This window comes from Lepidothrix coronata, unplaced genomic scaffold (assembly GCF_001604755.1).
Source record: "Lepidothrix coronata isolate B3197 unplaced genomic scaffold, Lepidothrix_coronata-1.0 Scaffold46, whole genome shotgun sequence".
NCBI lineage: Eukaryota > Metazoa > Chordata > Aves > Passeriformes > Pipridae > Lepidothrix > Lepidothrix coronata.
The window spans coordinates 5,571,132-5,715,310 of NW_016690226.1; the positions used below are offsets into that span (position 1 = coordinate 5,571,132).

The 144,179-nt window shown below is 39.9% G+C and overlaps 1 protein-coding gene and 2 gene segments (V, D, J or C); 1 reads left to right on the forward strand and 2 right to left on the reverse strand.

The window, feature by feature from the left end:
* Nucleotides 1-31,912: 31,912 nt before the first annotated feature.
* On the reverse strand, nt 31,913-101,368 carry EPHB6 (EPH receptor B6). 3 transcript variants are annotated; one of them, XM_017814842.1, is made up of 17 exons: nt 101,229-101,368; nt 82,471-82,689; nt 72,102-72,166; nt 69,266-69,962; nt 56,695-56,850; nt 54,261-54,599; nt 43,500-43,624; nt 42,281-42,443; nt 41,369-41,483; nt 38,573-38,628; nt 38,338-38,457; nt 37,699-37,946; nt 36,554-36,769; nt 35,382-35,531; nt 35,040-35,233; nt 33,661-33,816; nt 31,913-32,617 (listed from the first exon to the last, which is right to left on the reverse strand). In XM_017814842.1, exons 2-17 carry the CDS (start codon nt 82,562-82,564, stop codon nt 32,509-32,511), a joined length of 3,003 nt encoding a protein of 1,000 aa, XP_017670331.1. In that variant the 5' UTR covers nt 82,565-82,689; nt 101,229-101,368; the 3' UTR covers nt 31,913-32,508. The 3 variants fall into 3 exon arrangements, with proteins under 3 accessions (XP_017670331.1, XP_017670330.1, XP_017670332.1); XM_017814841.1 differs by lacking the exon at nt 101,229-101,368 and adding an exon at nt 100,751-101,104; XM_017814843.1 differs by lacking the exons at nt 72,102-72,166; nt 101,229-101,368 and having other exon boundaries at nt 82,471-82,559.
* A 20,196-nt stretch (nt 101,369-121,564) lies between these two features.
* LOC108497201 lies at nt 121,565-122,083 on the forward strand. The segment is given in 2 exon segments: nt 121,565-121,613; nt 121,704-122,083. Coding segments are annotated over 2 exon segments (429 nt in total).
* Nucleotides 122,084-129,279: 7,196 nt separating this feature from the next.
* LOC108497202 overlaps nt 129,280-144,179 on the reverse strand; it is a 15,371-nt gene continuing 471 nt past the window's right edge. The window contains 6 exon segments of the C gene segment in view: nt 129,280-129,590; nt 131,322-131,428; nt 132,518-132,535; nt 132,941-133,276; nt 137,645-137,720; nt 144,160-144,179. The exon segment at nt 144,160-144,179 is cut by the window's right edge and continues 291 nt beyond it. Of these exon segments, the coding sequence occupies nt 129,564-129,590; nt 131,322-131,428; nt 132,518-132,535; nt 132,941-133,276; nt 137,645-137,720; nt 144,160-144,179 (584 nt within the window).

Here is a 144,179-nt window from a genome sequence, read left to right on the forward strand (position 1 = left end):
CCTATGATTCTATGAAATACCAGATTTTTTTGCTCTTGGCTGTGTTTATGAAGGGAAGGGAGAAAATGGAAATTCAGGAATGAATTTTCATCTAAAGTTAACTAACTAATGATAAAATCCTAATTGAGGGAAGGTTCTTGTTAATATTAATGTTAAGAGGTAGTACCATAGCCCACTTAGGCTTAATCACGCGTTGCTAATTCCAGGGCAAACTATAATCTTCCCACATCCTGCAATAGTTCATCAACACAGCAAATTCGGTATGTAATTAATTGATACTCTGTCTGTGCCATGCACAATAACTCGTAAGCATTTTCTACATCTCTTGCTTACAGAGAGTTGCAAATACTAAGAACATAAAGCTAATTTACCATAGTAGTATTTGTGATTATCATTGGAGATTGGGAGCTAATTGGTCACGCTAAGACAAATAAAATTTAGTGTTACTGTTCCCCTTTTTTATGTGATGGAACTGAGATATAGATCTGAGCTGCTCAAGGAAATAATAGCATTTGGCAGCATGGCTGCTGTCACATTAATGTCACTTTAATATATACCTGAGATAAATATAGTGGTATAGAAAGTAAAACATCTTTTCTTCAATCCATTCTACTGGATATATACAGTACATACTGAATGGACTCAGATCAACTTCAGAGGATACAGCCATCCAGAGGAATGGTAGGCTGGAGAAATAATCTGACGAGTCTCCGAAAATTCCAACAAGGGGAAGTGCAACCTCCTGCACCTGGCAAGGAGCCATGCCACGTATCAATATATGCTGGGAGTCAAGTCACTCAGCTGGGAAGCAGCTTGGCAGAAAAGGCCCTTGAGGTTCTGTTGGACACCAAGTTGACCTTGAGCCAGCAAAGTGCCCTTGCTGCAAAGAAGGTTGCTTTAGACAAAGTGTTACCAGCAGGTCAAGGGAGATGATCTTTCTCCTCTCCTCAGCTCCGGTGAGGCCACACTTGGAGTTCTGTGTCCAGTTTTGGACCCCAGTACAAAACAGACATGGACATACTGGAGAGAGTCCAGCAAAGGGACATGAAGATGATAAAGGAACAGGAGGATCCTTTGTATGAAGAGAGACTGAGAGAGCTGGGATTTTTTAGGCTGGGGAAGGGAAAGTTCTGGGAGATATCCATCAATCTGTACAAATGTCTGAAGGAAGGACGCAAAAAGGACAGAGCCAGGCCCTTTTCAGTGGTGCCCAGAGACAGGCCAAGAGGCAGCAGGCATAATCTCGAACCCAGGAGGCCCTGTTTGAACTTCAGGAAACTGACATTTCTGAGTAAAGATAATGGGCCAACTCTTTCAAAGCACCTAAATGATTGATAGGGAGTGAGAGAGAGTTTGTTCTGAGCGGGTAGGACATGATTTTACCTCTCCTAGGCCTTTTCCTTGTCAAAAGTCAGGCCCTTGAAATTTAATCATTTTTCAAGGGACTATTCTTCAACTAAGAGGACTAAAACAAATTATGTTTGTCTGATATTTCTAATAAGTGCTCCTGAGAACACAAGTGTCACTGCTGTCCCTAAAGGAATGGCTGGTCACAACCATGAACAGAGCAGTGAAACATAACATAAGTTTGCTGGTGTGAATGCATGTGTTCCTACCTAATCTGAACCTGACCTTACAAATACCCACATGTGACAAACATGATAGGCAGCTACACATACTGAGTTACATAAGTTCCCCTCACCGCTTTAAAGCCATTCATCTGTTTGGACAAAGACAGACCTCTCATCCTGACTGTCCGCGAAGCAAGGAGGTAATAGAGGTTTATGTTCCTGGTCACTAAGGTTCTCACACTTGTCCATGTATATCTCCCCCTGGCCGCAATTCCTTTGAAAGGAAGGCAGTGGTCTTCCATCCACAAGGGTGGTGAGACTCACTGAATTCACAGGGTGTATCCTCATGCAGTTCAGCAGACAGGGTGTACTCAGAGACCTGGTTTGAGCCAGCCTGCCAAACCTGCAGCAGATTACAGTCATTCCAACTCATACTTTTCATATCAAAACTAGTTTTCTTTGATTTCTGGTCATGATTAGAGTATGAAGCTGCCATCCCTGGTTTATGGTGACAGAAAGATGATACAGCCTGAATCCTGGGGCCTCATACTGGGGTTTTTTTCCCAATCTATCATGATCAAATTTTCATTCAGGGTTAGCAAGTACCTGCAGATATATTTTTGTAGGCGTAACAGAAATCTGCATTAAAGAGATCTTATGGAGATAGTTCCTTTTCAGTCTCTCTGCTGATAAACTTTTGGTTTAATGACTCAGGGGGAGAAGACCATCTTAAGATGGCTGAAGGGCATGGGCAGCTGCTACCCAGGACTGGGCTTTAAGCATATGCATGTGAGGTTACTTGTGGCAGAAAGAGGCATGAGAGAGAAGTTTGCCTTGAAATTAAAGCAGAAGAACTTCAAGCAAACCTTCGCATTCGTTCTGCTACTACAGACAGGGACAAAATATACCTCAGAGAGAAAGAAAGTGAAATTCAGAGGAGGTAAAATGGAGCCCCTGACAACTTTGGCACTTCTCTTGTAAATCTGCTGTTTCTTTTTGAAATCTATTCTTGAAAATAGATGCTGCAAGTCCTATGTGGAGTATAAACAAGACTATTTGGGGAACACAGTAGACTTCCTACAGCTCCTGAAGAAAGCTACGTCTCTTTAAAGCAGGAAGTAGTTTGGGAGAGAGGTGTTTGCTTGCTTTCACTCAGCAACTCTCCAGCAGGCTGTCTCTGAAACTCAGACAGCTTGTCTGCTTTAGCCAAGTGTTGCAACTCCCTGCCACTCTTCTGCACCAACATTTTCTACGGAAGCATGTTTCCCACTTGGCTAGTCTTATCCCAGGTGGAAAAAGGGAAGTCCATTTACACATCAGAGGGAAAAAGAGATGGAGTTCAGCTGAGGAAGGCACAGAACCATGGTAATGGTCCTGCCTAAGTATCATGGGTTGCTCCTCTGGCTCTGGAGCTCTTTTTTACACACCAGACAGGGTGAAAGAAATCAGGTTAGGTGCCTGGATGAAATTAACTTATTGCAGAGAAACAAAAATATGTCCAAGACGTGCTGTTCCTTTCTGCCTTTTGCTTCAGTTTTTTGGGGTTTGTTTTTTTTTTCTTTTCTGGTGTCCCCACCTAGTGTTTTTCTGTTTTCTGCCCTGAACTCCTGCCCTAAACTTGCCCTAGAATTGCTGTTTCCAGGCAGCTTGGAAACAGTTCTTCCTTAACACCCATATTTCATTGGGTGTTAAAAAATGGGTATTCCAAAGATGCTAAAAATAAACCAAAGGACACTTCAACTCAATGGCATAGCTGATTTGACAGCTGAGAATTCAACAGCTCCAAATTGTGAGGGAAAGCACAATAGAGATCATAGGAATCTTTTGCCATCATTAATAGTGTGTGGTCTCGAGGGAACCATACTCTGAACTTTGGCTCAGTTGCAACCAGAAATTTTATGTGTCACACCCATAATTATTATTACTTGTCTCTGACTCCTCTCTGTTGAAATGTTTGTGGAGAGGGAAAAAATTTTAAAGCATTTTAAAATTATGTGACTGTGGAGAAGAATAAAACAGAGATTACAGGAATGTTCCATCATCCCCATGCAAGGTCCTAGGGGAAGAAAGTGAGCCAACGAGAAACTGTATTTCCCCTTCAGCAAGGCTGAATTTATGTGGACACAATAAGGTGAGGTTATGTGCTTTGACTGCCACTGAAAGCAGAAGTCTTCTCCCTGTGTCCAAAACAACCTACATCTACTCTATTACTTTCCTTTTGCCAGCACCAATGCTAATGCTGCTGTGCTGCAAGCTGAGACAGAGATGTGAGCTTGTTGCAGAACAGAAACTTGAGAAAAATGTTTGTTTTCAGCTGGATGGGCTCTTGATGTGTTGTGAGCTGAACAAGAATTAACACTGGCACAAGGAGGTATCACTTGAGGCAGAGATAAGAGTGAAGCTGAATCCTCCTGACTCTCCCTCTTCCCATCTCCAGTGCATCTGCATCCCAAGACACAACATACCAACTGTTGATGCACCTTGCCCTGCTTCCGTGCTTTTGGTATCCTTCTTTTCTGATAGTGACACCCAGTGTGGGGGGGGATAGCCAAATAGTCTGAAATTAGGCTGACGAAGGGACTACCAGTTCAACACAACTGTGCTTGGTGAATGGGTAGCAAACTAGTTCCTCTTGAGTTTTAGCTCTCTGAGAAGTATCTCATCCTTAATTGCAGAGAGCTACACATAACAATTATCACTGTGACTAATTTTCAGGATCCATGGCATAGGGGCCATAGCATCAGTGTTACTGAAACAATATATAGGAAAGAGAGGGGATGATCAATGTTACCTGATGGTCTATAGTTGGATGATCAGAATACAAGCAGAGGAAAAAAAACTATTGTTAGGATAAAAAATTTTCACAATGCTAACATAGTACTTGCTGTGGACCCTATTCTTGCAAGGTATTTGGGGAAACTGAGTACTGCCATGTGGATGATTATTTCCTGTGGGTTGCCAAACAAGTGAATCACAGGACTGGCTTGATCAGTTACTTATTCTATTAAGTCTTAGGGTGTGCATACCGTAATTCTATTTGGCTTAATCACGTTCAAGGCTTGCACACAAGGAGCTCATGAACATAGAGGAGGCAGTAAAACTTGGCTTGAGAACTGAAGTCCAGACGGTCAGTAATTGCACAGTAACTAGAAGGTCAGCAACTGGAAACCTTTCCTCTTAGCCCTTTTGCTCTATTACCAATGTTCACTGCCACTGAATTAATGAACCTTTCAAAGCAAATAATGAAATTAATGGAATGTGTCTGAAAACAGGAAAGGGGTGGGATGTTAGAATATTTTCATTGTTAGCAACTTAATTTTTTAAACTTTGGCCTATTTAAGAGTAGGAAGAGAGTAACAATGAGAATATTATAATGCTTAGGGCTAGAAGTAGCCACAAACTGAATAAGAGAAGTGAACAGTTGCAGAGCCAACATCTTTCAGAAAGCTTGCTCCTGTCCCATCCTGTAAAGGAGTGACACAACTTTCTGCTGGAAAGTTCTGTTGAGGCTTGGTTATGGTATCTCAATAAATGAGGTGAATGTAAGAATGGGTGAAAAAACTTATTCAAAGTATAAAGCAAATGTGAATGTGAGACAGAGTTTAAATTGTTTGATTTAGAAAGACTAGAAAGTGGGAGGGTGTGCACATAGAGGGAAGATTTCCTAAAATCATGAATGAGAAAGAAGATGATGATCCTGTCCTTCTTATAATGAAAGAAATAAGAGAAGTTGTCAACTAAGACAAAATCTGCTTTTTACAGGAAATAAATTTTACTTCTGGAACAGTAAATTTTCTACAAGGAAAAAAATTAAAGTGTAGAGAATCCAGAGGTTGGATTTTTTCTTTGTTTTGTTTGGGATTTTCCGTAAGGTAGATTACATTCATACCATGTTTAGAAGCATAAATCTACTGTATGCAGTTGGAAATTCGAGAGACTTGTTCAACAACATTCTCAAGTTGAAGCTCTACCAGGAAAGGACAGTTAAATGTACTGCAGATTCTCCCATCATTGGTGCTGGTATGCTAGTTTACAGGACACTGACCCCACCCCCCAACAGGCACACTTAAATGCCTTATATACTTGAGCATATACATAAGTTATATACATGAGTGGATCTGATCCTGATATAAGCATTTAAGAAGCCTCTGTCATCTTTCTGCATCATACATGTCATTGGTCAAGTTCTCTGACAGAACACTGAGTGAATGAACTGCCATTGTGTCACAGTATGGCCAAGGCTATGCTACCCTACTTTTACAAAATAAAAAGGGAAATCATTACAAGCATCAGGTAACCCTGAAATTTAATTGTGGTGAATGGCCTTGGATAACTTGTATTACCTCTCCCCATTTTCAACCTTACAACCTGCAGGGTAGAGCTTCCATTTTGGTTAACTCATGTCTCCCAGTAGGCCTATGTTTATTAAAGACTTTGACTGTATCTTAAGGGATAACATACTGTAATTCTTGTCTGCATTAAAAATTGGACTAGGTTGATTTTCTCAAGGATTTTATTTATTTAAATTATTATATATATTTTGACTATACATTTTCCAATTATTGTATATCATTAGAATACACACATATCAGTAGAAAATGCACAATATATTTTTAACAATACATGTATTCCCGATGTAGGAAAGGTCAAGTGCTATCAGTTCATGTTTCACGTTACACCGAAGTTGTTTATTCAGATATCTAAAAAGCACCCCACTACCTAGCAGGAACTGGAATTTCATGTAGAACTGTCTGGGACATTCTTCTAGATGATTACACAGATAACATGCTGAGGAATGCAGCACTGCTAATAGAGTATTAGGAAAGTAGTCATTACCATAAATGACTGTATTTTTAAGAGTGACTTTTTCTAGCAGGTTTATCTAAAGGGTTATTATGTAACACAAACAGCCCACAGCCGATGCATTTTTATGAGGTAAATCTGACTCTGTGACACTGTCTAAACCCATTGACCTCAGTTAGCCCATTCAAGTGGGTCCAAGAACAGATGACCTTTTGACCAGCATTCACCTCTTCTGTTGTCTCATGAGGCTACACAAATAGTTTAGGGTTTTTTCATGTTTGAAATACAGCCTCATGTTCTTTTACATTAGAATAGAATACTATAATTCTAGTTGGAAAGGACCTACAGCAATCATATAGTCCAGTTGCCTGACCCCTTCAGGGCTGACCAAATTCAAGCCTGTTATTAAGGGCATTGTCCAAATGCCTCTTAGACACTGACAGCCCTGGGACAACCAGCTCCTCTCTAGGAAGCCTATTTCAGTGTCTGACAACTCTCTCAGTAAAGAAATGTTTCCTAACATCAACTCTAAACCTCCCCTTGGTGCAGCTTTGAACCACTTCCATGTGTCCTATCACTGGATCTCAGGGAGAAGAGACCAGCACTTCCCACTCCACTTCCCCTCCTCAGGGAGCTGTAAAGAGCAAGGGGGTTGCCCCTCAGACTCCTTTACTCCAAACCAGACAAACACAGAGTATTCAGCTGCTCCTCACAGCATATACCTTCCAGCCCTTCTACCAGCTTTGTCGCCCTCCTCTGCACAGATTCAAGTGGGGCACCCAGCACTGTGTGTGGGGCCACACCAATGCTGAGCACAGTGGGATGATCCCCTCTTCTGACCAGCCGGGTCTGATGGTCCCCAGGACGTGGTTTGCCCTCTGGGCTGCCCGGGCAAACACTGCTGACTCACACTGAGCTGCTGCCCAACAGCACCCCCAGGGCCCTCTCTGCAGTGCACTATCCAGCTACTCCTCTCCAGTTTATACTTGTGCCCGACATTAGCCCATTCAGGTGCAGAATGTGGCATTTGTTTCATGCCATTGGTGACTGCCCAATGCTCCAGTCTATCCAGATCCCTCTGCAAGGCCTCTTATCCTTCCGAAGAATCAACAGCACCTCCCAGTTTGGTATCATCAAAAAACTTGCTAATGAGGCACTCAACTTCTGCATTCAGATCAATCATTGATAAAAAGAATTGGCCTTAGAACTGAGCCCTAAAACACTGGTGGTAACCAGTCACCAGCTAGATGTAGCCCCTTTCACTAGAACCCTTTCAATCCTGTTGTCCAACCAGTTCCTTATGCAGTGTACGGTGTACCTGCTCTTCTCACAGCTGGACTTGTCCAGAAGGATGCTGTGAGAAACAGTATTGAAAGCCTTACTAAAACCCAGAAAATCTACTTTCACTGTCTTCCCTTCAACCACTATGCAGACAATATCATAGTAAAAAGATACCAAGTTGGACAGCACTTTCCCTTTTGTGAATACCTTGACTGTGTCTGATGATTTCATTGCTCTTTAAATACCTTTCAATAACACTCAGTATGATCTCCATAATTTTCTGGGTACTGAGGTTAGACTAACAGGTCTGTAGCTTCCTGGGTCTTCACTTATGCCCTTCTTGTAAACTGGAATAATGTAGGCTAGCTTTCAGCTCCCACTCAGTAATGAATTCCCCAGACTCTTAAGGCCTTTGATAGGTTATTTCATCAGGTAAATGGACATGCATATTGAGTTCCATACTAGCTGTATTTTAGAAAAGAACTCTGGTCTAGGAAGAAAAGATCATGAGTTTTATTTGGAACTTTCCAAGCTTTAAATTTTCATGACCATAGTAGAGGAGTATTTGTAATTGCTTCTTAAAATTGTTTTCATCTAATAGATCTAAAATGTTGTACCATTATTTTAGTGGTTTTAAACTTAGACTGACCACAGGCTTTTCTAACCCAGTATATACCACCTCTGCTGACATGCTCTGCTATATGGTTCTGAAGAAGACAAAAGAGCCCTCACAGTTAATACCTTGAAAAATAATTTATTCACCTTTGCCTTTTATTTTGAAATAAAGGCTGTGTTTTCAAGGTTTATTTGATTGTCCCTAAAGAATTGCCCCAGATTTATTATTTTTAATAATATACTGACTATAACATGTTGGCAATTCTGATTCTGCTAAAAAGCAAGCAGATATGATCCATCTTATTACTCGTTCCTTAGGAGCTGAAAGAATGAAGTGACAAATTGTCCATGAAATTAATTTGGCTACAATAGACACCAAAGTATGCTCTGCTTGGCATTATACCTGAAAGGCTCCTGGTTATGTAATGCTATCTTTTCTTACACTTCCAAAGTGTGTACAGTTCCAAAGCACAATATTTATTTGTATCTGGGAAAAAGATCTATGATTTTCTGGGATAGAATACCTGTTACATAAGAGATTACTAAGACAGTAATTCTAATCAGGGTACAGATACTTCCTAAATTACATGTAGGTATGTCTGGAGAAGCAAGACAAGGAAAGGAGCCAGAGGGGAAAGACTATAGTTAGGTTTGCTTAATTTCTTGCCAACTGAGTCATCATAGCATATTCAGAGAGATGAATAGAAAGGCTAGCAGGAAATATTAATATATCAAGAAATTATAGGTTTTGATCAGAAGCAGATGTGCAGAAATTACTTGAAAGGGTTGTTAGCATCAACAAGTTGTATAAGATACGCCATTATCAGTCAGCATATTTCGAATTGAATAGTTTGAATTGTTCCTGATCAGAAACTGTATGGACTTTGCAAGACCACTTTTTAGAGAACACCCGCTACTGCAAAAAATGGCAGTGTTAGAGAACCACTTCTACTCTTTTTTGTTATGAAAATGGTGAAAGTCATTGCAATTGTAAAAACTATAAGTAAGATTTGTTATTCATCTAGAACAGCTGAACTATTTTTGATGGAGGTCTTCATTCAAAGGAAACTTCAGATACGTATTTAGACTATTTAAAAATATGTTTTATGTATTATTGTAGTGTATATCATGAACTCTGCAAGTTTTATAAAGTTCTGTTCTCTAAAAGGAAGCATAAATATAAAATATTTATATTTTATATAAATATTCCAGGACACTTGTAATTATTCTGTGAATTCTTAAAAGTATTCACAGAAATCCCATTTGAATTGCGGCTGGGATGGATGCAAGGATTCTCTGCTAACCCCCCTAATGTTCTAGGGAATCAGGTTATCAAGAAGTCATGGCGTCACCAATGATCTCAGTGAAGCACAGAACATTCCCTAGCAGCAAAAATATCTGATAGTGTGGTGCTACTGGTATGTTTAAGATCTCTAGTAAGTTCTCTGAGGTAAGAGCCACATGATCCAGTTAAATTGCTCTTGAACCCTGTGACTTGCCTGGTGATCATGAAGAGCACTGGAGGTGTGCCTGCAGCATACTAGAAATCAAGTTCCTTTCTGTGTATAAGGCTAGACACAAACTAGAGGCTGTGGCTATTTGTTTGCATCATTCTGTTCATGATACAAGATTACTGTCAGAAAGACAAGCTTATTTGAAAAGAGAACACATTATTTTCACAGTGTTTTCCATGTCAAATACCCAGGGTGCTTTTCAAGGGTTACCCAAGTACCTGAGACATAAAAAGATGTGTTCTATCCAGAGCTACAGAGTCCTATAATTGATTCAGGCCTTGTCCAAATCCACTGTGCTGTGGCAAGTACCAAATCTTTTCTCAAGGACCTTGCTGATTTTAGTGTTAGAGGATTGGTGATTTGGTACATAACACGACTTAATCCCATTCCAGGAGAACCTGGTCCTTGTAGGCTTCACTGTCCTTCACTTGTGGTCCTCCTTTTGCATGGAGCAATAGCAGGACTGTGCTATGCCAGAGAGGAAAATGTAGGGCAAAAATTCTATAGAAGCAGAAAATTTTGGATTGCCATCAGGCAATCCACTGAGTTCAGACACCCCCCAATATCCAGATCATGAATGAGATATACATCTTTGTGAAGTAACAAAATGCTGTTGTTTATGACCCATGTGCACAGTGTTTGCTGAACATTGCAGCAATAAGATCATAGATATAAAATATGATAGTGCTAGCTTCAGTTCTGTGCTGAGAGATGATCTGTAGCTGGGGATAATGATAGAGAATGGGAACAAATTAAGATAACTTCCATTAGTCTGCTTTTTTATCAGTCTGGAATTGCTGTATCCCTGGTCTGAGCCATTGGCAAAGAAGTGAAAATAGTGAATTGCTCCAGAAAAAGTTTCTATGCTGAGCTCCTCTTCTACCCACAGCTCTTCAAACTTCTTTTCTGATTTGATTCCTAAGAATCAAGTCTAAAATAAAACACTCCCAAAGTAATTTTGATCTAATATCAAAATAGATTCAATAGCATTTTTATCATGCAAATTCTGATTCTGAAAACTGTGTGCCCTTGGGGTTGCAAAGGAATAATCTGGGCACTATGCGTGACCGGAAACAGTTGATATTTAGAAATGCTGAAGTTCTAATAGATGCAATGGATATATCTATAGATTTAGTCACATCATGTGCCTTTTTATGTATGACTTTCCTCATGTGAAGATACTGTGATACTGTGTAGAAGGGATATACATTCTACTTTGTCACAATTATTTAACAAACATACCACCAAAGCAGTGTCTGTTCTAGTGATCACCTTTCTGTCTTCCATCCTTCTTTCTGTCTTTCTTTTTCCAAAGAAGTTTTGCCACAGGCCCATGGAAATATTTTTCTATTAGCTACACAAAAGAGCATAAACAACCAGAACTTCAAACACATCAGTTCCATTGGTTGCCTTTGCCTTGGGTATAATTAAATAACTGAAATGACTCAAGCTCAATAAATGCCACTGGGACTGTGTGTGTTTAAACTTTTCCAGACTCTGTTTCAAAACCTCTATAAAGTGCAAAGAAAAAGACCTAAAATACAGCTTAGTCTAAATAGCGACCTAACTAAAGTGAAAGAAACTAATCCTTTGAATTAATACAATAATTGACTACATATGGACACAGATTACAGGGCTACAAATTGAGAGCAGACTAACTGCTGGTTTTCAGAATTAATTATTTTATTCCAGAGGGACAGAGAACCACTTCTATTCTGTTTTCAAACAGTGCAGAGTGGTGAATATGTGATGTGGGAGCATTGGCACTGAAAACCATTTTGGGGTAGTAGAGTACAAAGAAATCAACATGACAGTCAATGTGAAACTCTTGGTATGCATATTAAAAGTATTGTGCAAGAGAAGGAATGTAACTTGTTAATTAATATGTAAATTGTTAATGAATCTGAAAAGTTAAAAAACTTGTTGAAGGGAATCCTAAGAATGAATCAACGATTGGAAAATCATGACTGGCACTGAAAAGCTTAAAAAGTACAGTTCATACAAGTACTGAAAAAAATAAAAATGAGAAGTGCCACTTTACAACTGTTAAGTGTCTTCATAAGGAGAAAATGCCACCTTGGCAACAGCTCTGTAAAGTACCTGAGAATGACGTAACAAGAAACAGTGGCTTAGAACTTAAGCCAATGTTAATTTTAAATGAAAGGACTGATATTATCTGTAACAGCAGCGTTGATTAACTGGGGAACAAAATTCCTCAACAAACGGTAAATTTTTAATCCTCATTACTTTCTGGAACACAGGCTCTATCTAGATGTCTTTACCCAAATCCCTGATACGTGGAGAGTTATAAGGATCTAAGATATTTGGAAGGCCAGCCTATGTGATTTTAGGGTTGCTTCTGGCCTTAAATTGTAGTAATCTCCTTAATTTGAAAGAAGTAGAGAGCTCAAGCTCAGTATATGTGAGAACAGGGTTGGAGAGGAAGGATAGTGAGGAAAAAAGGATGGTAGAAACAGATACACATAGCCAAGATCAGAACTTATCATGTACAAGTGTCACCTTCTGCCAAAATGGAAATAAAGCACATTTTGTGTTTGACTTTTTTCTTGTCTTTGTCCTCTTGCCCTGGCTAAAGCCAGAGGTGGAGAACAACCTATATTCCGAGGAGTTTGTCAATGCTGTGCTAGTCAGCTGGAGAACTATTAAGTCAGTAGGAAAAGTGCCTGTACCTCATTAAACTCTTCCTTGTATGTTGAAGCTGAAACTGCTTTGCTCTTTGTGCTACCATTGCAGTGTATCCTCCCTTGTTTTATAAAACAGAGCACAATTCCTAGAATCATAGAATTATAAAATGTTAAGTGGTTGAAACGTACCTTAAAGATCACTTAGTCCCAACACTGCCAGGGTTGGGGCATCCACAACCTCCTTGGGCAACCTGTCCCAATGCCTCAGCAACCTCACCAACCAAGTAAAACATTTCTTTCTAATATCTAACCTAAATTTCCCCTCTTTCATTTTGTACCATTGTCCTTTCACTACAGTTCCTATCAAAGAGTCCCTCTCCAGCTTCCCTGTAGCCCCCTTCAGATACTGGAAGGTTGCTATGAGGTCTCCACTCAACTTTCTCTTCTTCAGGCTGAACAGCCCCAACTTTCTCAGTTTGTCTTCATAGTAGAGTTCATGTAACTCTAAACTAGATGTCTGTGAGCCTTCTGTAATAGAAGACTCGTACCTTGGCCTCCATTTGCACAAGTGACAAAGATTAATGATTGTGTAGAAATCAAGCTCTACACCTATTCTACAACTCTGTGGATGAAATCTAACATTAATTCAGATGAAACCAAGATTTAATTTTTTATCTGGTATGTTAACTCTGGTATGATCAAAGATTGTCAGTCATATGAGGTGTTTTGCTTATCCTTCGACTCATTGAATTACTTATGTGCACCTTGCTGGCTTAAAAATAATTTCATATGAAGTTACTTCCTATGAGATTGCACCAAATTGTGATGAACCTACATATTTAAAAGATAATAAATCTAGTGAAGCATTTTGTGTCCTTATTTAGATAGTATATTGTGCAAGAAGTGGTTGCAAAGTACGCAACTAGTTGAAATACACATCATCACAGGCTTCTGTCCTGACTGTTTCTGGGTATTGGCTAGTACTGTAGTACCATCTTGAGTTGTAGTGACTGGGGCTAAGAGAGTTAGTATCTGCTGTCTCATAACTCTTACACGCTTCTTTACTGCACATATTAAAGGTATTTGCCTCAAAAGTTATACAATTTAGGATTCTAGGCACAACTCTGTGTGACAGAGAGAGACCGCCCCGCTTTGTTGGAGAGTGGACTGACTACAGCAAGACTCACTTACGAAATAACTGTTACTCAGGATAAAGTGAAAGCTAACGTAAGATAAGATTTGTAATTTCTGATACATATTATTTGATTCATCTTCTCTTTTCTAGCAGTGTTACTTTGATGTGATCTGTACTGTGACTGGGGATGGGGTTCCATATCTATAGAGCACAAACCAAAAGAAGGCTGCTGCAGTACCAGAGCCCTGTGCTGTCCATGAGCCCATAAACCTGTGTTTTGAGCTGGTCACTAGTCACTCTTTCCTGAGAGAAACTCTCCATGCAAATATGTGAATAACAGCACTTGTATAAGGGAAAAAGGTGGACTAAAGATAGGCTTTTTCATATTGCTTTAGAATTTCTCAATCAGCTTCTTTTTCTCAGTATTTTAAAATTCTTCTAACTATTTTCTCATTTGCAAAGGTAAAATTCCATCTTTTCCTTCCTGTATTTCAAGGCCAAGGTGGCAGCTTTCTGAGTGGTTATCTGTTTCAGCGTTTTTTTTTAAGTAAGAGACTAAATGCTGCACCAGCTTTGATGTGTAGTAGACCAAAAATTAGAAAGACAATAGAACAAGAAAGTGTGAAGAAACTCCCCATGATAAAGGTTTTATGTAGGAATGTTTGTGGTAGGTTAGCTGACTGGGATTTACTCAGTTTTTTGAGCAGGTTTTCTCACCTGTAGTGATGTCTGTGATGCCTTCATTGCATTTAAAGCTTGCTCAGGTAAATAAGATGGAAGACACAGTAGTGACATCAGTTTAAAATTCCCCAGTAGGATAACATTTTCAATTACTCAGAGAGAAAAATAGCTGTATTTACTGTCAGTTTATTTGTTCCGGTGTTTGGAAGTGCAGCACACACAGAAAAGAGATATGGAAGTCATAGGACTACACAGTCTGTATTCAGAGATAAGATGCATTTTGAAAATTGTTTGGTTTGTATCACCAAGAGGTAGAATTTGAATACTTCTGTGATGTGTAAGAAAGAGGGCTCATGCATCAACTCCCTTCAGAAAATGGCTCAATACATTCATTCCTGGCCTTTGGCATCTTGAACAGGCCCACACTCTCTTTCACTAGGGAATACAAAAGCCCAAGGATCTCACCTGGATCACAGCTGATTGAAAACAAATATATATTCAGGATCTATAATCAGGGAAGTAGGATTCTGGCATAAACTGGTGTAACTGATCTCTGAGGGATTGGTCCAGATACAAAAAGTTTCCTTTTTGCACAGAAACAAACTTCTTCATTTTGTACCAGAAACAGACTAAGTAAATGTAAACTCTCTTAAGGGTGTCTCAGACCTCTGCTTTGAGCAGAAAAGTTTTAATTTCAGAATTGTCTGAATTTTTCTAATAGTCATAAATATATTTATAATAAATTGTCACATAAAACAGCAAAGCTTTATATTCGCTAACACAGAACCATCTTAGGGTGAGAAAATAAAAACCAGTTTATGCTGTGCTGTTATTACTTCTGAACCAGAACTCTGTTTCAAAGGAAAGTATCATTTCAGCAGGTATGCAGGACATAGATATCAGAACTTTTCTATGTCCAAACACAGGTTAAATAATTTTCTGTTTTACTGAGCCTTTTCAACAATTATTAACTTCATATTCAGCTGATCTAACTTTCAGAAAAGCTAAACTCCTATGAACTCTGATGGAGAGCTTAGCTATAGAGCAATAGATATCACCCACATAGAAGACTTTGCTAGTTAGACGGAGGACATGTCTGCTAACCATCACTTACCATATTGTGAGTCAATGGAGAGAAATCATGCAGCAAATGATGCTTATCATGATTAATTTGAATCACCTGCCTCTGCTACTATCTGCAAAGTTCTACTGTCACTTCAGAATCTTGAGAACAAGTCCAAATCATCTGCTCATCTATGTATGTGATGTTTTTTTAGTTACAGAACAATGTAACGTTTTGTCCAAAGGTGGCAAGATTTTTGTGGGGAAAGAGGAACCTCACTGAAAACTTTTTCAAGGAGTCCCTCTGTGTCTCAGATTGCAAATCATTATGTAGAGCAAGACATTATTTTCTTCCAAGCTGAATCACTATGTTCCAGATATTTTGGACGAAACTTGCTCTAGCTACTAGTCCTCGTTTCATGCAAATGGCTTAACTCTGAGGAGCATGTAGGACTTTGTACTCTGGGCTCAGGAGCCAAAAGTGTGGCACAGTTCAAGAGAATGTAAATAAAACAGGCAGACAAAGAAGGCTGCATTTTAAAAAAATTATTTATTTCTATTACAAGAACTCTGTTAGCTGATAAAGTAGCATTTTCAAAATAACTAAATGAGACTCATTGTCTGAGCCAGGGTGCAGTCAAGCCTGGGAATGAGTACAAGGTATATAATTTTATGGACAAACTCCCTGACGTTTAAGGGTAGCAGTTGCATTCCAAGGTTGTAAATCTGGCCTCATAAAGCCTGTACACTTTTTATACGTGGGCTCTGATAAACACCCAGGTGTCAATGGCTTAGCTAAAGATGAGAGTTTAGGTGGGGATTAGGATGATGTTTGTAGCCACTTGAACCAAAACCTAGTTCAAATGGCTTGTATTTCATTGGGGTTGCCAAATATATATCTTCTCCAAACAGAGATACGCTGAGCAAATATCTCAAGTTCAGGGAGAGATGAATTCCCTCAAGCCCTTCCTGTTCTCCACTAAGATCTCTGCTGCTGCCTTGTGTTCATTTATTCTCATTGCAGCAGAATGGCTAAGGCATCCTCACCACCGAGCTGCCTGTGGTCCTAGAGTAACCAGCAAGACTGAGAGCTTAAAGTTTAAATAAACATTTGAGGTAGTTGTTTGAGGTAGGCCTTTTTGTGCTGAGTTGTTCTAGGCATCTCTCAGTTCAGCACATTTTTTTTTTTAGTGTTAGAAAAATAAAATAGACTGTTGGTCCTGTCTCAGACCAAATTCATTATATTTACTTTCAAAAAAATAAACCAACACCAACCCTAAATCTTGAGCCTTTACATGGGAACTGATATGAAGGATTGCTTTCTGGATTGTTAGGAAATTTAGGTAGATTTATTAGTATTTGGGTCATTTTCAGTCATCTCATTTTTTGCATGTGTCTTTGCATTTGTAGAAATTTATGTAAAAAGGTTTCCCATTTAGGCTAAAAAGCCATTGGCCCTGCCCACATGTGTTGCTCTGGATGTTTTTTCTCCCTCTTTAGCATGGAGGAGCCCATAGAGTCTTCCTGGCCCAGTGGGAAGAAAGAAATACGAGTTTTGTGCAAAGTAAGTGTATTTCTGTGAAATTCTCAAGTTCAATTTTTGTAGTCCTGAGAGGTTCACATACATCTGTCTATATCTGACACCTTTTCCATAGGCCATCAGATTTGCTGCCATTTCAGTGTTGGGCCTGTTTTCTCAAGGACAGTATTGCTAAGTCTTTGGGGGAAAAGAGGAGTAGAAGGGAAGGGAAGGGAATATACACCTACCCCTCCCCCCCCCAAAAAAAATAAAAGAACTACAAAAAGAAAATGGTCAATATATGTATCCTGCTACTCTTGCCAAATCCATGCTGCTCAGCTCTGTGTCCTGGACAAAATTATGTGTTTATCTTTTGCAGGTCACTAACACACTTGTCAGAACTGTTGTTACTTAAACTATCAGCCAAGACAGTCCTTGCTGGATTGAGGCAGCTCTTTGAGTAAGAGATGGGTGAATGAAATGGCACCACTTCTGAGACCATCACTAAAGTACTGTGTAGAAAGCTACAGCTTTCCTACCACAGGGAGCAGATGCTCTGTTCAAATAAAAGCAAGTGGAGTTCTGTCCTTGTTTTAGTACTGTGACACTGTTACAGTATTTAAACAAACATACATGGAATGATACCCTCAAAATCTGGAAGGGCTATCTGAAAGTCAAACTGAAATCATAATTAGTGACCAACCTTCAGGCTTTAAGGATTGCTTTGAGAGTTAATAATGAAACAAAAAAAAAGCTTTCATACTGGTATGTAATAATAATAATAATGGCCAGTCTTCACGAGCAAAGATTTGGGAAAGGTCATTAACCCTTCGAGCCTGCGCAGTGGATTTTTTAGGTGAGACATAGCGTGCACTGAACTGAGCCCACCCTTTAATCCTGGGGTTCATCTGCCAGGGCCGAGCAAGCTTGGACAGTGGCAGTGAGGTCCCCAGGACGTAGGTTTGTTTAGAGTGACCTTCTCTTAGATGGATTGCCTCACAAGGCTGACGAGCTCCATCTGCCCGGGGGGCTGGGAATCGAACCCGGGTCGCAGCGGTGAGAGTCCTGCACCCTGGTATGTACTTCCAAGAGAAGTGACAAAACCTCATTGCTTGAGTCATCTTAATATGAATAATTGGTGACTAACACAATCAAACATGTCTGGGAAGAGTAAGCCTAGTGAGGAATGAGCTGAGATTAATTCCAGTATTGAAAGGTAGGAAGGACACAAAAGGAGGGAGCTTCTCCCTGTTCTCTTCCTTTGTTGACTGGGACTTCCCTACAGATTAGCAATAATATTTCAGAGCATGGAAGTACCAGGCAAGTGATATTTTGCTACTCTTCATTATAATTGTAATCAAAATATATTTAATGCTTCTTTACTAAAATGATCAGGTTTTCACCATTTTCACATTTGGGCTTCTGTCACCTGAAGAAAAAAAAATCTGTAATAAAAGAACCTAATTTCATAATTCTGGGACACTTCCACAGCCTTGTTACCAAAGTTCATCAGATCTGTACAAGTATCTAGCCTTACATGTGCATATCCAATCAGGTGATGAGCACCTACTTTAAAAATAATTTCAAATAATATATAATATATTTTACAGAACATTGATTAACATTTTAAGTAAGGGATATTGCATTTACTGCATCTTCACAGAATTTTAATGGTAGACTTTAAAAATTCATTTTAGGCATTTTAGTATCATGAACAACCTGCTGAGAATAAAAACAAGAGCATGTTAGGCACAGATGCAAACAATTTTAAGGCAAAGGTAAAAATATACAGGCAGTGAGCTTATTCTTAAAAATAAAGCAATAAAATTAGTTAGAGTGGCCCAAAAGAACAGAACAGAAGCCCAGAAGATTCAGGTACAATGGTAAGAGATCCTTCTGCACAAACAGAGCTCTGTAAGGCCACAAAACAGTCCCCTCAAGCATAGAAGCCCAAGCATTTGTAATCTAAATGATTTAGACTTCAGAAATAGCTAAAAGTGTGATTTTGGACTACCTAAGGTAGATCCTAATGAAATGACATTCCAGGATTTCATGTATATTTTCTTCTGAGAAAAAATATTACTTTAAGTTTGACTTTAGGCCATATTTATAATCAGCTGGCAGGGCTTTTTTTTTTTCCTATATATAGTTCAGATTTAATCTGAGTTCATTCTTGACTCTCTCTAGGAGTAACAACTGACAGGAAGAGCACCAATTTTCTTGAGGCTCCAGCTAAACTGAAGAACATCTACATTGTCGCCATCTACATTGCTGCCTATTTCTAACACTGAAGACATCATAGTCTGCATGGATAGAGAGAAGCTGTAATGACCAGAATAGCCCTTTTTTCTATGAAGTACTCAGAAACCATGGAGAAACATATGAAGGGAACTTAGAAGTCTTGGTAGAAGGGTTTCTCCCATCTTTTTCTGGTACACTTGTGGAGGATCAGGACCTACTTTCCATAATGGATTTAGGGTAAATGATGAGCCCTAAATCTTTCAATGTTTCATTGAGACTAACATCCAAATACACATACATGATACCTTTGTTTCCTTGTGCTGAAAGACAGCAAAACAGAGGTCCTGGATTGTAACTGCAGATGTTTATATCACCCACTGGACTATTAAGGACTATTACAACCACTTAATTATCTTTTTAATAAATCAGGTATCTCACTGCTGGTAAAGATAACACCAGCACTACTTGGTGTTATGCAGAACCAGTGAATGCTGAAAAAGTACTAACTATCAATTCAGGCATACTCCAGTCCTTTTCTGTATCCTTTCAGCTCTTTCTTCTTTGGTTTCTGTACGGCACTTTGCAGATGCAGGTCAGAGAGACTGTCCTTTTTCTAATTTGGTTCTTCAACCTTGTGTATCTGTGGTGCAATACCTGTTGGAAAGATTCTCTGTTACCCCAATCTCGCCCTTTCAGCATGTTTGTCAGTAACTGCAGGCTTGACTTCTCAATTTCTTAAGCACAGCCCACCCAATTAAAAGCAGGCAGAAGGGTTTTCATTTGCTCCCTATGAAAAGCATGGTGCTGCATGTTGTTATTACATTTTCTTAGGGTATCGCTTTAATTTACTTAAGTTAACAAACTGATGAAGAAGTTTTTTCTTTTCTTTTTTTTTTTTCATTTTGGCAAATAAACCTGGCTGGATCCATACAGGGAGAACCCCTGTGGCTCTCAGTATCAGAGATAATTACAACGGGCATGCAGCCAAGCTTTATTTTTCCTAAAAATTATTTATTTCTCTTAACAATGACATCTTTATCTTCAAACTTTCCAGAGGGGTCATTATGTATTGTATTCAGCTGAAGCTCCCATGCTGGGATGGAGCAAGATGAAAGGTTTGAATATTTAATTAGGATTCTTTTTTTACCCAGATTTCCTGGTTAGAGCAGAACGATGGGAATCAAAGAGACAGCTTTGTGTTCTCTCAGTGTATTTCCATATGTCAGAAAGAAAGCATTTGGTTACTGAATTTTGTACTACGACAAGAATCACTGATCCAGTTTACTTGAGACTGGTTGATGAGCTTGAAATGGGAACAGAAATCCAGAAATAATGCCAGGAATATGTGTGATTTCTGCATGGATCTCAGATGTCACGTGCTAGAAAATGATTTGAAGGTAATTTGACACCTTGTACAAAGTCTGGTCAAGTGTAGTAAATGTGCAATAACCCTGGAATGCTGAATTACCACCTGAGTCAGAATTATACTTCCTTTGTGACACTTTCATCAGCTCTCTAGTAATTTAAAAGCTGAATTATCTTCTAGTTATGCAAAATGTCTATAAAATGATCTATAAAAGGCAGATAATTTATATATATTTATTGAGAGTTCTTAAGTGTCTGCTGTTTTGAGAACAAAAACCACTAACCAATTCTGGTTTGCTGATGCAGCAAAACTCATTTCCTGTAACAAATGTATTTATTTTAAGACTATGAATAGGCAATTTTTATTGTTCCAGGCTCTGGCAGCCTCCCCTGCTCCAAGCCTTGAAGGGTAACGAGCTATTCAGAAACTTCTTGCTTGTAAAACCTGTGGTATTTATCAGAGGGATAATACGCCTTCTTGTACTAGTCTAGACTGAAATATTTTTTTAGAGGAAAGCTTCTGGGGCCTGTGTATTTGGATAATGGGCACAAGACTGTAACTGTAGCAGAGAATAAACTTGCCAAGCTGGACTGGAAATGGCTGAATGGTGGGGATTCAGCACTGAGATGGGTTATTTATTCATATGTCTCTAGGTGCAGTGGGGGAGACAGCCTTGTAGGACAAAGTGGATGCTGCCCAACTTTGATGGAGGCAGCCCCAGAGCTTGTTAATGAAACAACAACATCTGAGCTGTAAGCAGGTATAAATGCTGAGCTGAAAGGACAGTATCAGGATACCCAAATGATAGAAAATGATCCAATAATGGTCCTGAACCATGTTAGAGATTCACTGAGGATCTCAAAGAGCTGCCAAAAATTACCTACTAAAGGATGTTTTATTTTATTATCCCATGACTCAGTTTTTTGATACCTCCGGATACTCTGCTTTCACTGCAAGAGGTAAACTGTACCTACACTGTCTAAGAAACCTATGTACCTAAACTGTGTACTTATGATAACTTAAAAAGACCATAAGTTAATTTCGTCCTTGAAATGTAGCCCATTCTCAACTCTTTTCACAATTTCTCATTCCGATTTGATTTGTCTGGATTGATAATTGAGAAAGATCACATTGTGATAACCTCTGCAGACATGTTTCAGTGCTGTGAGAAGCAATATGGATTCAGATGCTGCTGCTTTTCCTATCTGAAGCTCATTCTCACAGATGTTGCTACAGAGACATGCCAGAGGAAGCAATGTAAGCAGTCTTAGGGAGGAGCCTCCTCTATGAACGAACACAATCCCTGAGAGAATGCATCCAAAGTTCTTGTACATCCATATAGCCCTCAGGAGCAGTAGTATTTTTTTTTTGTGGGTTCACCTAAATTTAAGGGTGAATATTACATTTTACTCTGTGAATTTTTCGAACAGGATATCACTTTTTAGAATGATTTCACAGCAACTCTGTGCATTGCATGAGAATTGCATCCTCCTGTTCCAGAAGAAGTCTGAAAAAAGTAGGGAATATAGAGATTTATGTGCAAAATCTAGCTATGGTCAATTTCCTATTTATGAACAAGATACTTCATTTCTCTGTTTCTCAGTTTCTCCATCTGTAAAATACAAATTATTTCAGAACCATAAACAAAGGCTGATGCAAAATTTGTTGAAGTAACAATTCCAAGTACTTGAGGTACTCACATAGAAGCTATCAGAGAAGTGTAAAAATACGAGTGGGAACGGAAGTGGAATAAACAAGGTGCTAAAACACTTTAATGAGAAATATTGACGGTGAATATTGTTCATTCTGAGTGCCAATTCATTTCACAGTTGTAGTACCTGCTTTTGGGTCAAAGTAAAATGAACACTGCACAGATGAGAAACTAGACCAGATCTTACAGTCCTTCTCACAGGACAAAATCCAGATTGTCTTCTACAAAGTCACTCCTAACAAGAAAATGAGATGAGAATCTTGAGAATTTCCTGAGACTTCAAAGAAATCCTACACTTTATCTCCCTTGTTCCAGGGATACTCATTACTTATTCTCATGGAAATCTTTGAAAATCCTGTATTTTCCCAAGTATCTCTTGGTATATCTGTGGCTGTGCTGTGGATTTCCAATTGTTGAAGTGCTCCTGGCACATTTGATATGGTGTGATAGACAATAAGGAAATCATGTGTTGGAAGAGAGGCTGCTCCTCACAGTGCTGTGATGAAAGAAACCAGCAGTTTGGTGAAGGAGATAATGGAAAAAGGAGATGATGTCAAGAGAAGATCAGCACAGTGCCTTGTTGCATGAGAGAATCATCTTCTCATTGTACTGTTAATCTGAATTATCCCTGAAGAGCAGAAAATCTCTGCAGGACAGATGGAAAATAATGCAAATCCAAAACAATTGTTTTCATTTCCATATTTCATTTCTATTTTCATTTCTCCAAATTCTATACCTTGCACATTGTATTTCTTCTTTCTATAAAGTTGTGTTTTTCCCTCAAGATGCTACTGGGCTGAATTGTCATTTGATAAAAACTGGAATAGTGCAATAAATGCCTATAGTTAATTTATGTTAGACAATGATCTGGCCCCGTATTTGGTAATTGTAAATACCACAACCTATGAGTGTAAGGAAATAAGTTTAGATGAGAAATTTCCTACTACTTTTCATACTGACCCATCAATTCCTTCTCAGTGTCTGTGGTGTATATATATATATATATATATATATATACCTGTGGTGTGTATATATATATGTATACATTGTGCTTATATATGACTGTACTATGTGTATATTAGAATTTATTTAAATTTCTTTCCTGGTAATATCAAAATCTACTCCTACTGGAATTAACATCACAGATCTTTCCATCCCATTGAGTTTTCAACATTCTCCTTTAAAACTGTTACTGGTCCATTGTGTAATTTCAGATTAAGAAAGCATGAAAGCTTCCAAAAAAGGGTCACTTATCTCTCCATCTACATGCTTAATGAAAGCAACTTTTCAGATAGTTAGACATTTTTCAGATCAAATCTGTTACAGATGGTGGTCTAATCTTACTCTTGATTACTTCACTGTAAATATAGTGACATTTCATTGAAGGCATTTTAAATGAACTACTTTTATGAGGAAAAAAAATCTGTTTAAATAGAACCATTATGAGGCTGATGAACTCCTTTACATCCTACTCACACTGTAAAATAAGACTGAAGTGGGACATAAGCCTTGCACTGCTTCTCTGTGTGTGATGAACTGCTCTTACTTACATGATGAATGCTAAGTAGGCACATCCACTCAGGTTCCATTTTGCCCCGTTAATAGAGACTGTAAATAGGAGCTAAGATTATAAACAGGGATTAATATTAATATTTATTTCTCCCTTTGTTTGTCCTTTTTAATGTTTGCAAGCAATTATTATCTTTGTTATGCTTCCACTTGCATTTCATTATATGAATAGTTCTTTTTCGTCATCCCCCAAAATCAAGAGGAAATTTCTCCTTTAACTCCTGCATCAAAATGTAACACTAAAAAAAAACCAACCCTGTTATAAATTATGACTTTGGCTGTATGGCTTTGCAGAAAAGAGTCTGGGGGTCCTGATGGATCAGCTACATTAGGCAGAATGCTACCAGCAGGTCAAGGGAGGTGATTCTTCCCCTCTGCTCAGCTCTGATGAGGCAACACCTGGAGGCCCGTGCCCAGTTCTGGGCTTCCCAATACAAGAGGGACATGGAGCTGCTGCACAGAGTCCAACAAAAGGCCACTAAGACAGTTCAGGGACAGGAGATTCTTTCCTATGAGGTGAGGCTGAGAGAACTGCGACTGTTCTACATGTACAGAAATTTGAAGAGAGTGTTTAAAGAAGGCAGAGACAGCCTCTTTCAGTGGTGTCCAGTAGCAGAAAAAGAAGCAATCAGCACAAACTAAAATATATGAGGTTCCATCTGAACATTAGGAAATGTATTTTACTGTGAGGGTAATAAAGCACTGGAGCAGGTTGCCTAGAGAAGTTGGGATTTGCTGCATTTTCTGTTATTTTGAGTCTGTAGGTCCAAAGCAGTTTCTTACTTTTAAAATTCTTCATGGGTTTACTTGTTGTTTGTATGTTCTTTCTGCCCAGTCTGGAAATTCTTCTTACTCCCTCTACCTTCTCCTCTGATGAACATAAATCTTTCATGTGCTCTGTCTTTACTCTCTGCTGTGACTTGATTCTTTTCAAAATCATTTTCTCTCTTTCCCAAGCAAAACCCCTAGATTCCTCTACTACTTTTGCCTTCAGCAAATAATTTTGGAATGTTGTTGTGGGAATTTCAAATGAAGTTGTGGTGTGTAAATGGAGACAATTTTTGGCACAGAGTCCTCCCCCTGGATCATTTGAATGGTGCTTTTCAACCTCAGGGTGAAAACTATTCAATCTAAGCCACTGGTACACTACAAACTTGAAGAAAATGAAATTAGTTCTCCAGTTTACATTCATTGGATTAGGGATAAATCTATACTTCTTTTTGCCTAATGCTGCCATCTAACCAGATGATTGAACAAGACAGAGGAGATCCAAGAATGATCCTTGATCTAGCGTGGTATGTTAAAAAATGAAAAAGCAAGGGAGATTGATGACTGGGACATTACTTAAGAGCTTAAGAGTAGTTCATTATTGTGGGATCTTGATTATAATGGATCAATTTGAAGAGAGTACTGGAAAGAGTGGATGTTATTTTTTAATTCTATCATCAGATTAAATTCAGTAATTCACATGGTTACATGCCTATGTGAATGGGATCACAGATCCCAGCTGATGTGTGGAAATAACATTGAATTGCTATGATGGAACACATACACCATAGTCTTGTGCAATCCCAACAGCCCAGTTAGAGTTATATAACAAATGACAGGATAATTTTACAGCATGACCATCCAGATCCACTAAAAGACTAGAACACCTAAATGCCCAAGCCTGTGATCCACAGTTGCTCTAATGAATCTATTTCAGCTAGAAGATGCAGTTGTTTAAGATTTTGTTGACTGATTTATTTTAGATCCTAGGATACCACTGCTATGCTTGCCCATCAGATCACACATATGTGACTTAGAACCAATATATGGTATGTGGTAAAGCCTATCTTTGATAAGGCCATTAAGGAGACTAAAGTTCTGGATCAGTTTAGTTTTTAGGCATTTTATATTTGTACATTCTTACTTGCCATTAAAATAACACTAAGCAATAAGGCCCAGGATTTGTGACTTCTGCCCTCGGAGTTTCAGAAAATTGAAGTCATAAGTTCATTCTGTATTGTATTTAAGAAGGGCTTACAACCCAGGAATAGCTAGATGCCTGATTCTTCTGACAAGGTCCCGAACACACAAAGGAAAACTGTGTTTAGGGAGGAAGTGGCAGACAGTGATATATTTTCCTTAATTAAGGTGGCTCTTGTGAGCATTTAGTTTGAGATTTGGATAGCAAGGCTCTCATAAAATTGATCTCATGTGGTCTAAACTTGACTTATGGACCATTTTATGGTCTATTATAGATTGACAATACTAACTAAAGACTGCTTAGCATTGTAAAATGCCAATATATGTGATTCCATGATTATATAAAGATCTATTTTTTGAAAACTCTCATCCAGGGTTAGTCCTTGACAGCTGGGGAAAAAAGAGTGCACATTCTATCTACACGGAATGTGTTTCCTAAAAAAAAAAAAATGTCAGAAGGATCAGAATGTCCTAGTAGTCAAAGAACTTAATTTTGAAAGGCTTACTATGATCTGTGGGTGAATATGTCAGTGTAAGAGGCTGGTTTCCTGTCCATGTATAGTAATAGTGAGACTGGTTTTGTCTGTTCTTGATATTCTCCTCTCAAAAGGAAGCCAAAAATTGTGATGAAGAAGAGAACCATAGCAATGAAAGGAGAACTAAAAAAGATGTGTGACAGGGAGACATTTAAATATTTCAATTTTTTAGAGTATAAAGAAGTGAATATGTGACCCAGTGATGGTGGAAAATGCAGAACTATCAGATCACAAACAGCTCTTTATCCCAATTGGATAGTGTAAAGAAGCGTCAGGCAAACATCAATTAAAAATTATCATAGCCATGGGAAAAAACAGTCCAACGTATCTTGTAGATTCATTATTCCTGAATTAATCAAGATGAGATGCCTTTCTAGCAATGATTCTTCAGTCAAGTGTAAGGTAAACTCAGTAGTGGGTCAAGAGGTGAAATGTAATGTCCTCGAGGGTAAAGATCAATGTTCCCTCTTCTGCCTTAATTTCCATGGCAATATGCTCATGGCTTTTTGTGAAAAGACTTGGTCTTATTTCTAGTACTTTGTATAACCTGCAGATGATATTTGGAGGCCCCATGTTCAGACTTGGGTCCGCAAAAGGAGAGCTTATTCAGAGTATCCAAATTCAGGATACGAGTTCAGAAGAAGAGAAGACATTTAGTCTCCTACTTGGTAGGTCTGATAGACTGATCTTTTATTTTGCAATAATATTTTACCTGTCCAAAAAAATCCAACCATTGCTTCTCAGTACAAACTGCAGGCAACTCAGCTGTTGACTATTATTACTGTAGTCCTCTTCATTGGGGAAACCCACACTTGTTTATCATGATAACTGTTATTATTGTTATTGTTATTAGTTTGTTCTTGTTATGAGTCCACAAAGATGACAGGTTAAAATAGCAACAGTTTTACAACATATAATAGAGACAGTAAGGTTATATTATAATTACTGTCCTTTTTAACAGAGCAACATGAGTAGATGTATTTTTAAATAGCTTATTTCAGATAGTGCCTTCTCATTCATATCTGTCGAACTAGCTGATTTGTCTGAGTAAACCTGATTTTCTTATTTTTAATCTCCTGTTCACTTGCAGAGTTAGTACACTTCAAAGAGGACTAGAGTCTGCTCTCAGCAACAGAATTGTTTATAAATGATCAATCTGTTACAGATTGGGCAGTATAGGTTTGGCTAAAAGTTACCAAAATGCAGAGAGAGAGAGTTGTACAGATGCAACTAAAATTCTAGTATTAGCCAGCAGCATGTATGATTTCTAGAGTCACTGTAAACTAGAAAAAAACCCAACCTTACTTAGCATGGCCTGAATTTAAGGGATTAATTTTAAGAAGCAAACAGCTTTATCACTGTTAGCTAAGTACACTTGGTCTTGTATAAAAGATACAAATAACAGACCAAACTGTATTAACTAGTTGAGGCATAGATGCCAACCCATTGCACTCATACTTGTGACTTGATTTTACAGCAGTTGACTAGAAGACAGTACATTACATTACTCTGTTCATTCAAGGAAGAGAGATTATGGAAGAAACCAGAAAGAAATCTCGACATGTTTTCATGAATCTGCATGTTTCAACTGAGAATATTTCAAGAACAGAGTTTTCTTATCACCTGAAAAAGGGAAATGAAATAGCTAAGCTCCAAGGCTTTTTGAGAGCAGCTCTGTATTTCAGCACACCAGGGGGAGTGATTCCTCTTTGAACAGGCCCCAGTTACAGATCGGCAAGGTCTAGAAGATGGTGATTTCCCATTAACTCAGTGCAGCCCTTTCAGTAACACTGAAGTGGAACAGCTTCATACACACAGCACGATGACCTTGAATGCCACAACAAAATGTAAATTCTGAGAGAGGTGCCATTTTTTCCACAGATTTGAAAAGTGAAGGATTAGACTAGCTTTTTAGTTGGACATGAGGTTTGCTCTTCCATACTGTCTTTTATTGATATCCAGAGATGCAAATTTACATGTGGTCTGCAATCCTCGGGATGCTCGGTACCCATGAATAGTTCCTAGCATGGAAAACGTGATCAGCTGATTTCATTGCTCTTCTAGCATCACCTGGTTTCAGGAAAAGGAAAGAACCCAGATCTCTGGGTTGAACCCAGATCTATTGCCTAGCTGCATCTGTATGTGTAAAAGTTGTGTAGTTGACCGGTGAGAAAGCAAGCCAAAGGCAGAATGGATTCAATCTGGCTGCCTTCACTTAGAGTATCCCTCAGGTAGACTTGGCTGGAATTCCTGACCAAGGAAGATCCAGTGGTAGGGACAGTTCTATCCTTATTTGCTTATTAAAGGTGAGTTCCTTGGTGTTGCTCATCATTTCCCACCACACCCAGAGGTTTCATTCAACTTCATAACATATGAATTTTCTGGGACTAAGGAAGCTACAGCAGCTTCTTTCTTTCTAGATAGCCCTAAGTGCTGAACATATTTGTACTAAACAGACAGCCTCTTTCAGCATTTCTCTCCACAAAGCAGCTTATGCTCCCTAAATTGGCCTTAATATAGTGTTGTACTAAGTTTACATCCTTCAATTAAAAAAAAACCAAACCCAAACAAACAAACAAAAAAACCCCAAACAGGGTCTGCAAGCCATTTCACCTGCATGTGCACTGAGGATACTCAGGTTCAAAACACAGAAATCCCTCTGTAAGTCAGACCATCATGGAGCCTTTCCTCAACATCATTTCAGGTATGGATGCAAAAATCTTAGTTTACATGTTTGTCTTTGAACACTCTGGTGAGCAGGGCCTGTTTCTGAATAAACATGCCACGGCTTAGTGAGGCAGGGAGTGCACAGGCATGTAGCTCCTGGCTGAGAATTTCACTTGGCTGCCAAAGCGGCATAGGTGGGAACTTGCTTGCCCGATGTGCTCTTTGGCAGCACAATACATTAACTGACGTACTGGTGTAGATCCAATTATCTGTCTGGGAGGCTCTCCAGCAACTGACACTAAAAAGGTAGGTTCAAGGAACCTCATCAGGAATAATTACAAAACAACTTGCCTTAAGGTGAAGTTTCTTCCTGTTTCCAGACAGTGAGAAGTTGATGTTCAAGCTATTAGTCTTAGCAATATATTCTTTTTAACTACAGGTATGACTCTTCTGAGCTTTCATTAAAAATACCTAATGCCCTCAAGAAGGTCTATGCATTGATCCTTGTGCATTTAATTTACTCATTATTCTTATGCACTGCATACTATAGAAATCATACAGAGTAAAGGCAGGCAATAACTTGTTAATCTCCCATTACTCCTCTGGCAAACAATATGGCTCTGTAAGACTTTTTGGCATTGTTTCTCACTGTTCTGGTGAAGGACAGACATCAGGTGCCTAGGTGAGCCCCACTCCTTTCCCTCCTGATCCTTATCCCTACCTGTTGAGGGTGCTCATATACTATAGGACATCCCAGATGACTGTGGAAACAGAATGTAGCATTTCTGTTTTCAGACAATTGAGAAAAGTAAGGTCAGGATATTTCTAATGCTTTTGCCATGACTGCCTTTCCTCCATGCTTGGAGAGTTGAGGAGTGACATGATGACAAACAACACAAGTTGCATTACAACATTAGAACCTTTGCATTCCAAGCTATGGAAGAAAATAAGCACTTGAAAATAAGGAACAGACTGGGAATAAAGAGAATGGAGAGACTTAGAGAAAAGAGTTATCCATTTGCACTCACTTTGTGATGCCAAGTCTGTCCCTGTGCAGTTCTAGCCACAGCCATGACACCTTGACACTTGACTTGGAACTATCATGGGGAGATTTCAAAATGCCTTAGAAGAGGAGGAAGAGGAGATCTGTGACGGCCAATCACTACATGCCTTCCTTGGTATAGCAAGTAAATCCCTTTCCACTGACTGTGCAAACAACTTTGCAATACACTTAATATGCTAAAGTAAATGTTGTACTGCCTGAACTACCAGTGAGCAGGTTAATTCACTGCAGCTCCCCACAAGGGGCTACTAAACCTCATCGACAATAGAATAAGATTCAGACAAGGCTCCCATAGTGTATTTTCTGCATATAAATTTCCGCCACGCTGAAAAGAGGCCGCAGGATTTGAACTAGATTGCTAATTTCTCCACTGATACTGGCCATCCAAGGCATGGAAAAGAAAGGCTGCCACGTTTCCCCAAATGGCACATAGAACTAGAATACACTCATATATAAAGATGCATATATGCACTGTTGTCCTCTGGTGAATATATATGGAAGGTGCTAGAGACCACAGATTCCCCTCAACATCTTGTGCTCAATATGCTTTCTGAAAAGGACAACACTTGTTCTGTCTCAGATGCCGTGGGTGGAGCTGACAGTCAGTCAGCATACATGGGACTGGATGTGTGAGTATTACAAGTTTACAGAAACCCCTTAAAAAGCACAGACTGAAATTTTCTAGGGTTGGACTCTAGTCTGATGTGTGGGTTTTTTTTAAACCTTCACACTCTCTTTGTACCGCCATGAATGTTTTATTCATGTTTCCTTGTATTGTTTTTGTATTGACTTTTTTATATCTTGAAAGAATGCCCTGCTGTTTTCCCTCGTCGGCTAAAAAAAATTAATTATAATGTTGCTCTAATGGCTTAACAAGGAGCCTGAACTGTGTTGGCTATTCTAGAGCAACTATTCTGGAGCACCTCCCATCATATTATTGGACTCTTCAATCACTATTAAACATGCTTTTAGACCGAAAGTCTTCAATTGCTGGGTTGACTGGGGGAATCCTTAAATCTGTATAGGAGTAGTATCTGAAGTAGTTGTGATATTCTAACCTTGACAACTGGAGAAATACAGTAAGTTCATGACTAGTTCACAGTGAGCCAGCAGATGAGCACAGATTGGAACAGTCAGGGTTATTTCCTCTCTAGACACAAAAAAGGTACTGTCATTGGGGTCTTGTTTAACAGGGACATTTCTATTTCCCTTCCTATGTATTAATGAGGTAGCAAGTGTATAGTTTTCCCCAAGTGTATGAGTTTTCCTCTCAAGCTCAGCTTCATGTTTTCTTACCCCTGCATAGGGATAGACAGAGAGATATAGTCCTGAAACTCTGCCCCTTCTCAAAGCAGATCTTTCCTTAAGTCTGTCTGAAGGGGTATATAAGCTCTGGCATTCTGGTTACTCTCATGTACCTCTACCAAACAACATAGTTGATCTCAAGAACATTGTTAATGATTTTTAAGGACTGAAGTGACTTGTGGGACTGATACCATTCCCTGATCAAAACTTGTGAAAGAGTTTCACTTTCCTTGTTCCAATTGTCTATTTAAAGTTCACTACCGCGGGTCTGCATTTTCTTCAAAACCAATATTCAAACAGCTGTGCCGAAGGGCCAGGGTGAGAAAAAGAAGTATTTTTCAAGAGCAAAGGGCTTTGGATTTGTCACAATCTTCAGTGTCTGTAAGGGGGTCAGAAGAGAACAAAATCCAAATTCTGGGTACTCAGGATTTCTGAGTATCACAGCTTTCCTCATAAGAATGGGCTTGTGAGAACCAGAATCTATTTGTTTCCCTCTCCACTTGTAGATCCAGCAGGATGGGTTCTACGAATTCTTATTTATCCATTCTGTTGCAGTCCCATAAATAGAGTCGTGTAGCACCAAGGATGGACTGTTCCTCAAATAACCAGAAAAAATCAGTAATTTCTACCATGGAGCAGATCCAAGAACAGCATGTGAAATAGCATTGAATTTTGAACCCTTTACTCTCAACTTTACCAGGTAATATGTTATTGCTTACCACATATTGTGCACCAGCTGGAACTTCAGTTCTGGACTGAGCTGGCATACCAAGTGATAGCCTCATGCTCCATCTGAATAATAATCTCTCAGACCATTCTTCTGAAAAAAATGCTAATTTTTTTGCCTTTATTATGTCTTTGTAGCTTTGCTGGGCTCTTGGCCATAGACAAAGCCTGCTGATGACTTTGTAAAGTTGTCAGATACCTTTTGTTGGCAGAGAAGAGGCAACAGGTGCTTGTGATCTGTCCAAGTTATTATCCCATCTCCGCCCCATTTTATTATAACCTTCCCACCCCAAACCCATTCCCAATGTATGATGTCAGCCACATTTAATTGTCACCAGTCATTTAGCTCTGCTTTCATATCATAGCAAGGCTTTGTTTTTGTTCATGGAACAGGACATGTAGCGTGCACTCTGGGTGCATTAAGTCTTCAAGTAGCATACTGACGATTTTTTCTTACAGTGAAAATCCCTCTGAATTCCCCCAGAACCTTTCCAGAGTTTGAGACTAGTGGAATAAGGATGGTGTAAACATCACACTTCAACTGGTTCAAGTTGATTCAAATGGACTCGCATGAGCTGGATGCTGTTTAGAATCTTCTTTTGGTGACCTACGAGGGTGATGCCAATACGCTGGATATCTCTGCAAAAGAACAAAAGACATGGAAACTGCTAAAATAGGCTGCTTGTTCTGAATGGTCTCAGTCCATTTTGCTGTACATCCAAATCAATGCGTATGGATATATATGTGCGTATATCTGTATATTCTGAGAAACAGCTGACAAGGGTTCTGCTTTTGCTTGACAAATGTGGGTGGGTGGAGGGGGGCGTTGGCAGAACGTGGTAGGTACAAAAAGAAGCAGTGGAAGTGGGCCACAAAAAGGATCAGAGGATTGGAACTCCTCTCCTATGAAAAAAAAGGAGAGTTAGACAGGAGCAGAGAAGGCTCCAGAAAGACCTTCTTGCAGCCTGTCAATATATAAAGGGGGCTTACAAGAAAGATGGAGAAAGACTTTTTACCAGGCCCTGCAGTGACAGGACAAGGCACAACAGTTTTAAACTGAAAAAGGGTAGTTTTAGAGAGACAAGAAAGGGTAGTGAGACACTGAAACAGGTTGCCAGAAGAAGTTGTGGATGCCCCATCCCTGTAACTATTCAATGTCAGGTTGGACAAGGCTCTGAGAAGCATCATCTAATGAAAGGTGTCCCTGCTCATGGCAAGGGTCTTGGACTAGATAATCTTTAGAGGTCCCTTCCAATCCAAACCATTTTATGATTCCAAGAATGTTCCTTTTCCTGGCTCCTGTCTTCTAAGTAACACTTCAGTCCAGTAGATGGTGTGGCTGATTCTACATATCTACTTAAAAGTGGTTATTACCTGTGGTAGCTGTCATGAACATTCTGATGTAACAGTTTCTCTGCAATACTGACAATATATTTTCTAACGCACATTGGATCAGTACTAGTGCTTATAGAAACACACTACAAATGTATCATGGTACGGATGATGCCCAGAGGCCCTAGCAATATGTAAGAAACAGCAGCTACTTTGCTCTGGCTTCCCTCTCCTTTTTCACGTGTATGTATTCTCCATATAGCCCTTACTGAACATTTCTCAGATTGCTTTCACTTTCTGCATGGAAAACTCAGTGTCTGGTATCTTTTGCTCTCTGTCCCACTACTTACTCTAGAGTCATGCGTGATATGACATCAAACGTCATCAGACCAGCTTGGTCAAAATTCTCCTTGTAACGGCCCATCTTGATAGCATCCAACCACTCATGGGCATTGCTGAGTGAAGGGAAATCTGGAGGACAGTTGCTCAGGAGAGGCTGAGATGGTCTGCAAAAGAGGCAGGTTCTAAAACCCAAGTTATCAACTTCAGCTGACCACACTAGTAAAGTAAAAGATATGAGAGGAAGAGAACACAACCTCTGAAGAGTACAGAATGAAGAACAATGGCATTTGTTCTTCATGCCCTGATTCATAAAGTCCCACCATGATATGCTGTTTCTTGGCTACCTGTGTCCCTTTTTCTGTCTAAAAACAGTCAAACAACCCAAGAAATTGATCCTTCCCATTGCCCATACTCGCTCAGGCACATTCTCTTCTCGTTGCCCATAATCTTTCCACACTTTCTGGGTCTAGGCCTAGTAGCTGGGCAAAGAGCTTCAGTGATGAGGTTTCAGAAAGAAAGATGAGACCTTATATACCTTTTCAACTTTGTGACTAATTCTCCCTCTCCTAAATGCTTTCCTTGGATCAGATAGTAACCTATGAGAGAATGAGTGTGTTGTTTAAGCTCCAACACCCATCAGATAAAAGCATAGTAGTAAAAGGCCAAAGAAATGACTGTTCACACATGGTATTTGCTCTTTTCTCCATCATCTGAATCTGTCCTGAAGCTATAACACTTGCTGCTTTTAGTAAACCAGAAATCACTAGATACTTCCCCCCTCCCCCAGATGTGGAGTGCATTCCACAGAGACAAGATTTATAACCACAGGGAAAAACCCTCCAGGCCAGCAGGATGTAATTTTGTCATCAGCCCAGCAGTCATCTAACCTTGGCACCATTTATTCCGCCGAGACTTCTCCTTTGCTGACCTCCTGCCCCCTGTTCCATCATGTTGCAAAATGCAGTTGGGAAAATATGGGATGCAAGCTGCAGTTCTAATTATTATTTTCTGAAGAATTTCTTCTCTCCATAAGCTAAGGTCTTCTTTTCCTTCATCATCTCTTGTGGTCACACAGTATTGTGTGATCACAGAATATCTTATGCAACTGCACCCAGATTTGTCCCCTACCTTCATTCCCTAAGATCCCTCACTCATTCATCCTCAGTGCAACTCACTGAGATTTATCTCCTGTCACATTCAGCACTCACGACTCCTCATCACCCATTAAATGAACCAGGATACATATTTCTTCCAACCTGCTTTCTCTTTTTTTTTTCTTCTTTTTTGTTCCCAGTCTCAGAAAAAAAAAAAGATTTATTGTTTTCTGTTCCTCATGATGCCTATCAAGAGACAAGTCCTATTATTTTGCATTTAATCCTCATCTCACCTGCTGGTCCCAGTGCCAATGGCTTTCAGGGCAGATGGCTTGCGAATCATTTTATCTAGGGCACTGACTATCTGCTCAAACTTGGGTCTCTGAACCCGTTCCTTCTGCCAGCAGTCAAGCATAAGCAGGTGCAAAACAGTTGGGCAGTCTGGGGGTGGTGGAAGGCGATAGTCCTGGTCAATGGCATTAATTACCTGCAGAAAAAGAAGAACAAGGTTTTTTCATGGCTGGGAAAAAAAAAGACAAAAGACCTTCAGTGAGTTGGTGTGTATGATTTTTCTCTGCTTGAACTGATATAGAATAGAGAGGTGGATGTACATTCTCACCACTTCTAGAACTTACATCCTGATTGGACATGTCCCAGTAAGGTCTTTCACCATAGGACATCACTTCCCACATTACAATGCCATAGCTCCAGACATCACTGGAGGAGGTGAACTTGCGATATTGGATAGCTTCAGGGGCAGTCCAACGGATAGGGATTTTGCAGCCCTAGAAAGCAGACAAAAAGCAACCATAACATTAGTGAGATAAGGACTATTTGTGAAAATGACATCAGTGAAACAGCACAACACAACTCTGAACACAGGGTGACAGTCTGGTTGATTCTGTCTTGTCGACATTGTTGGTTTAAATTCAAATCATGTTCAAGGTTTCAACCTTGTTTTACTGACAAATCTAGATGAAAAGAGAGAATCATGCCTCCTTTCTGCTACAAATACCATGATATTAACTTTCATACCTCTACTTTACAGCATTTGAAAGCAGCATACAGTAAAATCCTCCTGAAAGTCGCAATCATTTGGAAATCTAAAGCCATTTAAATAATCCCAACCTGCAACACTATACTCAGTGGCTAGCATTAGGTTCTTTCTCTTTCCATCTTGACCTCTCTGACTGCAGGTATGACTGGCAAGATGAAGTATCATTCGGGTGCTGGTTCTTCAAAATGGATATATCTAAAAATTGTTTCGCTTTTCAGTGACTGGATTCTTCTGCATCCCCTTCATCTTCAACCCACCTGTTATACTCCCACTCTTTTTGTAGTATGTGTAGAAACTGCCAGAACTTCATAGACAATAAGTTCATTTGATGGTTAGTTATAAGCCCATAAATATACTTAGGCCATTTATCTTTTCTGTAGGAAAAAAAGAACTGTTTCCTCAAAGGGTGGTGGTACAGGATTTCAATCTCTCTTTCAGTCCTTTATCCTTCCTGTAAAAAGCTAATGAGTGGGGGAAGATAACAGCTACATCAGGCTATGAGGTTTGACCTATTCACCATCACGCCAAAAAGAACAGCACCAAGACTTCACCTGGCAGAGTGAATCAGATATTGCTATCTTTGTTTTTTGCTGGTTTGGAACAAATTGCCCCAGAGACAGAAGGCTCTACTCCACTGTTCTCTGTGGTCTCAAGATGGACTAAAAAGGGTACACCAAATCAAAGAGGAACACAGAAAATAACTATAGCTGTCAGCACTGCTGACTAATTCACACCATTGCAGTAACTCACCAGACCTCCAGTATAGGTGGGATTTGAAGCATCGTCCTCCAGAAAGCGGGACAACCCAAAGTCTGACACCTTGCATACCAGGTTACTGTTGACTAAGATGTTACGTGCTGCCAGGTCACGATGCACATAGTTCATGTCGGAAAGGTAGCGCATGCCAGCTGCAATCCCCCGTAGCATTCCTACCAGCTGTAACACACTGAACTGTCCCTCCTTCTGCTGCAAGTGAGGAGGCAAACAGAAGCTTTTATGATCACAAAACACAAAGCCAACAGGGAAGATTATTAAAAAGCAAGGTAACAAGGTGGATTTATGAAGTTAGAGAACATAAATCTTAACTTCAGCCAAAATCTGAAGGTTCAGGGACAGTGAATAAGAAAGTGCTTAAAGTAATGAATCTCAAATGAAATCAGACACTAGTAGTTATCTTCTTCTGAAGGCAATTCTCCTCTTGTGGCCACATTCTCCTTTAGCATCCTATGCCCAGTCGCACTAACTACTAAGATGACTAAATGAATGGCAGTAGACAATTCTGCTCTTACTAAGATCTTTACAATGGGCTCTATGCAGTTCTACACAATGGGTTCACATACTCTTCAAAATGTACCTGCCAAAGCATTTGTGGTTGAATTAGTGTATGAACCAGTAAAAAAGAGAAGTGAAGCACCTATACCAAAAAAATGCCTGCATTTTTGTTTCATTACTAGAAAAAGCATTGAAAACTATGAGTCTAAAAATAACTGCAAGATTCATTACTTCATTACAACGTTGAAACTTGAAAATATTCTGTGGAATAAAGTCTTATATACATTACTAGAAAGGCAAACTGGAACATGCACATAAGCAACTGAAAGGTTGTGTACAAAGATAAACAATTTGGTACTGTTTACATTAATTATTGGAGTTTGAGAAGTCTAAAATACTGAAAAAATGTTATATGATGGTTGAGCTTTTGAAATATTTTCACCATGATGGCCGAAAACCACTTACTCTGGTAACTTGCTATTATTTCTATTGCACCTGAAGAAGGCAATTGAGGACTTAAAGAGATAGGAGTGAAAAGGAAGAACAGGCAAAATTATCAGATCTGAGACTGGCACACAGCAAGATGAAGAGGTAACGATTGTGGGAGACTCTGGTTGTGGTACCCTGAGGAAGGAATCCAGTGATCCATTCTCCATGAACTCTGTGACAATCATGACTGGTCGGCTCTTGGTGACCACACCCTCCAGGTGGATGACATTGGGATGCTCAAATTGCCCCATGATGCTGGCCTCGCTCAGGAACTCCCGTCGCTGTTCCTCTGTGTAACCTGACTTCAAGGTCTTAATAGCTACTGTGTATTCACGCTTCCCTGGGTGTTTTAGGCGCCCAAAGCACACCTCTCCAAACTCTCCTGTCAGGAAGGGAAGAAACACACCTCAAGTAAGGAAACAGCAATGAATTTTAGTCAGGTGTACTAAAGCATTCTACTGTGGACGACTTCAGGCACTGTTTGGAAATAGGGTTATTAGGACTGTTCTGATTAAGGTAAAGTTCTTGATGAAGATTGGAGACTATATATTCAGGGTTCAAATGAGGAATTCTGAGTTTTAGGGCGTTTTAAACTTGGTTTGGAGCCAGCATCTAAGGGTAAGTAGGTTAAGATGAATTTTGGTAAAAATGAAGGTTAGCAATCCTGACACATTTGATGTACCATGGATCCATGGGTCCACTTCAGCCCCGTAGTGTGCCAGGTCTCAAGGTGAACAAGAAGGCACTTTAAAATCTGGAGATTCTCACACTACCTGATCCAATGACCTCCTCAATCTTGATGAGGGACACATCAATCTCCTTGGCAAATTCTCGAATAGCTTCATTGGGATCTTCATAGGTTGAAGGATCAATATAATACTTCACTCCAAGTCCTGCAGCGGAGGAGACAGTCCAAAACATCACCAGAATAAAACCCTGAGACATATAGGTGTTAATGATTCCTGAAAAGAGACAGGCCCTTGCCTTCTGTTGCTCAAAACCACTTACCTCGTGCACCGATATACTGCTGCAGGCGGTCTGTGTATGGAGTCTCTCGCCTTTTACTGCAGGACATAAAGGAAAGTAAAGTCAAAACACACACAAGAGTCTCTCACAGGATGTCGGGGTAGGTTTCTCAATGCAAGGTTCAGAGAACCCTTGAATTTAGGGGTACAAGATGGGTGTTAAGATCCTGTCCATCTCCAGGTAACCAGTACATGCTTGTTTTCTACATGGTAGTTTTTACACCACTGTTTGCATCCCCACTTTAGATATGACAAATGAGAGGGCCTCCATCACTATCCTGAAAAAAAATATTACAGTTTAACATCACTGTCTTGGAAATTTTCTTGCTATTCAGGCTAAATTTGCATTTTAATTCCATCAAATTACAACAAATGATTCTTTTTGATAGTAATCTAAGCCATCTCCTATGATGACTTTTAATTTCTTTGAAAACATTCTAAGAGCCATTTACTCTAATACTTAATTTGTATAGATTTCCCCCAATTATTTTTCCTCCTGGACTCTTAACAGCATTTACATTGGCTATTCTTTTCATAAGTATGGCACCCAAACACAACAACAAAGAGCCAGAGGGACAGAAATCTGTACCATGATGTTATTTTTGCATGTGCAGATCAAAACAGGTATTGTCTTTATTACTGTAATCTTTATTGCATATATGCAACTAATTTCCAGTAAGTATAGGTCCTTCTCAACACAGGCATTTCTCAGATTTCATTCTCCCTTTAAATGTGTGCAATTCAAGCATTTTTCCCCACACAATCTAATTATTTTCTAAGTTTCATCTTATTCTTTGTTTGCTCTAAATATATTTTCCAATTTCAAGCTACTTTCTTTGTTCCCAACAGCGTTCATTTTCCCCTCAAAAATCTACAATTCATGCTAGTTTATAATCATCATATTAATTAGATGAGACTGTAAATCAAACTCTGTGTTATCCTGCAGTATCTCTGCTGTACACATGGATTTGTGTCAACCCATATGTTTTGCTGTTTCAGCATAAGACCTTTTAGCTGCTGATTCAACTAGCATCTGAACGTAGAGTATCATGAAACGTTATTTTTCCTTATGAACCTAGCTAATTCTGTCATTCTAACAGATAACTGTATTATTTTTACTTGTCAGGCTTATCTCTTGAAATTCTGCTAAAATTTCAAAACCACAGACAATTCTACCTTCAAATTCTGTTCTGTCGTGCAAAGAAACTGGCTTTACTGGGGGCACACACCTAAGAGATCTAACTCTGCTGTTGCACCTGAAAGTCAGGTCTACTTTAATGTTTTTTTATGGATTATCTAACATATTAATGGTTTTCCATCTTAAAAAAAACCCAAAACAATTAGCTAAAATAGGTGTTTCACATTGCATATTGTCTGAAAAATGTCTATCAACACTTTATAAAAACAAGCTAAAGTTATAGCATTTGACTCTACATATGTTCAACTTTTTAAAGAACTACTCATTTCAAGTGGTGTTCCTCATTTCCCGCATCTTCAAACTTATTTTTCTTATAGAGAACAAATTTAAAATAGAAATTTGGTATCTCTGCTTCTCTGAACAATTGTCTATTAACTGTACATTATCCTTTAAGTATAAATGGATCAATTTTTTATGATATTTCCTTATATGTATATTTACAGATACCCATTAATGTCTTTCCCCAACACAGTTTTGGTAGTATTAACTTATTCTGGGTTTAGTTTATTTTTTTTAGAAAAATATAAGCTTTATTGAGTTGTGCACAAAATATCACATTTCCAGCTGTAACAAGAATTGATATTTTTAACAGTTCAAAGCTACAAAAGGAGGCAACAATTCAATTATAACAATATTTTATAATTTTTTTCTTTCTGGAAAGAAAAATATTAAAAGAGAATATACACAGAAGGAGAAAACAAATGCGGAAAAGGGAAGACAACAAAAAAGAAATCATTAAAACTAGACGTCAATTTCTAAAGTTAAGTAGTTTATACATTTTTTAGGTCGGCAGAAAAAGCTAAAAAGTCCCTCTTGTGCAGAGGCACAGTAGAGCAAAGATACAGAATCCATTACTGACAATCTAGGGGATTAAGTTCAAACCTCAGTAAATTCAAGGAGCAGGTAATGACTGTTTCTTTTCTTCAAATAACAAAACCCCCATTGTTTACTTTTGTATCTCTACGAAAGCAGCAACCCTTACTTTTTTCTCTTTAAAATTTGTCCTTCTATTTTTGCTATAACCGATTATCTCTACAATTACTTATATGCCCTTTATTCTTTCCAAAATGGAAAGTGGTGTCTATTTTCTTTAACCTATATTTTATGAGTTAGCGTTCCATGGAACCATAGGGGTTGTATAGATTTTACTCCTCAGTAAATGAGCCCTTGGTTCTTGGTGACAGGATATTTAGCACCCTCTAAAAAACTAGATCTGAATACTTATTCCACCACTCCTTCTCCACTACATTGTTTCATTCTCCACTTGCTTGCCTAAAATGCAATTTACAGTCCCTTCTTTACAGTGATACATTTAAATACCTTTTGAGCATCAGCTTTAAAATACTTTCCTTGTGTTCATATTGCTAACTAGCCAAATATCAGCTGAGTATGTGAGTGGTTTACCAAAGAGAGGCTTCTCAGATAGGAATAATGGGGCAGATCTTTCCTTAATTACAAAATGGCATCTCAAGGACATCTGGATAAATGTAGATCAGGCTGTTTCCCTTGGGACGGGGTTATGTTGCAGGGGTAAGAAAGTTCCACTGTCTGAAGTGCACATGAGCAGGTCAAGGAATTCACCTCTTGAAGATGATGGCAAGGATGGCAATGGCAGCAATTACCAAGAAGGCTAGACCACCGAGTGCTGACCCCACGATAAGCGGCAGTCGGTCCTGCACCATCTCCGAACGTTCCCCTAGAATGGAAGACACATGCATACACACACACAGATGCAGGACAGGAATTGTCAGAGTTTCCCTTCCACTCAGCTGGGTCTCACCCGTAATTCCATCCCTACCAGCCCTTTGGTTCCCAGTCACTGTGCTTCTCCAGTGCCTTCCTTCCTACTTCTGAAAAACCAGTGCTCCTGAGTCCACTTTTCTATCCCCTGGTCCACTGACACCTAACTAGTCACTTAAGTATAGGTTAGCTCTACACCTGGGCTTTGATCCCATTGTCCCCTATCAATTTAGCTTGCAGATGACATATATGAGTACCTTTGATCCATACAAACTGATTCCATACTGCTGGAAAGCAAGCTTCCTCATATATGCCTATCTAACTTTGTGTCCTATGCCCCACCTGTCTTTAAGACTTTCACAGAGATTTCAGCTCTAAGATGTCTCACGAGACATCCCGTGTCACATGTAAGATGTCCAGCTGGAAGTTAAACTACAGCAGTGTATAGTGCTAGGTACTGCAACATCTCCCTAAAGAGAGTTCTACTGACATACTCTGCTCCTGCTGGTCAGAGGTACAGAGGCAACAAGGAACAGGACTGGGGAGTATGGCAGTAGTGTAAACAATACACTCTGATAGCATGAAGCTTCTTTGAGTGAACAAATCTGCATATGCAAATTAAGATATACAGAAATACAAGTTGAGCAGGAGTGTCTGGTAGCAGTCCTCCAGAGGATAAGCTAATACACTCAGGGACACACACAAGTGACAGATGATCATATACAGATCTGACTACAACATGGTAGCACTTACCTCCCGTTAAAGTCTGGAAATACATCTTCCCACTGTATGGGCCATAGCCCACTGCTGTTCTAGCTCGTACTTGGAAGGCATAGATCTTGCCTGGGCTCAGACTTGATATGGTGGCCATGTTGGTTTCACTAGTTAAGGTGAATGAATTATCCTCATCTTCTGCCTGTGAATGTCAGTGACCAAAAAAGAATGTGAAACTTCTGCCCTCGCTGCTCGCTCTCCTCATCAAGGCATGATAGTTTCCACATCAGCCCAATATTCTCTGAACCTGTTACAGAGCCTCCCAACCACAGCTGCTATTCCAGACCTTACTTTCCCACACACTACTCATTCCTCACTGCTGCTTTTCATTCCCTTAGGCCTGGGCTTCTGCTAAAGACTCCCTAGGCTCTGCTAAAGACTTTCAATCTAAACGAGAGTGAGAGAGAAAACTATCTGGTCCTGTGATTTGCTTTCTACAAACTCCAAACTCATGTATTCTAGGAGAATCCAGAGTAAGAACATGTGTAATGCTGTATCCAGGAAGCTGCTAGACATCACAAATAGCAGCCCTTTTACCACTAGAAAAACAGTAGCCCCTCACAATCCTGCAAAAATATTTATGTGAAAGATCAAGAATATGGAATGGGAGCTTGTCTGAATAGCCCCACGTACCTCTTCCCCTCAAATCAGACAGATTAGGAGTCACAAAACATGTGAATGGAGGACAACTCTGTATTTGCCACCCTGCAATTCCAGCATATAAAGAGGTAACTGGTATTTACCACTTAGTGAATGAAAAAGTGCATTCCTCCTCAAAAATTTTCTTAGAGACATCTGCCCAGGCATAAATGGGGACACAAGACTTCCCTCACAAACATGACAGACTTTTGCAGTCAGTCCAATTCCAATAAACACATTTAGAAAATTGAGTTCCTTCTGCTGTTACCTGTGTCAGCTGGTGCTAAACTTATTGTTAGCCACAGCTTTTAAGCTTAAGCAAGTGTCTTCTATTTGTTTTAATTTGCAATGTCCATAGATGTTTCCAAGTTGGGAAATGCACATGGACTGATGTCAGATGAAGCATGTATTACTTCTGGTAATAATTCTGCTACAGTTTGTTCTTTCCTCCTCTGTTCTTTCCTCCACCTTGCTCATTCTGATCCAGGAGTGCATCTCCCAGACAGAAGATTTCTCTGTTCTCTATAGAACAATCAGCACGGTATCACTTTCTACTCACCTTATCAAAGTAGCGTAGCTGGTAATCCAGGATTACTCCATTGGGCTGGTCTGGCTGAGGCCATGACAGTGTGATGCTATTGGTAGTACGACTCACCTGATGCATCATAGGGACTGCAGAGGGGACTGAAATAAAAGAGAGAAAGGAGAGATTGCAAAGGGACAAGCTTAACAGTGAACTATGACTGAATATTCATTATGATGAGTTAATAAGTTAGATCAGCTTTTCCTTTAATTTCCCATAATTTGCATTATGAAGTGCTTTGTAGAACAACCAGAAGAAATCTGGCACAATACTACTCTGCTGGGAGATACAGTCATTGACAACATGGACAGAAAGAAAATGAAGAAATCCACATCCAACTGATCATGCACAGGAGCTAAATTATCTGTATTGTAGCTGGAACGTAATCTTCAAACCCGCAATTTTTACATCAAGCTGAGAAGATGTTCAGTGCCATTGCCTTAAGATCACACTTGGACAAAGAATGTGATAGTGGTCAGAACAGAAGCAGAGCACACTATCTCCCTTCTGCTTCTCCCCCAGATTCTTTGCCTGGGGGAAAAAATCAAGTATGGTCTACTGGAGCAACGGAGGCCTTTCACTATCAGATCATTGCTGCAAACCAGAAGACAGAGGCAGATGAGACCACTGCCACATTAAGGAACAGACTTTGGAGCATGCCTCAGTTCAGTTGCAGACCCCAGAGAATGAAAGCACCTCATTTTCATAGCCTGGTATGCAGCCTTGTGTTCAGACCAGCTCCTGGATCTCAGACCAATCTCTGTCAGGACTGTTGCCTAGATGTCAAAACTTTTACTGTATTTGAGACTCCCAGTCCTTCTGTGGGGCATTGGAATACAGAAGTCCAGTCTGAATGGGCTTCTAACTATCACTGTTGCCTGAGACCACCACCTAAAGGTCACTGTTAAGTGTGCATGTGTAGAAACGTCACATACAGTTTTTTCTGTCTGTTCTTAAATAGTTTGCCAGCGTTCTTTCTTTTGGTAAACACGCCAGCCTGGAATACTACCCAGATGAAGTTGTTAGCTCCCTTGATTACATTACGATATTAAGCACTTACAGCCAAGGAACGATATTAATTACTGGGGGGAAATGTCAACTTCCCTTTATGTAGAAAGCAAGGGTCTGGACATAACAAACATAAATGAGGGATTTAAAAGCATGAATCTGAATCAGAAAGCAAACAAGAACTTTCATCTACCAATTTTAGAAAACTTTTGATTCGTTATTCTCAAAGTCTCAAGTTCAGTTCAAGACTTTGAGAGTTGTGTAATTGCCATTAATTCTCTCTAACCTGGAACTCATTAAATCAGTAGGCAGGAAACACAATTCTATCTTGAAGATAATATGAGTAACAATTTCAAATACTGTTCATGGAACCAAGATTAGATTACAATGAGAAACAATACAAGGGACCACCTGGAGTAGTTTTACTCTTCATTTTTTTATCTTTAGAGGCACCACTCACATGTTCTGAAGACACCAGATGTTCGGAACACCTATTTAATGGCAGGTCCTCTCCTAAGTAGTTAGCTCTTCAAAAAAAATTGTCCTCAGAGTAGGAAGGGAGATGAATGGCTGTTAAAGCCACTTGCATGTGAAGCTTCCTGGAGAATGGAATTTCACTTCTACTAAAACCATCCATGAATCCATGTGCACACACATGCATACTCCCCAGTTTCATGCAAAAGCTAAAAGAATGTGAGCTGAATCTTAGGAAGAGTTTTTCAAGCAAAAATTCCAGGATAATTGTAAGAGATCTTTCAGCCTGTCGGCTGTCTGTCCACAAAGCTCTTCTCAAGTTTTGCTTTCTCTCTGAAAGCAAAAAAGTCATGTTGCCAAGAAATCTCAAGCAGAGCAGCTAGGGAATCCTCATTTTCCTAATGGATGCAACATTTTCAGCAATGTTTAAATTTTCCAGAAAAAGAATACCAATGAAAAGCTGCCACCTAACTCTACTGGTTTTACAAAACAAAACCCATAAACTTCCTTGATGTGAGGAATGAAGCAGAGACATTTGGTAAATGAGCAAAACCTGCAGAAAAGCATTTTCTTCCCTCATTAATTGTGAGAAAGATAAAAGAAATGTTTTTAATAACAAGATAAAATTATTCAGAAAAACATAATTCAGGTGTTCTTCAAGCAGCTCAGGCAAGTGGGAACTAATTTAAAAATGTAAATGAAACAAAAATGTAAGAGTATAAACAATAAAATGCTTTCTCTTCTCCTTACTCCTTTTATTTTTTTACCATTGCTTGTGTTTCAAACAAGACTGCACAACTAGTTCACCTGAGGTAATTGGTCAGTTAACACTCGATCAAGACAGATTCTGCTACATTTTAATGTTACGGAAAGTTTAACTCCCTTAACATAAAGCACACACCAGCAGAGGAGCAAATGTAAATACACAGCTACGCTGTCAGGGAAGAGCCCACTTCCTTCTAGTTTTGGATGAAGATTTTGCAGATTGAGCAGAGTTAAATCTCCCCTCAATTCCTCTCCTTACGCCCTCCAACAGTTAATTCTTCCCGTCCTTATCATTCCTTCCTGATCCCCAATTTTTCCCCTACCCGGAAGAAATAATCAACTAGCAATATTTGACCCGCATTTTAGCAAAAAACATATCCATTCTGACACGACTACATGCTATGAATTTTCAGCTACCCATCAACGGGCTATCTTTTGCCAGCAGTAAAGAGACTCAAGCTGGCACTGCGCATAGTACATTTAGGCACAGTAAAATCTGCAACAGAACAATGATGCTAAATGACACTCCCCTCAGACAGGCAGCATGCATAAGCAGGTTATAACTAGTTGAACTAGACATACTGGGAAACATAACAAAAAAATCACACAAGTGTATCTTTTGACCATGTGCCACAGCCTTCTAGAATCTCCCTGCTATATAGGTATGTCCATCACTCAGGGTAATCAGATGGTGGTGGTGGGGATGACCAGGAAAACGCAGTCTGTTGTATTAAAAAATACTAATTTCAGTGATATGTACCTAATAAGCAGACACCACTTAAGGGAAAAGCCAGTAAAAATTCTCAGAAATAAAATCAGATATGAATCAAGGCAAGGCAGGTTGTCTTTAATCTGCGTCTCTGAGACAGAGTTCAGATTTTGATATGTGTGCCTCTCTTTTAAGGACAAAAATTACAAAACACTGGCCAGGGAGCCCTCCCATCACTTCAAGTAAAAGAGATATCAAGATTTCTCCATTGAAAAATTTTATACTAATGTGATGTGAATATTAATATTAAGGTGATGTGAGATGTGAACGTAATTGTTGGTGGACTAAGTACCTATTTCCTGTCAGAAGTGTATTATAAAGTTACTGTCCCAGTGTTAATACAATAAGAAATACAAATTTCAAGGCTTTATATCTATAGACATTCAAACTACCCTACCTGTGCTGCCACAGAAGTGCTTAGATGAGTATTTTCCTTTGTATGCATGCCAACTATAAAAATGTTTATAACATAACCTTGCTTTCAAAGCTTTGTTTTGTGTACACAAATGTGTCCAGCTCTATGACGATTTGTCACTTTTATTCATTTTGTTCTTTTCACATGGAGTTTATACACATTGACATGTTAGGTCCCTGTCTAATGACAGCTGAAATCACAGGGCCTGATTCAATCCAGTGTGGGCAGTTGTATTAAATGATCATTGTAGGTGACTTCCAACTATTCTATTCTATTCTATTCTATTCTATTCTATTCTATTCTACTCTACTCTACTCTACTCCACTCTACTCTATCCTATTTACTGAGACGAAAAAACATGCTGTGAGATCAGACCTCTAATTAAGACTGAAAAAGCAATGCTTTTTGTATACTATTTATAAAATAGCAAATGTATGGAAATTTCTTTCACATATAGACCTAGTTAAAGCTGTAAAGCAGTCCAAACACCAATTAAATCCAACTCCCAGGTTCTATATTCTGTGAGTTGTCAGTTGCAACTCTTCTACACTGTGGAACAAATTTTTTCCTGGTATCAGTGGATACAGTGGATTTGAGATAGTTTGAGTACCTTGAAAATGCTACATTCCCTGAGTTACTAATGTTTGACAAGTTTCAGCTGTTTTCTAATAACGGTGATGTCATGTCCTTGGCTGTGGTACCTGCTTAGACCAGCAACACATGCCTGCAAGACTAAAAATCTTATCTCAATCAACAGAGTAGGTAAGGAAGGAAGGTGAAGGAAGTGCAGACTCTTGTAACAGTACACGGAGATCCCTACTCATGCAGAGCACAGCCAAGTGCCATTCTCAGTAGACGACGAACATCTCTGGCATGTGACATTCAGTCCATATTCCATGCAGATCCTTCAGGAGAGCAGATGTGACCCCTGCATGGAGAAGTCCCACAGCATAAGGTCCGGGAAGAAAGAGTGGGTCCAAAAAAGCTAGTTCATATGCACGGGTTACCTCTTCCATGTGCAAAAGCAAATCATCCCAACAAGCAGGAATTCAGGCAAAAAATGCCAGGAGGCCTGCATGTTTGAACAAGGACTTCCTAGCTAAACTCAAACACAAAAAAGGAAGGATACAGAAGGCAGAAGCATGGACAGATAGCCTGGGAGGAACAGAGAGGCACTGTCCAAACATGTAGACACACGGCTAGGAAAGCCAAAGCCTACCTGGAATCACATCTGGCTACCGAGGTCAAAAGCAAGAAGGGTTTCTCTAGGTACAGAAGTAGCTAAAGGAAGACCAGAGAAAATGTGGGCCTACTGCTGGGTGGCACGGGGGTCCTGGTGACACAGGATATCTTCTTCACATCAGTCTTTACCAGCAAGACTGGCCTTTAGGAACGCCAGGTCCTGCAGACCTGGGGGAAGGCTGAAGCAAGGAAGACCTTCTTCCTCATACCAGATCAGGTGATTAAATATTTACACAAACTATATAATTTCATGGGCCCTGGTCAGATGCATCCATCTGGGAGCTGGCTGATGTCATTTTGAGGCCACTCTTCATAATCTCTGAATCATCGTGTTGACTGTGACAGGTGCCTGAGGACTAGTGGAAAACAAATGTCATTCCTCTTCTCAATAAGGGGAAGAAGGAGGCAGCTAATCCTTACCTTCACCCCTGGGAAGATGGAACAACTAATCCTGGATACCTTTCTGGGAACACAAAGGACAAGAAAGTAATAGTGAGCAGCCAGCATGGATTCTCAGAAGGAAACTCAGGCTTGATCAACCTTCTAGGATGAAATTTCTGGCTTGGTAGATGGGGGGAGAGCAGTGGATAGTGACTTTCTTGATATCAGGAAGGCCTTCCACACTGTTTCCCATGATATCCTCATGGAGAACACAGTATGGGCTTTAAGAACTGTCTCCCATAGTGTCCTTACAGATAACCCAAACTTGATGAAGTGTGGGCTGGATGAGCAGACAGTGAGGTTATTTGAAAACTTCCTGAACAACTGAGCCCAGACCAGTGGAAGGAAGTGACAGAGCAACGGACCAGGCAAACCAGAGTTGTTGACTCTCCAACCTTGGTGATAGTTCAAAAGTGTTCTGGATGTGGTCATGGGCAATTTGCTTGAGGTGACCCTGATAAGCAGAGGGGTTGCAGAATATGTTCTCCAGAGGTCTCTTCCAAGCTTGTCCATTTTCTGATTCTTTCCAGGTACTTATGCATCTTCTTCCCCTTACTTCTCACCCCCTAATCTTCTGCAAGTACACAGTTTGATCAACCTCAGCTATGTCTCTAATGTTCTCTAATATGCCTCTATATTCTCTAACAGAAGCCCCAAATCTACCCCTTTCACATTCTTGTTTCTCCTTTGTTACCACTTCAGGTATCCTATTTTCCTCATATTCTAAGCAAATGACATGAAGATCCTAGCTTTGTTCCACACAGCTTCCCACATATCATCTTCAAGGAAGATCAATCTGAATACAACATGGAAACTCCTTTCTTTGCATGTTTATTATCTTATCTTTATTTTGAAAATGTCCTATGTCTTTTGTACACATTTCATTTTAACTCTGACCCTTTCTCTAAATATCTGAAAATACTTTAAAAGTATCTTGGATTGTCTTCTGTCGTAACCTTGTACTTTACTTCCTATGGAGGAAGAGTGCTTTAGAAGGGCTAATTAGTTATTTTCACTTATCTCTATTGTTAATACTTTTTATGTATGCATTCCACTCATATTTAATAAAGAGGAAAAAAATCCTTTAGGACAAGAGGTGCCATGTTTTACTTTGTACCTTCTATTTATTCTTGCTCAAAAGGTTTCTGTCTTCATTCAAACAGTGGCTAATACCTGAATTGTGAAAACAAGCACATTTTTTCTCTGCTCATGCTGCAGAGATCAGGCATAGTAAAGAGAGAAACTGGAATAGCTTCTTTTTGTGGAGTGACCACAGAAACTGTTATTAATTCCAAGTCATAGCTGGGCAAATCTGCTGAAGATGGCTAAGTTTACAAATGTCATTAATGTCACTAAGGGGAAAATTAAACCTTAAAAGAGTATTTTTGTTGTTGTATGTGAACAGAAAATGAAAAAGTTAAATTCTTAGGGACCTTTGGTGAATGCTGAGGGTTGGCAATTATATCATAACTAAGCAAATAGCTTATTACTTTGAAGAACAATGTAGTTCATTCAGAGGACAATGAGCACTTACATTCCACTTGCTTTACCTGCTGGTTTTAGCCTGGCAAAACACAGTATGTGTTTTGACAGCTCTCTTCTTATTCCTTTCTTGTTTTGAACAAGAAAATACCTTGCCTGTGTCTCTGCTCTTGCCAACTAAGTCTACTATATTCCTTTGACTCTCTTTGGAAAACCAAACATCTTCCAGTAATTCATCCACTTCCCTTCATAATCTCATAATCACACTTGGCATAAAATTCTTTTCCTCTTCTCATACCATGTCACCTGAAAATCTTCTTTCAGGTCCTCTTAAATTTCCTGGCACTACCCATAACTGTCCTTGTCCCCATTCAGCCTCTTACACAAACCTTCAGAGTGTCTAGCACTCATTTCTGCAGTGCTAAGATTTTTGGTATTGCCAGGTCCCACTGCTCTGATTCCAACTGATGCAAAAGGCTGCTACATTTCTTTTCACAGGTACAAGGCAACCTGGTCAAACAACCTTTACCCTCACACACCTCCATTAGCTCTCATAATGTCTCGATTCAGTTAAAAAGCAGTCCACTTGCTTTTAAAAGTCTGTATTGATTTGCTCCAACATTTGAGTCTCTGCTGTCTTTCTCTTCTTTCTAGTAATGTAACAACTGCCTGAATGAATAAGTTCAGTAGCATGTCTCTGGCAACAGACATTACTACATGCTTCAGTGCAAGGAGCAAGAAAAAAAATGGACAGATAGTTAAAGCTGTGCACAGAGAAAGTTTCTTTACAGTCCTTTAAATGAAAACCTGACTTCTGTACTGAGACATTAGAACAGATATTTGTTTACCCTGATAAGTACACTTGAAGATATTAGAATAATGAATAAAATTGTAGTCAGGTTTTTTTTTAATAATATGGTTGGAGTTTAAGTTCTTTGCACCCTTTGTGTCAGGTTCCCACCTGTGAAGAAGTGTAACTTCATTAGAATTACATAATAGCCTTTCCTCATGTAGTTCCTGCTATTTAGAACATCCTTCCAACATTTTTCTACATATCCTGACACTTCTTCAGGTATTCACCCTCAGCACTTCAAACCTGAGCTGAAAGCAATTCCCGTCTCTTGTCTCATCTCCTTACAATTCTTCTGGTAATTAGTAGATGATACTTGCATGTCCAAACAGGTTTTCTTATTACTATCCAAACAGGTTTCAGGTTAAGGTTGTCTTATTATAGTAAAGGACATTTTTAGTGCCAGCCCTTCTTATTTTGATTTCAGACACATAGTCACTGAAGAATAAGAATATCATAATCAGTCTGCCACAGAAAATGTGATTGTGTAACCAAAAGATCCCATCGCACTTTGAAGAAGGGCCTGAAGACTCTGAGGGGTAAAAAACTCTTAGACGAAGAGTTTTGGAGACAAAGATGAAGAGTGAATAGGTACTATGGGAAAAGAAAAAGTATAAATGTTCCAGCACAGAATATTGCCTAAGATACCTCTAGGGGGGCAGGTATATTTCTTGGATCAGCAATGGAAGAAGCAAGAGAACTCTGACTGATGTATGAGTAAGCAGAATATTCAGAAACTGCAAGGATTGGAGGGTCTTTTTTTCATCATCTTTAATTCAATGGAGAGAAAATTTTTGCTATGGCCCTTTATTCTGAAACCATATCTTTCTCCAGTTCGCTTTTTTTGGTACCCTTCATGCTTTGCTGTACCTTTTTGGTTTCTTTCTGCATGTAAGGTCCTGAAATTTCCATCTCTGCTTATATAACAATAATAGGAACAATAATAATTGTTATAATAACACAACAACCACAAGCATTGCTAAAGTGAAAAGCTGCTGAAGGGATCAAAAGGAAGGGGTATGGTTGAGACAGTCCACGTGATGGAGGAAGCAGGGCCTTGTTAGTATGAGCTGTCACCACAAATCAAGGGCAGCTCATCTCAAGCTCACTCCTAACAATCCTGAGAAAGAGGAAGGAAAAAAAACCTGCAACCAAACACAAAAAAGAAGCCACTCAGTACACATGGCTGTTTAAGAAAGTTGGTCTCCCTTGAAACTGCTTCAGCACAAAAGAGAGGCAACTTAGAGAGAAACACCCACATACCCAAGACACCCAGAGACACCAAGAGATAACTGGAGGAATAGGAGTGGTCAGAAAAATCAAACAGAAGAAAAAGAAGAGCATAGGTTTGGTGATTCCAGGAAGGAGAAGGAAGTAGATGCTCAATTAAATTATCTCTGATATAGATGAAGACGGTTGAGATGAGATGTATGAAGAAAGAGAATTCTGTAGGATGTTAATAGAACACCCACCTGTCTCCAGGAAAAGCCAAAGGAACTGCCTGGAATTACCATACAAATTATCCAGCCACATTTTACTGTAAACAAAAACTGATCACCCACTTGCAGCCAGCCTCTTAAGGGGACCAGGCATCCTATAGATGCTCTGTTACTCAGTGTCAGGTAACATTTCAAAGGGTTGAAACAGATGTTGTCAATCCCCTGGCATCCCCAAACAGTAGGAAATTACTTGGGGTGTATATATATTCCCTTTCTTTTTATATCATGGAAGCAGAAATGATAAGATGTGATTTAACCAAGATCATGATGTCATATCTGGTACCACAGCACTTTTCTTGAGATTTATCAAAACCCTTGTTTTGCAGGGGTTTCCACATGACACTCTGGAATCTCATTTGGGATTTGTTTCAGTTTAACATTTACACAACTCTAAATGTTTGCAGACATTTTCTGTCACTCAGTTCAAAATGTTCCCCCTCTTTCTCCTCCTCATCATATTACTCCTCATTATATCCTCTTAAACAAGCTGTGTACAATTCCTCTCCATATTAGCTTATACATTCCTGTAAAAAACAACATATGCCCAGTCACTTAATGTTGACATTTAGCAGAACTCTATGCCTGTACATATGTAGCTCTCTCCAGCTCCAGTCCCTGTAGATGGTATTTACAGACTCTGACTGCCCACACAAGTCATTAGTAGCTTGGTTTATTCATCCCCATGGTTTAGTTCCTAGTTACAAGGACCACAACATCTTTGAATATAACTGTACAATACATTTTGGTATTTCTACCATGCAAAAAGCAAAACAAAAAGAAGTTTCTTATTAACAGGAGAATAGTATTCCAAGACCATGTATCAGAACAGGAAAGTTGAAAAGGTAAGAACAAGGGAGAAAAAAATACATGCAATGCAGAAGAGCACAGAGCAATTTCAATAAAACAGGAATGGTGATTCTGCTTCTGCATTTTTTGTCAAAACTCCATTTAATGGTTCTCTAGGTATTGTAAAACTGTAGTTTTCAGATCCTTTTATGACCCACCAGACCACACAGTATTAACACATGCCATCCCAGGAACGTGTACATTTAGGTGATGAGAAAATATCATTGTATACATTCTTTCTTGTCATACAGCACTTCTCTGTAAATTTTAACTGTACCTTCATCTTTAGACAGTGCTTATCTATTTTCCACCTCCTTATTTTGATATGCAGAAAGGCAAAAGTGGATGGATTTGATGAAACACTCAATACTTCTTGTTAAAGTGCAGTAGAGTATGACTGAAATGAGGAGAATGAAAGGTGGTATACAGAAACAAGAGAGAATGGAAAACTAGAGTACCTCAAAACACAAAGACAAAAAAGAAATGTGAACAGGTGAAAAATGCTAGAAACTCTGACTGAAGAATAAGAAGATGAAATGGAGAAGTAGGAGACAGAGAAGATGAAGAGAAATGAAGAAATGCTCACTAACACCTGCTCTGCCAAGCTGATGCTCACAAAATCCTTGTCAAACCGTGGCAGTATCCCTTCTCCTGCACAATCAAACAACATTCTTTGTCTGATGTACAGAGCTACATCTCCCACTGGCTTCTTCTCCAGGGCAGCTTTTTCCTCAATAATCACATCAGCTGCTATACTCATTTTTCTGCCAAGAGGGAAGAATGGAAAGCCCATTGAGAGAAGGAAGGAATGAGAAGGGCAGAAGTGAAACTGTGAAGCTAGCAGAGCACAATAAAAAAGGGCAAAACACACAAGTAAAAAGGCAAAGCAAAGCAAGTGAGAGGCAGAAGTAGAAATTTTGGGACTTAGACACAGGGGTCTCCTCACCTGACTGGCTGGTGCTAACATTGATGGTGGCATAGTGAGGTGCTTCTGAACTCAATTCAGTCACCAAGTTGACAGCCTGGATCTCAAAGGTGTACTGCACACGGGCCAGGAGGTTGGAGACTTGCACGCGGCTTTCTGTCAGGCCCACTTGGCGCGGTTCAAACTGAACACTGTCCCCACAGCGCACGCACGGCCCTGAGGACCCTGCTGGGCACACTTTGCAGATGACATTGAAGAAAACATCCTTGCGGCCACCCAGGTCCCTCGGGAGGCGCCAGGTCAGGAGCACGTTGGAGCCAACAATTTCATAGCTAAGGTCACGAGGAGCAGAGGGGATGCCTAGAAGAAAGAATGAAAGATCAAAACCCCGTGAAGGAATGGGAAAGAGGTGGGGGAGGGGAGAAGACAAAGCAAGGGGAAAAGAACAGAAGAACAAATTGCTTTTTATTCTCATTCTTACTCTTCTCCAGTTGTTTCTTTGAACAAGGCTAAGAAAAACATATTCTTTGCTACATCAAGCACACACATAAACAAAGGAACAACTTTATGATCACATTTTAGAGAAATAAAATTATAAACAAGAGTCTTTGTTTCAAGGGTGTGACTTTTTCATTTCCCTAAAAGAACATTGTTTAGGGAAATGTAAATCCTTTGAAATTTTACACAAGTTTAGTAAATATATATCTCTACTGAGATTTTGAATTCTCTCCTTTGGCACCTAATATCTCTGAACTCTCTCAGACTTCAGTTAGCCTGTTCCATCTATTACAGGAACTGGACAACAGTTTCCCTGGGATTGTTCCTGATGCCAGCCAGATTCCTCAGTGGCAATGGGGGTAAACTCTGACAGCTGAAAAACTGCCCATTCTGTGCATCCAACACTTCTCCTGCAATCACAGTGAAGAGAAGAAGGAAAATGCAGAGAGTCAGAAGAAGGTATGGGGATGACAATGGGACAGAACACTGCAGCTAAAATGTGAAAAGTTCAGAGAGGTAAAATAGGCAGCATTATTGCACTGCTAAACCTGGGTGCAGACACAAAGCAAGAGGGGAAGGGCAGGGACATAGAGGCTCGGTGACGGGGAGGGGCAAGGAAAACATTATTTACAGAACATTTCCCTCTGAAGGCTGTAATGAAATCCAAGAATCCTCCTTCTCACCACTACTCTGTAGTCAAGAAATGTTGATGAAAAAGCAAAACATTTGCCCTGTCTAAAACTGAACAACGTAAAGGATGTCATCCTCTATTAGTACAAGTGGATGAGGTCTTTGGGGGGGATCTCTCTGGCTGCAATTTAGTTCATTGCTGGAGCATTTGAGTATTTCCAATAGCTACATTTCCCATGTTGTTAAAAATATAAATTATGTTGGAAAATTGCACACAGAAGACTGTCACATAATGTATTACTGAAAGATGAAGTATTTCTACATCAAGAAATGCCAGAATTATGTTTTCTTTTTTGATCTTAACTGGGCCCACTCAACATTTGCACTGTGGTATAGTATTTAATTGCATGATCATGCACTAGTTTCCCCTGAGCATTCTTACCACAGTCAATCCAAAGGATGGACAACTGCCCAGGAAAAAATAATCCCTGCGAATTACAGACTGCTTGATGCTGGCTGCTGAAGGTGGATTCTGTGCAGTACAGGAAGCAAAGGATTACAGAAAAAAAACCACAATCACATTTCCTAATTTCTGAGTATTTAACTTTAGAGCCATACAGTGTTTCCCTGTCACTTCTACAAAGTTCAAGGGTGATGCTTGACACATTATTTAAGCTATATTTTTGAGTGCTGATAGGTACCTTTATTTAATTTTCTGCATCTACTTATTCTTTCTTGACCTATTAATAAATGACTGAAAAATGTCATAATTGATGAGAACCACTGAGAAGCTAATGGAAAAACAATCTATATTTCTATAAATAAAATTCACAGAATTTGAATTTTGTGCAGTTAATATGGTCTTCACACTTTGAATGATACAGGGAAGAAAATATTGGTTAACTCCTTCAATGAATACCTCGTGTATGAAATGAGTTTAGCATTTCATGAGAAATTAGTATGCCATTTTCTCATGAAAAGCTGTACCTTATGCATACTTGCAATGGACTTATTTAAGATTGCATGAGTCATCTACAATTTGACATTTTTTAATTTCTGAAATCTAGTATTGCAACACTCCAGTATTCTCAAAACACAATTTCACCAATGTATCAGCATTGAAAAAAGCATGTACGAACACTTCTGCTTTGTCATCTACACACAGTGAGTGGATATACCCTGTAGTAAACTGCAGGAGCAATGAGAAGTTTTGGATTATTCCAGAGGTCTTGAGGAGAGGTGAACTGCAACTCCCCTGAATCATTTGGGCACATCCTCTCTCACTAACTGCCCTTCTTGCTTTCAAATACTTTGTCCAAATACTTACCAGTGCAGGGAGCATCAGAATTGTCTGAAGCAGATCGATAATAGCGGTTCTGACACACACATTCACGGGAACCTGGCAGTGGAGCGTGGCTGTGGGCAGGGCATAGATGGCAGGGGTCATCTCCCACAGACACTTTAAAGAAACCAAGTGGACAGGCTAAGAGGAGGAAAATGAGAGAGACAAAAGCAGGAGAATCATTAATTCAGATTTCAGAAACATTGCAATCTTATTACATTTAACTTGTGCTGCTTCTGCAGGTAGAAGTCATTACATAGAGTAGCTACTACTGGTTTTGATGCTTTATGGAGCACGTATTATTCAAGTGGCAATTTCAAACCAGTTTATTCCATATAAGTGCTTGAATTGATTCACTGGCAGATGAAAGAGATCCAGTCCAGAGACAGCTTTGGCCATCTGAAATAATTGTCTTCTCATTACTCATTCAAAGACCTTTAAAATTGGAGAAGCCAAAGAGCACAGTCATGTGATTGTCTGGAAATATCATACAGTTACATGTATTACCCACACCCACCTTCCCCCACCCAACACACCTATAATAATTGCTTAAACTAATATACACTACCATGGCGGATTTTACATCAAAACAAAGGGCAGACACTAAGATTGGCAGTCCTACTGTTTTCCTGTAGGTCTGAAAACTTCCCAGTAATGGATAAAAGCATCTTAATTAGTCAAATTTTATCTGCAAATGCATAGAAACATGTATATGCAACAAGCTGAAACAAGGATGGAAATCCATCCTACAAAGAAAGAAAATATAAAAATAATAACATAACAATATGGGAGTATGGTACACTCTAGGTTTGGCAAAGATGCTATGCTGAATTACCTAATAGGAGGTGCTGGGAGCTTACACTGATGTGCTAGGATACAGTTTTTACCATTTTTATCTAGGTTTTATGCAAGTTTCCTAAAGTTGATTTTCTATAAACAGATCTATACATAGATCTATAAATAGATCCAGCTCTTTTAGATTTTATGGACTAATAAGCTAGGTGAAAGTTCATTTGCAGACTGACATTTGCTTAGTTAACTTCACAATAAAGAGCATTTACAAGGAATGGGACACTTTCAGATAGACCTCAGCTGAGCATTTGATGTCAAAACACACAAAGGACACCCTCAAGACAGCAAACTGCTCTAGTGGTTACCAGAAGCAGAATATTCCCAAGGATTGTGGATAGCAAAAAATTATCTGAAAAAAAAAACAACCATGTAAGAGAAGAATATTGTATACAGGTGTTATATGAAATTAGGATCATATGTGTTCAATTCCCTTTGCAGTTACAGGCGCAGTCCAGACATAACAGCCCATAACATCTGTGGAGTCCCATCAGCTTTATACCTCTTCTTCAGCATATTACTTCTTCTTCTCTCTCAAAATTCTTCTTGGCTGCAGAGCAACCTCCATATGTACAGTGATAAGAGTGGTAAGTCCTGGAACAGGTCAGACCGTAAAAGGGACTTCAATAACTCTGAATGATAGCTATTAAATAGGAGAACACTGGTTCTTCCCAGCACTCAAAAATTGACAAAATTCAGTGTGTGATGCATTGCTATATGGAAAGGAAAAGGGAAGAAGAGACTGGAATTTTTCATATGATGCATGATGGTAAGAAAAGAGCAACTGCCTTTGCCTTCAGGCCTGTATCCAGCAGAAAATCAAATCATTCTTATATGGAGACATATGTCCATATGTTCCAATAAATAAAAAGAATAAGTAAGATTTTGTCCACTTTATGAATTATACCCCTTTCCCTCAGTTTAAGACTCTGCTAACAGCCACAAACATAGAATATAATTTTTCACACTAATTGGCAAATGCACCTGCACTGAAACTATGAGTATTATGAATTGGAAGTTCTCATTCAACTCACTGCAGCATCCTTCAACCAAAATTTACCACTTTCAGGGATCTTTATTTATTTCAAATTTGAGAATGCTGAACTGAATGTGAATTTTTTTTCTTACAAGTAATTTTATCTCATCTGTTTTTTCTTGCATCGAACTCCTTCTCAAGCTTTTGTCAAGGCTTAGAACTAATGGTACATTCATTCCACTTGTCAAGGTAGACACTGTAGAAGGTTTCTTTTCTTTCATTCAGTACTACAGCCTGATATCAAGTGGGACAACAACCTTGCTGCTAGTCACAGTAGTAAAAATGAATAGGTAATGGTAATATCTGTCATCTATGTGATGCTAGAAGGAAATCTGTAGAGGATATGGACCTTACCCCTGCAGTGCAAAACCACATTTACCCTACAAGGGCAGTGCTAAGAGAATTCAGGTAGATTCATATTTAGCCCAATTGCAAATCATATGAAAAGCCAGCAAAGCCATGAATTTGTCTGGTATTTAATAAATAGAATTTAGTTAAAAATAAACACATTGTTTTAGAAATAAACAAATATTTATTTTTACACAGTTCTTTGAAGTCTACCAGCAACTTGCTCTTGAACCCGGGTATGCAGGGATGAGGTCTGCAGGGATGGCACACTATTGATGAATTAGACAAAGATAGTAAGCAAAAGTGCAATGTAGGTTTTACGTAAAGGAACAAACATGTAGCACTACTATCTCAGTAAAGAAAGCCAGTTTATATAAGGTAGAACAAGTCTGTTGCTTAAAAGGCTGTGCAAGATTTCATCAATGCTATGGGCAGTCACTCCAAGTGGCCATAAGCATTCAAAAGCTGCTTATAAAAACCAACCAAGCAACACACAGAGAAAGAATACAACAGGGATATGGTGTCAGCTAATGGATAACAATGTTATCCTCATGATATGAGTATACTCTCATATCACTGACACAGTACACTACTATAGAGACAGTACTTTGGAATAGGTATGTATAACAAATACTAGAGATCAAACACCTACATCTGTTCTTTCTTATTTGCTTCACAAAATCTAATTTCATCATCCATGCACTGTGCTTGACATTATATGCCTGAACTATATGTAAAGGTATGTTATTGCTGTCTCCCTAGAACTGCCCAGTGTGCTGTCACACTTAGGTGATTTCTTGCTACCTACGAGCTCTCTTACTAATTGAGGTAGCATCTATTTTTGAATGAAGTTCTGGAACTGTAAAAGCCAGTGAATGAAGAATTGTTTATTTATGCTGAAGAGATATGACAACCTGAAAACGGGTGACTTTACAGTAAATTGTAGGTTACAAGAACAATACACGAACTACAGTAGCAGGCTTCTGAGAAAAACTTCCAGTATGAGCAGCAGACAAAAAAGAAGGAAAAAAAAAGGCCTAACCACATTTAAGAAGGAACCTGGCCTGTTTCTGAAGTGATTTGGTGATACAGGTACCATTTAGAGCAAAGTATCAGACAATGTACACATTTCCAATGTCTCCACACCCAACACTCCCTTGTCCTGTATTCAACTTCAGCAGAGTGTGAAGCAGACACGTAGGCTCTTCTATAGTAAGCACTCCACTACAGCTCAGTAAACTGAACAAATAAAACTTCACTGTAGCTGTTTCACCAAACCCCCACAAATTTTAGTAATGTCTTATCTGGTAGTCTGGAGGAGATTGATGTCTTGGCTACACCAGCATGTCTCAGAGGGCTTTAGATGCTTACTTGTGAAAAACTGAATGGAGCGGAGAGCTGACAGCTGGAATTAGCCTCCCATTCAGAGGCATTGATCCTCAAGGGGGACTTCAACCACCCTAATATCTGCTGGAGGAGGAACACAGCAGGGTATAAGTGATCCAGGAAGTTCTGGAACACATCAGCAACTACTTCCTGACCCAAGGAATAGAGGAGGCAATGAGAGAGGTGCTCCCTGGACGTTATGCTCACAAACAAGGAAGGGCTCATTGCTGATGTGAAGGCTGAAGGTAGTCTGGTCTTCACTGACCATGAGATGGTGGAGTTCAAGATCCTGAGGTCAGTGAGCAAAGCAAAAAGTGAGCTCAACATGTTGAACTCTGGGAGAGCAGATGATCATCCCTTGGTGATCTGGAGGAGTCCCAGAAGGTCGATGAGGAAAGAGTGGGTCCAAAAAAGCTAGTTCATATGCATGGGTTACCTCTTCCATGTGCAAAAGCAAATCATCCCAACAAGCAGGAATTCAGGCAAAAAATGCCAGGAGGCCTGCATGTTTGAACAAGGAGTTCCTAGTTAAACTCAAACACAAAAAAGGAAGGATACAGAAGCATGGAAGCATGGACAGGTAGCCTGGGAAGAACAGAGAGGCACTGTCCAAACATGTAGACACACGGCTAGGAAAGCCAAAGCCTACCTGGAATCACATCTGGCTACCGAGGTCAAAAGCAAGAAGGGTTTCTCTAAGTACAGAAGTAGCTAAAGGAAGACCAGAGAAAATGTGGGCCTACTGCTGGGTGGTACGGGGGTCCTGGTGACACAGGATTATCTTCTTCACATCAGTCTTTACCAGCAAGACTGGCCTTTAGGAACGCCAGGTCCGGCAGACCTGGGGGAAGGCTGAAGCAAGGAAGACCTTCTTCCTCATACCAGATCAGGTGATTAAATATTTACACAAACTATATAATTCAGATGCATGTCTCTCTGAACGCATGGAAACACTTTTTACCATGAGGGTGACTGAGCACTGGAGCAGGTTACCCAGAGGGGTTGTACAGTCTCCCTTCTTGGGGAAATTCAAAATTAGCCTGGACCTATTCCTGGGCAACCTGCTAGAGGTGACTCTGCTTGGGCAGGGAGGGGTTAAGGTGTGCTCTAGAGATCTCTTCCAAGTTCAGCTATTCTGTGATTTTCCTTAAACATATGCAAATTAAAATGTGTGGATAGAACCCTGTGGCCTTGGCTGCCTCACTGCCAGATCATTCACCACATTTGTGATTGTAGGTGGACAGGGAATAATGAATGGAAAGTTCTTGACACTAGGCTGCATCTCATTTCAGATGTTCAGAAGTGAAATGAGAATAGGATTGTCAGGTTCCCTCTGAGGGAGGAATCTGAGAAAAGACTTTGAACAAGATAGAGAAAAGTGTAAAAAAAAAAGCAATAAGAAAGAGGATTCCCCTTCCTGGTTCCACTCGCATTGCAGAAATGGCAGTTGAAGAACTACGGAGTTGAATACTGAGCAATTTAGGAGGAAAGATCTCTCCACAGTGACTATTTTTTTATTGTCTAGTGAAAAAATAATTACTACATAAACCTATAATCTCACGCTGTTATTTCCAGGAGGGATGGCAGATAGAGAGAAATGATCATGCTTTGAAACTCTCGTTCTGCCCCTGGGTATTTATATTTCCAGAAGAAAAACAGCAAAATGAAATCATACAGCATATTGCAAGCAAAGCTGATTTACAGTAATTAAATATGATTCACATCTCTCTCACCTTCCTAATGAATATATAGCTATAAAAAAATACTATGACTTAAAATTTGTTGTTACTTATACTTTACAACTGCAGTTTTGGCCAAAAAGGCTGGACTGAATACAGTAGACACTAACTGGCCTCCAGCTAAAAGAAGCTCAAGAATGGCCTCCAAGAGCAGGCACTGCAGCTATCACAAACTTTCTGCTTCCATCTAAACCCTGCCTCTACATCCAGTCACAGACATGCTTACAATCATGAGCACCTTTATCTCTTTTCAAAATTGTTTAAGATAGGCTAGCTCACAGCACTCAGGACCTTAGCCCACAGATAGCAATAGTAATTGTTCCCATGACATGGAGTTTTTCCTGGCATTGCCTCAGTCCAGTCACTATAAATAGTCAGGTCAAGTCAGGAGGAAAGAGAAAAAAATTCCCTGGCAATTTAAATAGGCAAAAGCCACTTCCCTTTATTCAAGCAGCCACAGTGAGCCTAGGGCTGTCTTTACGCACACAGACAGAATCCATCTCTCATTTGTTTCTAAAGGATCTTACCTTACATTCCCTTCTTACTGCAGATCATGGCATCAGGGCCACTTGCTCTGGTCTTACAACATCTGCAGATGACTGTTGTGCTCACCGGAGATAGTTATAGCAAATATCCAAGCTGAAGCAAGTCCACCATCACTAGAACTCGCATGTTTTGCCTTAGTGAACATTACCACTTCAGGAGAAAGACCCAGAGAAAGCCTGAATAAGAGCAGCTTCTCCTGAAACACCTCCACTGTGTGCTTGCAGAACAACTTCACACAAAACACCAACACCAGCCAAGTCACTGAAGGCCTTGTCACCAGTGATAGTATGACTTATCACCCCCCAGGCACCAGGACTTTCCAAGAAAACACAGATCTAGCTTTCATTGATTCACAATATCCAATGCAAGGACAGAGGGTTGCAAAGCTAGCACCTCAGGGGGCAGAGCAAGCCGCCACTTCCCATCAAGTCAAGGCTACTATGAACGGAGAAGGCAGAGTTCAGAGTGCGCAAGCGCTTTTCCTTCAGCTTGTCTCAGCTGTTTTTCATATCTTGGCACAGTGTCAGAATGCCACAATAGTTCAGCTGGGCACAGCTCATCTCAGACATTGACCCAGTTTTCCTCAGCTACAACACTCGTCCCTGTGTTGCCTGTGTTTGCCTGACTGCTCACTGGAGACAAGTTCCACCCGGGAGGCCAGAGGAGCAGTTTCTGACAGACTTCTAATAATAACAAATATCAAAACCAGCAGAGAAAAGTGCTGGAATCATGGAGTGGCATGGGGGAAGAGGAGTAAAGACAATGAAAATCAGGAGAGGACAGACCAAAAGACAAAGAGGTTAAGAAAGAGAAAAATGCATCGGAAAGCTCACTTGGACAGTAAGGCTGGAGAGGAAATATTCTGAGAACTAAAAAAAATGCAGCAAGGGGAGAAGGACCAAGAAGAGTAGTTGGGAACTTCAACAGAGCTTTATGTACTCCTAGTAGTGGTTTTAGGGAATGTCATAAAGATGAAACTGACTTTTTGTACACAGATATGATTTGGAACTGAGGTGGGACACAGGAAGACATTTAGAAAAGCATGAAATTGCTCTCTTCTTTACTGAGACAAGTGATCTGTTTCTTATATGGGAGTTGTGCTCCCAGGTGTACTGTGGGGCAGCAAGAATAAATACTAGATGGGAGAGTATTGAAAATGAAGAGTGTCAAAGCTGGCATTAGAGTCAAAGTGGGAAGGATGAAAGGACATAGCTGAATTTGCGGCCTAGGGAAAACTGGATGTGCAGAGCTACAGAGGGCCTCAAATGAGAATGACTCAAAACAAGGGATGGAGTTTGGCACTTAGAGGGCAGGATGATGGAAAGGAGTTAGTAACTGACAATACTGTAGAAATATGATGTAGACATTTAGACATTACATCTGTCATAAAGCAAGATAGACAGCATAATTAGCATGCAGAAGACACACCAGAAAAGAAAACATTAAGTATTTTTTAGATAAAACACTGCTTTTTTCCCTCACCCAGAAATAAGTCTATGACTAGCTCATGGTGATAGGAAGCAAATTCCCACTGGGCCAGGCTGTTACTGTGTATCTTGTGTCCTATTCTGAGAGAGATGGGATCAGACAGAGGTAGAAGCAAGTCATGGTGAAGCAATAGCGCCCTGGGTTGATCTAGTTTCATTGTTGCTACAGCTGTTTGGGTGGGGAAGAGACAGTGGATAAAAGACACATAAAGAGAGAAAAGTGTGGATTTTGAGTTGTAAAGGAAAGCATCAAATCAACTGAGATAAATGAAGTGACTAAGAACCCTTTCCTGCTAAATTGTTGATAGGAGATCAGTCGAGTAAGGGATTTTTTAGTTAAAAGAGGCAGAGCTAAAGCAATTACTAGCTAATTATATATGGGAGGACTGCCAGGGAATGGGTTGCGTGAAGCAAAAAAAGGCAAAAACAAGAGAGGAAAGATTTGGGCAGGGTAAGGATGAAATATGAGTCTAGAGCAAGCACTTGATACAAGAAAAGCAGCAAACTACTTGAAAAGCACCAAAATGTATGTGTATATAGCAGAAAAACTGATGAAAGGAGCAATATGGAAGGGGAAAAAAAAAGAAAAAAGAAAAAGGTAATCTAGCTCAAGGCACCAAACACTATTGTCAACTGTGAGTTTACCTTGAAATTAAAGCTCTTACTCAGGAGAGGCTAACACACTGGTTTTTTTCATTTTGAAGAAGAGTAGGTTGCGGGGTGGGAACTTACAGGTGGCATCAGCCACCTAATGGGAGGATATGAAAAAGGGGTAGGCACGAGGTGGTAGAACATGAGAAACACACAAGCTCTAATAACCTCTTATTACATCTTGCTAAAATCTCCTTCTACATAGGAAAAGGTAATTTCACCACAGGTGTTGTCAAACACTGGAACAGTTGCCCAGGGACATTGTGCAATCTTGATCTTTAGGAATAATGAAAACTAGATTAGAATAGGCCTTGAGTGACATAACCCAATTTGGTCCTGCTTTGAGCAGGGGTTGGAGAAGATCACTTCCACAGGTCCCTGCAATGTAAATTATGCTGTGGTTTTAAAGGAAGCATCTTTTAAGTGATTAAAATTTGAGAAAACCTTATTGTGCTTTTTTCTTTGCTAATAGTATGTGCATATTTTTACCAGACTACTGAAGCTTTTGCTTTAACATAAATCTTAACATTTTCTTAGCCTTGTACACTGAAAAAAGTTTATCCAGGCTGGTCAGAAAGGGCATCTTTCAATAATAAAAAAATAAACATGAAATACTCTTCCCAAATGAGAAGTCAAACAGCTGTGTGCACAGTTGCTAGCTCCCGTAGTTATCGGTAATAGAGACGTGATTCCTTCTGCAACCAGAAGGAATATAGCCATAGGACATGGGCAATTTTACGGAATCCTTACAACTACTACAGATGACAGGCAGACCTTTTGCTTGCTTAATACCCTTAGGGAAAGAAGAGAGAAGAAGCAGGCATGTGGATGGCTAACCTCTCTCACTCCTCCTCCTCAGCCAGACATAGGGAGAAAATTGGATTAGAAAGATGGTGGGCAGAGGTAAAGAAGTTATAAAGACACGGAGTTTGTTTACCAGTTACTATCACAGGCAAAACAGACTTGGCTCAGGGAAATTTAATTTAATTTATTGATGATTAACATAGATTTGGATAATGAGAAAACAAAAACAAACATTGAAACAACACCTTTCCTCCTCCCTGTTCCAAGCTCAACTTAACTCTTTCCACTCCAAACTTGTTCCCTCCTCCTCTCTCTGGCTGCTGTTTTCTGTCTCCAGTTAAATATATTTGTACAGAGGTGCCACAGACATGGCCAATCAGCTCAGCTCTGCCCTGAGCTCTGTCCTTCTTCATTCAGAAGTCAGCTTAGCACTTTATCTAGCAGTCATTTCTCTTCTCCTTTTTGTCAACACTGCAATTTCTGAAGTATTTTTAAAATGTCTCAGTCATGAATTCTAAATATTATTTTCAAAAGCATGTGGTAACTTAAATCCTATATGACTTTTAACAGCAATGATAAGCAGCAGGCAGTGTATCCCAAGAAACACATTATTTAATTGTTTGTGGGGATGGATTCGGGAACAACTGTTTTCAGTAACGAATATGCGAATCGGAGAGAAGGTTTGGGAGAACAGCCAATCAGTCCAGAATTTTGGGAACCAGTAGTCTAGGATAGCCTAATCACACAGAACATTCTGCTTCCAGCCTTCTATGAGGAAAAACACAAGCTGCAGAAAACCTTGCCAGGCAAGGTTGCCTGTGTGTATATATCTACACAAAGAAAAGGAGATTAGGTCCCAACCTTCGTTTTTTTTCCTCTTCAAACTGCCGTTCTCCTTTCTGACCGTTCAGCATGAAAAGTCTGCTCAGATAAGGTCAAAAGTGAATCCCACACAGAGCACATCCCACATCACCCAGAGGGCTTACTAAAGACTGTTGGTTCGCTCTTCTTTTCTATCTAGTTGGAGAAATTTGCCATATAGTAAAATATAGCAGGCAGTCTCATAAAACTAATAAAAGAAAGTATCTTAACTTATGATAGGGGGCAGGGGGAAAAAACAAGGGCTTTCTATCTTTCTCCTCAGAATGGCTCTTGGTAGATTCTTTGTTCTAAATAAAGAGGTAACAGCTGGTCCGGGAAGGACTCCACAGGCTTGCATATGGTGAGGGGGAAGGCAATGCCCACACACTCTTCTACTAAAGTGTAAGAAGGAAACTTGCTTCTCCTTCCTATCCTTGGTTGATTCTTCAGTCTTATTAAGAAGAGCTCTCTGCGGTATCATCAGTAGAAATCTGCCCTTGGGCTATTGCTTTTGTTCTGTATTTCATCTACAACACTGTAGCAGCTCTGTATCATGGCATACTTCTGTTCTTAGGAAGGGAGAACATACATATAGAGGGGAAGTGCTGGAAAGGACTCCACACAAAGAAACACCAAGCAAGGGGACAAATTACATGAACTGAATGTGGCTGCATTCAGACAGGACAGCAACATATTGTTAGCAGGAGAAGAGATCAGGAACAAACACTGATTGAGCCAGAGGAGTTAACAGGAAACATGAGCAGAAAAAAAATACCCTCTAACATTAAGATTCATTATTTGGTTGTCTTTAACTGCTCTAAGCTGCTCATGGAATTTTAGGAAGTAATTGATGGGAATGGAGTTTTGTAGCTTGATAGACTGTCATTGTTTCCGTTATTCCTTATAGTGTTTATAATTTTCATCTTTCTCCAGCTTTTATGATAATGAGGCTGCAAGGCAGTATCAGCTTTCACTGAATGGTATGAAAAATAGAAGATAGATTTTTTAAAATTTTATCTACCAAGCCTAATTCCGTTATTTTTTGAGTGCTTAAGACTACTATCTGATACTAAATTATTGACTGGCAGTTTATCTAAACTGTGAACTAGTCATGTTACTGATGCAGACAGCAGAACTAGTGCCATACAGAGCTACTCTATGTCTGCCTGAGCTTACCGTCTCAGGAGCAGCACTATAGGAATGTAGTTACATTTCTTTCAGGATGAGCAGGATAAAAAGGCACACACATTTTAATTATTCTCAAAGTTTAAACAAATGAAAAGCACTTACCAATTTTAATTGCTTTATAAGTCTCCAGCACAATGACCTGTATTTTAATAAAGCTATTTTACATGACCCAAATCACTTCATGAAGCACGAATGTAAAGTATCATATTGACAACCTTTAATTATCTGTTGCATTTGCACTTGGTGTTAACCAGGATATTTGTACACCTAATGTTTGACTCGAACTCTTATTTGAATAAATTATAATTCAACTTTAAAATTGTGTCTGCAGCCAAAACTTGTTTCCACATTACATTTATTTTTTAGATTAGTAAGAGTGGTGCAGCAACACTTTATATTGCTGAGAGATTTTTAATAGATGCATATTAAAACAAAGGAAGCATGAGAGGAATGTTCTACAAAAAATTATATAACCAACATAAGCAGTTTCCTCTAATGGACAGTCTTAAGCTTGAGATAGGAATACAGTCATGACATTAGACTGGGTGTTCAGGCTTGGCCAGATTTTGGCCCAGTATCACTTCTGGGTGATACATAATTTATTCTATTTCCTCCAACAAACACAGAAAATACCATGGGACCTTGGGCAGAGAGTACATTACTGGTAATGATAATACCATTATGACTATTTTTTCTTGTCAGGTCAGCCCTGCTACATATTTCCTGCCCCATGACCAGACTGCTGCCATTTCCTTTTTTTTTTTTTTTTAATTCCTAGTTCCAACAGTACTAGCAAAAGGGCCAAAACTAGCTAGGACAGTAGAGTGTATTAGCTCTGAGCTCAGCTCTGCTCCATGTAGCATGTTTCTTCTAACACTGTTGCCTCTTGGTAAAGAAGTGGAGTTTTGGTAGGTCTGGCTAGTGACAACTCCTGGTAATTCTGTATAAGTAGCCCAACAGGCTGCCTCTTGTGGTAGCTTGAACTAAGGCCTGAGTGGAGTTTCCAACCAGTTTGTTATCACCAAGAAGTGGTGTCCCAGCTTTAGTCAGGACAAGGTAATTTCTGCAGTAGCTGGGAGGGGGTGTGGCTGAGGGGGCATGACCAGGACCCAGATGTTATTCTGTACCACCAGATGTTATTCTGTACCACCTAGGGTAATTGCTGGGGGCAGTGGGACAGGACTCTCTCTTCTGAGGAGAAGGGTGTTCTTTCTGGTCCGCAGAAAACGTGGCAGAGAAAAGCTGATTGGTATTTGTATATTGTCATGGACTTTCCATGTAAATAATTTCTTTGTCTTATACCTTTTCTTATTAATATCATTGCTGTTACTGTTCATTTTCTTATCTCATTGCTGTTTCCAGTAAATTGCTCTAACCTCAAACTGTGATCTTTGCCTTTTGTGCTTTCAGTTTGAGGGAGACCAGGAGCAAGAGGCAGCATGGTTTTAGCCAGAGCACTGAATTGAAGAATACCACTCCTAAACCCCTCCAGCTCCAGTATGAGGTGCTAAAAGTGTCAGAAGAGACTGCTAGTAGGCACTCACTGTAAGAAATGGTTTAACCTCCTAGCTCTGTGAACTTTTCACTAGTACCAAATACTGTTGATACAGAGAACCAACAAAAAAGGGGCTGCCTAAAGGGTGGAAAAAAGGTTCTCTCACCTTGGCAAGCTCGTTCATCATCAACAGGCTGGTAGCCAGCCTTGCAGGTACATCGTCCAATGGCCACCATCCACTCCCCTTCTCCATTGCAGTGCAACCGAACACTTGAAGACCCAGTCGTGCTTGTCTCTTCAGCATTTGGCACACACGTCCCTGGTGACTCCACCAGCGAGGTCCTCTCCCCTCCTGCAAACGTTTCAGGAAAGGAGGCAAATCCTTTCACCACAGCTGGGCACTTGTAGAAAAAGACTTGGACTGCCACCAGGGACATGCAGGCTCCTGAGTCCTGGAAGGCCAGGTAGAAGCCATGCTTGGTAAGTGGTCCAAAGCTACGTACTTTAACATTCATCTTTACCACCTTCCCAGTGCTGTCCACCTGGGAAAAGCTTTCATCAGCTGCAATAGTATCCACTTTGGTCCAGGGGCCCTCACGCCACTCTGGCAGGTCCTGAGAGGCTATGTCAGCCTCCGACTGGTGATAGTAGAGTGTGAAAGTCTCCTTGCAAGAAGAGGCCACAGTGCGCATGCTGGCACAGTCTCTCACTGAGAAACGGAGGCGGACATGGACTCGGTGGGCTCCACGTCGCTCTATGAAGTGAGTACGCAACCAGTTGTTCTGACCTGGTTCAGCCACATTACAGACTTGAAAGGTCCGGATCAGGCGCTTCTTGTCATCCAAGACGCTTACCTCATCCCACTACAATGGAAATAGGGCAGAGAAAAGAAAAAAGAAACTGTAAAAAAAAACAAGATTCAGTGTTCAACTGCATCAAAAATATGGGACAGGTCTTAGTCTTCCCCTTCCTTCTCCTTGCCAGTCTTGTCTATGACAAGACTTGAATCTGCTGATGCCATGTGCAGCACAGCACTCTACACAGGACAAAGCATGACCCTGTAAAGAAGAGTGGTCAAAGTTTTGAAGTAAGAACTGTTGTGACAGAAAACATAATTAATATAAACTTGTCACATGGCATTCAGAATCTTAAAATGAGAGTCACTTTCTTCCCTCCTATTTCCCCATGTCTTATCTCCAGAGACAAGACGCACAACACAAGCAAATGAGACAGAGCAACAAGACACTGTTCTTTGGAAAGCACATTGAAGTAGAAGCCCCTTCTACCCAGCTTTACCACAGTTGGAGCTATCCTCTGACATCTCCTATGCACACAAGCCACTCTGCATGACCACTACAAGGGCAGGCCCAGATCTGGTTTGTGCAAGGAGGAAGGCACAAAGGAAGGATAGGGAGGGGTTACTGTACTGAAAGCGGGTTACTGTACAAAGCTGTAAGAGAAACCCCTCCTTACCCTCTTAACTAGCTTTATATAATAGGTACAAGGTCCTGAGTATGACAGAGGAAGCACACAGTGAGATAGAAGAGAAGGGACCCGGTCAAGCATTCTCGTGAAGATCTGACCAACAAACTGCTCGCAACAAGATCTGCATTAAACCAGTACCAGTGCTAGTGGAAATATGTATGCTGCTCCCGGGAGCATGGAGGGCTCAGGAGCACAACTGAAATGTTTGTACATCAATGCACACAGTATGAATTATGGAATCACGGAACATCTGAGTTGGAAGGGACTCACAAGGATCATAGAGTCCAACTCCTAGCTCTGCCACAGTGTTCCTTGGACTCAGTTCTAGAGCCAGTTCTGTGCAAGGTATTTATCGATGACCTGGATGCAGGAGTTGAACGCACCATTAGCAAGTTTACTGTCAAGACTAACCTGGTAAGTGCTATTAACTCTCTGGAGGGACAAAAGAGCTTGTGGAGGGATCTGGATAGATTACAGCATTAGGCAGTCATCCATGGCATGAAACTTAACAAGAACAAACGCCAGATGCTGCACCTGGGATGGAGTAACTGCACACAAGTATAAAGTGGGAGAGGAGTGGCTGGAGAGCGCCCTGCAGAGCACCCTGGGGGTGCTGGTGGCATCAGCTCAATGTGAGTCAGCAGTGTGTGCCCAGGCAGCCCCGAGGGCAAACCACATCCTGGGGAGCATCAAACATGGCATCACCAGCTGGTCAGAAGAGGGGATTATCCCACTGTGCTCAGCATTGGTGTGGCCTCACACGGAGTGCTGGGTGCAGTTCTGAGCCCCACTATTTCAGAGGGGTGTGAAGGTCCTGAAATGAGTCCAGAGGAGGGCAAAAAAAGCTGGTGGATGGGTTGAAAGGCATATGCTGTGGTGAGCAGCTGAGGGTTCTGGGTTTGTCTAGCTTGTAAAAAAGGAGGCTGAGTGGCAATCCCCTTGCCATCTGCAGCTTCTTGAGGAGGGAAAATGGAGAGGGAGGAGCTGATCCCTTCTCCCTGGAGTCCAGTGATAGGACGCATGGGAATGGTTCAAAGCTGCCTTAGGGGAAGTTTAGAATTGACATTAGGAAACATTTCTTTACCAAGAGGGTGGTCAGACACTGAAACAGGCTCCCTAGGGAGGCAGTCAATACTCCAAGCCTGTCAGCATTTGACGATGCTTGTAACAACATGCTTTAACTTTTGATCAGCCCTGAAGTGGTCAGGCAGCTGGAGTAGGTGATTGTTGTAGGTACCTTCCAACTGAAATATTCTATTCTATTCTATCAGTACAGAGGGATAATTATTTATATTAGGACAGTGGAAGGCAGACAGTAAGGAGGTGACAATAGTATCCCACCCAGTATCCTCCTCTCTTAACCATCTGGCTTTGCACAACACATTGTGTTCAAATTGTTCATATGTACAAAATCCATGAACAAAGTCTCATTGCTTCCAGTTTCCCTTTCTTCATCAGATGCATGCACGTCTTCCCAGCAGAGGCACAGTCAAGAAGAGGACAAGGGAAATGCTTACCCCATCAGAAGGGTGTGTGGTCCAGCCAATCTCTGAGGTCTCTTGAGTTGTATCCAGAAGTATTTCTGTTTATATTTAAAAAAATTAAATAAAAAGAGTATTTTGTGCTATTACAAGTCAGACTAAAATCTTATCTGTTCCTCACAAGATTGTCTTGTAGAGGGCTTCCATACACCAAAAATATACATTAATGTTTTGAGATTTAATATGACAGTTATGTCCATACTAGTAAATTAAGATGGGCCAAGACGGGGGTAGAGGTACTGGGTACATAATCATGCTAAGTCATGATTAGCAAGTTGCTTGGCAATGTTCTGACCAGACTTTCCCAGGCAAAGTGTAAGCACACTGACAGCATGGAGCAGAGTCATCATAATGAGCAGTATACACAAGGCCACTCTCTTTTTGGAAAGGGAAAGGTGGGACAGAGAGATGAGTTACATGAATGCATGCCGGTATCCTTAGGACTAGGGTTGCCTGTTTCATTCGCAGGTGTAAATGTGGACACAAGGCTAAGACACGTTTGTTTCCAGTTCTGGAACAAAATTTCTTTTGGAGTTTAGGATGACGACCCAGTTGATCCTGTAATGGATTCACTTTGTTCTGGATCTGGGCATTACATTGCAAGCCTGTGTAGGAGTCCCAGTTTTATCAGAAAAATTAGTATTAAATAGTCTGTTGCATTATCCTGCTCAGGAGTAGGGTACATGCAGAGCTTCACAGGCCAAGTTTATTCCCACAAGTGGTCTGCATTTCCATTGTAATTGAATCTACTACTGGAGGCAGATACTAGCCTTGACTGCTCTTGGACTTGTTATTCTCTATTTGGGTACAAAGAAATACAGAAGAAATTGTAACATTCTCCAAATTACTATGTCAAGGTCTGAGACCACCCTGGAAGTTACTAGTATGGAAGCATTCGCACTATACTGTGTACATTTATAGTGAGGACACAGAAGAAGAACAAGATTCCCTTGAATAGATACTTATGTGTGTTGATAAACACTGTATAAATCAGTTGCTTTTTCTTTAATTCTGGAAAGTTTTATTTGTTTATTTTGACTTTCCTATTTCCATTTTGTTGCTTTAAAAAAGCAAAACCTTACAAAACAGATCAAAAAAGCCAACCCAGAACCCAACAGCAACAGCCAGCTTATTTACAAATAGGATTCATTGTTCCTATTCCCCTTCTAAAAGTTTATAGATATGACTGTTCCATGTTTTATGGAGGAGAGAGATTCTCAATGGTTTCTATTTCCAGTTTATGGACTGGTGATGTCACTATCCATACCAATGCACCTGGGGATTCATTCCACATTAATCATCAGAAAGGAAAGACTAGACTCATCCTAAAGTAGACATTACCAAGTGAGCAAGTTTATGCAGATCTCAGCCTTCATCAATGTGTCCCTGAACTATGTTCCCTATATTCCTACAGGAGACCTTATATTTCTTAGACCTTCCTGAAGAGCTGATTCCTTGATTCAAAAGCAGTGCAAAATACCTGGGCGGGCTTGCGAAAACTGGAAGGAGCTTACTGGTTAAGCACAACCTCATTAAAATTGTCTAACAGACCTCGAGAAATGCTGAGCAGCTCAGTACTCAAGGGTAACTTGGCTCAGATGGTTACTCTGAGCAGCAGAACCTCCGGAAAAGGCCTATGCCTCCCTGAGGCACAGGCTTCCCTAGGCTGTCCTGGCAGCAGAGGAACTTGGCATTCCCCCACATCCATTACAGTCTCAATTGCATGGTCTGGCATAGGGGTTGCACTGCATCGTGTCATTACTTTGCCACTGGGTTCCCAGAATTGCCTTGATATGCTGAAATAATATACAAGGTAATTTTTCAACACAGAAAGAACTTTTTTTCTAATCAGGTCTGTCTCCCATTTACCAAAGTATAATGCCTCTACCCTAAGGAAACTAGAAGAAAATAAAATAGAGAAAAGTTAATCAGGGCACAGAAAGTCAGATAAAAAGTGAGAAAGGAAAGAAGAAGAAAAAAAATAAAGAAGACTTGCTCAGCAGACTGCTTGCCATGTCAAGCATATTCTCCAGATAGCTTCTCACCAGTGATCAAGGTAATATTTATCAAGCACAGAAGTATTTCACAGGCAAACAGAAATAGGCAGCCTGAAGCAGACAGAACTGTCCCTCTCACAGTGAATATTTTAAGTCAGAAAGCATTAGGAAAATAAGAAAAGTACACAAGAACTTTGTGTGCATAAATCTCATTTCACAACCTGCAGTCCAACGTCCCTCACTATTTTTCTTCTCTTTCTCCCTCTCCTACTGGCTCCATGCCTTGAATCAGATCCCCAGTCACACTAGCTGCAGGCACACTCACAAATCTAACAAGCTGTTAAACTGCTCTCTAATTCTGAGGACAACAGGCACAGTATGGTTCATGTTCACATGGTTAAGAATTCCAACTTCCAAAGAAGTGCATGGTTACACCCAATCATCTCTGAGGAATGGTCCTTGGTCCACTCTACCTTTTGACTTACGTGTAGACACTGTTTATGATAAGATCAATTGGCATGGGCCAAACACATGGATGTGCTAATAATTTAACACTATGAATGTGTACAGGTACAAGCCTTCAATCTGCCACTTTACTAGTACAGATGACCGATGTAGCATTTCAGATCCTCAGTGTGTTCAGTCTTCAGTGTAGATATAAATGATCTGTTCAGCTGAATTTGCCAATTTGGAAAAAAAATTACTTTCACCCTTTCTATCTTGCTCAAAATCAAGGATCTTGCAAGATCAGGCTAGACCCAGGCTCAGTCCAGTGCCTGATACTGCTAGAGGCAACACTGATTGAGGTCATCTCAGAGTATCGATGGAACAATATTACATTCTACATTAAAAATGAGGAATAAGCAAGATATCTGAGCGAACTGGAGGCTTTTAAACACATGAAATGATGACAATTCTTTTTTGACTTCTGCTTTAATTTCAGTTTTGAAGAATGATATTCCAATTTCATATTATGAGTTATTTTAGTTCAAAGAAGAGAAAAATAACTGATGAGAGATTCTCCTGTATTTCTCTTCCCTAAACTAAAAAGAAAAAGATCATCTTTTATAGAAGAGTCAAATGGGTTCATTACAGTCTCTGTAAAACAAAATTTTAAACCAGTTAAACTCTCATTTAAGTATCCTTTGTTCTTGCAGGCCAGAAAGAGTGAAATAAAAATCCCCAATACTTAAGCTAGTACTAGTCTATACTTACATCACAAACCAAACTCTTGGGCCACATTACACTATAATGTCAATATCAAGATCAACTGGGCAGAGTGTGGAAATAGCTATTACAGATCACGATGTTCAAAATAGGCATTTTAATGATTTTAAGATTTTGGATAGCCTGCACCTTCAAGCAAGACTATTTAGTGCTTGTGTTACAGGCAAAATGTTCTCCTGATGTGAGAGGATGACAATTCACCCAAGGATCATTGACCCTTAGACAACCTTCATGAAGGCTTTCTAAATTGAAGAATACTTCTCCTCAGTGTCTTAACAGTGCAGTGGTGCAAGAGCGAATTATACAACCCAAGCCTGCCGAAACTATAGCCACTGACAAGAAAGTTGATCCTGAGAAGGCAGCAAAAGAATCTCTTCACCTGTGGGATGAGAATCTGGTGCAAAGAATGACAACACCACAGAATTACAGAATGAAACAAGTTGGAAGGGAGGTACCAGAGGTCATCGATATCAACACGCTGCTCAAGGCCAGGTTAAATTACAGTAGGTTGCTCAAAACCTTGTCCAGTTGAATTCTGTATTTATCCAAATGTACACGTACATCGCTAGATAAGGCGAAGGGCAGTAGAGTAAAAGGTAACATTCGGAGAGTTCACTTTGCTCTGGAGCTGAATGCCCCAAGCAGCAAAGCTCTAGCAGACTTCTTGAAAAGAACTGAAACACTACTGAGCTTATTCTGCCTTCTATGATCATGCCTTGAACATGAATAAGTAGGAAGACTGTGAATGCTCTCTAAGAAGGCTGGAAAGAGAAAGCATTTTCTGGGCTTGTGAAAAAATATTGTTAGGGGTTGTCAAACCCAGTAACCTCACATAATCAAGGCTGCTGCAGATTCATGTCTCTGGGTACAACCAATAGCAAGGTTGAGTGTGTATTCCCTACAGGCACACACACAAACCCATGCAGGCACTGCACACATGCAAATGGCCAGCCACAAAGATTAACACAGGCAGACAGAAACACTCACCAGTCATGCAAATAGAAACAGCACCACCAATGGCCTCATCCTGCTCCCCTTTCTGGGTGGTCAGGATGAAGGTCTGTTAGTGGGAAATATATATGCATTTCTATACAATACAGATCCATGCAATAACTGTCCTTACACATTTAGCCTTCAGTAGCTGACCTCTGGATCTGCGGTCTCTATGCATGCTGACACCTGAAGCTTGCAGCCCTACTCCTTTTGCTAGTGTTCAGACAGCCTCACTCACTGACACATCCCTTCACACACACACACAGAGGTATGCTGTGGATCCTCTACTAACTGGTTTTAAGCATGCAGCCTATCCAGTAGCTAGACCTGGATTCTTGTTCTCCTGGGTTGCCGACACTTGGACTTGTGAGCCTCCAAGGTCTGCAGCCAGTTGCTGTAGTGCTGCCCCACTCCAGAGAACCCTACTTACATGTACAAACACATGCACAGGCACACATACTATGAATCTCTCCATTAATTGGTCTTAGACACTCAGCCTACCCAGGAGCTGGCCTTTGGATCATCTTGTCTCCAGTTGCACTGATATACACAATATATAGACAGGACTCTCAAAGAACCTCCAGAATTTATGGTGACCTGGACCTCCTGATTCCCTCAGTAGACAGCCCCCTCCATCTGTCTCACTCACAGAGATGTGCACATACAAACGAGTGTTTCATTCATCTTCTAGACTCTCCGGCCTTTCCCTGGCTTCTCAACCCACTTACTCTACTAACAAGCTAGTCTGGCTTGATATAGAGATTGCAGACTCACTAACAAAAGCTCATCTGTGGTCCAACCTGAGTTCCTAGCACTTGATTTTCATCCATTCCAGGCTCTCCAGCTTCTGGTAGCACTAACTCATGGGCCACTACGATCTGTGGTTCAGCTCCAGTTGCTGGTATATAAACGTCCATGTACACACATACAGCTGCAGGCTGTTTACACAATTGGCCCCTTATCTCTACTTTCACACACATAATCCTCCCCAAAACCACCTTGATCCTTCCCTTTCCCCATCTATGATTCCTCTCCTAAACAACCCACAATAAGTTTTGTAGGAGCCCTAAATGCTCTTCCTTGCTTCCCCTAATAAATACCATGGTCCCGCTGGCAGTAACCGCCTTCAATCTCCATGGTGTTCCAGAGAGCACTTCCATTGACTTAATTTAATGCTTTCCATTCCCACCCCATGGGCTGATCACACTCCTGTGATAGCCCTGGGAGAAGCTGGGTCACAGTGCTTATTTCTCTGTTAGGTTATTCAGGTTCCCCTGCCTTTCATTGTTCCTCTGTGCTCCTTTGAGCATGTGGAGAGGACTCTTTTATCAGAAGCCTTTTATCACTCAACTGGACAAATATTTTTATGCATGGGGTTCTATCACCTGGAGACAGAATACAGTCAAACCTTTGGGAAGCCTTAAATACACTAGAATTTCTTCCAAAACTAAACAGCTATTGTGGTGAAGTAAAATCAATGGCCAGTGACATATGCAACTGTAACAACTATTCTATTTTTCAAGAATTAGTTGATGAAATAAGTAAAAAAAACAAACAAAAATAGTAAAAAAACCTACTTGTTCATGAACGACCCAAAGATTGATATTATTTTTTAACAAAAACTCTCTTTTAAAGTCAAGCTATGACTTAACACAAAAAAACAAGTTGCAGGTTATAAAATATGTCTCCTAACATAAGAGAATACAGACAAAACCAATCTATATGAGACAAAGGAATTTTAATTTTTTCTTGGATAAATCTATATTTTGAAATAATTCTGCAATCAATGATCTTGTATTACTTCTGCACTCCTATACAATTAATTTTAAAAAAGCTATTTGGAGCCAACGGGACATGTGTTTAGTAAGTTCCATGAAGTATATATTATTTAACTACTTGCTGTGTCAGAGCAAAATGCTGATACTATCAGAATATCAAAGTTGTCATCTGAAAGAAGGAATTCTCACACCCCAACCAGGAGTTATGTGCCATCTGTGAAAGAGAGAAATCACAGCCAAATGGTCTAGGATATGGAAATACACAGCTTTTTGTAACACAGATTTTAAGCTTTATGAATGACTGTGTATTTTTCTCTTTACCTGCCCTTTTCTTTGATAAAGCTCTAAGGAAACTGCCAGGACTAGTATGTTGTGCTACCTGATCTACTGATGTCAGAAAATGCAGATATCGGGAAATTTAAAAAAAAAAAGTTTCACCTTTGCATATGAAATCAAATTAAATGACTATCTACAACTTTTCTAGTGATAAAATATAATGTGTATTCTTCTGCAGCTTAAGATGTTCATTCTGCAAACACCCACTACTGAGTCTAGAAATTGGATCCAACTGCCACTGCCATCAAACTGGCTACTTTTGATGACAGTGTGACTTCTGGTGTTTATCTGTGTTTTCCTGCTTACTTTTTTGCATAGACATTAAAAAGTGAGTTTATGTCTTCCAAAATTTCACCGAAGCATATATTTTAAGTCCCAGATACCCTACACTACAAGAATGCCATCCTTTCTCCTTGAAGGTTTAATTACCTTTGAATATAAACAGTGTTAGTTGCAGCATTAATAGTCTCTACTGTCCTACTGGCCTCTGAGCAGCAAGGGCTAGCCTGCAGTTTGGGAATAGATCCATCACAGGACTATGGTACATGCCTGGGAATGTGGATGTCCTAGCACAGGGAACACACAGGAATCTACTCTGGAAGAAAACAAATCAAATAGAGCTGCTGAGACTGACCAAAAGGATAACCCCCTGTCTGTTTTCCGCTTACAAACAAGCTGCACATCCAATCAAGTCTCCTTCACCTTCTGCATGTCTACAACAGGATATTCCTCTGGGAAAGCCCCGGGCTTTCCAAGCATGCAGCAAAGATTTTGGTACGCAGGTGAGTGCCAGGAAAGAACTTGGAAGAAAATGTTTGCTAGGATTTTAATAACTCATGTGAATCACAAGTAGCCAAAGTAAATTAACACTAATTTAAACCCTTTTTTGTATATACTAAACTGTGTACAATAAAACAAAAGGCAAATTTTTTTTTTCTCTGAAAATTCCTTTCGAGGAAAGTATAGTTTTCCTCCACTTCAAAGGCAAGCCAATTTAAGCAATCAATACATTATTTTCAACAGCCCAAGATGACAACCAGTTAATAGAAAAGACAGGGGAAAAAATGAAATAAGAATGTCTGACCTCACTAACTTTTTCTTTCATGTTCCCTTTTGCCAAGGAGACACTTTCAATGCAAAGAGGTTCTACCAAGGCAGAATAATTTTTCTCTCTCTACCTTGCACTTCTGGAAGATAGTTAGAAAAGTTGTCCAGCCATTCTGCAGGCTGGAGAGCTTGTTGCAAAATAAATGCAGTCACTTACATGCAGAACACATAATTCCTTTGGAACATATTTAATGAGTTCTGCAAAATGAACTTTGCTTGTGTTTATAGCTGTAAACATTTATAACTCATTCAAAGCAAAACCAATATTCCACATAAAATTCATCTCAGTGCTCTAGTAAGAGCTATTTCATTAACAAGTTATCACTAGCTCTCACCTGTCTTGACTGCAGCCTATCAGGCATTCTTAAATTCTATGCTTCACTAACTTTTACAATCAGAAAAGTTAACCTAAAATGTTAACTTAAATGTTAAGTGATAAATTGTAATTACATACATATATAGATTTTCAAAGAAATAAAATTTCTGTGTAGGTGTCTTTGAGAAAAGGGAAAAATACATTACTTCACCCAGCATGTAGCTCAAAAATTATGCTCTCCAAACTAAATCCTCAAAAACTTTTGCAGAGCCATAAACATTGGGAAATGTAATCTTAATGAAAACTTTCATGCAATCTTGTTTCATTTTATAAAGTTAAAATAACAAGTTTACAAATGTCTTCTGTTTGCAAAGCAGTTTCCCATGCAGGTTTCTTTTCTACTGTGAAAATCATGTCTGGAAAACTTTGGACAGACATGCTCATTCCTGTTGAAATCAGTGTGTCCAAATACTAGAGCTGCATCAAATAAATTCAGCCTAATGATTCCTTTTCATGCATTAAAACCAACAACAACAACAACAAAAACATCTTCACTTGCTTACAAGAATTTCTTTACTTCTGAGTCATGAAGGAATCTGAAGTTTGACTAGGTCCTGTAAAAGCATGCTGCCTTCCATTTATCAAAAGTATTCTGCATAAAAAGTATTTGCTCTTTTCATACTGCATACAAAGATGGTTTGAATACTTTGACTACTTCTCTTCCCCTCTCTACAGCTTCTCCTTCTTTACTTAATTATTTATAGTAAGGTTTATAAAATTTCAAACAAAGCTTAGTTTGAGAAAAAAAGTGATTTACATTCGGACTGTGAAATCTAACTCAAATGCCTGAGAAACACTTGGAAGAAAAATTACCTTGACTGATTTTCCCACTCAATTTTCTTCAGTTAGAGGTGAGACATATTTTAGACACCATCTAAAACTTCTAACAAACATTACAAAAACTAAAGACCACACTGGATATTCCCTATATTTTTCAACTAAAATCTGAAACCTGAAGTTCAGGTTTCTACTCTATATAATAATGAGTCAACAAATCAGCCATGGGCTTTTTTTCTTCCTTATGGACAATCCTGTACTAAAGCAAAGCTTTCTACATAGTTATCATCAGACTTTCCTCCCCTACTGCATAATTTTTCTTTGACTTTTGACCACAACAAAAATACTTACCTCTGAGATGCAAATCAGCTTTGGAGTGCAAACCTAGGACCATGCAGCACGGTCACAATGAAGGTGCTGACTCCCCTGACTCTGAATTGAGAGTTAAAAATCAGCTCATGGGAATCTTTACTACTTCATCTCCATAGGCAAAATTTTAAATTTTACTGTCGTATTTTAATCCAAGCAATTCAACTATGTGATCTGTGAAGCTGTATCACATGGTGCTTTCTCAACTCTTTTATCTCTACGAACTTACAGGAGTGAGTACAGAATTCAAAAAATGTCAGTTCCTACAGGCATCACTGAGTTGCTTCATATTTGCAGAGAGAATTAACATTTTCTCCCCCTTTTCTATCTCAGTTCCTTTACCAGTTACACAAGGAATTACACAGTACTTTGTAAGATAATTTTAAAATCAGTAATTAACAGAATTTCAGAGATTTAAGAATTTGTACTGTAATCTTATATCAATTATTTTGTCTCTAAACTCCTCCCCCACTCCCCTCCCCTCCGATTAAGAGAAGGGATGCTTTAAGAAGCTTTCCTCTTTTTATTAGACCTCACACTATTCTCTTTTCCTATCCTCTAGGTCTTTCCTTGTCTTCCTTTGATTCCTCCTCTCCTTTTTCAGAGGCTTTTAGAAATGCAAGAGATGAACATTCATCACAAAGCAGTACAGTTCATTGAGCACATGTAGCTGCAAGGATATTTCTTGGAACAAACAAGAGGACTGTTTACAATACCTCTGCCCTTCTCTAAGTCTCTTCCACGGCTCTCATCTTACCTCCTGCTCTCATCACCCTCCCTCCTACCATCTATTCTTTCTTCTAGCGTTTTCTTGGCCTTCCTTTTCTGCCCACCTTTTCCCTACACTGCCTTCACTGCTCTCTCCCTCCTCTCCTCTACTGGCTGAATGTGAACTGCCTTTTCTTGTTAATGTAAAGCATTCTCTCCATATCTATTATTTGAGGCAAGTTGTTCAAATGCGAGAAAAAGACTTGATTTCAGCCCACTGTATGCTGCCTTCTAGAACAGCCTAAACATTCAGAGATTGTTTCACAAAACAAACACGGTGCAAGAACAGGAACACAAGAATCAAATATATGCAAAGCATAAACAGGGAGCTTATTTCCTGAGAAAAAAAATTATTCTTTGAGGCCGTCATTTCTGAGACAGCTAGTAGTCATGTTCATGGTCTTTCATAAGAGGGTTTGCCTCTCCCACTAGAAACAATACTAAAACTTTTACATCTCAAGAGATAGTCATCAACCATCAAACAGAAAGACATGTCCTCAATGCTCATCTGCACTAGGATAAGTATACTGGAGAGCACACTTTTCTTATTTATTCTTTTTTTTAATCTCTACAGAAAACTTCATTAAGTTGTTGCAACATATAGCATCTGTTCTTACCTTCTAGTGAGGTGACTAGATGAAAGCAGCAGACCATCCAGATCCAACCCATTCCCGCCACTCTTCTTGCACTGATGCCACCATTAGAATCCATGAAGATTCTCTGTGAATACCACCATCTTTAACAAACACACACCACTCCCTTGAAACGGTCAGAGATTTCTTGGAGTGTTTTAATATCTTCCCAAATCAAAGCACAGAGGCCTTCACACAGAAATACTGTTTAAGGAAAAACAGAAGATGGAAACTGAAATCAGGCCACAATAATACAAAACTGACAGTTTTTATACATCCACTCCATCACTTACTATTTCCGAGATACAAGTGAAACACAGTAGCACAGACTTAGCATTTACCTCATACCTGGCCCTCAAGACTTCCGTCAGTCACAGGTGTTCTGCACACTGCCCGTACAGATTTTGAGACATTCATGGCATCAGTGAGAGTGGGTTCCCACATCAGTGTTAATCTGTACCACAGTACAGGCTGCGCTCCTACTTAAGTTCTGACCCTTCACATCTCCAGCAATGTATCTTAGAAGGCGTGCATTCCATTTCCCCTGCATGTTTTTCAAATTCTGTCTCATTTTGCCTTTTCAGGACTCTGCAGGGCAGCAGCTATGACAAGAGAGTTTTTGCCAACACAAATCCGCATGGCTGACACACTTGTAACTGTGTATCAGATGTAGGCATTTGTCCCTTTAACCATACGACTGCACATTACTGAAGCTGGACAGTATTTTTGCCATGGATATGCTGTACATGAGGAAGCTAACACTGTGATATTTAAGGTCAAATAGGGAGACTGTTACAGCCAGAAAAAGCAGAAAAAGACCAAGTTTATCATCTTAAGAGGGAAAAAAATTGAAACAAAACTCTACCACCACCATTAAGAATCTGACACGCAGGCTTATCTCAGAAAAGGAGCAGCATGTGGCCTAATCTAGCATTGCATGAGATCAATCCAGAAAAATAATTTTGCTAAGCAAGGTAATTTTGGCTCCATCTAACCAATTCTCAGCCCACCACAGAAATATCACAATAATACATAGGTTGCATGCAAAAAGCCAGTATGTTTTGTTTCTTCAGGTGCTCTTTGCGCAGAGCATTGAAAATACTTCAATGTCTTCAGTGAGACAGTGAAGCGTAGCTAAGGAGAAAGAAAAATGTCTCAGGCAATATAGAGAAATGGCTCAATAACTTGGCTGAAATAGCAGAGGGAAGAGTTGTAATTAAAAGAGGCAGCCTCAGTGCAATTATCTGAAAACCTTGCAATGTGGGATTTGAGCAAGTTTGGCATTAGCAGAGGAAAAAGCAGCCTGGGGAGCATGCAAAAAGGTAGTGGAGTGCAATTTGATTTGCTTTCCTGGAGAAGGGGAGAAATTACTGAACAGGATGGAATAGTTCTCTCTTACACTGCCCCCAATAAGACCAAATACAGTTGAACTCTGGGCATTACTAAAATGTAAGGAAACTAAAGAAACCTCAGCGGGAGGCAAAAGGTTTGATTCATGACTTATAATAAAAGAGAAAAATAAAATCACTTAAGTATAACAGAGGAATAATGAAGATAGTATAATATACAGGTACTACATATTAGTTAATGCATGCACCACGATGTACCACAGAAGAAAAACACCACTGCATGTAACTGTAAAAAGGAGAAAATTTCAGGCTGAATGATCAGAAGGCACTTCTTTACAGAAAGAACTATCCAAGCACATAGCAGTGTTCTCCTGGAACAGGACTGAAGACTGTTGCCTGAGCCACAAAGGTCAAGACTGGGTACACCAGAACCAAGCCTGCATGACTATTCTATATGGAGACATAAATACTCACCATTTGTACTGCCAGTCAATCTGTAACATTATAATATCTAAAAGCTTTTTTATTAGGCCAGTAAAATCCTGAGAGATGGGGACTTTTAAACGTTCACTTTGAAGGCAAATAAATGCAGAAACAGAGGTCAAATAAACTGAACACAACCTTGATTTCAGTCAATGGGACTGCATTCATTTACAGAAGGTTTGAAGACGGCTCACAACCCAGATTTTCTCATGTCACATAACTAATGAGTGGTAGAGCAGAAGACAGAACCCAAATATGCTCTGGCTGCTGAATTTCAGGCAAAAGTACTGAAATTACCACAGATATAACTAAAAAAAAAAATCCCTTGTACACAAAAACAGACACAATTTCTGGCTTCAAGGAAACCGATTTTTCTGCTTCCCTTCTGACCTGCCTCTCTCTCTTACAACATCTGTTTGGTTTACTCTGGTCAACTCTGTATCCCAGCAAAGTTGCGTGGCTCTTCATGAGGAATCATACGGCTGTTGTCTGGATTAGACTGGAATTTATTTTTCCCTGAAATAAATTGTGGCTACATGAAAAAGCTGGTTATGATTTAGTAGTTAAAAATAGGTGAGTTTGCCTTTTTTTTTTCTTTCCTTTTTTTTTTTTTTTTTTTTTTATTCTGCCTCTTCCACACCTCAATGAAAAATGCTTACTCCACAACGAAGGAGAGAGACAACATTATGGAAGCATTTAAGGGAGAGTAGGAGGGAAGCACTAGCCTCTCTGAATTAAAGAGTACCAAGCCCCTAAATTGCTAACCACTGCCCTGCCCTTCCCCCTAGCACTTGATGTGTATAGAATCTGACTACACCCAAAGACGCTCATCTTTCATTCTTCAGTTCTCCTACTATTTCTTCCCTACACCAAACTACGTAAACAGAAACCTCAAACCATCTCAACTTTTAAACCACCCTCTTCTCTTGTCCACACAAGCACCTTTTCATGGCCTTCTCAGCTATTTACTTCTTCCAAAACTGCTTTCAGAGAGATTACTTCTTCTTGCTATGGAATCCACTATTCCCTATTCTCCCCCAAATCCAACTGCAAAGTAATACAGCTTGTCACAACAGGATTCTTAAAAAAACTTCCTTTAATACCCCTTCTCATCCTCTCTCTCTTCCAACTACATGAACTTGCTGGTCACGTACCATCTGTCAATCCTCTTACGCTAACTCTTCCATAAAGGATTCTAAACCACTTTTAGGCATATATTTCCTTAGGTAGTGGAATTATCTCAATCTCCTTGGAAGTCCTGAAAATCCTAAAACATCTGAAAAGCATGACAGCTCCTGAGGATCCCAATGTCTTTTAATGATTCAGCTCTATAAAACTGTGAAGATCCCAAGCAGTCAGAAAAGATGAGTCACTTTTGCTTTAGTACCAAGCTCCAAGAGATGGAAGATGGAAGTCTCCAGGTTATCTGCTTGCATTATTCACCAGTGTTTACTTTGGCACTATCTCTGTGCCACTGTACCTGGATTACCAAAATTTATGTTCAAGATCCCAATAAGAGAGATGAATACAATCATTACCAGTATTTTCAAGAATACTGGTTTCTTAATGGAACAACCAGAGAGAAGAAGAGTTCTTTGGGAAGCTTGTCAAGATGAGTTTTGAACATTGCCAAGGATGGAGATTCCTCGGCCTCTTTAGGCATCTGTACCAGCGCTAAACTGATTTTTTTGTTGTTATTATTTTTTCATAGGGGATTTTTTTCTTCCTTATATACAGTCAGAATCTCCTTTGCTCTATTCCATTGTTTATTTCAACAGCTCTTGCCTAGCATCTCAAAGCTTCTTATACCCAAAACGGTAAACACAAATAATTTCAGCTGGAAAGCCTCGAATGTGAAACATAATATGCCTGGCTTAACTGGCATTGTTTAAGGTCTGTTTCTTCTTGCCAGACAGAACCCGTGCTGTAATTTCTCACTTTTTCTGAACTCAGTCTTGAAGTGGGAACACTTTAGTACAATCTCCAGGCAAATGATGCTCAGTGCTACAGAACAATAGTGCAGAACAATAGTACAGAACAGATAGCAATAGTGCTCCCATATGTAATAAACCAATTGACATTATTACAGTTCTGAGCTCGTGGGATTTCTCTCACAAAGGGGGCTGCTGTGTGCCCATGCTATATCGAAACTCTGGCAAAGTATTTAACGCAGTCAGTATCTCTGAGGCAGTTTCCTTATGCAAATAAAGGGTTCCCTCAAAGTTCAAGCACCTGAAGAGCCATGGGCACTAGTGTTGCTTAAACAGGTCAGTGTTAATTCAAAATTCTCTTATATTAGTACATGTGCTTTTATTAGAAAGGTATCAGATTTGCTCCTAGGTTTGTGTAGTCATTTATTTTAGCGTACCCCAATGGTATGTGTCTTGAGTCTCGACGGAGTTGGTCATACACGTGACAAACCTAAGATGGATCTCCTTAAAATGGACAGATTTTTTTTTCTTCTGGGCTTGCATGGCACTCTGAGACTGATCAAGGACAGTCACAACTATATAAACTGTGTTAATTCTGTTCTGCTGGATCTAAGCTTTAAAGAAAATACCTTGTTTTCTAATCCTTTTGATTCTATCCATAAATCTTTAGAGAGAGTTTCACTGAAGCGTGTTCTAGCTTAGTATGCAAACAATATGTAGTCACAGATGAGAAAGTAATGCACATTGACCCTATTCCCCTCTGACAGATACCCCGTGCAGAACCTGACATCAAATAGCATTACACATGCATCTGAACGATGCACCTGGTCTGGCTTCTGCAAGAGGAATTCAGGCATACCTTTAGGATTAAGAAAAAAGCTTGGATTGTTCAGGCACTGCACAAGCCGCTTGAGAAAATACAAGGGCCTGACAGATTCTTCTTCTCCATTAATGAAATGTAGCTGTTTCTTTGAGTTCTGTGAAATTAGAGCAAACCAGAGGCATCAAGAAGAACTATCAGTACCATAGCCCTAATCTCTACAGAAGACCTACAGGCAGTTCAAATATTCTGTTTCTTAAAAGCTGATAGGAGATCGATCCACTGCAGAGAGGATGCTCCATCCTGCACTATTTTGTAAAAATCCCAACTCTAATATTGGTTCAAATACTTTATTCCCAGGAGGCATGGAGGCAAATGGAAACAATGGACATGTCAACACAATGTAAAAATTGTCAGTTCTTAATCGAGAGTTCCTGACAGCCTTCCTTATTGGAAGAACACTTGTGTTTTTGAATGTGCAGTCAAGTGAATAAAAATTCTGCACGCTTTAGTGCAAACTACATTTCAAAACACAAGCTAACAATGAAGCAGACCAATGTCCACCTAACCCAAGTTTTCTCTGTGCCACCAGTGTCAGGAAGAGCTACATGGACATGGCTTGCAAGCCTGGCCTCTACATGATCCACTCCCCCTACTATTTCTCCAGTATTCACAAATATAAGACAAGGGTTACTAGAAAATATCCCTCAATACATACCCATTAGTATCCCTTTAGAAAATTATCCAATCCCTGTTTTGAACTTGCAACAGATTTGGAAATATATATATCCTCGTGCAACAAAGTATTTTTATGTATTTAAAATTGTTCTACTAATAGAAGTTGAAGTAGTAACAATGGCAATTTTTTTTAAGCTTTCAATTCTTCTTAACTGTCCCAAGATCTTTTCCAAATCATCTTGTTTCCTCCCACTGAACAATGCTTCTTCCTCATTCATTGTTAACTGACTCCTCTAAGCTTATCTCACAGTAGAAATCATTATATGGGTACAACTTCCCTCTGCGACATTCGATTCCACATATTTCCCCCATATTTGCCATACTTCTTCATACAATGCACCTCAAAAATACTTCGGGGCAGAGAAAATGCTGTACCTTTGCAAGCACAGTCTTCTCTCCTCTTGCACATTTTCCATTGTGACTCATATTAGCTTAATATTATCTCTGAGTAAGAAGCATTAAGAAGATAAATGAGCACAACATCTGGGAGAGTCAATAAACTACTATTCCAATTGATTTGCGCTGCACACAGATTCATCACATTGAATCTGTGTATAGAAAGTGGAATTAATACTTCTCATTCACGATAAATAGGGAACCACGACAGTGTTATACATCAAGGAAGAGGCTTTCCCCCTCCTTTATTGCCCCCAGTGTTCTCCCACTATAATTGCTCCTTCGCCACTGGGATGCCCTTGCAGCTATGGTCACACATCTCAGGAGGCTAAATCTCACAATGCTGTTGGGAAAAGCTGTCATTCAATGCCTGTCCAACACTTTGAGTATTACATAATACTGCCTACCTTCTTCCTTAGACAATAATTACAATAACTGCTATTCATAGAAATCTTTCTACAGCCCAAACAGGAAATGAATGGGGAGAGAGCAACACATAATTTATTGCTCTGGGATTTAATATTATGAAGTTAATACGTTTTCTTCAAAAAATCTATCACTGGGACATATATAGCAGCACAGAGAAATGTTCAATTAAATAAATAAATAATCTTGATAGTTGCTGTATATCCTTTTATTTTATGTTACTATTTGAGATTATTTTTAATTACTGCAAAATACTTTAAAAATATCTGAGAGGAAAGTAGAATTGGTAACAAAGCCTTGTGGATTTTTTATGGTCTGTTCAGTTTATTAATGTAATTTTGAGAGAAAGGCTCAAGGTGAAATATATAACTAAGCTTAAAGAAATTCTTCTTCAACAGTGTACTTCATAAAATATTTCCTCTAGCTGTCTTGATCATTTGCTTCCTACAGATTATCTAAATAGAGCTGTGTCTTTTGGGATTTCTTAAATTTACAATGACAATCCAAAGGTTAATTTTGAATGTTCTCCAAAGAAAAGCATTTATTTCCTTGTTTACCATGGAAACACCAGGAGGCTTGAAGCTGATCTTCCATGCTCTGATTATACATTTCCTAGTGGGATCCAAATTAAGAACTTCCATAGGGAAAGCTCCCTCTTAAAGGGAAGTAAGAGACACTTCTTTTCATGAATTTTTATTAAACCCTTGAGGCTCAAATAGGGAGCCCAAATTAGAAGCATAATCACTCAAATGACCTCTACAGTCAGTGGACTGAGTTGAATCATATTCAGTAGGTAACTAAGACCTGCACTAATTAAAAAAAGGGAGCTATGGACAGATGAACAGCTCCCTCCAGATGACTCCCTAGCTGCAGCCTAAAGGTATCTGGGGAGATTCTGAGCCTCCGTGCTGCCTTCCAACTCACACAGGTGGCCACATTTGCATTTCTTTAGATAACTACCATGCTTTCCTTCAAATCTCATTTCTCTGCCACAACACATACTTGGCTGGAGTAGGCTCGCAGCATTGCTTGTGACTCTAGTCTTTCTTCCTAACCAAAATTCATTCACAGCTGCCCTGTGTTTCCATAGACTCTCTCAATGACTTCACATTACATTTCTGCTATGCCCAACAAAGATGGACACTGATCTCTTGAAATTATAGCAATTAGAATATTAATAACATTAACGAATAAAATACGTCAAGAAACTAATTGTTGTGTTTGTTATCCATCACTTTCCTGACAGAAACTCTCCTAAAAAATAACAGGAATTGGAGTGATACAGAAATCACTCCCTTTTTATTTCCATACAGTAAATAAAGGAGACTACACAAAGAAGAGGGAGGAAAACAATTAGTAGCTGTCCATCACATTTCTCTTCTTTGATTGAAAGAGAAGATGACAACTGTACCTGCTGGGTAGAGTTTCACTGAGCTGTTATCAATTTTACTCTGACTTCTCAGGATAGTTCTCTCAGTATAACTGTGCACAGATCCTTGCAATGCACTTTCATCTGTGTGAAAATAAACATGATGTTTTCAACGTCAAGTATGACTTACCTTTGTACGAAAGAAAAAAGGAAGACATAAGGCTTCAGAGATAAAAAAAATACTCAATTCACAAGCTCTAGGGCACAGCAGCAAACCTTTCTCAAGCACTGTGTAAAATGTTGCATTCTAAGCACAGGATTTTATGATTACGGTACTAGACTTAAGTATCTGAAGATCACCACATTATTAACTTCTAGGTAAAAATAATCCGTGGTAGTAAAAATCCTTTGAAAAGTGATATTTCCTTTTCTGGTATAACTGGCAATAACTAAGTTTAAACAAACACTTCAAATTTCAAATTTTATGACAGAACAAGTTTGAAAACAACAAGGAAAAAGATGCATACTATTTTGACATTAAAAAAGGGAAAGGAAATGAAACTTTCACAAACAGTTTTTAAACAAAGAATGTGTGACTGTCCTGGTTTCAGCTGGGATAGAGTTAAATTTCTTCTTAGTAGCTGGCACAGAGCTGTGTTTTGGATTCAGCATGAGAATACTGTTAATAACACAGATATTTTAGTTGTTGCTAAGTAGAGCTTACTCTAAATCAAGAACTTTTCAATTTCCCATGCTCTGCCAGCGGGGAGATGCACAAGTAACTGGGAGGGAGCATGGCCAGGACAGCTGACCCGAACTGGCCAAAGGGATATTCCATACCATGGAACGTCATGTTCAGTGTATAAACAGGGGAGAGTTGGCTGGGAGCCACTGATCACTACTCAGGGACAGGCTGGGCATTGGTCAGCGGGTGGTGAGCGTATTGTACATCACTTCTTTTTTTTGGATTTTATGCCTCTCTCTCCCTCTCCTTCTCTTCTTCATCATCATCGTCATCATCACCATTATTACTGTTCTTATTTTATTCTAATTATTAAACTGTTCTTAATGTTTTTATCTAAATCCATGGGTTTTACCTTTTTCCAATTCTCTTCCCCATCACCCTGGGGGGTGGGGAGCAAGCAAGCAGCTGTGCAGTACTTAGTTGCCAGCTGGGGTTAAACCATGACAGTGACGTAAAGAGTATGTCTCTAAAATCATATTCTCATCTAAACAGCAATGCTGATAGTGCTTCTTTTTCAAGTGAAATTTAAGTTATTATATACCAAGTTCTGATTGCAGATGGATGGAAAGTGATAAAGAACTCAAGCACAGTGTTTGCAATGGCCAGACAAGCAACGCCACAAATCAGACAAATAACCTTGACATTTGCTGAACAAGTCTGCTATTGCATCTGCAAATCTGCACAGACAAACCAAACACAGAGCTGCAAAAGAGCCTTTAAGGCACTGTCAGGATGCTGGAAAAGAAATCATGGGCCTGTAGGGTTGAGCAGGGGAAAAGTAAGAGGGGCTTGCAAAACTAAGATATGGATAGGCCTAAGAAAAGGAATGTTTTATACTAATGCTGTTTCCCATTTTAAATTAAGAATGCAGCCTTACATGGCATGTCTAGAAATATATGAACCAATATCTATGCACAAACATTTAAAAGACACAATGAAGGGAAAAAAAAACAAACAACAAACCAAAACCAGTTTTCTTAAACTGTTCTTTGTGGACCAATTTGCAAAGTCCTTTAGTAAGGATTAATATTTTCTTCAGCTGCAGTAAAGAATCTTCATTTTTTGTAAAAATATGCTTACTGTCCTCTTCTCTGCTTTTTCCTTCACAAGGGTTTTACAGTAAGAAATATTTAGCAAATCTCTTTGCATTAACAGTATCCAAGGCTATGTTGTGTATGGGGAGATAGTGACAGCAATGACAGCCAGTTCAAAGATAATGTTCCTCTTCCATGGGAATTCCCAGCATTTTGAAATTGCCTTTCATTCCATGAGAGAAACTATCATTTCAAAACAGATTACAGAAAGAACTAATAATGTTAAAGCATCTTAATTTAAGTGCAGCTCTTTTTATTAACCTCCTTTCTGGCTTCAATGAGGCAACTTGGGTTTTCAGAGAATGTGCTTCATAATTTAAGGGTTAATTAAAACTACCTTTTTCCATTTTAATCAGTTTCACAGCCTTGGGCTGTCATAGAGCTTGGTTCACAAATTGTTGGCTTCATGCATTTGCAGATAGAGGCTACTTTTAGAACTATTTAATTAGTAGCATTATTTCTCATCATTGCTTTTATACCTGTTAAGAGAAGCAAGACTGCTTCTTTGTAAAACAACAAAGCAGAAAAGCGTCGAAGCATAATCACTTTACTGACTTGTGAACTGCCTTTATCTTGCTGTCCAAACCTCCTCCTCAGTCCCACTGCATGCAGTTGTTTACCAGGTAGCCTCTATTCAGTTACACCCTCACAAAATTGCAAATGCCAGGTTTTGAGTTCATAAGGTTGCCCTAACAGAGGCCTATAACATAACATAACATGTTCCCTGAATGGAAGTGGGAATAAAAAACTATCTTCAGTTAAGCTGATCCCCTTATGTTTTACTAACTGCACCAACAGGCTATACAATACACAAGCCCTAGCTCCAACACATAAATTAGAGCGTTTGATGTGGAAATGCATGCACAAAACTAGGAAGCTGTGAAGGAGAGAGAAAATGGCTCAGAGAAGAGTTCTACCACACAGTTTTCATCTCTATATGACCACGGTTTGCCTAGACGGGAATTCTGTCTGTTCTACTATTAGTTTGAGCCTCCTGTTCCCATTAGGCTCTGAAACACTACAAAATAATCCTACAGTGCCCCAGTCAGAACTCCCCAGAGCTGTACACCAACACTAACTGCAGTCTGTCTACAACCATTTTTGCAGGAGGCATTACTGAACTGTGCAGTAATAAGCAACTAGGGAGGTACCTTGGCAGCAATCTCTCAAGGCACAGTAAGAACACAGAGAAAGGGACTGTGAGACTTAAAACTAATTTTGGAAAAACTTTGAGAAAATAGATGGTTTCTTCAGTTTTGCTCTCTTCAGTTCCAGTCTCCAAATCCATAATGCTCAGTTGCTTCTCCTCATCCTACCATGGTCTCATTGTTAAAAGGATTGAACTGAGCAACAAGAATAGACACTACAAGGGTCCTGTTGAACTTCAGAAGCATCTCACTTGGTCTTTAACACTAAGTTTCTTTTAAATTTTGTCAACAACGCCTAGATATTTATTTAATGATTCATGCTAATTCAATGCTTAGACCAGGCTCTGACTTTGGTTTTCGAAATTGGGTTGCCCAAAATTGGCTCTTGTCTACAAGACAATCGAGAGAGAAACAAAGCAGAAATGGTAGCTTGAAGAAAAGAAGTGAGATTGAGGTTGCAAAGAAGCAAGAGATGACCTGAACAGGAATGACTGTGTGGAACAATTACTTGAGTTCAGTGAAGCATCACAAGGAGCCCATGTGTAGCAAAAGCAGGTTAGAGCCCCACCAAAAATTTGAACTTGCCACTGGCAGAGCCTGAAGAGCAGCCAATTTCATTCTCAGGTCCTTCCCTCCTCCTCCATCCTGCATTTCCAGTTCAATGTTTCCACCCTCAGGAAATGGGAACATTATGTACCACTAATACTTCAGCAGAACAGAAATAGTCTTAAGAGGAAATGGGAAGGCCAAGCAGGTTATAGTAGAAAGATATTTCAGGCTCATAGCATCTCTTTCTAATGCATGTTTGTATTATTTTTCGTGACAGAGATGAAAGCAATAACACATAAATCTCAGAGTTCATCCTGCCTTCTCTGTGTCTCAAAGGCTTATTTATACTTCAGTGTGGATGCTGGGGCTCACTGCTCTTGTTACAACCATGTCCAACCTCAAAACCAAAGGATTACATTTAAAATGGAGAGAGTACAATACACCACTTCCTTTCCTTGGACACCAACCAGTCTTGGTTGTAACACAGCAGATCCAAGATGTATTTTCTGTCAGGAAGACAGTCCCTCCCCCACTTGCTGGTGAGACTGTAATAATAGAAATGAAAAGAGTGAGGCAGATATCTTTATCTAGACAACATCTGGCCTACGGTCCCAGTCAACTGTAGGATTTTTGTCTGTATATTTCTTTAAGCTTTCCTAGTTATTTTTTTAAATGACATCAGCAATAGGACTTCCAAGACTTTCTACAATCTACTTGGACCTTTGCTGGAAGAAAACATACCCTAATACTGAACCCGAAATGATCTACTTTGGGCAACTTGAACCATCCCTTTTACTTCGGCTGTGTTGTCTAGGATCCCGTCAACAGTCTCCCAAGTACTATAACCACTCCAGAGCAATCCCTTTTCAGTCATCATTAAGCTAGTTCTTTTTAATAGCATTTTAAAAATTCCATATAGTCTCCTGATCACTTCTGTTGGTCTTCACTGAGCTCCCAGCTCATCAGCGCTGTGACAGAGAAATTCCCACAATCAAATACAAATAGACTATGTGCATTTACATCAGGAATTGTCCAATTTCAACACCACAGGTTCAGAGACACTAAAGAAAATACAGTAGAAAACACCAGGCTGATCTGCTATGATCTGGAGGGTGGGGAACTAAGTTGTTTTCAAAAGAATCATCACCGTTTTAAAATAACTTTCTGAGCTTCTAGGGCAAGTTACCCTTTCCAACTCGGAGTTCTATACACATAACTCTTTATAATGCTGTTAGACACAGTGGGCTGGTACAGACCACTAGCTAAGAGAAGCAAGACAGGTATAACAAACCAACAAGCCTATTATAACCATTTAAATTATGGTTGTCCAGTAGGCGTTAATTTATCAGACAGAATAAGACTTGTTTTAGTGTAATTCTTTTAAAGAATTGAACATTTTTATTTTTAATCTGTTTCCAAAGTCAGATTTGCTTTCCTTACACTCTGTCATCACACACACTCTTTTGGGGGTAATTCATTAGGCATAATCAAAAGAATCTACTCAGGAAACAATTTTTAAGTTATTCTCTTCAGTCAACAGTGATTTATTTACTAATTTGATTTCATAGAATCATAGAATCATGGAATGGTTTGGGTTGAAAGAGACCTTAAAGATCATCTAGTTCCAACCCCCCTCCCATGGGCAGGGACACCTTCCACTGGACCAGGTTGCTGAAAGCCCCATCCAGCCTGGCCTTAAACACTTCCAGGGATGGGGCATCTACAGCTTGTCCAGGCAAGTTGTTCCAGTGCTTCACCACTCTCTGAGTAAAGAATTTATTCCTAATATCTAATCCAAACCTATCCTCCTTCAGTTTAAAGCCTTACGTATCCTGGTCAAAAGTCCCTCTCCAGCTCCCTTGTATCTCTTTTAGGTACTGGAAGGCCACAATAACATCTCTCCAGAGCCTTCTCTTCTCCAGTCTGAACAATCTAAGCTTTCTCAGGCTGTCTTCATAGAAGAAGTGCTCCAGCCTTCTTCTTGGCTTCCCCTGGGATGGCCCTCCCTTCATGGCCCTCCATCTTCTACCCAAAGTTAGTGCTTAGTGCTTGCAAGAACCTGCAGCTTCCTGAGACCACCTTCTAATTCCAGACTGGTAAAATTATCCATGAGAAACACACAACTGTCAACACAATTCTTCTAGTCAGAGTTAAGAGGACTTTTGACTAAAACAGGGAGCACAAATCATGCATCATTCCTCTTACGTTATTTCACTAAATGTGTTTCTGGTACTCAGCCAGGGGCCCTGAGCAAGAAGGTAGCTACAGTAAGGCTCAAAATGAAAATTAATTACTCTTCAGCACCTGACTCCACATACATGTCCCAGCAGAACACACCACCAAGGCACATGCAAACTAAGAAAATTCCCTCTGTCAAGAATCTATCTCTCTCCTAGATTTTAAGAGACCACTGACTTATAGTCAAGTCACCAGAATTTGTTCTCAAATCGTCTTGTACTGCTCCTTTATGTATTTCTAACATGCCTAGATACTGGAAGAGGAGAAGGCTACTAAGATCCTCTCTGCATTCGTAATAAAATGAACATTCCTCAACAGAACTCTTCCACTCCTGATACCATAGTGATGGCAGTGGTAACTGCTGGTATGGTACCCCCCTTATGAAGAACTCATGCACCAAATGGGATTAGCAAACTCACTGAAAAGTGAAAATGTCAGTACATATTCACATTCTCTTGCTGCTGGCACCAGCTGAAAGCCTACTGACATTAGCAAGGGAAGAGACCATCTGGGAGACAACTGCATGCAAACATCCCAATCCAGCTGTGCTTCCAGCAGCTTCTTCCTGGCTCAAACCCAAGCAGGAATAATTTCAAACATCTTCCTGGTGCAGAAAGCATTCCAGATTCTGTGTACTGGAACCAAATTGATCCTAGCTGTGAGTGAAACTTAACATTTGGAAACTCAAACAGTTTTATAAACAGTCCAATTTGAATTTCCAAATTGAAATTATTCAAAACCTGCCCAGAAATCTCCACAATACTGTCCCTCCTGTGACATCCCACTCTCTTTTTAAAGAATAGTTAGGAAGATAAGAGAGTTCTGCCAAGGAACTTTGTTTCCATTTGTAGACATCCTCAGGATCTGAGAGAACCTGTGGTAAGCCTGATGCTAAAGGCCTCCACACAGGCGTCTGTATCCTACACACTGCCTCTGAAGTGGTCAGCTGGGCCAAACAGATTCATATCATGTGAGTGTTTTGCAGTAAGTGGGAGAGAGATCAGGTCATCTAGGGAGCTTTGAAAGCTTTACAGTAACTTGAAGAAACATCAGTATGCTAAAACAGAAATGTTACAAAGAGTCAGTAGTCCTCAGTCTCCAGCTTCTAGGGTTTAATTACATGATTTAGACACACTGGATATTTTCCAGAGACATGGTACAGAGCAAAAAACTGCACTTGGAAACTGCAGAATCAGCAGAGGAATCATTTACTTGGCAAGCTTAAGCAGACAGAAAAAAAAAGCCTCTCTGAAAATGAAGTCATATATGTTTCAATATGCAGGTCTGGGCTGGCGAGAATTTCCATCCTAAGGTGAATCAAGACCTTAAGGACTCAGCCTTTATATGTAAGGCTATAGTTTTCAAACTGGATAGGCTGTGTTCTTATTGTATCCAGCATCTTCTCTCTTCCCAGGACAGCACTTTTTTTCTCCTCTTTACCCATTGCTGTGTGCACATATGAGCATGCACATGCACACATGCATATGGGAGTGGGGGCGTGCATGTGAAACGTTCGAACAAAAATTTTCTTGACAAGCAAGCCTGAGTAGCAGAATGCACAGGGGCCTCTGAAGGCATGGAAAATTGAAACCAGTGACTAGAAGAGCTTTTTTCAGAAGTGGTCTCAAGAACAATCTTGAGAAGTAGGACTTCTGTGACAGAAGCATCAGTCTGCTCGATAGTGACTTTTTAAGAGGCAATACAGTGCCTTCAGTGGGTCAGTACCCCCATAAAGAACACACTTCTTAATTTTTTTTAAATACAACCTATGTTAACAGTACACTTCAAATAAAATTCTACTCCTGGTGGCAGAGGAATATTTCTTGAAAGCACAACATGCCTCTAAGAACAAAGTACTAGTGTAGTTCTTCTTTGTTAAGTTTGAAGCTCCTTGTATAAATCAAAGGTGAAAAGAGTGACAACATGAAATGGAATTTTCTTACTCAGATTTGCTGGTCACATGTTAGAGTGCCATGGATGACATGAGTAACTAAGGAGTTTTTATCCTTTTGGGGGTCTGTTTATACAACACAGACAACACTGGAAACAGAGAGCTAGTTTGTTGCTGTGCAACATCTACAGAATTATTTACAGAATAATAATGTTAAACTTGTGCACACCGCAGAAGTCCATGACACCGGATGGTTGCCAAAAAGAGCAAATATGGGGAGAAGAGGGATGTTTGGCCCAAGTCATGCTCAGCCCAAGACTTAACACACAGAAGCTAAATTAGTAAGGTTGCAAAGAGTTGGAAAACCACTGAATGTGTGGAGTCAGTAGCTGGAAGAAATACTTTAACTCTATCGCTTTAAGATGATACAAAACTCTCTAACAAAACATAATTTTTTATTTTTTTAAACAGTAAGATATAACACTAATATAATATTAAAGCAGGTTTAAGAAAAAAATTACAAAATAATGACAATATTTATAGGAGGCTCATCAGTTTCCCCATAAAGTTTTAATCAGCTTTTCACAGAAATTAGTCTTTTAGCTTCTGGAAAAAAAGAATTACATGTTTATGACCAAGAACAGCCAACCTGGAACATTCTTAATAAACACATTTTCATGATAGCACCCTTTTTGGGGGATACTGACCTTTTCTTTTGGTGGCTAAACCGCACTATAAAGCTCTAACTTGACCATACACACCACTTTGTACTTCTTCCATATTCTACTGTTCGTGTGTGCAGTAAACATGTGCAATGTGGCCACAGAAATGAGAATTAAAAATAAACTTTGCAACCTTAAATGTGCTCCAAAAGTACTTTGTAGTCATCTGTAGGGACTTTAGGATAACCTCTGCACTGCTGAGGGATAATGAATGAAATACAAGGAAAGAAGGTTTTAGGGAGAGTGGATCTATAAAGGGGAGCATTCCTGAAGCCAGAGGAAAAGCATGCATAAATTTTGTAACAGTGCAGGTATCCAGGGAAGGAGAGTTGACCACAAAACCATTTTATCTTAATGGAGGCACACAAGATAAGGGGTGAGAAATTATACTTATCTCTTACATGATTCTCTGCATATGGCAAATACAATGTCAGAGGGCACAAAGAGGGATGTGAATTTGTACAGGCATAAAGAAGACAATTCTCAATGGACTGAGGGATCAGCTCCCTTGTCGGACACATCTGCTGGAAGCCTATGGGAGCGTGCTGAAGAATAAGCAGCTGTCTCATTGGAGCCACCACCTCCCTTCCCCCAAAAAAGGATTTACACTGTGTCATTGGTCAGCCCGCAAGTAAAATACGGAAGGAGAAGAGAGTAACGGCCTTGGGCAAAAAAAAAGACAGGAGGCATCGCTCCCCCAACCCTCTCCAAAAAGTCTCTATAACCCAAGCTGTTCTTGCCACAGATAACAGCTTGGAAGAGCTGAGAACCTCAGAACAATGCAAGAAGACATGCCCTTCTGCAGGGTTTCTGTGGTTAAATTAGAGAGATACAATCCTAGTTCATACAATCTCCAACATCCCACAGTAATGGTCTTTCAAAATGCATGGCCATGTAAACAATTCTTAGCAGCTCAGTGTAAGTGCAAGAAAGTCAAATAGGAGGGAACTCAGAAGACAGGAAAAAAATATTTAGGCTAAGACAACATACATGGAAAAGGCAGGAAAGGAAAGGATGCAATTACATGCAGTTATCTGAAGACTGACAAAACACTAGCAAAATAAACTGAAGTACTGGCAAGGTGTTGAATTTATGGAATGAACTTCTAAACAGAAACAGACAGTATTTTCTTTCAGCACCGAGATGGGGTAACATCAATGGAAAAGGATTATTAGATTGTGGATTATCTTTTCCTTTCCTTCTCCCAAAGGAACCTCAGCACTGGAATTATTTCAAACTGGGAATAAAAAAATAACTAAAAATAGTCAATAAATCTTGTATTAATGGCTTAGGGCAGGTGGATCAGCTGTGACTAAACAAGAAGTGCACCCAGTTTCATGTTTCTGATTAGAACCTACATAACAAGGAAAAAGGGAGCCTCCCTCCATCCCAACTGAAGCTGCAAATGTGTTTCTGTATCAGATGCATCTGGTGGCAGCAACTCTGCTTGACTTTGTTGTTTCCATTTGCCCTCTCACTCTCATTCCTCATGAAACTGCATTACTTGGTACTCTGATAGTGATGGATGACCCTTGGGACATTTGCTTCCACGTCTTTACTCTCTGACTTTTAGAACTTGTAGGAGAGGCAGGTGATATTCACCCTTCTTCCCAACCGAGTGAGTGTAATTGCAAGAGAAATTTCAGAGTAAGTGAAATCATCTCAGTAGATCCACAAAAGGCAAATTTAAAATTACCCATCACAACAGCCCCTCCCACATTCACAGATTTATTTAGCTCGAGTAGTAGTAACTTGCATCATCTCCTTGAAAAATAGGTTAACATGGTTTTTCTCTGCCACAAGCACTCATACAGCCATCTGTCCCCCAAAAGAGCACTGAACAACCCTACCCACAGACAAGGCCACACAACCTTCCACGTATCGTTCCATGAGAATCGGGAACCTACACCAGCATCCATCCATCCCTACTTCAGAGACTTCAAAGGCAGCAATTCCTTATGGCTCTTCAGAGAGCTAGAGGGAGAGGGAAACAACGGGCATGGGAGCACACCAAAAGCACCATGCATCTGTGGAACGTGTCTGTGTATGATAGTAATTTCCGTGAGCAGAGCAGCCGACCCGATTCCCCACATCTGTCCTCTCCGTGCCCACAGACGGCACCTGACAGCAGAGGTGCGCTTGGGGGAGGGTCACAGTAACGCAGCCTTTCAACAGCATACACCAGAAGAGGAGAAAAAACCCCACACAATCTGAGGAGTTTTAATCCCTCTCGAAGTAGTACTCGTTTGTTCTGTGTCTGCCCCTCCCTCGGATGGCAGAGACCGGAGAGTGTACCCGCGACCACGGCCCGCTCCGGTCGGGCTCACAATGCCCGTCCCCGCCGGCCCGATCGTCCGCCACGGTACCTTGTGCAGGACTCCAGCAACACCCTTTCACTTCCCAGCATTACTCGAGCAGTTTTCGCAGGAGCCCTTCCCGATAGAGCCGTGCCGACCGGCCTCCCGGCATCAGAAAAGTTGGACAAAGACCATTTTTCATCGCGCGAGTTGCACCATCCCGACGGGCCAGCGCAAGCTCCGCCGCTTTGTCCCCCGGCCCCAGGCACAGCCTCTGGCTCTCGGTCGATGCCTTTCAACAAGTCGGATGCTCGCCAGCAGTCCCGATACTTGCGCTACTCTCCAAGCCCTTCTCCGGGAACGTCCTCTCCCCGCCCAGGATCTCCCTCCTCCAGGAGTCTCTCTTCCTCTCTCTTCCCAGGATATGCCTTGTCCCTTTCTCCGGGCTCCTCTCTCTCTCTCTCTCTCCCTCTCTCTCTTTCTCTCCCCCCTGCCTCCCTCCCCTCTTCGCCGTGCCCCTCCTCCATTCTCTCTCCGCCCCCCCGACCTGCTTTCCTTCGCAGAGGCCCAGCGACGGCAAAAGGGGGTGGGGGCGCTGCGAGACCCCGCGCTCCGGGGCGGCTCCAGCCACTCCTGTCACTTCCGCGGCCATCGCCATCCTCTCTCCCGCACAGCCCCGTCGGCTCCCTCGTCCCCCGCCGCCTCAGGCTGCCTCCCCTCCGCCGCCCGCCCCTCGCAGCCGCTCGGCTGGGCGGGCCCCTGGGCGGCACCGGCGATGCCGGGCTGTGCTGCTCGGGCTCCCTCCCGCTCCCCCACCCGGTCTCTTCCAGAGGGGGGTTTTCCAAGTGGGTCTTCCCTCGCCGCAGCATCAAGGTTGCGGCCGGGCGCCCTCTGGGGATCTCGAGCGTGGCTGCAATTGCGCCTGCCCCAGCCCCTGCCCAAGCCCCGGCCCCCGCCCCTGCCCCTGTCAGGTTCAGGTCAGGAGGGACAGATTGGCCGTACAGGACTGATCCTTGGCCAGTCTCTCTTGACACTGTTGAAGTTCATGTTACTATGTAGCGTCTCCTGCTGTTCGCGGCAACCCCGCCTCAAGTTAAAGCGTATGTGCTTACTTGTGTTCTACCTCCAAATGCTCTCCCTCTACTCAGCCCCAGTGAGGCGCATCTGGAGTGCTTTGTCCAGTTCTGGGCTCCTCAAAACAAGAGAGGGACAAGGGGCTGCTGGTGTGAGTCCAGCAGAGGAAAGGCTGAGGAAGATGGGCCTGTTTAGCACCTAGAAGAGTTGTCTGAGAGAGGGGACCTTATCAATGTCTATAAGTATCTGCAGGGAGGGTATTAAGAGGAATGAGCCAGGCTCTTCACGGTGGTGCCAAGCAATAGGACGTGAGGCAACAAGCAGAAACTGATGCACAGGAACTTCCTCCTGAATATGAGGAAGAACTTCTTTGCTGTGCGGGTGACTGCACACTGGAACAGGTTGCCCAGAGAGTTTATAGAGTCTCCCTCATTGGAGATATTCCATAACCATCTGGACACAACCCTGTGCAATGTGCTCTAGGATAACGCTATTTAGGCAGTGATGACCTCACCAATCTTATCCATTTTGTGATTCTGTGAAATGTCACAGAGGCTAGGTGCTTGTTTGATTCTAGGTACTAACAAACCTCAATCATTGGGATGAATCAACCAATTCTTCCAAAGGAGAATTCTCCCAAAGGAGAACCTCAGCTTCCAATGTAGAAACAAAGGACTGGAAGCATCTTTCTGGGTCTCTCCATTCTCATTCTGCAAATATCACTGGGCTGAACACAGAGAAATGCTAGAGGATGAGGCATGCTGCAACAGCCTCTGCATGTACCTACCATTCACTGACTTACTCAGGTAAGTGGCAGAAAATGAGGAAGGGTGCAGTGAGCTACAGTGTAAGCACAGTGTGCATTAAGGACTGAATGAAAAATATATCAAAACTCAGTGGCTTACAATTCACAAATAACTTGATAACACAGAGCAGAGTTTTGGGCTTCTGCTGACAAAGTGACTTCCTTTGGTTTGAGGTACGAGCTTCACATTATATACCATAGAAAGTGACTGTGATTCCACTTCCACATAGGACACTGGTACACATACAAAACGACAAAGCACATTAGACACCCCACTGCATGGTAAAATATATAAAGTTCTGCTTAAAAGAAGTACCGTCAGCAGATAGTGACACATCTCAGCATTCAAAAAGCTAGGGCTGGTTTCCATACAGCACAGCCATCTCTAGCAGTTCTGTATAAATGCAGAATAACACAAATACCTACGTCTTCCCAGACAGCATAGTTTCTTTCTTAATCCTCTCTGTGGGGGTTTCTAGACACCAATTACAACAGACTTCTTTCCTTCCAACTTCCCTCCCCCCCTTTCTCCCATCTGATTCTAAAACAAATTTTCTTCAGGAGAAACTGCAGGTATTCAGCTTCTCTTGGAATCTGGTCCTTACTCAGTAGGGTAGTAAATTTTTGCACATGTTTTCCTTTCTTCCTCGTTTTTGTACTATGAGGAGCATCTGGCCCCTAGAAAGGAGCAGTGGGACTGTACCATTGCACTGGGGTCGGGAAAGAGGTTAACAAGCTGCTTTGTTCAATAGCTGCAGAAACACTTCCTCCCCTTTATGGTAACGGAATATTCCCCCCAAAACCTCCTCCTCCCCCTTCTTGTGGAATGAAAGCCAAGCATGAGCAAACTGCTACACTGAATAGGGAAGTCTGGGAAAAGTTCCTGTGCACGTGTGCACATGCAACATCCAAAGAGTGTTTAAAACCTCACCTGGTGAAAGGCGAGCTGACAGTCAATCTTTTACAAGGGATTAATTTTATGGCAGTGTTTAAATGTTCTTTCTTCAATGTGGCAAGATTTTGCAATGCTGCGGCATTTATATATTTAAAAAAAGTTTTCAGTTTCTGAAATCTCCCTCTGCTGGGCAGATTATTACACCCTACCAGACAAACTCATCCCTCTCAATATGAAAAGAATCACAGCCAACATGACAGAAACAGGGAAGCAAAAGCTCTCAATCCAAAACTACCATGCGTAGATCACATTCTCAGGACAATCTTAAATGTGACAAACCCAGCATTCCTCATGCAACAGTGTGGCTGCATGATATAGAGCTGTGATCTCCAAAGTGGGGTGCATGCACCCCAAGGGGTATGCAAGACAACCCATTGGGGTGCAGGAGGAAAATATTAGAACTTCGGTGGTATATAATTTATAAATAAGTAAACATATGTATATTGGGGGTGTATGCTAAAGCCTTTTAACAAGAGGGGTACATGATCAAAAAACTTTGGAGACCACTGATATAGACAATCGTATACTTCAAATTACATAGACATACATTCATTTTATAGACACGTGATTCCACAAAATATTGAGTTTCAAATATCCAGACAGACAAACAGATCTTGCAATATTTGAAGAAAAGAAGGTGCAGTTATTAAAAAGATGGTCAGGACAGCAAAGCATAATTCATTTCTTAAATACTCTCTTCACTGTGTGAAACATGTTAGGTCTTGAAGAGAAAAGAATTGGAATGTGCAGGGCAGACCACACAAACCAAAGAGAAGAAAACCACCCATGAGAGAATAGCTGAGGAGGATAAAAGGGAGGGGTTGGGTTAAGACAGGGGGAATAGAGTTTCAAAGGAAAAAGAGAGTTAAAGGAGGGTAAGAGTGAGAGAGGTGGGAGACAGAGGTAGAGAAAGAAAGATACTCACAGAGTGACTATAAAAGACAGACAAGGAAAGAAAGGGATGTGGAGAAGAAAGGGAGGAGCTGGCAACAGCAAATAGAATAGCAGGCAGAGGAAAGAATAAGAAGGGTACTATTTATACATGAGAGGACATGTTTGACAAGCAGTTTTGAAACAGAACTATTCAGCGGATAAAATCTTCAAGAAGATTTTTTTCAAGGGCAGATTTATCACTGCAACTGTCTGAAATAGCATATTTTCCTTTACAGATTTCTGGAAAATGATCATACATCAGTAAATTAAAACCTTGTAATATCCTCTGGATACCATATCTTATGGAATTGTTTTGTTTGGTGATGTGTTTGGTGAAGCAAAAAATTATTTTCTCCCTAAGAAAGACCAGCAGAGAAAGAGGAGAAGCTTATGTAAAATTCATAAGAAATAACTGAATATAATTTGGGGAAGCACAGAGTTGCAAAAGGAATGAGGGGCAGCCCAAAATAGAGTGTGAAAAACCAGACCTTTACAGTCTCCACAGTGGTGCTTGGCAACCATTAGTATTCACCCCTGCTTAGAGCTTTGTTTCCTGAGCTTTAATGGAAATAAATCTAAACCAGAAAGGGGAAAAAACCCTATCTTCACTGGATAACTATGAATTCCCTCGTATTTTTAATTATTATTTTTATTAAGTATGTGTATCAGTTGTTATGAAAATTACCTTCCTCGACTATTATATATCAACCAGTCTTTATAATATGACAGTGTATTTATTTTGTAAATATGTATTATTTCACATTATACACTGTATTGTCATAAAGTTCTGAAATTTTACTGAAGACATTAGTATTGTTCCTGCTTAGGTAAAAGAAACTAAAGGGTGGCCTAGTCCTGGAAATAAGGACTTTGCTTCTTGGAAGCTTGCTTTGTCCATGAAGGTTAAAGAATACCTGTGGACAACCAACACAACACCACTGTCCTAGACCACATCTTTGAAACCTTCCCAGCATCACCTGGCATCATAGGTAAGTAACTACAACAAGACTGACTCCAGGGATGTCTGCGTCAATAGATAAGCATTAAGAATTCTGCAAAAAATGTAGATGGTTTGCAGAGATTTACTGTGATTAATAATCAGTAGTGAGCGTCTTAGTGATTAGTCAAATCATGTAGTAACTGAATGTTTGAAGGGTATAAGAATTGTGTGTAAAACCACATTCGGGTTGGCCCAATTTGGCTGAGACACCTCATGCACATGAATTAATATTTACCCTTGTAATTTTATGCTTTGCATCCTAACCTCTCTCCTCAGTTGGCACGGGCCAGTTGCAAATTTTTGCAACAATCTCAAAGGTGAAGAAACAGCTAGACTTGTGCTGGTTCACTGGAGCTACAACCTAAATGTTTTTTTATCTATCCATTTTCTAGCATTCTCCCTATGTAACCCAAGCATTTTAACACACTCATCACACAGATAGAGAGCCAGTGTTCATGATGCTAACATCCAGGAGGAAAACCAGTAATTTCTGCTGTGGACCAGGATTTGGGGAAATTTAATAAGATAAGTAGCTGCCTAGGAATCCATGACTGGGTTTACAACAAGCCTAGTTCCATGCTGGGACTGGACACTATTTAGTCAATTCCATGCAGATCTGCAATCCAGCTGTGTAAATTCAATACTGTCTACTAGGTTTTTACCTGAATGCCCAGACATAGTAAATTAATTTGTAGCTTACTGGGACATGAGACACTACAGGGTTTCTGAAGCTGCCAAAGGGGGAAAAAAATGAGATTCATGAGCCCTACAATCATGGCTCAGGAACAGAAATGTGCAGTGAGAGAGATGTGTATTTGTCTTGTGTATGTTGTTACTAAAGTCCTCTGAACTCCCTAGAAAGTATGAATTTATAGGTATTTCTCTTATAAAGGTAGTGAAGTTGTGAACTTGTATGTGTTGCAAAATTATCTCTTCTATCAAGCGCCCTGTCTATCTGCTGATCTATGTTGATCCATGTTCCAAGCTTCACTCACTTCCACTGAAGGTGTGCTGCAACCATAGTTCTTGACCAAGCATGAAATTTGTAATTTCTGCTCGTGAAAACCAGGAACTTCAAACTCCTGTTGGAATAGCATGGGCAAAGTACCACTGTATTTTTTTCCGTATTGTCTGTTTAACTTGGAAGGGAGGTGAAAATAAGTTGCAATTATCCCACTGTTTTGTTGCTTCTATAAGAGTGTTTGAAAGTATTCCATACTTAAATCAGATCTGTGCTAGATTCAGGTGACTGTTGCTCATCTGAAGAATGACTCTAGGAAGCTGCATAAGATTTCAAAAAGCTCTGCTTTTACAGAGCTTATGCTCTAGTGGAAAAAAAATGGACAAACAGTTACGTAGATGGAAAGGGAAGTTGCATTTCCTAAGTGCCCTGGGATTTAAGCAAAATTGCCCTGCTGAAAAGGTCACATAACATGGAACTTTTTCTTGGAAGCCCAATAGAAAAATAAGGACATTAAGTTACTGGCCTTGAAAGGCAGAGAGGTGAAGGCTAAACATCCTCAGGAAGCTGAAAGGATTGGAGCCGAGGTTTTGTAGGAGAAAAGGTACCCAAGGTCTTTTTTAAACTGGGCAACTTGCGCCACCCTATGTCCAAGTCTGCCAGTAAGGTCTCTCAGCCTGCTCAAACTCACTGCAAGGGGTTATATAAAAGACTGCCGTTGCCGTTTAGCTCTTGGCTGAAAAATGAGTAGGGAAAGAGAACTACAAATTGAGTTCGGAATAAAATGATTTATTTTCTTTCTGAGAGAAAAAGAATGTGGGAAGTGTTAAAACAATTTTGTTTAGCCTGAAACCCCATTTAGCTTAATTATTTCAGGAGTTCTTCAGAGGAGGAAATGAATGGCTAGATACATAAAGCTGCTAGCAGAAGTGTTTCGTGAACAGAACCGGTTTGTACTTTGGCAGTTCCTGGGTCCCAATCTGTTGCCTGGGTTCCAGTTTCTTCCCCAGAGAATGCTTAATTACTTGTAAGATATGGAAACATCTCAACAGGAAAATTAATTTCTCCCATCACTCATTCCGTCTCCCATGCACAAACTGGCATGCTCAGGAATCCAGTGGTAGCAACATATTTGTAGAAAACAGTTCAAAAGCACTGTACTGCAAAATGGGAACTTGCTACTAAGGCTCTTATCCTACAGACATTTCAACCCCAAGAGAATATGAGCCTTTACAGAGATAGAAAACCTTACACTCTTTTTTCTCTGCCCTGAGCTGTATTTCCTCATCACTTTCCTTGTACTACCAGCAAAGATTTGTGCAGTGATATGGATCAAGGAATTGATCTGTCTGAAAACTAATTCATCAAAAATTATATGTAAAATTTTGGAGTACATGTAGGAGACTTTATGGGGCTGAATAAACACTACAGCTAGAAGATGGATGGGAAGGCAAAATGTGTGCAGGTTGGAGAGGGACAGTTAAGGCCACCCCTTTCAGCAGCAACCTAGTTGATACGTTTTAAGTGGACATGTGCCAGTCCCCAGAGTATAGGCCTTTAAAACTGAGTATCCCATAATAGGGATGTGTTTTCATTACCACTTGCTCTTGAAGTCTGTGCATTAAACTGTTCTTTTCCTACCAAAAATAAAGCTGAAAAAAGAAAGTAAGAAAATCTATAAGAAACTATGAAGGAAAATAAAGCTAAACCTGAAAATGCCTCCAGAAATGGTTGACATGTCATTGTTCCATAAGTATGGAAAACACTGAGGGTGTGGATGTGTGAAATCACACAGGTTTAGCCACAGTCTAACAGGAAAAGAGTAAAACCCCTATGCATGAGGCAGCACTCCTGCAGAAGGTGAGTAATTACTTTGAAGGTAACAGTAGCAACAAACTGCTGCTTCTGTTCATCATGTTGAGGAGTGATCCATTATAATCACCTCAGCTCTCTTGCTTATCACCCTGAATCATAGAATTACAGAATCACAGAGTATCTTGATGTTGGAAGGGACCCATAAGGGTCATTGAGTCCAACTCTCTGCTCCTCACAGGACTACCTAAAACTAAACCATATCACTAAGTGCTCCTTGAACTCCAAGCTTGGTGCCAAAACCACATCCCTTCCTGTTCCAGTGACTCACCAGGGAGGTCCCAGGTGACTGAAGGTTGACAAATCTGATACCCATTCACAAGAAGGGCCAGAAGGAAGATCCAGGGAACTACAGACCTGTCAGCCTGACCTGCATGCCAGAGAAGGTTACGGAGCAGGTCATCCTGAGTGCCATCACATGGCAAGTGCAGGGCAATCAGGGGATCAGGCCTAACAGAGGCTGATTGCTTGTGACTCCTCGCTCGCTGCTTCTCAGAGACAGTGTTCTGTGGTGCAAACCCCCTTTTTGCCAGGAGGAAAGAACCACGAGGTGTCCTCTCTGGATTCCAGTGACGAAAAGTAATTTATTCGAACTCCCGCGGGCTTTTAAGAACTCCGGGGAAGGGTTTAGAAAGAGGAATGTGACTGGGTAAAGGTTCGGGGGAAAGGGAGTGGCTTGAGGACTCTGCTAGCCAATGGGGGATACAGGAGGACCAAAGTCCGATAACAAGCCAGGGATTGGGGAGAGATGGATGAGACAATCACTAATGCTTGTGCAGGGGCGGGGACTGGTTCGGAGAGGAAAGGCAACATGGCACTGTGCAGGGAGACCGCATGGGTAAAGGGAATTACAGAATTCAGGGGAGAACGGTACAATAAAAATGCAAGTAATTGGTGTCTTTCCACTCCGTCTGATCCCGGAGAGCTGCCACTGTGATGAATCTGCTCCTAAAGGCGTTCTTTCCAGGACTCGTAATCTCTGTGTTCTCCCACACAGGCCCAGCCAGGAGGGGTTCATGAAAGGCGGGTCTTTCTTGACCAACCTGTTCTCTTTCCATGACATAGTGACCTGCCCAGTGGATGAGGGAAAGGCTGTGGATTTTACCTTCCACCTGGATTTAGTAAAGCCTTGACACCATTTCCCACAGCATTGTCCTGGAAAAACTGGCTGCTTATGGCTTGGGATAGGTGTATTAAAATGTGGCTGGAGCGAGTGGTGGTGAATGGAGCTAAATCCAGCTAGTGGTCAGTCACTACTGGGGTTCCACAGAGCTCAGTATTGGGGCCAGTCCTGTTTAATACCTTTACTGATGATCTAGACAAGGGGATCTAATGTATCCTCAATAAGAATGCAGCCAATACCAAGCTGAGTGGGACTGTTGATCTGGTGGAGGGCAGGAAGGCTGTGCAGAGGGATCTGAACAAACTGGATCAATGGTTCAACAAGGCCAAGTGTCAGGTCCTGCACCATGCACCACTACAGGCTTAGGACAGAGCAACATGTCCCAGCATAAAAGAACCTGGGAGTATCAGTCAGCAGCCAGCTGAACATGAGCTGGCAATGTGCCCAGGTGGCCAAGAAGGTCAATGGCATCCTGGCTCATATCAAAAATAGTTTTGCCAGTAGATCCAGGGCGCTGATCATTCCCCTCCCCTCCACACTGCTGAGGCTGCGCCTCGAGTCCTGTGTCTAGTTTTGGGCCCCTCACTACATGAAAGACATTGAGGTGCTGGAACATGTCCAGAGAAGGGCAACAAAGCTGGTGACGGGTCTGGAGCACAAGTGGTATGAAGAGTGGCTGAGGGATCCGGGGTTGTTTAGACTGGAGAAAAGGAGGCTCAGAGGAGACCTTATCACTTTCTACAACTACCTGAAAGGAGGTTGTAGCCAGGTGGAGGTCAGTCTTTTCTCCCAGGCAACAAGTGATAGAACGAGAGGAAGCAGCCTCAAGTTTTCTCATGGGAGGTTTAGATTGGGAATTAGGAAAGATTTGTCCACCAAAAGGGTTATCAAGCATTGGAACAGGCTGCCCAGTGAAGTGATTGATTAACCATCCCTGGAGGCATTTTAAAGATCTGTAATCGTGGCAATTAGGGACATGGTTTAGTGGTAGAATTGGCTGTATTGGCTTTATGGTTGGATTTGATGATCTTAAAGGTCTTTTCCAGCCTTAATGATTCTATACTTTCCTTGTGTTCCTACCACTGGTCATCAGTGAGAGATCAGCACCTCCCATTCTATTCACCTCGTTTTTTAAGCTTAACAAACTGAGTGACCTCTTGCTTTGGAGACCTTTCATTGTCTTAGTCACCCTCTTCTTGACGTGCTCTAATAATGTGATGTTCCTCTTACATCGTGACGCCCTAAACCGCATACGAGACTCAAAGTGAGGCCACACTGGTGCAGAGCAGAGCAGAACAATCACCTCCCTCAACCAGCTGGTGATGCTTTGCCTGATGCCCTCCAGGACACAGTCAGCCTTCCTGGCTGCCAGGGCACTGCTGACTCATATTCAACTTGCCATTAACTTAAACCCCCATATCCCTTTCCACAGGGCTCTTCAGCCTCTCATCCCCCAATTTGCATGGATTAGAATCCAGGATGTAAAGAGAGAGGACTAAGATTTTTGAAAAAGATATGAAAAAGAAATGAAGAAGAACATGGAGAAGGGAGTGTAACTTCAAACCAGACCTCAGGAGAATAGAACTAGTGGAGGTGTTTGAGAGTACTGCACCGAAGTCTGCACGTAGGGGTTCAGAGGCTAAAGATACGATGTGGAGGGTTCCGGTATTTCTCTAGTTCTTTCAAGAAAACATGGAATTCTAGGTCGCTCTGGATGTAAAATCACACAAAGCTTGCAATTTAGAAGTAACTTTCAAGAACTGCGCCTTGGGACCGGGAGACTCCACTTTGTGTTTCCGTGGCCGACAGTGCCACCCGGTGGACGCTGCCTGACATCCAAGCACCCCAGCACAAGCTGAACGCATGGGATCGGCCCCCACTGACCTCCAGTTGATGTCTCACGAGTGCCCTTTACTAGAACCAGAGATATAAAAGCATTGTGTATAAAAATTTTAGAAATTCCATAGAAAAAACCCCCAAAGCTTGGAAAAGTACTAACCCTCTTTGTTTGTGGGTGTTCACTAGCACTGAACTCGGTAGAGAGAGAATTTTGAAACTACCTACCTTATCTCCAGCATTGCAGGGATACTCATGAATTCTAAGTGACTGTGATTAATCATTAACTACTACTCTGATGGGCTTTTCTTTGCCACAGAAATTGTCTTGAAGCTCTCTGTTTAAAGTCAGCCTTATCCTAGTGACACAGTGTGATGCTGCATTGTGGAAAATTAAGTTGGTTTTTAAGTCTTTTTTTTTTTTTTTTTTTTTTTTATTTGTCTATGATTTCCTCTGTGATGCCTGTTGAACTCTACTCTTTCAGCCAAGACAGTCAGGTTCCTCATGCACCAATAAGGCTTAATTGTCCTCGACAACCTCACCTGCACCCTCCAACAGTGCAGTTCCTGTCCATTGCCCCAGGAACTGTATTTAAGCTGAAATGTAGACACACATTCCCTGTCTAAGCTATGTTGTGGGCAGATCTTTATGTTTGTTGTTGGTGGGATGGCTCAGGTGCACCTTTGCTCTGCAGATCCTGCTTTCCATTTGTTTTTAGAAAAAGCAGAAAAAGCTCTAGTGATCTTCTATGGACCATATTTACAAATTATCTGTCCTCACTGTTGACAGTCACCTGCTGGGCCATCTAAAGACTTTCTCTCCTACTTAGTGACCACTGTATTGATGCATAAAGGTTTTTGGGAGCATCTTAAAGGCCAGCTTGAGGTCTTTGTCACTGACACAAGCCTGTGCTACTTTGGCAAAATGCAGATATTTTTCTCACATCCTGTTAGCATTGCTAAGACAATAATTCAGTCCTGGTACAGACAAGAGCGGGGAGATGTCATCCTAAAAATACAGTAGGTTTTACAGAAAATGTCATGGAGCTACTTCTACAAGGTCTATCAGTGAGAGTCAGGCTTCTGAGTACCATGTGTTAATAGATCTCACCTGCACATCTCCAATAGGTTCCAAAGTGCCAGGCAGAACGAAAAATTGGCATGGCTGTAATCTTAACTTTAATCCAGGTTTCAGCTTTCATATTTCCTTTACTTTTTAAAGTGCCATTAATTTATTAAAAGAATACTATGCTTAAGTTTCTTGTTATGACTCAACAAAGCAAAGATAGAAACTGTAATGCTGCTGGTACAGAACCATGCACTGCAGCTCACTTCCTGCATAAAAGGAGTAAGAGTTTTGACAAGGTACAGTCAAGTGAACAATAAAGAGCTGCAGAAAAGGAAGGAAAAATGATGAACTTTTTGCTGTGCTTCAGATTAAGATTGGACAGGTCATCCAAATAAAAAAGTAAATACGATTTGTGCATGCAAAATATATGGTACAGTTGTTACATCCTTACAGTTGATTTTGTACCTGCTCAGAGAGGAAGACATAGCAAACAGCTTGTCTGGGCACAAAATGCAGATGAGCAAGAGGACACTCCTCCTAAAGCAGCTAATGTAGCCTACTTTCAAGGAGGTGCTTTCTGGTTTCACATTCAACAAGATAAACATGGATGTGGCTGAAAGATTTCTATCTGTCACCGCAACAGTTTGCATCCTTGACTAAGTATTCTCTGGCTCAGAGAAAAAAAACCTTCAAGAAAAGGCTGCAACTTCAGATAAATGCAAGACTGTTTTTGAGGGTCAGTTTTTAGACCATGGCCCGTAAAGAAAGTAAATCTGTTTTGTCCACAGTAACATGGGTTTGCTTTTTTACCATAAATAAACTAGCCTAATGTCTTGTCTTCCACCTCAGTGCCCTAGGGACAGGCCTTATTCCCAAATTATCTTTCTTTTACTTTTTACAAATCCATTTTTTCACTCATTCCCATTTATCCTAAAACACAGACTGTGTCCAACTGCCTACCTTAAAAGGAGTCTATGATAGTCTAGTATTTCTATCTACTGACTTTCTGTCATTCCCTTGATATGAAGTGCATTTTAACAAACTGATGAAACTCTTAATTTTCCTGGACTTTGAGTTACTGCCTGAGCAAGACCAAATCAATAATTGTTTTGAGCAAACCATTTAACAAATCCAAAGGAACGAGTTAATGGAGATTGGAAAAAGAAAGGTTTTGTAGGGAAAAATAAAATCAAGGCAACAGATCGAACATCTGGCTTCGAAGTCCCTGATAGCTCTTGCTGACATCAGTGCTGTTGCAGGACAGGAAAATGCTGACATGGTTGTTGTTGTTGTTCCTCCTTACAGCTGTTGAACTTAAGAACAGAATGGAGCTGGCAGGACCAAGAGGTGTGTCTTTTTTTTTCTCCTTCTTTTTTTCAAATGTGCACTCTCAGAACTTCCACTAGCTTCCATGTTTCATTTTTCATCTCCAGGGATCATCAGTCCAGGTTCTTGGAAAGCTAAAGTGGAAATGCTTTTATGAACTAGCAGTTAGCCCATGAGGAAGCCTTCCCAGCTCTGGCAGTTTGTGCTGCTCCAGATAGTGCAAGTATCCTGCACAAACATGTCATGGCTAGTTGTCAGAACAGTCAGCTCACAGTGAGCACAGGGAGTTTTACCAGTAATGACACAAAAGTTGTGTTACTGGTGCCTGGAGCTTCATGCTGAACAAAGCTACCTGGCACTTCCTACCCTCACTGATGGTAAGGGTCTCAGATTGCTTCTTGATAAATACAGGCTATTTACCTTTTGTTAGTCCTGGAAGCTGAATTAAAAAAGAATCTCTCATTACTAAGTCTTGTTGGACGTTGCATTTCAGATCACGAGTACAATTACTCCCAAGTTCCAATGAAATTTTAAGTTAATCAAAAGGCTTTTTATTGACTTTTATCAATATCTCTGATAATTTTTGTTCATTTTTTCATCCTTATTTTACATATAAAAATGGGATTCACTGGAAAATATAAAACTGCCTTCTCCTCCTTGAGAGCGTTCTTTAAGATCTGCGTTTTCAGAGTGTATGGAATGTGGTTCATCCACCTCAGTCTAAGGAATGCTGATCAGCGAGAAATCCACAAAAAGGTGAGCCCTCAAGTGTGTTCATGCCCTTGGGGAAGGGGAAATAGGATCAGCTCACAATCAGCTTAATTATGCGTGGGAGGGGCAATTTCTTTAGACTCATCCTGCTTATATTTATGCAGTGTTTTGGCTAACACAGCTCATGCTAAGGCCTCAGGTGTGCTGGGAGCAATGCCATTACATCAGTGTGAGAACACTACACGGGTAGGACAGGTGCCCAGAAAGAGGTAAAGGGCCATTATGCAGCCACTGTCACCTGCAGATTGCTGGCTCCTGCAGCCACCTTCTTTGTCTGGCAGTTTCTTCAGAATCTGCTAACTGTTGAAAATGGTGTAGACCAAACTTCCAAGCTGGAAGATGTAAAACCACCAGCTTATGCAAAAAGCAGATACAACAGCAGATGGATTGCTGAGACTTTCATGCTTCCCAGTTTGATACAGGGGATGTCCACACTATGATGGAAGAGGAAGGATGAACACTCTCGCCATCAGCTACATTACTAATATTTGTTGTAATATTAGTTTTTACAACATTAAGCATGTGGGGATTTTTTGCTTGTATGTGCACAAATTAATGATTATGAGTTCTAAGTTATGAAACCTTATGATTTGAATGGTGAATAAGTGAATTCATGTGATAGACTAGTCTAGGCAAAAGGGGATTGAGCCCCTGTTTGTCCTATTGGTCGTATGTCTTAGTAAGCTCATGAAATAAAGTTTAAATCACAGGGTATTTTATCCTGTAAATTTGGGAGATCCAAATGGACCATGACAAGGCATATGATTTGATAGCTCCTCAAAACATGAAGTGTATCCTAATGCTGTTCCATGTGCATTCTTTGCTAGACATCTTGATGTCATCTTTTCTTGATATCTTCCCTAATGTCAAGGAAAACAAAAGGGTAAATGATACATAAGGACTTGTTTTAAGGACAGAAGAATGTTGAAGATTTTCATGTAGAAAAAGCTTTGTTTTCTGCTTTCTTTTAGATTATCTTGATACAAGTTTAACTATAGTGAATAATATGAATAGGAAAACCTCTTTTAATCCTACTGTTGATAGAAATTCAGCCTAGCTGTTCATAAATCATCTTATGCAACTGCAGAAATAAGACATTCATTGATTTTAAGTCTTTTATATTATTTGTCAATTTGACATATATTTGTTGCCAGCTTTATTTCATGGAGTTGGATTGAGAGAAAATTGTGTTGTCACATTTTGCATGTACATCAATATAAGTTCATTCCTATAACCACACTGCTCCCGAAACTCTTTTTCAGCTTCACTAAACAGTTTCAAAAGCTTGTAAAAATGTAATAAAGATTGTTCCGTGGATTCAAGTATATTTGTAATAGTCAATAGTGTTAAAGCAATGGAGAAGCCCACATACATCTTAATGATGAAAGTTTATTAACATTTATTTAAAATACTTTATCTTTCTCTATGAAAAAGTCAAGATACTCAAGTTTTCAAATGGAGAAATAAAGTTTATTTGTGCTTTAGCTTGTGAGATTTTTTTTCTTGCAAGAAGTACTCCAATTACCAACGGAATACCAAACATCATCATAAATAAGGGTGTTTATGGACTCAACTCTTATTTATGGTTCCCTTCTTCTTTGCCAGAGTAGAAGTGTTTTCAAGTGAGTGTGACTAACTGTATGAGTTCTTTTCTTAGAGTGTGATAAGAATTATGAAATATAATAGGGTTTGTGTACATTGTTGCACAGCGAAAGTGGCCTGATAAACAGATTATGCTCATCAAACTACAAAAGAAGTTATTAGTGTCCCTCAGATTCAGCCAACTTTCCCCTCCGTGTTTAACTGTTTGCAGCTTCTAGTCGATTTCAGCCCATACGTAATAACATTATTGGAATAATCTGAGCAGTGCAAAAATGGATAGTTGTGACAGATATAGAAAGAGTTGTATTCTTTCTCGACCACAATCTGAGTGTGCATACCAAATAAATAGTTTTATCTGTTAATTAAAACTATTTTAAATATTGTTGGTTTATACCTCTATGTTGTAGTATCATCAGACAAAAAGATTTCTTCCTTCTCCCATACAGTCCTGCTAGCCTCATAGAATGCAAGCTATGTTCCTTAGTCCTGCCAGTGTGTGACCCTCACTTTATTCACTGCCTGACTATATGTTACTTGTATATTGTTTGCAAAGTCAAATACTTTGTGTTTAATTATTTTTTTTTATCATATGGGTAAGACTGGGAGCAAAGAAATTAATTTCCTCTGGTGATCATATGTGAGATTTTGTACAGAGGTGCCAGAAAGCAAACTCTGCTCTTAAATACTTTTATCACCATGTGATAAAATACAGTTTCAGACTGGTTTTAAGGTTTTGCTGACTTGTCTTCTTTCCTTAGTTCTTTGGTAAACTGTCAAATACTTAATGAGCAGTATCTTCTTCCCAAGAATGAGTGGCAGACAGCATCCTTTAGGTTTTCTTTGCAGCTGTGCTATAAAGCATGCTTCTTCACTTACATGAGAATTTAGAGATCTACAGCTTTTGCTTCCTCTGCAAAGTCTTTTATTGACTTCAGTAACAGCAAATTTACTCAAAATCAATAGTTTGAATGTTAAGCATTGCTTAGGTGAAGGGAAAGCAAACATACTTGCTGGATTTCACTCTGTAGCATTGCAAGTTAACTAAACATTCTTTCCTTGACTTTCTGTTCTGTTTATTTAAGCCTCCATCTAGCTGTCTTCTGAATGAGGCAATACATCTGTCTCCTGTCTGCTATTTCCAGTTTTGTCTTTTCTCTCACCAAAGTAGTTGCATTGTTGATAGACAAGAGGACTTATCCTTATGCCAACCTTTCTTTTGTACCATTTGAATCCTAATGGTGTCCGTTGTCCCACTGGTTCTCCTTTTTAAAGCAGACACAAGCTGGTCTTTTAGCAGAACCAAAGGATGAATAGGCCTGCAACATCCTTCATGCTGGTAGTTAAAATAGAAGGCATTAAAATGTAATAGGAATTGAGATCAGCTGCCCGAGGAGTCATCTGTCCTGCAGGACAGGATTTCAGGGCTTCTAAGTAGTGTGATATGAAAGACTAAACCTGGATGAATTGGAGAACATGGTGTATTCTAGTTTTGGTTGCCGAACTGAAGGAGGCTATAAGTATAATACCTCTCATTCTGTATGTGTGTTTGAAATAACAGAGGGTAGGATTTGTAGGATGAGGTTGTGTAGTTCATCAGACCAGTTGAGTGGGTGGGGAAGTCTGAGAGTTTCTTGTGTTCTTAAACACTTACAAGATGACAAAAAGTAGCAATCCAAAGATCTGATAATGGAAATTTTAAATGGTTGCTTTGTTATCTGCAGACCAACAAAACTACAGCCTTACCACAGCTGAGAGGTTTGGCAGGCCTAAATGCAAAAGGACTGTGTATAGGCACAGAAAACATATTTAGAAATGATGAATTTTAATTGAGTGAGAAAAGTAAGATGAGAAAAGGAGAAAATGGAAGTAATCTGTAAGAGTGGGAATTACAGAGCACAATAGGGATAAGCATAAGGATATCACAAATGGCAGAGGGAGACAAAAAGTCTGAAACAGTGCTTGATTTAACTAATCTGTAGCTTTTACCTACCTGGAGGAAGGCCAATTATCTGTGATGTTGAAGGAAAGAAAGATACCTGGGTAGCTATTGCTTCTTCTTTTTATCATGATATTCACTAAATACATGAGCAGAAATGATCTGCTATGCATGAGAAAACCTTGCCTCTCTTTCCCCCCCCACCCCTTTCCTTTTCTTCTTTTCTTTTACAGGTAGATTCCCTGATTCTCCACCAGGAGGAGCACAGAGACAATCTTGCATATTCTGGTTCCAACAACCAGTTCGATGAGTCGAGACAACGTTTTAGTGCAGGCAACAAAAGAAGTGGAAGTTTACACTGAGCATAAAACAACTTTATCAGAAAAAAACCCATAGGAATGCATTACTGTGCCAGGAGCCTTCAGTATGATCAAGGACATGCAGGTCCTGCAACAAAGAAAAAATAATCTCCTTTACTCTGGAGTGTGAGTGGCTGAACAGATTAAGTGTCAGTCAGTAGACCAGTTTCTTTCCCTTCCACCCTCATCAATGTTTCTTGGGATATACAGCCTATTCCCTAATTTTGTTATATCTGCAGTAAGAATTTAGAACTGGTTCAAATGAAAAAAAGAAGCCATCCAGAAAAAATGAGATTGAAATTCTAGGCCTGAGTAGTTGGGGGATAGTACCAAATCTACATTGCCAGTAGCGTTACTGTGATGGCAACAGTCTTGTGCTGTGCTGAAACTTCCAGTACTCTCATTGAGCAAGAAACACATAAGGTTCTGAAACAGAGACACCATCAAGGGATCTCCTGAAAGCAAACCTATAACTCAGCCCTAAATAATAGTAGCATTCAAAATTCTATCAATGAAATGTGCTAAGAAATTCCTGATTTATGAGATAAATAATTTTGCAACATCTCTTGATGTCATGAAACAGATGAAATACGTGCTGAAACCCACACTGAAATCCTTCATTATATAACTTATCCTCACTAGAAGAGTTGTCTGAAACTGAATTGACCAGAAAGGAGGTTATGGAACATGCAAATGAAATTAAATGCCCTTATCAGATCTCTTTCAAATAAAAATACTGTGACAGCACAAGTCTGAAACAGCTGGCTTACAGACAGGAGTGTGTATTTTCTCATGTAAAATGTTCTTGATACCCATGACGGGAAGATGGCAAATGTAACACTAATTTTTAAACAAATTTGACATATACAGGAAAAAAAGGGCATGTTTTCTACATTTTATCTTGGCTTTTTTCCTCACAGGGTAATAGTTAGGAGATTCAAACAATTTTTTTCTGGAAAAAAAAAAGTTATATTTTTTGTAAATTTTTGTAACTGTATGTGTAATATTGTATTTTTTTCCTGAAAGATGTATTTGTATTTACTGGACCAATTCTCATCATGTTTCATTCTTGTAAATATTAACATTGCTACTAATACCTTTTTTCCCACACCTTGCAATTTCAGAGCCACACAAAAATCAAAAAATGACTAGCTAAAAGGATAATCCTGGCATTCGTTGAGAATTGTGCAGCTATGGGACATGACTACAAATGAGTTCATATGTATCCTTGGTACGTAGGGCATACAATATCTGAACTTGCTGGTCCAGCTTCGTATAATAACCTGTTGGGATGCAGCAGCATTTAGTGGTCTGGTTCTACTGACAGTAGGGCTGCATTTTTTCAAAGCATTTGATTTATATACTCTCACTTTAGTTTTTTTATGTTTGTGGATGCCAAAGCCACAAAGCCCACGACCCCGACATTCATTCCCACTGAGAAGAAAGTAAGTCTATCACAGCGTTGAGCTGATGATTGCCCAGGTCATATTGTGCTCAGAGAGACAGTAAGACATTTTGATGCTTTATTTTTGCAACTTCATTAGGAAGACCAACCTCTCTCCAAACAAGCTCACTGTCAGGATTAGGTGATGACTAACTCCCTCCAACTCCCCACACTTAGTAGTACTCAAACTAATATACCTAACTGGACTGGGTTTTATTCCTTCCCTTGCTTCCTTTGAGCTTGACTTAACCACTGGTGTGTAAAAGGATGTTGTGAATCAGATTTTCCACTTGAAATTCTTTCTCTTTGTTTTAAATATTTAAATATTTATTGATCAGACACAGAATCTGTTCCATGTGAAAAGTCTAAGCTATAAATTTATACTTTTTATAGAGTAGAAAAACAGTAGTCATTAATCTCTTGGTGATACCCTACAACACAGTGCACTACAGAGTTGGTTTGTCTGGATTCAGATGCCCTCTTGAAAAAACAAAAATATGTGATTTGAATCTAGATATTGTCCTTGAACATTTTACCTGTGATATTGCTGTAAACCCCTTCTCTGCACACTGTCCCACATAAACCCAGAGGAAAACTCTATATGTTCTGTGTGAAAAGGGATTTCTCCTTCCAGCCCATTTACCTGGATCTTAGGGCAACTTTTACAGCATGTCTAGTTAGGTACTTCATCAGCTACTTCACACACTAGTTCCCCTCCTCATCAGCATTATGTTGGCTTTGTGAAATCCCATTCTCAATAGCAGCTCTGAGGTCTTTCTCCTACAGATAAAGAATCTGTGTACTTCTGAGTCAATACATTGAATTCAGCATTTCACAGTCTCCAGTTTCATGACAGACATATGTATCTCTGGTACAATAGTTCCAGTTCCTTTTCGTGAAGTTCTGCCAGCGCAAAAATAAAGAACTGTGGAAAACATAACCCCTAAGGATCACCGTAAACACCCACTCATTCCACCAGATGGTATCCTTTCACTTAAATAAGAAAGAACAGTTTCAGTAGCACAGACCTGAGGTTGCTTAATATTAGCATTGGTCTCTGGGCCCACATTTCAAAACCATAGATGGCAAATATGACAACTCTGTCAGTTCCCACTGTGCATTCAAAATATCGTGCTAGGACAGTGATGAGTCTTCTTAACATAGGTTAAAAGACTGTGCCAGAATCAGTGGTATCACTCTGGATCCTGGAAAATGCATTTATAATTAGTACAGGTACTGCCAGACAACCAGTGGACAAAAGGTTGCTAGATATTTGCTTCAGGAATAACCAAAATTTCCTTCACTTTTGCTGTGTGCTAAGGCTACAACAGGTTCCCATATAAATTCCCAAAATAATATCATGCATACTTGTTCTAACAGGCAGAAAAGGAAGAAAAATAATTAAGGTCTGAGCATATGTATTGTATTTTTCCAGGAAGAAAAATTTCATCAGTAACCAGTGCAAAAATAAAAGTACTTTATTTTATTGCACTAAACATTTTTTGGTTTATTCTGGAAACAAAATATCAAAAGCTAAAATAAAACATAGAGTGGTAAATAAAAAGACTGTTGCCATATATGACAATATCCTGTCTGAGAGAATAAGAAAATCTTCCCGCTGAGTCAGTTTGAAACTTTCTGTGTGTTGTCAACACCTGCACAAACAAGTGTTTGCTTGAAATTTCTTGCAGGAAGGAGCTTGTTTTCAGCATAGATGTAGCTGTTACAGAGATCTCTGCTATTGGTTTAAGAGAAGCATGTGAAACAGACCTATATAAGTCCCTTACAGGGGTAGGTTCGCTGACTACCAAGGCAGAAATGAGGATGTGGACTGCTTGGTGTGTGACCATGTACTTCTTTGGAGCAAGTAAGGAACTGGTAGAGCCATATCTGCTCTGCTGCTAGGATAATGTAGCTTACTTGTTTTACTGTATTTTTGTTTTGCTCTTTCTTATAGGAGCTAAAATCACCCAAACCTCAAGTCTTGTGGTGAGAGAAGATGAGAAAACTACTCTGAAATGCAGTCAAAATGATAATCACAATAGTATGTTCTGGTATATGCAGCAGCCAGGGAAGGGGCTGCAATTGATCTATTATTCCTTTGGTGCAAATGATAAAAAAGAGGGTGACATTCCCGAAGGATTCCAAGCTAACCGGCCAAACCTTGCAGAGTTCAGTTTGGATATTTTATCTGTGAAGATGAACAATTCAGCTGTCTATTTCTGCGCCAGCAATTCGGACACAACACTTCAAAGTCACTTACTCTCTTTACATAAACCTCTCTCCTTTCAGAACTTTCCCTCCACTCTCAGCACAGGAAAAGGGTGTGTAGGCTAATAACCTATTCACAAACAATGTGTTGCCAAGAAGTTGGAACAAGAATAGGTAGAAATAAGACTTAGGTAGAATAGGTACATGAAGTGTAGGCTAATTGCTGGACTCCTCTGATCAGCCATTTATCCCCAATCTCATCAGGGCAATCAATAAAATTGGTTAATCAAATGCAGACATAAAAAATAAAGGGAATGGAAACTGCAATCTACACAGCCACAAATTATCATCCCCTAAGCCATTTTCTTACCTGACACAGAACAATTACTTCATATACATAAGTCTAAAATACTTTGTAGATAGTGACTTCTATGGACACTCTCATTTCTTCCTGAAGATTATCAAGTAGTGAAAACCATAAAGTTTTCCACTGTGCTTGGAAACGTTAGCCTGATCACAACAAAACTGTAGAATTACCATTGTCAGCAGTGATGAGAAGGAACCTGAACAAAAGATGGTGCAAGAATAGAAGCTAAACAGAACTAATATGCAACAGATTGGATTGAAGTCACCAAAGAGGAGCCATTACCATGGCCTGCAAGTGCACTAACGCAGTCCTGAGAAGTTATATGTATATGGAGGATATAAAGTGGAAAGGGAGATGGTCAAAGTGGTAAGCAACTTAGAATGAATTTTTTATTTACTACATAACCTCATCCTGATTGATTACTTCAGGTTTGCCATGAAGAGTCTTGTGTCTCACACAAAAAGCCTTACAAAAAGACTTTCCATCACCAGCGTTCTCTCAGGTAGTGTCATTGATGCAGTAAGAGTAGTCGTAGCCTGAGGTACTCTTTGGTGTAAGCTTTCCCTGATGACACAATAACAAATTGTTCTAAATTGTCCTAAACCAAAAAAGCACTAACCAAGGTTCTTGTGATGTATAAAAGTTACCTGCATAATTTGCTAGTTCTGAAATAAAGAAGAATAATGATGTGCTTCCAGTTTTGGAAAGGTTTAAATAAAAGGTGTAAAATGGGAACATTCCCACACAGCATCCACAATAACATTATTCCTATCAATCTGAATTATGTCAAATTATATTGTAAATGTTGTAGGGCAAAGGAGTATTATGACATGCGAAGGAAAACCATACTGATCTTCAAGGGAAATTTTCAACTTGTGATTATTGTGCAGCATTTCTTCATTGGGAAGGGAATTATTGGATTAGAGGCACATCCCAGGAGAAAAGGTGGAAGAACCTTTATCTGAGCCCTTTAAATATCAGCTGACTGACTAGAGGGCAACTTCACAGAAAAGCAATTGAACATGAATAAGCAGTAAATCTTTTCAGCAATGAAAGGTAATTGTATGTTTGGTTGTGTTAGCAAGAATGCAGTTAGCATGTTGAAGCACTTTTGAGACTGTATTTGTAATACTACTTCTATTGTCCATATACATCCCTGCCCCAGTACAACAGAGATATCAAAAATTTTGGAGCCCAGCAGAGGGTCAGTCACTAAGATGATCAGGGAACTGGAGCAGAAACATAAGAAGAGAGGTTGATGGAATAAATTTTGTTCATCATGGAGAGAAGGCGGCTAAAAGATGACTAATTGCATGACTCCAAACAGAGTTTGGAGTCTTAGAGGGGAACAGTGGAAGCAAGTGGAAACAAGCTGCAGCAAGATAAACTCTGATGAAGCATAACAAAAATCACTTTGTCTTGATGATGTTTCAGCACTGGAATAAGTTTCTAGGAGACCTTCTCAAATCTCTGTCCTTGAAGATATTCAGAGATGACCTGGATAGAGCTCTGAGCAACATGATCTAGCACTGGAGTTAGCCCTGTTTTGAACAGGAATTTGGATTGAAGAGACCTCCAGAAGTCCCCTCCCATCAAAATGTTTCTACAAATTTATGATTATCTTGCTTTGCTGATTTGAGATACCTAGAAAAAGTGTGAGGGGTTTTTTAATTTGTAAAAGTAGATCAGCACCTCCCCCAAACCCACAAATCTTCAAGTTTTTTGTATGTTGCACAACAGAAAAGCAGCTGCACATACAGGACCCCATCTGCAGACTTGAGTAACAAGAAGACTGTGTGGTAACTTGAGACAAAAAAACCAACAACTTTTGTAAGGTCCCTTATGTGTCACTGTTTCTGTCCAACCGTAAAATGGTGAACAGAAAGCCACATCCTGTGCCTGATCCTGAGAGGCTGGGGTGGTGTTGTGGTAAGGGAGGCTGATGTGTTTTCAAAATGGGGTTTTTTTGAGTAAATGTCAAACCGCATCCTGTTTTGCTAAGATTCAACTGCTGTTCCCTTAAAGAGATATTTTCAAACACATTTTGGCACATAACCTGCTCTCATTCCGAGGTACCATTTTCTGTTGAGACCTTCAGAGACATTTTCTCCTGCTGCTGACTCTATACTAGACCAAAACTCCATTCAGGTTCTCCACTTTATGCCTCCTACTCCTTCTGCCTTTCTATTGCATTCTCAGATATTCTGCTTCCAAAGCTCCCCAAGCACGCCTCTACTTTGGTCTGCATTATTCCTACATCTGTTTAGGAAAACAGCAGTTCCTGCCAGCAAAAACAAACACAGGACACATTGAGGCACATATACAAAAGTCATATCTCTCTTTGCATACACAGGTGTATATGTAGACAAACAAACTCCCTGTCAAGAGGGGAAAACATGAAGGGTTTAAATTTCTATTGAAGATACTGCAGTCCAAAAAAAAATAGAAGAAAAAAAAAGAAGATATTATTTAAGCCCAGATGTGTATCAGCCCCTCTTTTAAAGTGCTCTGTTTGCACAATCATTTGTGTAATAGAGGGGGGGTGTGGGAATGAGAATTACATGGCTTGTAGCAAGCTTGGAGAAGAACAAGATTGGATTCCTGTGCTTGGTCTCAATTTCCAGGGACTGACAGATATGAGTTCAGTGTAGGAATATTTTTTTTATTACAGAATCGTAAAGCAAGTCTCTGCCATTTGCCATATTTTTTCGTACATAGAACTGTTTAGTTGTGTCACTCCTTCAAAATGTAGCTTGTCTGCTCCGAAACACCTATCCTCAAGTTTGTCCTTCATTCACTTTGACCAAATTCTGCCATAACCACTATGCAAATCTATGTGTGAGGTCAAGATTGATCTGTGTTTTTTTGACAGGCTTGATCAATGCAGCCATTTCCACCAAATGTCATTAGAAATTATATTAATCTTAATGTGTTCCAGACTGAGATGGAATTATTTTTTAATATTGCATTCTGCTGTGCTCTAGTCTGTTCTAACTTCATAGAACATGAATAATAAGGCGTCTTGGGAAAAGAACTCATAATCTGAATCCAAAGACTTCTTGTTTATCTTTGTCACACTTCCTGAAATGTGCCCCTTGCACAGCCTTCTCATGAGTCCCACTTGCTGAGAACTGTTACTTTTCTTTCTTCTCCAAAACACTGGACATTGGCACAGGACAGCCTCATAGGGTAATATCAAAACTACTCACACTTATCCTGGGTTAATGTTCAGTGATAATCATGTCGAATCATTAAATTTTATTTTTTTTCAGAATAATAGCCAAATGATAGCATAAAAGCAGCCCTCATTTTTCTATAAGTAGTAAAGCACTTTAGTGTCTGGTGCTGTAGTTTGACATCAATATCCTCACAATTTTTAGGAATCATTATACATACTGCAATATCCAGTCTCTTTCATTTGAACCCACTCTTATTTTCTTTCCCTCCAGCCTCCACACCTTTTGGCAGTTTCTCATGAATACATTTTACATCCTTCCTAGTCCTTCTGACTTTTCCTTTCATGGACATACATTCCATTTGGATAGAACAGTGGGAGATAGACTGCAAAAATAAGAGGGAATCATAATGATTAGCTCATTCCATAAGCAATTTAATTTTGTGACAAAGACTTGGTCAGTCATACAGTTCATTTCTTCTGGAAGACAGCCAGTAGACTGAGTACAGGCTGTATAAAGTCTCTGGGAGTTCTGCATTGTAGAGGTGGCATATATTCTTCCAGAATGCACTTATCTGACTTGAGGTCTCTTCTTCTTTGGTCTTGTCTCAACCTTCTCATTCCCTTCAGTTTATTCCATTAAGGTTGCCTGCTTGCTAGCTTTCTTCACAGTTTTATTAATCTGTTATTTTTAACACTAAAATGTCCTATTCACAGGGCAAATTCAGTAATTGGTAAATTTGTCACCTTCTTCTTCCCAGTCCTTTCTGTCTCCTTATTTCTTAACCTGTCTTTCCTGAAGCGCCATCTTTAGCCTTCTTAGTGAAGCTCTGCTGACTTCTCCTTTTTTTTCCTTACCTAGAACAGTGAGACATGTTCCTTATTCAAAATATGTTATTTCTGCTGACCTTCATATGAAATTTGCCTGAGAAGCTTGTTCAATCTTTCTATTTCCTAATCTACCATACCCAGAATAGCCACTCCTGAAACACTCTCCACCCCTGAAAAGAGCTGTACTAGTCCCTGGAGATGTAGTATTCTACTTCACTTAAGTAATGTCTACTGTGTTGAAATACTAGGATCACTGGGAAGATCCTGTTTATCCTTCCCTTGCAGTCCTTCACTTTCCCTACTTTCTTTTCTTTCAAGTTTAAAAAAAATAAATTTTCATTTAATCTGTTTTGACGATAAGCATCCTCTTTGCCATGACCCTACAAATATTGCTTTTAGGCATAGGATTTAGCAAAACATTGACTGCTAAACATCGCAGACAATGACTTTTCTTTTTTTAGGCAAGTTGTCATATAACCTACCTTTTTGCAGTCCAGCAGACTGAAGTATAATCACATAGCCTGACATTTGCCCTCACTCCTTACTTAATTCTGCAGAATTTGGAATCACCTAATGGTAAATCCCTTACCCATGGACATTCCTTCCTGTAATGCGTGTAACAATTGGGTGTCTAACTCACAAACTCTGTTTTCTCCTCTCCCGTAATTAATGTTCTGCTTGCCTCAAGTGAGGAAGGACACAAAACTAGGTGTACTTTTCAAGTACTTTTAAAGGTTTATCATAGCCACCAGAAAGATTTTCTACTGTATACATTTCATGTGAGATGTTGTTTCAGATATGAAAAGGTTGGCTCCCACAGGAAGCTCAGTACCTCTGGCATGTGCTAACAAAAATGTTTGTCAAGGAAGGTGCAAGAAAAGCTGAGATGCACTCAGCTTTGCTGTCAGCCTTTGCTTATTACTCAGAGTAGTCACTGCGGTCTGTTGTCTGAATTTGAGAGAGAAACAATAAGAAAATAATGGTGTATATCTGTTGTAACAGTTAACGTTTTGAAGGGTCAAGGACGAAGAAGCCTCCATTAACTCCTTGGTTCCCTCTCTCATCACCTTCCCATCTTCTGTGGTCTAGGAAACTTTGGGCGTGGGAATTCACCAAATGCGAGGAGTATGGAGTTGTTTATTTTCTGTTCACAGGACCCTGGAATACTGACTTGTGCCAACAGATAACGTTCCCCTATTCCATGCCCCACTTGGCACTGAAATTGCTCACCAACCTTTTTTCCTTCCTTTACTCTAGATTATATGCTTCATCCTTTTTTTTCAAATGCTATTTCCTAAGTATATTAGTCCCTTGTTTTGATTTCAGAGAGCAGTTCCTTGTCATCAACCCTTCTTCTCCTCCTAAAATACATAATTAGAGGTTTAATTTGTCCCTTAGTCTATCTTCTATTCCAGAATAGAGTGTTAGTGCCTTGATCTGCAAGTTAGCTTATGATTTTTGCTCTAAGAATTAAAACACCTTATTTGTTCTTTTAGAGGCTTCCCTAGAACATGTCTGTGTTTCTCTTTGGGTTTTTTCCCTTCTTCTGTATTGTTGTCTATTTCCTTGAATCTTTCAAAAGCAAAAATGACCTAGTATTTTACAATGTTCAGGGCAAACATGGTAAGAAATATTTATGAAAACAATTGCAACTGGAAGACTGATCATCAACCGATCATCTCTCTCACTGATACACAGAGGAACTTAAACGTGACTTGACTAAAACAGAAAATATAATTATAAAAAGAAATAACTGAAAGGAAAATTGTTTCTGGGCTTCCTTTATTTTATTTCAAACATACTTGGTAAATAACATTTTATTAATTGTAATAGTCAGCTTGGTTTCTCCTCCAAATTGCAGTGGTTCTGTGTAAGCACAGATAAAAATTATTGCCTAAATTTGTAAAAGCTTGCAGATAGGTGTTCAAATGGCCAAGATTATTTCTCTGTGCTTAGTTTGTGTAATGGAGAAATCAACTCAAATTTCCTTCTTAATAGTGAAGCAAATGCTAAGACTTTTTGTGAATTATTGAGGGACAATTAAATTGTTTGGTTGAGGATAACAAAAAGTGTTTCATAGAATCATAAAATCACAGAATTGTTTGGGTTGGAAGGGACCTTAAAGATCACCTAGTTCCAAACCCCCTGCCATGGGCAGGGACACCTTCCACTAGCCGAGGTTGTCCACATCTTGTGAATGTGAGACCCATAAACACATTTTTGAAAAAAGTATTTTCAGGAAACAGTTCTCCATTTTGTTTGAAACAGCCATAAGACTACATAAATAATTTCTGTAATCATTTTTCAATATAGTATTTTCTCTTGTTTTGAAGTAGTTAGAGGAGATTAAAGGAGTTACAAGTACAGAGCAGGAAAAATAACTCCATTTTATGGGATTATACCCATCTATCCTCTACCAATTAGATATAATTTTTTTCCTTTAATGACATTAAAAAAGATATGCCACCTTCTTCTCAAACCTGTCATCAGATCCTTTTGAAACAAACACATTAACTGTCAGGCAACCTTTAATCTATTCACAAAATTTTTCTTCACAAACACAATGAGTGTGGTGCCATCACCAAGCTAACCTCAAGTAAGAACAGCAGCTACAGAGAGAAAGCAGCTACCATGCCTCTCCTGAGAGAGTGTCACTTTTCTTCTGGCTAGAGTTCTGTTTCCTTATGCATCTGTTTTGGCTAGAAATTAGCCACTGGAGTGTGCAAGCCTCTAAAGCCTGCAGCCTTGCTCCAGTTGTTGGCACACAGTCTAAGTACTGGATGAGTCGTCTTCTGTTCCCATAACAGATAAATTATTCCTATAAAGATTGTCAGTGAATGAGTTTTAATGTGAGTTCCTTATGACACCACTCATCACTGAAAGTTGTGTGGTAGGACATTATTACTACAAAAGATCAAATTAAAAAACAACAACTCATGTTTTTTCAGTGGAAAAGAAGCTAAAAATTTATTCCTAAATCAAGGATCTGAGTTCTTAGCCTCTGAGCATTAAGAAGGTGCTAGTTTTAAACATATGAGACAATACAATATGATAATATATGATATGGAAGCACAGGAAAAATCCAGCAGTGAGTACAACAAAGTGGAGAACAGGAGTGGGACAAAGAATCATCAAAAAATTTTTAGAAGTTCTTAGAAGCATAGATCCTTTGCTATGGAAAGGTAGAGGGTATAACTTGTGTTTCTGCTGACGTGATGAAGAGGGGTCTTCATTCATTCTTTATACAACTTGCCACCCACCTAATTGAAAACAAAACAGAATAAAAAATATTTAAAAAAAATGATAATAACAACAACAACCACAACCACCGAGCAAAAGAGACAAGTATAGGAGTTGGCTGGATGACCATGCCCAGAGAGTTACCATCAATGGTTCAATGTCCAAGTGGTAACCAGTAATGAATGGTTTCCCTCAAGGGCCTGTACTGGGACCAACACCATTTAATACCTTCATCAATGTGTCATTGATACCGGGATCGAGTGCACCCTCAGCAAGTTCACAGATGACACCAAGCTGAGTGGAAGTTGATATGCTTGAGGGAATCAGAGTTGTCATCCAGAGGTACCTGGACAGACTTAAAGAGTGGGCCCATGTGAACCCTGCAGCCACCAGGATCAGTAGAGACTGGAGGATGAATGGCTTGAGAGCAGCCCTGTGGTAAAGGAATTTGGGATACTGGTGGATGAAAAATTGTATGTCACCCAGCTGTGTGTACTCACAGTCCGAACAGCCAACCATATCCTGGGCTACATCAAAAGCCCAGTCTGGCCAGCAGGTCAAGGGAAGCGATTCTGTCCCTTTACTCTGCTCTCACATGACCCCACTGACCCCACCTGGAGTACTGTGTCCATCTCTGGACATGTTAAAGCAGATCCAGAGGAGTGTCACAAAAAATTGTCAGAGGGCTTGTATGAAGACAGACTGAGAGAACAACCCCATCTTCAGAAGGGAGAAGAGAAACCTCTGGGGAGACTTTCTTGAGGTCTTTCAGTATACAAGAGGACTTTTAAGAATAACAGAGACGTATTACCAAGGCCTCCAGTGACAGGACAAGAGGCACTGGTTTTAAATGGATACAAGGTAGCTTTAGATTAAAGGATGAAATTTGTTATCGTAAGGATGGTGAGACAGTGGGACAGGTTGCCCAGAAAGGCTAGGTTCAAGGTTAGGTTGGACATGGCTTTAAAAAATCTGGTCTAGTGACGGATGTTGCTGTCCACGGCAGGGGGGTTGGAACTAGATGATCTTTAAAGGTTCTTTCTGGCCTAAACCATCCTGTGATTCTATGATCGTGATCCAGTAAAATACACATCCACTCCCTCTGGTATCCTTGGAAAAGGTCCAAAAATATAATTGAGATTGTGTTCATACTTGCCCTCAACTCTGCCAGGTCACTTTTCAAATACATCTTCCTGTCCTGCTTTTAAAGGGACAAGTGCTGAGGCTTCCCCTGCTCTCACCGGGTACATCTTTCAGTCATATGAGAAACTTACTAATAAAAAGTATTTTCTGGCAGTTAGTTCAACTTCTCCCATTTGTTCAGATTTATCCCACAATTCTTTGTAAATTTTTGTAAATATTTGTTCAGATTTATCCTCTGTATCACTTCAAAAAACCTGCTTGTTATTTTCACTGCAGGCATAAGTCCCTTTTTAATGGTTACAGAAAAGTATGATATATCTCATATTTCCCTTCTTTACTTTCTACAGAATTTGTCCTTAAGTCTCATTTTTTTCATGTGTTTAAAGAGTATTTTGCGAAGGAATTTCTCTGCTAGATAGCATTGATTTTATCTGAGTTCTGGAAAAACAGGAATAGAAAACTCATCTCTCGTGATTTTTCAAACTAGACTGCACAGAGCCTGGCAGATCACATGCAGAAAAACCATAGGTCTGAGGATAGATCCAGCCTGCATCCACTGATCCTTGACTAGTGAGTAAGCTCAGCCTTCAAGTGGCACACTAGCTTACCTTGGCTCTCCACAACAGACTGCTCACCAAAACTGCATAGATCAAGGCTTTGCCACAGAGAATGAGGTAAGTGAGCTTCACAGAATTTCCATACCGCAAGTACGAGTCTGCAAAAAAAGCATCATTTGTGTATTGAATTGTCATCATCACGAGATACTAGATCTAATGTAGTTTTAATCAAATATGAACCCTTGAAATCTTTAGCTAAGTGACATAACGGAACTAGAGCCAAATGAATGTTTCTGTTGACACCAGATAGCAGGTGATGGGAAAGAACATAGTGATCCAAAGAACCAAAAGAGAAAGCAAACTGAGGAAAGAACAGAGACTGGCTTTATGCTAAGAATGTACTGTGTTGCCACTCCTACTGAAAAACCAGGCTGTTCATCTGAATTCCCTCTTAGGAACACAAAATAAGCCAAATCACAAGATACAGATTTTTTTTCTCTCATTACTGTCAGTGGCCTTATGAGTGCTGCTGACATATCAGGAGAGTTTTACACAGCCCGGAATAACATGGTATTTAGAAGTTTATTCTTGTAGATTTTTCGCTCTTAAGGAGTTGCAGTAGTATTGAGATACCACCTCAATGTTGGTTCAGCTTTAAAATTCCTGAAACATTAAAGAAGTTAGTGAAAAATAGGAGTAAATAAAGGAGTGAGTATACATAAAGGAAAGAAATGTAATCTGTAATCTGGATATCATCTCTATATAACTCCAGTTTGGAGGGGGATGTGACTTGCCATTAGAAGTATGTCGAATTTTATATAGGAAATATTCAGAATTTTGGATTCTCAATCTTCATGATATAATTGCTTGGATAAGTAGGAATCATTTCTTTCATGGCTGAGCAAGAATCTTCCCAACAGAAAGCAGTGTTAAGGACAGGAGGAGATAATAAAGAGCAAATTACACTGTACAGGAAGGTTCCAATATTTCTTCTGTGTTTTCAAAAGGGAACCATAAGGAAGAGCTAAAACCCAACACCATCGCTACATACAGTATGCACAATCAACCTTCCCAAAGTCTTTTCTTCCTTTTTTCTTTTTTTTATAAAATCTAACATACAAATCACTTAGATGAGAAAGCAGAAGCTACTCAGAAGGTGGTAGAAATCTTACACACCTTGTACTTAGTGTCAGTAAAACTGGAATTCAAATACGTACAGATATTTGCCTGTGAGAAGAAACACATACCTTCTGTAACTGCACAACCTGAAAGACAAAAATAAACTGAAAGTCATGTTTCTTTTCAAATCAAACAGACCATAAATTTTAGAAGTTTCAGTTTACAAAATACTGCCTAATTCATTATAATTCATTAGTTCAATAAATTCATTATACTATAATATATATTTTATTATACTATATGTTTTACTATACTACAGAGATTTCTCAGTGAAAAGCTGCAGAAACTATAAATATATAATGCTAATGTAGATAGAGAGGCCCAGGAATATGAAGAGACATATGCTAATACCTACATATTTAGATATATATTTTGCCATAACAACACCCTGGATAGAAGTTTTACATAGATGTGTTTCATATCATAGCACACACACTTTTGATTTGTGATTTCTAGTTTGTACAGCATGGTGATACACATTTTTTACTCACCAGCATCACCAGAGATAACTTTGTGTACGGATTCCTCTTTTCCATTCTGAAAAAAATTGGCAACACACTCAAAATGATTGAAAGGGTTGAACCATTCCCAGGCTGGGATCCTCAGTCGGCTGGTCAGCGAGTAGGTACTCCCATTCTGTGTGGAGAATTCGTCTGTCCCCACTCCTTTTGTCCTTTTAACATCATTTACCATCCAGACCAGAGTCAGGTGGTCAGGGTAGAAACCAGAGGCCAGGCACACCAGTGTGGCCTTGTTCTTCTGTTGGATTTCCTGCTTTGATGGGGAAAAGATGGCCACAGATGGAGGTATGATTTCCTTATTCTTCTCTGAAACAGAAAGCAATATGGTCCAGAGCCTCCATTACTCTATTCAATCAGAAACTCCTTAAAATTGTACTGTGTTTGTGTTATGTCACTCCTGATATACCTGGCCCTTTAACAACTGTCTATTAGAGAACTAATATCTATTAGATATTGGACACCAGGAAACTGAAAACATTTGTTTTCCTTTAATACACAGAAATATAAAAGGTCTGGTTACAGAAATGCATGAGTATTTGAATTTCTAGTATTACCTCTGTCAGAAGAATAAGAGAGTTGGAAAGAAGCTGAGCAAAGAGGTGGGCAGAAGAGTACCCAGTTATGGTGTAAGGCCTGTATTTGTAGTATTGTATTAATAGATAAGGGAGTCTGTTCTAAGGCACAAGCATCTTCAAGGGACTGAGCTACATTCCTGAAGATGTAGCTAAGACATGATGGTCATTGCAGTGTTCAGAATTATACTGTCATGTGGTACCCTACTTGGACCCCCTATCTAAGAGGTGACTTGAAAGGAAAGAGCTAATCTTTCTCACTGTCTGAAGTGAACGTTTGAGGTAGGTAATATGAATCAGCCTGGGACAAGTTTTGCTTTGAGTCTTAACTTGTCATCCTATTTTAAGACTAATAAATATATCTTCATGCAATTTTTTGTTTAGGTTATCCAAGGTATGAGAAGCCCTCTTCCTAGACTACACATCTTCACAAAATGATGCCAGAAATTTATACACTACAAACCAAAAGTTGTCTCCCGTCCTATAGTGTTTAATACCTACATGTAAGGCTAATGGGAACAGATTTTAGTCAAAAGGATGTACAAGGCAGCAATGAGAAGTTACTCAGAAGCTAGCCACTGACTCCAAAAGCCATTTTTTCCTCAGTATACTGAGTAGAGTATGATAAACCCAACAGGTCTGCAGAATGCTTGTGGAAACAGAAAGGCAGAGAGAACTATGGAGCCAAAGAGAAAACTATTGCTGTTCTTTCAGTGTGAAGGCACCCTAAATTGTAGATGTCCTTCCTGATCATTCCTTTGTAGAGTAAGAGAGTTAGCAGAATTAGCAGAAATTTATATCTTCATAGATCTCGACTCCTAAGCACCAGTGTTTGCTTTCAAATGTTAGCCTTAATTGTACCTAGATATTAATAGAGATAATTCTTTAGAAGATTTGGCACTGCTCTGCTTTGCTTTCAGTGGATATGAGGTTGATCACTTTTACTGCCCCCATTTAGGACTTGGCTTTATAACTTTTCTTCCTATCCTAAAAGTATCTCCAAGTTCATTGACTCATAGCCTACATGGCTAATGAGTGAAGAGATGGAAACAACAGGAGGACACAAAAGAAAAAATGAGAGAGATTGAACAGACCAATAAAAGACAAAGAGGAAAGTAGGTGAAAAAGGCAGAGAGAAAGAATGATAAAACTACTGAAAAGACAAAGAAAGCCAGAAAATGAGCATGTTTTACATGGAATAAGGAGACTCGTAAAAGCAAGAACAAAGGCAACAAGAAAAAAGTGTTATCAACAGCCCATTGTGTTCTCATCTTCCACACTGTTCATGGTAGACACTGGCACAAAGCTTAATCACTTCCATGCATAAACTCATGATTTCCCAGTCACACAGTTTTCATCCTTAAGAGAAAAAGTACTGCAGTTCCTCCATTCCCATCATGGCAAGGTCAGTTTCATAATTCCTTGTTCTCTTTCACTCCTACTCTCATTTTAAAATCATCTGTGTATATGCTGCATATCATTAATACAAGGGAAATTTTCAAGTGTCCTCCACATTGAGTACTCGGGTTAATCACAGCTACTTACCTATAACTCTGAGCACAGTGCCAGCTCCAAAGGTAAGTAGCCCAGTTACACGGCTGCACACAATCAGGCTGTAACTCTCAGTGCCGTTATGCTTTTCCTGTCAGACACCTAGTTCCTTAAAATGGTACTGTTTAAAGGAACAGGTACCAGCGTGTATTTCTACAGTTTGCTATCAGATGGGAAAGGTTACTTTGCCCTGTGATTAAAAAATGCCTTGATATAGGTGATAATAAATTCTTTCCTGGGAGGGGAGAAGGCAGAGACAGCAAATCTGGAAAAGGAGGAGAGAAGTGTCCTGAGAGAATCAGAAGCTGTGAAAAGGACTGTTAGCAGATGCCAGTGTCTCAGAGCAATGTTAGGCAGCCTGCCAACCATCTATGGAGAGGCAAGCAAAGTGCTAGCAATGTTACTCTTTCCCTGCCTAATTCAGCACACAGGAGAATCCGGACTCTACCTCTGAAGCATTGCTTTGGATTGTTACATAGATAAACTGCAAAAACCTGCAGACCGAAGAAGCATTTTTCATTCTCAACCTCTCTAATGTTTTCTTGGAGAATGGCAGGAAACAGAATTATTTATTCCTTTGATGCTCCCAGAAATGAAAGACAAAGGCTACAGACACAAAGATCTCAAAATTTGCCTGCAAATCCTACACATCTATAATAGTGTATCTCATTTTAATAAGCAACCAATAAAGCATTAATCCTGTTCTCATGGCCTTATGAAAAATTATTATAGATCATTATTCTGCTTTTAATTAAGAGTGCTCTTGTACGCTACACCAGTATCACACATATCACAGAGATCTGATTTCTGACTTACCTATGACTGTGAGTTTTGTCCCACTGCCAAAGTACAGTCTTTCATTATTCACACTGTTTTATGGCTGCAGAAAAACCTCTCCTCTACTCTCAGTCCTCTTAGCCAAACCTGCGGACTAACCCTCCCCTCATGTGGTACCAGTAAAAGAAGAAACACAAAGTACAGCAATCTATGGTCCCTAAAAACAAAGGTCTGTAAGGGAACACCACCACATCTGAGAGTTTAACCAGCTGAGGTCAATATCAGAAATACTGCATCCAGAGTCCTTTTGTTTTGGGTTTCGGTGAATCAGTTGTCGACACTTTCACCATTTCTTTAGAGGATATTTATCCCTTTATCTAGGTGTAATATTAAAAAATATTTTCCATATGCAAAAAGGATAATTTGCTTATTCTCAACTAAACAGCCTCATTTCCTTAATTTCCTCATTTTTTTTCAACATCATGAATACCCTTCATTTGTAAAATAAATGTCTTTTTTTTTCACTTGCAAAATACTTTTAATATATAGCACAGGATCCTGGTCCACTCTCCCAATTGTAGCAGTTCCTAAACACGTCTCCCTTTCTCCTTCCCAGGAAAGAAGTCTCTGCTTTTATTCTTTCTGTTTTCTTAGTGATGATTATTCAAGTTAGCCGCATAATTGTCTATGATCAATGAGGGATAGGTGTATTCATTTTCATCAGTTCAGGCACCTCAGATACACATTGGATTTTGAAAAATGATCTGATCATTGAGTTTTTTCCTATAGAAACTGAATTTTATCACTTGTAATTAATTTATTCTGTAGTGGCACAATGTGGTACAAAAGTCTCCAGGAGCAGTACAATGAGAAGAAGAGATCACCATCAGCTATCAGTCTTAGAAGCAACCTTGTTTTCCTCTGGATTGGAGAATCCAAATCCATAAATGTGGCCCAGAAAGAAACATTCCCTGGGAGCTCCGTCTATTTGAAATGAAACATATATTCTGTTTCTGTGGTTTTCAGTGGCTGTTTATCATCTATTCTGAAATAGAAAGACCGTTGTCCTTAATGATCTTTTATCACCACCCTGATGAGCCTGTTTAGTGGAAAGAAACTTGCTGTGCTGTGGAGAGTTACTTTCTATGACAACAAGGAATTAAACAGCTGCAGAGAGCTCTTAGTATTGCTTATTATAAAGTCAAGTATTTATTTGTGCCTTCTGTTTTATCAACCAAAAATGCTAGAACATTTGTTTTTCACAGTTATCTGAGATAACACATGCTTTAGTTTACCCTGAAAAGATCCAAAGTAATTTAAACTTGTATAGTCTTGATTTTGTTTTCTAGAACTGTTCAAAGTGTAACTATAAGTCAGTTCTTTCTAGACAGATAGCTTTTCACTGACTTTTCCTTAGTCATCTGTAGCCTCAGGAGAACTAGCATTACAGATAATAGTTATACTTTTGGGGAAATAAGGATTTTTGCATATGTCGATTTATTAAGGCAATTTTTTTATGATAAGCACACATTTTTTTAACCCATTCCTTATCCTAATTCTTTATATGGACAGCTTTTTATTCACTGACATGCGTTAATTCAGTTATCCAAAATGAAACTTGTGTCCTTACCTAGAGTACTAAACTTAGTCTCTTCTCCAAAGTAGACTGGTTTACCAGCACATCAGGAGCACACCAGTTTAATAATGAAAGGGAGAACAATGATGAAGTTCTCTAAAGAGAAGTGAATTGAAAGAGAAAACAAAAATTTCTTACCTATTACTGTAAGTTTCGTGCCATCGCCAAAAATCATATTACCGTAATTCACAGTGACAAACTGTTGTATCGTAAGCTAAGAAAAGGGAAGCACTGCAATTGAGTTACTATAAGCAGAAACTGAAGCGATCATTAGTGTATTTGGAATTCCAAAGGTCACTCAATCTCTGGCTGAAGGGATTTGACGGAAAATTAAGAAATTGAAAGAGAAAACAAAAGTTTCTTACCTATTACTGTAAGTTTTGTGCCATCGCCGAAAAACAACTTATTATTATTCACAGTGACAAAGCGCTGTATCATAAGCTAAGGGATGCACTGCAGTTGACTCACTATAAGCAGAAGCTTAAGCAATCATTACTTTATTTGAAATCCCAAAGGTCACTCAATTTCTGGCTGAAGGAGTTTGACAGAAAACCATCTTGAAATCTACTGTATAATCTGTAGCATTCATAAAAGCATTTGCCAGAGTTTTTTGATACTTATTGTCTACATTTCACCTCAAGTTGTTTTTGCAACCTTTCTCAGATCTCCATGTTACGTCATTGATATTACCTGCTATTCTCATTTTGCAGATCTCAAAAACATGCAGATGTACCCAAAGGCTGTCATTGACTAGAAACAGAATTCCTCTACAACCAGAGCTCCCTCACTCTCCATTTTGTGCTCTGAGCATTGTGAAGGCTTCCTTTCTGTGCCTTGTGGAGTTAATAATCAAATAATACTTGTTTTGTGGTTTTCATAGTCAAATGTAGGTGGTTTGCCTTTGGCACTGAGCTAAAGCAAATACATTTGTTTTCCCTTCCATGACAGGTCAATTATCTTGAATAGACTTTCAGGATCCCATTCAATTTTCTCATATATTAAAATAATCCACAGAAAGGGAGTCCAGAATAATCAGTTGACTGGTCTCAGACAAACCCTTGATACCCTTTAGGAAGAACTGATGTGAGACAGTGTGGAGCAGGATTAGAGAGAACCTTTGTTCTCACAGGCATGAATCAGTCAGTGGACACTGGAGGCTTATTTAAGAGAGAAGATTCCAATACACTTCATATAGTGTCTCTGCTACATGACAGAACTCCTTTTCTAGCACTTGCATCACATTAATAAAGAACCATTTTGTCGTCTATTGCAAACATTGGCGCATCAGAAAAAAGTACTAATTTCTGCTTTGCATACTCTGAAAAGCTTTAGGTGCACCTGCAGTCAATTTGGCTTGCTGAAAATTATTTCAATATCTCAGAATTTCTTAGCTTGCTTCCCAGAGAGGGCAGGCTCAGTTCTCACATGATGAAAGTCCTAGCATACTAGGTCTGTCAAGAAAAACCAAGGCAGAACATGCCCGCTCTCCTGCAGAATTCTCTGCTGTTGCCTCAACACGCTCTTCCACAAGGCTTATGCGCGTATAGGTTTTTGTAAAGGCCTCCTGGGGAATGTATCATCGTGTACCCCTGTCCCCACAACGATACAACCTCGTACAAAAACAATCCCACCTATGACTCCACCCTCCCATTTTTGTCAATCAGTCACCATGAAAGATTGCCATAAGAACTAGTGCTGGTTTTAACCGAGGTGGAGTTAAATTTTTTCACGGTGGCTAGTGTGGGTTTGTGTTTTGGATTTGTGCCAGAAGCACTGTTGATAAGATGGAAATGTTTTTGTTGTTGCTGAGCAGTGCAAACACAAAATTCAAGTCCTTTTCTGCTTCTTATATTGCCACTCTGTCAAGGAGGCTGGGAGTGCATGGGAAGTTGGGAGGAGAGACAGTGGGGACAGCTGACTCCAGCTGATCCAAGGGATATTCCGTATCATAGGGTGTCATGTTGAATATATAAAGTGAGGTGGGGGAAGAATAAGAAGGAAGAGGGGGATGATTGGAGTGATGGCCTTTGTTGTCCCAAGTCATGGTTATGCATGGTGGAGTCCTGCTGTCCTAGGAATGACTGAACACCTCCTTGACCATGGGAAGTGATGAATGAATGCCTTCTTTTGTTTTCCTTGTGTGCACGGCTTTTGCTTTACCTATTAAACTCGCTTTATCTCAATCCACGAATTTTTTACTTCTACTCTTCCAATTCTCTTCCTGGTCCTGATGGTGGGGGAGTGAGCAACCAGCTGTGTGGTGCTTAGTTGCTGGCTGGGGTTAAACCATGACAGAACCACAGGCCACATCCTTCCTTTGCCACTGCTGTTTCTGTGTGATAGTCCAATTACCTCTTAGTGTATCCTTTATCCCTGAATTTAAAATCCCAATTTTTTTCTTATAGTCAAAAAGGTAATACTTTATTTTCTTTTATTGATTTGTTTTAAATGTAGTTATTTTTCACTTGGTAACATCATGCCAATGTTCATGCTGCTTTCCTTTCCACTCTTGCTCTCTTCTTGCCCCAGGGGGACAAAGAGACTTCAGACCCACAATAACTTGTTTGCAATCAGAGTGGTTTGCTTACTACAGGCTGGTGTTTTTGTTTGTAGCCTGGTCTTGATTGAGAGTATCCTCTGTGGTCTGTGCTGCACTTGTCACAGCTGCTCTGAAAGGGAGAGAACTAGCATGCTGAGCTCTTAAACTTGTGTTCCTCTGATTGCCCTTATACAGGAAGCAGAAGCACAAGCTTCTCCCAGGGCCTGTGATTCTTCCTCTGAAAAGGCTTCATCTGGGTGTAATTTTGCAGACTGTCTGAAGGGTGTGGGAACTGATGGTGACAGTTAACTGGCTACTTTTATCTTCCTCCCTAACACATAAATGGCCCAATCTTCTCACACAAAACGTTAACACATAGTTGCAGTAAACGTTGTTCATATTACTCTTTAATAGCTACACTTGAGTCTCTCTGATATAAAAAATAGACTGTAAAGCCTATTTACAGGACACAATCATTCAAAACAAGATTATTCTACTAGGAAAATCACAAATTATTTTCTGATCTTTTCAGATATCACAGAAAAACTGGCAATTTCTGGTACAGCTTGTTCAGCTGGGAACAGTTGCCAGTGTCCCAGGGAAAGGAACAAAAAACATAGACTAAGCTGAAACATTTAGGACCAAGACATAGGACTATGGAAGGCAAGGTATTGGACTAGTCATCTTGGAATGCCCCTAGGTTATTCTCTCTTCTATCACAGGAAAATGGGTGCTTAAGTCACTAATTATGGAAGTGACAAAGGTATTTGTCTGTTTATGTTGAATTCTTTTAAAAAATATATTTAGGATTGTATTTGTCTATCACTGCTTAAATAATAACACTAATAGTGGGATATTATTTGCCTGCCTTGCTCTTAGTCTGCCTCTGATCTCAACACTATTTATTCAGGGTCTAAACCCATTCTGTCTTCATGTCCAGTCTACTGCTCCATTAGTGTCCTCACTGTCACTAACAGACTCTATCTCATACGTGTCCCTGATTTAAGAAGAAGGAAATCACCTGTCTATTAGTTTTGAAGGAGTATGTGGTGCTAACAGCTCCTCAGGTCATGTTCATTAGGCAATTTCCAAGACATGCCAGCAGAGACCAGCCTTGTCCCACTTTAATGTTCCTCTGTAACCTTCCAAAAGCAAAGGCCTTTCAGGCCATGAATTCAAATGAGTGAGAGTGAGGGAAGAAAGGAAAGACAGTTCCTTGATTTTCATTTCCATGTCTTTCATAAGAGGCTCATGGGCCATGCTGTGTAAGGCTTCAGACAAGGAAAGACAAGAATATGTAAGAAAGAGACATCTAGGGAGATACTTTCTAACAATTTTTCATTTTAGTGGAAGAATTTCACAAGAACACAGTGATTGCATCACTTACACCAGTCTTCAATTCTTTAGAGTTTACAGAAGCAGCAGCTACAAAGAAGCAGGCCCTACTACAGAGACTACCGGAGATTTACACTAGGAAGATTTTCATAAACAGTCAGGGCTTTTGACCACAAACCCCTAAAGTTAAGCAACAGCATTTTTTCAGGGCATGTCTGCACTGAGAATAGAAGATGGTGAAAGAAGGGATCTGATTAATAATCTGAATAAATATGATTACAGAGAGTGGGATGAGGAGGAAAGTAGCTGTTTCACAAGAAACTTGTTAGAATAGCTGCTTTTTGTGCAGAGCCACTTCAAGCTGATAAAAGAAGTACTGCATAGGAGCAAATTGTACCTTAGAGCTGGAAGAGGGAACTGTAACCGCAGAACTTCAAGATAGCAATGAACACAGATCTTTGTGGTTTTCTGCTACTGCCTGGAAGTTGCACAGCTGTGACCAGTCAATAGCCAGCTCATTAAACTGCTGTATGTTGAAGGTCACTGATAAATTTGTTATGCCAAGGCCTTAAAACTGCATTTGCCATGCTAAATTAAAACTGCTCAAGAGTTGAGAAAGGGATCCTTCCTTTGTTACACTACCAGAGTTGAAAAAGTTGGTTTGCAGTGCTTATGAAAAAGGTCTGAGCTAAGACTATAACATGTTTTTCAGGAACTGGTAGTTTAGTAAAAGAGTATTTTAAAAAAGGATCTAAAAGAAAAATCACCCCAAAGTCACCACCACAGTGTTTATATTCCTTCATGATTCCAGCATGAACTATTTTCCAAAAAACTTTCACAGGGCATTTGAATCACTAGTAATAATTTCAGACAGCAATAGCATGAATATGTTTCATACTTGTGTAAAGATGATCTCTACAAAAAGATCAGAGGCTGAAGAGGATAAGGAGCTCAGTTCGTCTCTGCTATGTGACAGACAATGTGTTCTCAGTGCTTCTTTGCTGTATGTCTGCAGCCTGATATGAACAGTGAGGAGCTCGTGGACCTGAGGGTGCTCTGAGGAGCGGACAAGTGCTCCCTGGGAGCAAGGAACCGTGTGTTATGTTTGCTGAGCAACTCCTGAAGTCAGAAGAATATTGGCTACAAGGGTGTGCACAGGGTGGTATATGAAGCTGAAGCTTTCAGAAATGTTTTTGGAGGACTGGAGTAAGTCTGGTATGCAACTAGATTTAATCTCTTCAGAGCCTTCTCTGTGTGTAGGGTGAGACTACAACGAGCATGAGTTTCTGTCATGGGTCTGGATTTTCTTAGCTAAGAACAGGTTACTTGCTTTCAGAGCAGAGCCTGGAAGCAAAGTAACATTTCTGTAGCGTGGTTGATCAGGAGACTATGATCCTGGCATGAAACTGAGAGATCCATCCTGGCAGTACAAAAGTCTCCTAGCAGTGCTGGTGAAATGGAGCATGAGGCTCTTTTACAGGACGTGCTCAGATCTGGTTCCAGCTCCTTGCTTTCACCAGCTCTTATCATCTCTCTCTCTTTTTTTTTTTTTTTTTTTTGCTATAATCACGCAGTGTGTTTCACTTCAGCATACCCAGCTTTGCCATATCAATGAGCAGCACAGTATATTTGCTATCTGTGTTAATTAAATGCTTGATATGCAATGCCCTTCACAGGAGCATATGAGACAACTGGGTTTTCATCAATGGTATACAGATGTCAAAGCCACAGCCTAAAAACAGAAACCTAAAGCACATAAGTGTATAGCCATACTTCCTTAAAAATACCTTTTGTTCTTTCATGTGCCATTTCCCTCCCTTTGAAGAAGAGGTAAGTTCCAGGTTATGCAATAAAAACAGGAGCATGGACAGAGAGTGACAGGTAAGGGAACCTTAATAAAACCCTGCCTTCAGTTTTCCCAGGTCCATTACAGAAGAGCAACTAGTTCAGCAAAAGTTTGTCTCTGCAAGCAATGGAGAGAGAAGCACAATGGGAGGAAATTTCTGCCTTCAGCTGTTCCTCTCTAGAGGAGCACCACGTGATGGCAGCTTTCTGTGGTTTCTTTTCTCTGCCAATGAGGTTTTGCCATGACCAGATGCCTTGGTCCAGCTCAGAACTGTATGCAAGGAAGGGAGGGATCCTGCACTTAAGCAGTTTGTGAAGCAGGTGAATAAAATGCTGCAGTGCACACTGTTGCTTTTAAAGATGCCAAAGGGCTGTCCCTTCCACAATGGGAGGTATGCTTGGTCCCCTGCGTACATTTTCCCCCACTGGCACCGCTGACATCCTCCTATGTCCATAATTAGGGGCTTGACTCTCCTCCCACATCAATCAGTTTTTGTTTGGGTAACTCAGTTTTGTGTGCATCATCAGTATGTGGAAGAACTTTGAATTCTCCATCTCCTTTGTACTCTTTCCCTTGTGCTGTGGCGGTATCTGTGAGGAACTATTGGCTCAGAACATGAGTGTGCTACTGCAGCACTAATTTTAAGAAATACATGCCGCCTTTCACTAACCACATCAGCAGTGCCTCAATTCTTAATGTTGATCTATAGGTTTGTATTTCTGAAGGCTTTTTGCCTTTGAAGCTAAAGGCTACTGCACTGCTTTGTCTCTCTCCCCTCCAAAGTGTTCTGGGTCTATTTCTCCAACATCTTCCTTGTCTTTTTTTCTGCTCTTCCTCTGCCCCTCTCCTAACTGCCTCACATTTTTTAGAGACTCCATCTCTCTCTCAGTCAGGGTGGGGATTTTATCTTAGTGCTCAACCTTCTCTCTGTACCGTGTGATCACTCGCGGCAC

Coding starts and splice junctions, on each gene's coding strand:
- EPHB6 (XM_017814842.1), bottom strand. CDS start 82,564: ATGGATTCTAATGGTGGCATCAGTGCAAGAAGAGTGGCGGGAATGGGT. Junction 56,851..69,265: donor TGATGAACGAGCTTGCCAAG/GTGAGAGAACCT, acceptor TCCTCCTCTTAG/CCTGTCCACTTGGTTTCTTT. Junction 43,625..54,260: donor TGTTAGCACCAGCCAGTCAG/GTGAGGAGACCC, acceptor CTTTTATTTCAG/TCCCCTCTGCAGTCCCTATG.